Raw genomic sequence first — 144179 nt, forward strand, 5'->3', positions numbered from 1 at the left:
TGGCGGGGGATTTAGCTGTCTTTCAGACTGCCTTGTCTTTTGATGATTTAGTTTTCAGCATTTTTCTTTAAGAAAATGTAAAAATGTAAGCTACCTACATTTAAAATGAGTCCTGCCCTGTGCTGAAGCTATTTGAAATTGTCAATTTTATCTAGAATAAAGAAGGTCAGCTATTAATATGTTTATACCTTAATGTCTCTACCTAAACAGGGCTTCATATATAGATATTAGAAATGTGAACATCAGGTAATTTACATTTTTTTCATGCAGTCTATTTCGTTAAGGAACCAGAATTTTATCTGGCACCATTTACTGTCTGACTACTTGATACCTTTATTTATGACCATTTATTGTTCCAAAAGTTTGAAGTCACAACATGTGGAGCACTAACTGGTATGCGACATGGTACACATTTGTTTGCAGCAGATGCATAAAAACAAAACCACAAAGGGATAATGTTACGAGCAGCCAAAACTGATACAAACTGTTATTTCCTATCGTAAAACAGTTTGCTAGTTGTTAGCTGTAGCTTCATTTGGCCATTCCAAACAGTTCTGGTACATGCTGACTAATTCCGTAGTAAGTCTTTTTGCATAAAAACAAGGACAAATGTCTAATAGGAAAAGACACATCAAAGAACGTAGACGTGAAGCTAACATTCTTTATAATGCATAACCCTATGATACTGTCTCAATACGTTTGCAAGGCAAAGGATATCTTTACTTATGGTTTGGCTGACCGTGTTAAAAGATTCAAGAAGCGCACATGGCAACTGGAAGGATAGGTTGTTCTACCATGCAAAGAAATACAAAAATGATGCCAGAGAATATATTTTCTTAAGCAATTAGACGTATTGAAAGCAACCCCCTGAGAGATGTTCATGTATGTAGCAAATAACATTGTATCAAGCCGGTTGTAGACAGGAATTTAGCGCATACATTGACATTGCTAATCCTGTCAACTGGAAATGGTCAAGAAAACTGGTACTTGGCTTTAATTATGTAATACATTTCATAATTAGCTGCTATAACTACAAGAACTACATACAAAGGCAGATAAAAAATGTATCAAGCCAACCCTGTGTACTCAGAAATTTTGAAGACATGTGTGCTAGAGAGTGAAATACTGGAAAAATCTATTCCCAGTTTTAGTTAGATATCGAAAGGATTGTTAGGCCTAAAAATTAAAGATGTTTGTTTAGGGTATCTTGATTGTTACTTTTCTTTCAACTTTTGTAAGTTCACGAAAAAATGCTTGGGACATTACCCTAAACAAGTAGTTATGCTAGGACTTATTATTGCGCAACTGAGGTTTTCCTATCACCAGTATTGGACAAAGAGCACATATCGCTATGGTTATAACTAGGACGGGCCTGAAACTGTCAATTTACTCGTGCTAAATTGAGCTCCATCGGCTTTTACCGAGGCGGGAGTATACTCAACTTGACCCACAAGTACAATGTTCTGAATGATCATTTCTTTACCAGATACATGATATCATTATATAGGCCGTTTTGGAACCTAAGACAGAAAATACACTATTCCGTTATTTGTCAAAGGCTTAATTAATATGCAGGGATAACTGTGCTCAGTATATTTTAAGGAGACAAGTTGTTTATAAACTAATCGATTAATCTTTACCTTAACAATTTGCATTCTAACTCTATTTGGTATGACTTTCTTTATTTCTGTATCATATTTACACTTTTTTTTATGTAACTATTTGCGTTCTTGGGGTGTCTGCAGTAAATCACAGCACTGTAGAAATGTTTATAGTTACAAGCTCTATGGAGGGTTCAGTGAGAGTGGCTGTCTAGTGGCACAGATGTTGTCAGATCAATAGGAAGGTCGTTGGTTCAAACCGTACGAAGGTTAATCTATCATAAAATACCAGTGCTATTTTCAAAAAAAGCAGAATTTAGATGATTCTAAAACTTGAAATCTTAATCTAATTCAAAATAAATAAGTATCATTGAATATAGTATAAATTAGCAATAATAAATACAACAATACATTTAATTCACATTCCATTTTCTTTTCTTGTAAAGAAAGCATTAGGATGACCGTATGCTTTAGCTTGAAGTCATTAATTGTCTTGAAAACATATATACTAAATTATGTTTCGTATATTAATACGTTTTACATGAATTTCAATTAGATATTGAATTAAAAGAAAAACACAAATAACCCCTTCTTATGCTGCTCTTTTGACTGCTACTAAGGAAATCGAACTAACGGTACCCCATATACAGTATAAGTACTGAAAATTCGATTATATGAGTTACAGTATGTACATATATGTGAAGTTGTTTTATAAGATCCCCTTTAATAAACTCAGAATGTAAAGAAGTTTTAAATAATATTTAAATTAATTTAATACTAAATTAGTTTTGTTTCCCTGGTTATATAATATTCACACTTAAAAATAAAGTCATCCTGAAAATGAATTTTTTAAACAATTTTCCCCCTTTAAGGGCCTCATCTATGTCATTTGTCAGTGTATATATATAAATATGTATAATATGTAACTAAATAAAATTATGTCAATAGTAAGTTACTTATTTATGTTATAAATTAACCTTTTGACATTGCTTTCAAATATATGTTTAAAATGAATAAAATCTAGGTCCTTTTTGGGTCTCATTTAAGCTTATTGAGGTTAGCGAACGGTGTCTCCTCCTTTTTTTAGATTCAGCATACTTCAAAATAGTTACATATAAAGTTTGGTGCTTTCTTCACAAAAGGAAACATCTTTTTCCTATAACCTACTCATATATAGTTCCATCTATAAATGCTAAATGTTATGTAATGTAATTTATTGAAAAACTGCTGTTTAACAATGACTACGAAACATTTTCAGGTTAAAATATTTTACCTTCGTTTGATTTGAAAGATTGGATATCTAGTAAAGTAACTCCCAAGAGAGATAAGGGTGGAAAGGTAGGGGATTCTGTAAACATTTACATATTTGACATAATGGTTTTTTCATGTCTGCTACTCAATTCTTAAATGTAAAATCGTACAGTTTTTGTATTATGACTCTGCGAATGTGGCGTTTTGGGCGGGCACCGGACAATGGAGCAGTAGATACAAGTGCAGGCACCGTTGCTGGTAATGTTGCAACATTCAGTTGTGTCAGTATGTACAAGCTTTCTGGGTCAGCCACTTCAACATGTGTAGATAGCACTGGCTGGGATAATACAGCAACAACATGTGTTCCAGGTTGGTGTCAGAATAATTTGTACATTTAAGATATTACTAAATAAACAAAAAAGCAGATAGAGGTTGACTGGGTTTTTTTATTCATCATAACTAAAATTATAATGAATTGCTGTTAATAAAGTAAATAATAGGTTTTTGGGTTATTTATGGACGATTTGTGTTAATTACGTGATGGTGGACCCCAGCATTACACATTATGTTATATACAATAGTAAAAGGGAACCAGCTGTTTTTTTAGAGCAAGTACTCATTGTAAAATGCTATGTACATATTTGGCCCAAATCAGAAACCAAGTTCTATCAATAGCACCAAACCCAAAGCTCATTCTGCTAAGGTAAAAAATAGATGGATGACAGATAATTCATTCGTGGGGCTACGTAGCCGAGTGGTTAAGGTCGCTGACTTCAAATCACTTGCCTCTCATCGATGTGGGTTCGAGCCTCACTCGGGGCGTAGAATTCTTCATGTGGGAAGCCATCCAGCCGCTTACGGAAGGTGGGGGTTCTACCAGGTGCCCGCTCGTGATGAAATAATGCACGGGGGAGCACCTGGGGTCTTCCTCCCCCATCAAAGCTGGAAAGTCGCCATATGACCTATAATTGAGTCCGGTGCGACGTTAAACCCAACAAAAAAGTATAATTCATTCTCTATCCAGTAGTTGATGAAGACACATCGGGGATTCAGCTAATAACTTATCCCAGTACTTTGATGAGAAAGTTATTGCAACTACGCTGTCAGGGCGGATAAATTATTAAACAGAAAATATTTCACCTTCATAAACTAAAGAAGAGATGCAGAATTTTAACTAAGTTTTGAGCTATTGAACCAGCGCATATGAGTTTACCTTAACGGTAGTTGAATGCTTTAGTTGATATCAAATATAGGCTGAGAATCGGGAAGCTGAGGCAGAGACACGGGGTTTTTAAAATTTAAAAATTTTTGCGAAAGTAGGAGAGTTCCAGCGTATAGACGAGGTTCATTGCTTTTGGCGAAGTACAGCCAAAGGGCATCGGGGTTATACCTATACGGTAGTTGAATGCTACTTGTGATAGAAATAAAAACGCTGAGTATCCCGGATTTTGGGCAGTCTTATTGAGTTGCGCTTCAGTTAAGAGGACTTAGGTGAATATCTATGCAATAGGACTCGTATGTTTTTTGATTCAAAGACATTGTTTGACGGGAAAACTTCAACAAAAGACCAGTCAAGTATAGTATCTCCAGCCTATGAGTTTGAGTGATTTAAAGAAGTTGAATTTTGTTAGGTTAAAATATTAATTGATTTGCTAATACCGGGAAATTATTTAGCTCTAACTGAAATCATTTACACGAATCATTTAGGCAAGGTAGCCAGAAAAAAAAAATATATTTTGAGATATTTTGTCTCACTAGCTAACGTTTTAACAAAGGACATTCTACATCGTTTATCAGCTAGTCTTCACATAGTCACCCTTAGCGATTGGACATCTTCATATATCTTTACATGAAGGCCCTTCATCTGTGAAACTTTCAACATTGTCCTTTCAGTAGTGTTCGAGATTTTGGTCACACAAGATTTTTCTCTATATTCTGTTAGCAAAATATCCATTGGTCATAGCTGCAGTAAAAATAATCACAGAAATAACATTTCTTCTGGTTATTTGCACAACAAGCTTGTTCATCTGTGAAGTTTAAAGAAAAATCAGGCTAATTGTGTAGGAGGACTTGGACACGAGATTTGGGGACATAAAAATCACGGAAAATCTTTTTTCAGAAAGGTTGGAACTATTTTGGTTGTACAACCATACAAGCATAATCTTCGAGAATCAACTATTACCGCTGGAATTTTGGTTATCTGATGGCTGTAAAAAAAATTAGAACATATTTTTCTTAGTATATATGAAAATTTACAGAAATAACATTAGGCAGTCCTGTAACAAAAGAGCAAGGCCCCAACTAATTATTCAAACAACGATGAAAACAGCCAAAGCTTATTTATCCGACAATAAAGTATCAACTTTATATTATTAATGTTTTATGAAATCTTTAACTTCAATTTTTTCGTACTTGTCCTTCGTACTTCACTCTTCTTTGTTTAAGGATCCCGCTTAATTGCACTTATTTGTTCACCGCAGAAGTTTCTTAATGTTATTCAATGTGTCTGCTTGACTGACACGGATTTTGCCAGGGCTTAAACAGACGGCACTTTTAACCGAGCCTCTAGAGGGAATCCCAGAAATGATATTATGTTTGTAAGTTTGTGACTAGAGCGTGGTCCCTTTTCTATGTTAATGTCTGAACTGATAATGTTGTTAAAAACATTTCTGAAAACAATTCAGAATGAGGTAAGATTTAATAAGAACAGTGAAAACCAGTCCCTTTTTGTTTAAAAAGGGCTGTTTACCCTCTTCTTATTAAATTACCATTACCTCCTCTGATTTCCGTTATATCAAACTGAGATAAAGGAATGTGAGGGTTATGTTACTAGGTGGATAGCGTTAAGATTCTTCTTAATATAGGTTTAATTACTGTAATTATTTGGGGGTCTCTTTGGTCGTGAAGCTAAGGTAACTTTGCATGATCCAAACAAATTCCTTATCTGTTTTAAAACCCATTATTGGTTGTTTGTGAATTTAGAGCAGTTTTTCCAAAGCTCACAGATCAGCTGTCAAATTGTGGACAATTATTTTTCGAGAGTTAAATGATGATGACTGCACTGGCGATGGTTCAAATAGTCTGCTATAAGATAACGCATTAACTGAAGTCAGCTGAAAAAATGATTGTAAATCGACAACCTTTGCAGGAGTCCCTGAATGAGCTGAAATAAAACTTTTCAAACCTATTTCTTACGGGCTGAATTAGGCGACCCTGTGCAACAAACAATTTCAGTGTAATAACATAGTTAATGGGCAATGTTGGCATTCTCACTTTGTGAATGTAAACGGGGTACGAAGATGATGGTACCGGATACGAAATGTACAGGTGATTATTTTAATTCCTTCTCTTTTTTGGATGCACGTTTTTGTCAGTTGTCAATTCATTTATAGTTAGGTCAGTGCTACCGACATATTTATAGGTTAACCTGAAACTGAAAAGCAAAGAACTGCGGAACCCTTCAGTGTCAAAATTAAACATGTTCATCTTAAAAGCGTCAACTAGTCATAAGGTGTTTTTTTAAATTTTCAGTAAGTTAACAATAGTGTTCCGTTTAATCATATAGTAGTCATCTAGGAACACATAGCAGTTCAGCAGTTTTATATCAACGCGTTTATTATTTATAATGATGACAATGAACATACCGTTCTATTATGATCTTGATAGCTAATACTTTCTGAATTAATTATTGTATCACTTATATTAAATAATCAACCCGTTTATATTTATGTGCTCATCTTTCAAATTTTCTTAAATGACTAGTATTTACAGAGGTAGAAGACAGTGCAATACAAATGAACAACATTACAATATTCATAATAAAATTGATATTGTTTTACAGAGATAGATGAATGCGCATCCAATCCGTGTCAAAACGGAGGTACATGTGTGGATGCATTAAACTCCTACTTTGTAAATGTGTTGCTGGTTTATGGACACAAATTGTGAGACGGTAAGAAATTTCACTTAAGTAATTAATCTTACACTGAAACACCAAGGTATCTAATTCATTTCATGAAAACAAATCTCCAACCGAAGATAGACATGGTTTGTTTTAGTTTAAGTCACACCCACTTCATATCCTTGAAGTATTACAGAATTTGATGGTGGATGATGACCCTAGATACCCTTCTGGGACTTATTCAGACACGGTATAGGAGCAAAGACCTTGTATAATAAAGCTTTATGTCTTCTTTACAAGAAAGCGGGTCATGTGATAACGTAAAAATGAAAGCACTTTATAGATGAACATATTGTCTCGTTTTAAATACATGTATTTAATTACGTAAGTAATTTACGATGTTTCATGTTTTGTTTCAGTATTAACGAGTGTGCTGGGAACCGTGCCCGAATGGAGGGACCTGTACAGATGGGATCAACAGTTCACCTGGCATGTGTGGCTGGTTTGATGGAAATGACTGTGAAACAGTAAGTGCTTTTCTTGGCACTTGATTGTCATTATTTTATTATTATCATACCAGATTTTATATAGCGCGCTTTACATATAGCAAACGCAGCCACACAGGGCGCAAATTCATCCTCTACTAGTACAAAAACAGAGCGATTGACCATGGGGCAAAGTGTGTAAAACCCCCAGAACAGACAGAGAGAACAGAGAGAGATACAGACCTGCCGGCTAACTTAGCATAGCCCTTTGCGATAGACAGTTGGTCTTTTCGTGTTGGTGTTTAGCACCGATACCCCGCGAAGCCGTCTTTCCCGGGAAGTACCCGTACAGGCCTCTTAGTCAGGTGGGAGACACTCAAGGGCATCTCAGAAATTTCCCGTTCCTGGACCGGGATTCGAACCCCGGACCTCGGATTGGCAGTCAAGCGTTTTTGGATTGGCAGTCAAGCGTTTTACCACTAGACCCCCGGCCCACCAAATTGTGATTGAAATTTATATTACAATAGACTATGAATTCAACCCACTAAACATATGACGTTTTTTTTTTCTGCAATAGACCGTCAATTTAAATGCCACAAAAAATTCTATACTAAAGTTTCTAATCTATCAAGCTGAAAGCTGTAAATGTTTACTGAAAAATCGTATATCACTTCCAATGAAATTTAAAAGGATTTGTAAGTTTAACCCTTTTGCCTGCTGGGAGCAAGTGATTCTGCCCCTAGATCCGTGTTAGAATGGAACTGTCTGCATGATGCTGTCAGTATATACATCCGCTGGCTGTGAAATTAGATGTACGGTGGAACTTAAATGTTGACAGATAGTCCAAGATCCTTGTCAGACTGAAGCTGACCGGACTGCATTGATGGTTTCAGTACTTTTATTTTTAAACTTTACTCTTTATCACTGGGTGTATTGCGGAATTTAGAAACTGTTTTAAGATTATCTAAGACATAAATGAGTATTTTAAACTCCCCTTGAGACTAGGTCCCCCCGAATGGTGTCTATATATTCTTGTATCACTGGATACTAAGTTTACTGATGGAACATAATTGCTGTTTTCGTGGTTATTTCAGATATAAACGAATGTAGCTCGAATCCATGCCAGATGGGGGTACTTGTCTCGATGGTACAAATGCATATATTTGCTCTTGCGTAGCTGGATTTATGGGCACCAACTTGTGAAACAAGTAAGTGTTTAATATTATTCTGTTTGTTCTGCTTGTGCTGTGGGCCATTTCAATGTTACTTTCCCTTTCACTTAATGGTATGTCAAGTGTATAATTTCAAACTGGAAGTCTCAAATGTTGTGTAAATCAAACTTTGATAGTTGAATATCAATTTGTCATATTTTAGTATACTATTTAATGAATAGGTGTGGGCATCAGATAACGCGATTTTGGGTCAAGGATGGTAAATTATTGGTTAAGTCACAACTACAATGTAAGGGAATTTTGTTGTTATTTGCGCACTAACAAATATTTCCTGAGACCTGTTGGTCTTATGTCATAAGCGAAAGTTACAATATCAGCTGAAAAGACCCTCTGATCAAAAGTAAGGGTGGCTTTTGTACATGTGCACTTTTCCTTACGATACATTCTTTTGGTTGTTTACGTTAGAACTTTTAAAAAAAGATAGTACTGTAAGCAGATGACCTTTTAAGATTTTTTGCAGATGGTAGTTATATTTAGCTAGATTTGGGAAATTGTTACGCCCATAACTAGAGAACTTACTTGTGCACTTTTTATTCCTCCATTTTTTGGTGTCACTATGTCAAACACCCAAGGTTACGGAAAGGGCTTAAAAGTCAAAAGTAAGATGTTTACAGACAAAAAAACAGTTAAGACAGCAAATGCAACAAGTGTGTGAATCAATAGATTAAAATCATGTTTTCAATGACACTGATTCTGAACACTATTTTAATTGACGATTATAGATTTTATAACGTTATTTAAATTGACATATGTCATTTCAGACATAAATGAATGTGACCCAAATCTTTGCCAGAATGGAGCAAATTGTGTAGACGGTATCAGTCAATACACGTGTACCTGCGTAGCCGGATATGATGGCAACACTGTGAAAACAGTAACTGTTATTCAGCAGTTAGTAAAACCCTACTTACAAAAATCATAAAAAAAAAAAATAAAGAAACATATATCAAATTTCTAAGAAGATTGTTTCAAGCAAGATTGTAGCTAAGCAAAATAAAAAGCATACGTAATTTAATATTAGATTCACATTTTCTGTGGTAATGTTCTCTTAAAGTATGTGTAGATGATTTATGTACCATACTTTTTTCTACAGGACCCGAGGGTGAAATTTATATTTCTATTGTAAAACATTTATTTTATCGTAAAACGTTTGAAAGTTTTCTTCATTTTGAAATTTACATCCCTTGTGGTCATTTAATATGTTACAAAATGCAAAATTTTTCTTTATTCTATTGCTAAATCCTTTTGAAACTTTCAAAATATCTTAAATAGCATAAAGGGAACATAGGTTGTATAAATTTATGAAAATATATGTTACTATTTTGCAAACTGATATGAATAAGACATCTTCAACATGTTTAAAGTTCTTTCTAACATGTTCAATAAATTTAAAGTCGTAAATAAATATCGCTGAATAAAGGCAGAATTAAAACGATCTGATTTATTGCGTCTGACATTAAGCTTATGTTACCCGAACCAATTACATTTTTGTAAAATAACCCGAATATGAGTAGAGTTTTTCTTTATGCTACGCTGGGAATGTTGAATACAATAATAAAATACAAGGCTATTCCGAGATCGTATCATTTTTATTTAATGGTTATATATATTGAATGCAATGTGTTATTAAGAACTTGTTGGCTTTTCGACTCTGAAACGTCTATTGTTTGTCTTTCTCCTACACTGTAGCGACGTCAACTCCAAAGCGTTATTATTCCACTATTGTTATACCAAATTAGTAATGGTTTTATTTCACTTCCACGATATCAAACATATGATAGATGTAATTGATATTTTAACATGACATTCTAAGTTGTTTATGACGAACAACTTTTTCTTATAAAGCTATAATGATTTTCGTTCGGAGTGAACAGATTCATATACCCAGTGTTTGATATTTAATGTAACTTAATAAACAAAAAAAATGAAAAACCCGGTATAAGTTATTGTAAAACATTTAATGCTGATTTTGTTCTCGTTCAGCATCGTTTCTTCTTTTAATATAAGGCATTTCCTTTGGTGTTTACTAGGACTTTTGCGATTTCAATATTTTAGTCTTTTCTAACCAAAGGACAGTTTAGTCTTTTTCTAACCAAAAAACAGTTGTAAAATACGATTATAACAGAGTTCAAGACTTTCTTTACACGAAATATTATAAAAGAACACTGAACACGTCCCCAAGTTTGTTTTCTTATTTGTTAGCATGCTGTAATCTTTTGTTTTCTAGACATCGGGCGAATGTGTTGGAAATGCATGTACCAATGGTGCAATTGTGTTGATGGTATAAATCAGTACACATGTAACTGTGTCGCTGGTTATGATGGGGGAATCTGCGGGGGAAAAGTAAGTGAACTGAAAATCTAGGAACATTTTGTAGATAGCATTAATGTGTTCCTCATTCATTTTCAGTCAACCCTTTGTTGAAGACCCCCTCTAAACAGAGACCCCTGGCTCTAAAGACCACATGTTTTGTTTCCCTTTTCAGTTGGAATTTAGCCTTGCAGTTTTGGTAAAATTGAATTTCAATCTCAAACTCGCTGAGACCGAAAAATATTTTGTGAAGACGGGTCTGTATTATGCTTCACTATACATTGTCCATTTCGTTTAGATAAAAAGCAGTATGTGTTTTTCACAGATTTTATTATGTTTATAATAACTATAGCATTTTCTCTGAAAATTTTTTTGGTTTGCCTCTCGAACTTGAGCATTGACAAAAATATAATTCATGAAAGCCAAATGTATTTATTCCCTTGCAGCGCTCTAGGAAGCATGTCTATTTGTCACTAACAATTGGGTATATGTATTAAAAAACAAAGGCGGTTATAGTGTCAAATTCCAAAATGAAAATCCTTTTAAGGTATTAGATCACTAAAAGAGAACCTCTTTTTGAAGAGTATTTTTAAATTTCCAAACCCTAAACCTACTTTTACTGCAATTCTTAGGGGGGCGTAGGTTCAAGCCCTACTGGGACCAAATATTTTTTCTTTATTTTCCTTTTTTACTAGTAAGTTTTTACTTCTTTCAAGACTTATTATTGATGTTTTGTACAAAAATGGAAAAAGTAGTGGCTATCACTTTGAAATTTGTCTCTACATGAGCTTGAGGAGATACCATAAGTTATTCAAAATTTATAAAAAAACGGCACGGTAAAAGTTGTTTAAAATTTGCAAAATAGTGCAGAACATGGTTACCTTTCAGAATATACCAAGCAAAGGCCATTTTGTAAACATTACTATTAGTGACCTAATACCTTAAACAGAAGTTACTTAACACACTACCCGAACCTCAGTTAAACAAATATTAAACATATAAGTAGCTAAATAGGTGCTGGGGAAATTTAAATATGGGTGCTACAGTTTTCTTGAAGGGATGGAAATAAAAATATGGGTTTCTGTTTCGCTGACTTTAGCTAGGCAAGAGATATCGATTTGTCCTACGGTTTCTATGATTAAAATGTTGACAAGAGATGAAAACAGGTGAAAGGGTTTTTATGATATGAATTTAGACAAGAGATAAAACAGATGCTTAGAGGAAAAATCGGTGACAGACTTTCACTGTTTTAAACTAGACAAAATATGATAAAAATGGAATTAGGGTTTCAATTATGCGAATTTAGCCAAAACATAAAATGGGTGCTAGGGTTCCATTGATTTGAATTTAGACATGAGATAAAATATAAAATTGAAAGCTAGGATTTTAATGATAACAATGGATGAAAGTGTTTCTCAAATTTGAATTTTTCGTTCATTTTATTTAGTCTTCCATACTAATTTCAGACATTGATGAGTGTGCATCACATGCTTGCCAGAATAGTGCTACGTGTGTAGATGGTATCAATACATACACATGTGTTTGTCCATCGGGGTACGACGGAGAATTCTGTAACAACAGTAAGACTTATTGCTTTGACTTGGTAACGTTGCATCTGACTTACTAGTATGCCAATAGATACCTGTAACTGTTGCCATAAAGGACGTTTTGGATATTATGTTTAAATATGAGAAACATGTGATTTATACACCAAAATTTGTGCGATGTTAGATGACCATTAAACAGTAATATCCTTTTCGCGCATTTTCTGGTTTTAAATAATTTTTCTACCGGAAGTCCTGCTATAGGAAGACAATTATTCTTTATTACTTACCTATTAGTTTTGTTTCTGACTCCTCGGTAACATTTTATTGACCATGAGATATTATGTATTGCTCTTCAATTTAGCGTAACATCTTTTTGACGTTACATAACACGTGTTTACTTGCGTATTTTAAAACAAGCATAACACCGAAACGTTGGTATAAAACTGTAAAAGTATTGTTAGACTCGTGTTGATACTGTAGAAGCCAAATACTTTCAGAAAAAGATGATAACTTAACAATTGACCGCCGATTTTCAATCATTAAAACAGTTGAAAACTATTAACAAATCGAACTTGTCATTCTAGAGATAATTGCTTTCATCAAGCATCTTTCTTACAAAAAAAAAAAATTCTTGTTTCCGGTATCCCGACCAACCCTAAATTTTTGGTCCGACCCTAAATGTTTTTATGGCATTGGAGAATTTTTGTTCAACTTTTTAACAGAAAGTTGCAAAATTGCACTTTTTATGCTTTAAACCCCCAACTGCCATATAAAAGCCAGAAAATGGCGCTGGGGCAGGTTTTTATATAAATTATGCATGTTTCACATCAGAGAGCCCTTTTTCAAAATTTTAAATAAACTACTGAATAAAAAGTTATGAAAAATTGCATAAATACACATTGAAACATTCTTTATCAATTGGTGTTTTTATTTTTTAAAACAAAAAATTGTGAAGTATAGTTTCAAAAAATTATTTAAACCTAACTGCCAAAAATTTGAATTTGCCGGGAGGAGCTAATGAGGTCATGAACCCTAGAGAATCAAGGAATGTAAACAATTACCACATGGTTAATCAAACATAACATGGTTTATCAACAAACTTGATCAGCAGAAGGCTTGATGTATCAATAGAGTTAACACCTAGAGTGCATTGTAAAACTTTTCCAGAAAAGTAATTTTGAATTTTTAAACTGAATAGAGTATCATAATCATTTTGCAGTTTATTTTATGTGTTATTCAAAAATGTTTTAAAGATATAGTGGAACTTACTAAATAACAGACATACAGTGATAAATTATTTCAAATAGCTTATCATTTTTAATAGACCTTATCACAGCAACACTTGCTAATTTGTGTGCGTTGTGCTATATCTCAGACTTAAATAGTTTATTATTTCTGCATTTATTGCTACATTATCTCAACTAATGGACCTGCCAGTAATGACAGAAAAGTTAAGAATGTTTGATTTCGAGTTTCACTGTTCAATTTACATTAATAAGATGTTTAAAAATCAGGAATTCTAGTCTAGCTCAACTCAATTTTTCATAACAATGATATTGATATGGATGCACAAAATATGTATAATATTAATTTGTAATCATCAAAACATGTAAGTTCATATTTCTTCTTCAACTGACCATTGTTTACATTTGCTTGTGAATCATTGAAAGTGAGCTATTTTTAGCTGACAGACAGCCTGGAGTAGCCTTGTTATTTGATAGGCTCCTCCTACAAAACTTACTGCCAGGGTAGTAAAAGTTGGGGCTTTAAAACAGTGCAATGAGGTAATTTCCAAAAAATCCCACTTAATAACGCACCCCCACCCATCCAAAACAAAGACCTACATACACTATTATTTTAGCACATTAATGGAAACAAACACTTTTTACGCCTAACAGAGAAATGTTACTTATCATGTATTTGATAAATTAAAAATTGTTTTTAAGATGAATCTTCAATTGCATCAGGTATTATTGAGCTCACAATTTGCACAGATTTAGTTGCATGTTTTGCATTTTTGTATCCATGCATGTTGATCAAGGACATTAACTTTGAATAAATAATCATTTCTTAATTCAATAATGTGTTTAATGTTTATGCATGTGTTTTGCACAATGGTGTTTTTACATTATTTACATTATATGATGTTTCTTCTTACTTTGTTGTCTGCATTTTAATTGTTACTTACTTCACGTTTTTTAGTTCAGACGATGGTTTTCATTATGTCATACTGTAGTCATAGTCTCTACTCCATCTAAACAGCTGGTCGCATGACATGCTGCCGTTTGGCGGCTCTGGCTGAGGCCTGAGAGGTGTAGCCGAATTCGGAGCTCTATGTATAGATCTACTCATACAGATGTTATATATACTAGTGTCTTGTTGAAAAGGGACATTAAATTTAAACAGTACTTTCACTATTTTTAAGATATTGTCAAAAAACAAGTATTGATTAGAAGATTGGTTAAGTGTATTTAGTAGCTACATGTCAAATAATGAAGTAAGGGAATATATATTGCGTCCTGCACTGTGACTGATTACTAAGAATGTTGCGGAAATTAATGTACGAAGATTGATTCTTTAGATATTGACGAATGTGCCCAAGATCCCTGTATTAATGGGGGAACATGTATTGATGAAGTCAATGATTACACGTGTAACTGCGTCACGGGATATACCGGCAAAACATGTGCAACAAGTAAGTCTTTATCTTGAACAAAAATATCATTTGAAAATCGCAGCAAAATGTTATCTGATAAATAGGATATTATATTAGCAGTTTTGACCTTTAATGGACTACCGAGAAAATTTGAAATTTGTGTAAATTCTAATTGTATTTTGTAAATCCTTATCTTTACTGTCATCTTGCATACTTCCGACAAGACCATGTATGTAATATCTTAAACAAATAAACTTTAAATATTCTAGTCAGTGATGTAATCGATTATAAAAAATCATAACATGTTTTTTTTCTTTCAATGTATTGAATTTGACGCCATATGCCGTTTGACGTCACTACCATCTGACGTTCTACTGTTGTTACGAGACGTGGACGTGCTATTTCGTTGAAGTTGACTGAGGTCAGAAACGACAACTCTGTGAAAGAGATTTTTCATTCATTTCAGATATTGATGACTGTGCAGCCAATCCTTGCCAGAATGGTGCCACGTGTTTAGATGATGTCAATGACTACTCTTGCGTATGTGTAGCTGGATATACTGATAAAAATTGCGACACTGGTGAGCCTAGCCATGAACAATTTTGCAAAATTGAGATTTTACCCAATCTATGCATGTGTTACAGTTTTATCATTCATTTTCTTACAACAGAAATCAATAAATGTGTAAACAATGCCAGTTATAACAGCTATCCATACCCAAATAATGTGAAAATATTAGATATAATGTTTTAAATATTAGAGTTTTACTCTTTGAATGTGGCTTTTTCTGTTGGACTTTTGCCTTGTTTAATGCATACTAGTAGGCATTTTTTTCATAGTTTAAATGTATTGTTTTCAGACATTGATGAGTGTGCCAATCATATATGCCAGAATGGAGCTACATGTGTAGACAACATTGACGGATATACATGTTTATGTGCCCCCGGATATGATGGAACTTACTGTGTTGATGGTAACGTAAATTGCTTTACTTCGTTTGAAGCGTTTTGTCTGTTACAAACACTTTAGAGAAACGCTTTGTCTATGACACACTTTTCGCTGAACAGGCTCGTTTTCACTGTGACACAATTGTTATTGAGATATGACTTAGATGACAGTGATGAGAAAAAATGTAGTTAGAACTGTCAAATTTTGTTTGTTGAGAAACATTTTTGTTTTGACACAGAAATAACTAATGGTAAACCTTTCGAGTATGACACTGTCGTAAGGGCATAACAACTTTAGCTCAACTATTCGAAGAAAAAGTAGAGCTATTGGACGCTACCTGATTTGATTGACACTTCACACACTTGTTCACTGTATTGATCTAATCTACAGTGCATAGGTTCCATAATTCATTCAGTTGACAAGGCTTTGAATGGTCGATTGTTGCTGTCCTCCGACAACTCTTGTTGTGTATGACAGTCGTGCATGAGGAGCATGACTCAATTACAGTCAATAAGAAACTTTTTTTCTGTGACAAAGTTGTTACTTAAGTATGGCAAAGTTCAGAAATGATCTTTGTATAACGTTCCTTACTATCAAACAATTTCGTCAGTGACACATTCTAAACTGAGAAGACAAATTTTGTCTATATTTGAGAACCATTTAGTGTATACCACAAGCGTAGAGAAACATTTTGTCTATTAGTGATTAGATTTTTATTATGTCAGTGACACACTGATAATTGATGTGCAACTATATTTCTATTACGCAGTTCTAACTGAAGAGAAACTATCTATAGCAAATACTTACTGATGTTTTCTGAATAAAAATGTATGTCCTAACATGTTGTATCAATGACACTTTAACTTGTATTTTAAGCAAGTGTTTGTTCAGCCCGTGTTTGAGCTGTCAAGGTTTTTGCTGTAATTTTACGTGACGATACTTTTCAAGTATGTTCAACTTTTTTCATCGGTGAAAATGTAATAAACTAATTTTACTCGCAAAAGCTTATATTAACTAAGGCAAGCTTACATAAACTAAGGCATACGCATGGAAATGATATATTTCTTATCAAACAGATATTGATGAATGTGAAAATCACAATTGTCAAAATGGCGCAATATGTATAGATGGGATCGACGGATACACGTGTGATTGTGTAAATGGTTATGACGGAACATTTTGTCAGAACAGTAAGTACAATATAGTTCTGATTATTTTGTAAAAAGTATTGTGGAATACGCTCATGCACATTTTAATACGTTCCTAACTCTTCAATGTTACAGATAAACAAACACTTTGTCAGGTAAGTTACTAATTGTAGTGATATGTGAAGGTGTTATTGCTTGATGAAAAAAGAAGTATCATGCATTATTTAAACGTTGGTGTCATGTGTACACGTTTTCTTTAACCGCCTGATTCTCACATTTTCGCAGATATAAATGAATGTGCTAGCCATAGTTGTTTGAATGGTGCCACATGTGTAGACGGTATCGATGTGTATACATGCAATTGTGTAGACGGCTATACAGGGGAATTCTGTGCTACAGGTGAGTAGAACTTATTTCTTTGACGCTTCCTTGTGTAATAGAGGCTTCTGTCTAAAACAGCAAACTTCTTTATTATACAGTTTTTATGTGTTGTACACAGGTATTTCAAATAAAATTGTTTTGCCTGTATCATACATTGTTTCAAAGACTTTTTTAAATATGTTTTTCAGACATTGATGAATGTAGTTCACATGCCTGTGTAAATGGAGCAACATGTGTAGACGCTGTCAATCTGTACACATGTGACTGTGTAACTGGCTATACTGGGACATTCTGTGAAACAAGTAAGTCAAATTATGATGAAAAGACGGTGGTCACATATATATAAAACTAGTTCATATGTTGCCCCATGTGGTTCTGGGAAGATCTATGTATGAAAAGAATTGGAACCACTGCCTTACCCTTGCATGATCTTAAGAGGCGACTAAAAGGGTTAACACTTTGTTTTGCTGTAACTCTAGTTCCAGCAGGTATGCAAATTTTGATTACATACCTCGTGTTTTTATTTCGATGTAAATGAGATTTGAAACCAAAATGTGTAGTCCTATTTGGCGCCATATAAACTATACTGTGTTGGTGCGCCGTAAAACCCAAATAAATAAATAAATAAATAAGTTCATATGCTACTTGTGAAACTGGTATCAATAAATACAACCTCTTTGATCATACGGGTTAAAGTGAAATTTACATCAAAACAAGACGGTAAAAAATCTTATGTCTGATTAATATCATTTGATATGAAACCACCGATGTAATTTGTTTCCGTAGATGTGTATGTAAAGTCGGTGTAGATGAACATACAGTGCCACAAGTAAGTGTCTGGCTCAAAATGAGATATGCAGATTGTATAGATGGTATCAGATTGTACATAATATTTACATGTATACACTGTAATAGAAACCTCTAAATTCATGATTTATACTGGCAAGTACATCACTTTAAAAGTCTAGGAAACTCAGCCTTTACAAAAATTTCACTAGAAGTACAATGTTTTCAAACCTGAATGTAAATGCATCCGCCAATGGTTATAAACATATGTCCTTTGATATCTAATTTCCCCTGACGAAATAGTGACAAATAAGATTTTTTATATAATGTTTTGAGCATAAAAAAGTGAATCAATTTTTTTAAATTTGTCATTGTTTGGAGATTTTATCTAAAATTTATACCAGTTTCAAGCCCTACAAAATGAAACCACGATGTTTAAGTAAGGGACAGTTTTAGTGAAAAATATAAGTATCACTTGAATTTCGGCAAGCATGAACAACCTTTTTTATTTTCAGATATTGACGAGTGTGACCCAGATCCGTGCCAAAATGGAGCTACCTGCGTGGATAATGTAAATGATTACACATGTAACTGTGTGGATGGTTACACCGACAAAAATTGCCAGACTAGTAAGTAACACAGAGAACAACACAATAAAATTCAAGCATCAAAGTCAATGTCATATTTACATTTTCAATACTTAAGTTCATCAGATCAGTTTGAATCGTCGAACGCAACGAAGAAGAATAATAGCAGACTCGGTTTGAATTAGTCTCTTCGTGAGAGGTATTTTCGTGCGACACTTCTCTCTCTGCATACATCCCTAGGGCGAACGTAAAGCGGAAGTTTGTTATACAAAAGCATTGGATTGACTTCAAGATTTCAAAGTGTCGCAGAAAATAACAAAACTTATAATAAAATCTAGAAGAAAATCCCTTGGAAGCATAGAAGCATCGAGCAAAATAATAGTTGACTGGGTGTGATTGAGTCTGTTCGTGCAAAATAATGAAATGTGCATCTCTTTGCGCCCACAAGCACCGGTAGGTCAAATTTTGCCCTTGCATGTCAGACATACGCAAGGCATATAAACATACTACAGAGCAAAATCTAATAGATTATCGTATCATGAAGCCCCAGTCTTACAGGAACAATTATGATTTGCCACTTTTTGTGTAGTTTCAATCAAGCTGTTAAAAAGAAGAACAACGAAATATTACTTTTACTTTAAATCAGGAAAATAATGTGGTTTTTTTTGCGTCTTGCTAAATGTCCTTTCAGTTTTGTTGTTTGGCACGTCTTGATACTTATTCTTGTTTTTGTAGTCTGTATGTGTATTTCTGTTATTTTCGTGTTGTTTGGACAAGAATGTAAAATATTTTTTAATTATGTGTCATAGTTATATAACGTTAGTAAATGTTAAACACGCTACAAAGTGATCATTACAACATAATCGTGGTCAGGTAGATAATGAAAATCTGTTTTTATAGCCTCTTCAATGACGAGACATTTATTGTTTTCTAGTATCACATACCTGTCTGTCAGTAGACTAATAGTTACCGATCAATAATTGGTGACCGCTTTTAACTTGCTTATTGTCAGTTGATAACAGGTTAACCAGTCAATATTTCGAGGTCATTCATCGTAAATAATATTTCCGTTCAGAAATATGTGAACGTTTTGACCACTCACTATCAAATTTCCCAGAATAATAGTATGTGGTCAGCAAACGATCCAACTCATAATGACCTTGCTCGTTGTTTATGATCAGCTACCAAAAAATAAAAAAAAACAATTTGGTTCTTGCTGTGAAACCGGATACATACAAATTAATTCACAATGGTTAGTAGGTGATACTTTTTATTGTAGGATCAGTGGGTCAGATAATAAGGTTTTATTGACATTAATTCTCACGACGGCTCCTGAGCAATAACTAGAGATCGCTTAAGCTTGCTACAGTAGAAATTCACATTGACAGCGAACCCTATTGTTACTCGGGTTTAACGTAATAGGATATAACATACCCAGTTACCTCTGACATGATATCAAGGTGGTCATTTGTGTTTTCAGATTTGACACTATTTCATAGGAATGTTGGAATTTTTTGCTTTTCCAGGACAGTTTACATTTTTCATTTATTTTCACTGGTCAAATTTTGTTTAACAAAGTAATGGAATTGAAAGTATGTTAAAGCATAATGTTTTCTCCCTTTTGTTCTTAATGAAACAAAAAGCAAAGTGGGCATTTTAAATGCATTAAGTTTTGATTGTATTCAGCATCAGAAGAAGTTGCCTTTACACAATGAGATACACATTTCTGAACAATCAAGTTTGTCCTTCAACAAGTTTGAGAAGAATGGGAAACAATTTATTTATAAAGTAACCTGTATTTTAGATGCCTAAAACAATGGGATAGTCTTTTTACAATTTCACTTACATTTATATATCTTTATCAAAATCATTGATGTATACTACACTTTTTCTTGATGGAACTTATCAATTATATTTCATCCAAACTCTTAAAAGTAATTGAGACGTATTTTTTACGATATATTTCTGATATGTCAACAGTGCATGTATTCCTTTAACTTCGGTATTGATGCCCATGAGTTATGCTTAGCTGCCGACGAGTAATTAGCACGAGTAGGAGACCGCACACATATAAGAAATACTACATGTGTATCATGGTGAACAATTTCTGAGTGTGTTCTTTTGACGTGATGTTTGCCTGCATGTTTTCGAATATGATACATTTTTTGCATGTATTATATTTTTAAGGTGTCATTTATTTCATTTGGAGACTTACTTCATGAGTTTGACCTATCTTGAGTTTTAAGTAACTATGCCTTTGACTGAGTATTTTGACTTTGCTTTTTATTACAGCACATTTTTGAGTGTAAAATACCAAGCGAAATGAAATGCAGCCTACTCTTGGTGCAATATATAACGGATATAACGGTGCAGCGGCAGCCGTTGAGGGGGTGTGGCTCTCATATATAAGTCTGCATTTACTGTTCGTGTTGTTGCATCTAGTCGTGCCAAAGAGTTTAAACAATTTGAATACATGGATTGTAATTTGAGCATCAATGGATTTTCTGCACGAGTGGCAGTGATACAAACATATAGACCACCACCAACAAAACAAAACGGTTTAAAGACTAGTGTGTTTCTAGAGGAAGAATGGCCTACTTTCCTGGGCAGATATGCTACAGTTGATAAAGACATCATCATTGTGGGAGACATGAATTTCCATCTCGATATTCCATCAGACCGAGAAGTTGTCAGATTTAAAAGTGTACTTCAGTCATGTGGTATGCATCAACATGTGAACGGACCAACCCATGCCCGCGGTCATACATTAGATGTTGTAATAACCAGGAACGACAGCAAAATAATATCATGTGTCGAGGTCATCCATCCAGGTCTTTGTGACAATGCTGGTAATATGTCACGGGATCACCATACAATTTACTTCAACGCCTGTGCCGCAAAACCAGCTCCTATATGGAAGCAAGTTTCTTTTCGGAAATTACGCTCTATTGACGTAAGTTCTTTCAAACAAGACATCTCAGCGTCCCTTGCACTAAATACGCATCCAGAAGGCGCAGACGTGGATCAGCTAGTAAATGCGTATTCAAAAGCATTATCCTTACTGGTAGATAAACACGCTCCTTTACGCACAAAAATCGTTCTTCGACCTAGCTCTCCGTGGTTTAGAGACGAACTTCATGAGGCTAAACACTTAAAACGCAAGCTTGAGCGGAAATGGCGTAAATCCAAACTAACAATCGACCATCAGCTTTATAGGGACCAATGTGATACCATGAATAAACTCCTAATTCTGGCCCGCACCGACTACTTTTCTCAGAAGGTGAAGTCGTGTGGCACTGATCACAAAAGTTTGGCCAAGATAATCAAAAATCTACTAGGAGACAGCCAAGATGCTTCCCGTCCCTCTAACACATCATCAAAGGAACTTGCGCAGAAGTTTAGTGACTTTTTCATCGAGAAAATTGAAAATATTAGGAATGATCTTATTTCGCATAGCCAAACTGATCGTGATTCAGTAGACTTGCATTGTTCAGAACACCAAGAAGTAGCAAACTGTCTTATTGATTTTGCTCCTACAACGATAGAAGAGGTAGAACAGATCATACAAAAATCTGCAAACAAATCCTGCGAACTTGACCCTTTACCAACATGGCTTCCGAAGAAATGTCTCGATGAGCTATTGCCGCTGATAACAAACATCATAAATACATCAATGGAATAAGGTTATGTACCAAAAGAGTTTAAAAGTGCTAGGATAAGACCCCTGCTTAAAAAACCAGGTCTTGACCCAAACATTTTCAAAAACTACAGGCCTGTATCTAACCTCCCTTTCATTTCAAACATCTTAGAAAGGGTAGTAGATGCGCGTCTTGAGCGGCACCTGAGTTAAAATAAGCTACATGAGGAACTGCAGTCTGCTTACAGAAAGTTTCATTTAACTGAGTCGGCTTTGATAAATGTACAGAATGACATCCTCACATCTCTCGATCAAAATTCTGTAACAGTCCTCGTGCTACTCGATCTTTCTGCGGCTTTCGACACGATTGACCACCAAATACTGTTACACCGGCCCGAACATCATTTTGGAGTCACAGACAAAGCACTTGCATGGATGTCATCATATCTTAGTGACCGCTATCAAACTGTATGCGTTGATGGTGAGTTGTCGACGCTTATGTTGATGAAATACAGTGTGCCCCAGGGATCAGTGCTTGGTCCAAAGAACTATATCATGTACACTAAACCCGTGGGTGCCATATGCAGACGTCATGGACTTCTTCATCATTTCTACGCCGATGACTCTCAATGATACCTATCTTTTAAAGCCGATAGAGGCTGTGGCCAGAAGTGAAGCGCCGCATTGAGAGCTGTCTGGCTGAAATTGTCTCGTGGATGAATTCCAACATGCTGAAGCTCAGTGCTGATAAAACAGAGGTAATGCTATTCACATCAAAGCGTAACTCCAAGTACATTGATGACGTCTCTGTGAAGGTCGGGGATTCTGTGATAAAATCCACGAAATGTGTTAGGAATCTTGGAGCAGTATTTGACAACGGTATGAATATGGTACAACAAGTCAACTCTGTGCCGGGCTGGATATGCACACTTAACGAGTTGCAACATGTCCAGAACACTGCAGCTCGCGTAATCACTAAGACGCCCCATCGCGATCATATAACACCGGTTCTAAAGGCGCTTCACTGGTTGCCTGTGAAATACAGGTTGCAGTACAAGGTTCTGACCCACACTTTTAAGGCTTTACACAATCAGTCCCCTGCCTATATTAGGGATATGATAAATGTGTATAAACCGGTCAGAAACCTAAGATCACAAGACACGCTGTCACTGGTTATGCCAAAATCTAAAACCATGATGAATGGCAATCGCAGCTTTTCGTGCACTGCTCCAAAGCTTTGGAACTCCCTTCCTGTCAAGATCATGAGAGCTGACACGCTAGCTGCTTTCAAAAGCTTGCTAGATACCCACTTCTTTGTACAATATTTTGTTAACTGACCGATACATTGATGTTTTTATCTTGTTTTATCTATACTTGTTTTCATTCATGATTTTTGTTAATGTGGAATGCATTATCTTTGTATACGTATTTGTTTGTATTTTTGCAATTTATTCTGTAAAGCACTTTGAAACTGAAACTGAAAAAACTGAAACTGGTTTATTTGCTTAAACGCCTATTTCTACATTTAAAACATATTCAATGGCGTTTTACAATACAAGTTGAAATAAAATATTAAACATAAAATATTTTAAATAAGATTAATTAAAACGAATCAAAATAGCAATTATTTATTTAAAGTCAATGATAATACTATATTTTAAAATATTACTAACATACAATTATCACAGACAAACATTAAATTTCTATCACTGTCGCCAGCATCACTGTTTAAAACTCAGTCAAAACTTAGAATAATGCAAAGTAGTCTCTGAAGAAATGCGTTTTCAACTTTTTCCTAAAGCAGTCAATTGAAGAACTTTGTCTGATGTTCAACGGCAAATTGTTCCACAACTTTGGCCCTATAGTACTAAAGCTTCTATCACTAAAAGTTTTTCGCTTGTTGAAAGGGACGATGTAACAGTCAACTGATGACTCCGAGGATCTGAGGGAGCGCTGGGGGATTTTCGTGTTAAGAGTTCAATCAAATATGCAGGCGCATTTCCAACATGGCAATTGAACATGTACGTCAAGATCTTAAAGTTTATTCTGGCTTTGATCGGCAGCCAGTGCAAATCGTAGAGTGCCTGCTTAGAACTGTCTCTTCTTCTACGATTCAGAACTAACTTCGCACACATATTTTGAATGCGTTGCAGTTTTGCGATGTCACAATCAGAAATACCGTATAAAATAACATTACAGTAGTCTAAATGCGAAATAACCAGCGATAGCACTAAGGTTTCAGTTGCATCCTGAGTCAAATATTTGCGAACGTTTTTGATTCGGAAAAAATTCAACATTGCCGTTCTACACTTTATTTTTATATGCTCTTTGAAAGTTAAAGTTTCGTCCAAATAGGCCCCCAAATATCTGATGTTACTCTGTCTCTTGATTTTATCACCACAAATATCTATCTCGTGAATGTTTAACTTATTCAACTGAGGGGCACTTCCAAAGGCAATATGTTCAGTTTTTGAGGAATTCATTTTTAGTTTGTTACTGTTCATCCACTCATTTGAATCTGTAGCAAACTCTTCTAGTTCACCAATGGATTTAGCCTCGATTGATGGTTCGGGCTTAAAACGTGTGCTTGCGGTGTGGTCGTCGGCAAAGCCAAAGACGGAAATGGACGGGGGAACAATGTCAAAAATCGTTCCTGCGTACGTGAGATAGAGCCACGGCCCTAAACAGCTTCCCTGGGGGACACTACCCGTAAGCTCACGTGCTGATGACACTGTTTGATTCACACTCACGCGGCAGCTCCGTGGCCTCAGATATGAGTTCAACCAGTCCAATGCAACACCAGAGACACCATACTGACATTTCAAAACGTCCAAAAGAATATCGTGATCTACCGTTTCAAAAGCTGCACTAAGGTCTAATGCTATCAATGCAGTCACTTCTTGATGTTCCATAGCGTCCAAGATGTCATTGATAAGTCTCAATAAAGCCGATTCGCACGAATGATGTTGCCTGTATGCGGACTGATTTTTCGGAAGGAGATTATGTTCATTTACATGTTTATTAAGTAAATACAGTGCTGCTTTCTCTATTAATTTGGACAAGAATGATAAGTTGCTCACTGGCCTATAGTTTGAGAATATAAGTTCGAGACCAGCTTTCTTTAACAGAGGTCTAACTATTGCCTGTTTCCACTGCACTGGGAAGACTCCTTGAGTCAATGAAAGATTCACTAGTCTAGTTATAATTGGGAGGAGCTCGTTTAAATATGACTTCAACACTTTTGTTGGAATAACATCAATTTCACACGACTTAATATAATATACTTTTGAACGTGTACAAGTGCATGAAAAGAGTGCTATATAAATGTGGTGTAATACAATAATAAATTATGACGTTATATTAAGTCGTGTTAATTGTTAATTTATGATAATATTACATGTACATACGCTTTGAAAATTAATCATCGTAAAATTTTGCATATTTCAGACATAGATGAGTGTAATCCAGATCCTTGCCAGAATGGAGCTACTTGTGTGGATATGATCAATGATTACACGTGTAATTGTGTAGCCGGATATGAAGGAAAGAATTGCGGCACGAGTAAGTATAATGTCCTTATGATTTGGCTACTTGTGTTGATAATGTAAATGTTGTGTTTTGAATTACTTATTAATTAGGTGTGCCACACTAGAGTTAATGTATCGTAAATACATCAACTACCAATCTTTCTATCAGATACAAGACACTTCCATTATGAAAACAGTTGGTTTCTGCATTTGGTTAATTTTTGTTATATCCAGTTATCATTTTAGGTCAATAGCTGGATAATTTATGCGGCATATGTTAATCTTAAACTTTATCCTTACATAGTACAATTGTTACGAAAACTAAACTTGTTTAGTATATGTGTAAGTGTTATCTCCTTAAACAACTGATAAATATGCTTTTGACCAGTCAGTATTGTTGCACATTTGTAAGCTGTATCAATATGTATTCATGTAACTCCTAATATATCCTTTTCCGCTGATTTACTTAAAACATTAATTATGTAAATAATAATAACTTCGTATCTTATGAAAGAGAGGCTAATAATTGCCTTAAATTGACACATATGAAGAAACAATCAATACTTATGTAGGGAAATGTTTGTCTAGAAACAGCTGTGGTCCATTTACTCCTGATTGGTGTATGTTGTGTAGAGTGTTTGAATTTTATTTTGATACTTCTTTATATATGTATAGATGGGATCAAATTGTTCAATTACTACTGACTTTGGTATGCTATATTTCTGTATAATGTGTATAAATGGTATCATTTTCAGACATTGATGAGTGTGATTCTGATCCATGCCAAAATGGCGGCACATGTACTGATGAAGTCAATCAGTATACCTGTATCTGTGTACCTGGGTACAATGGGGATGAATGCGAGAATAGTAAGTTAAATGAAGACCACCTTTGTTTAGTTTTATCTCGTAATGTCTCTTTTCATTTTGAAACATGAATGATGTTCTTTCTTGATTTTTGACTTATCATTAAAATTTTGTTTGATTTTACATTCCATAATGTCTCTTTTTGCCTTTTTGTTTCCTTTATTTTGTATTTGTTTTGCGGTATTTGTTTTATTTTAAAACTTTGCGATGCGATCATGATAGTTCTATATTTAAAATTACAAGCATGTACAAAATGCATAAGCTTGTCTAAATTAGCAAATCTGTGCAACCCTATATATTACGTGCTTATGCAAATGTTTTTTTTTCCATTTCGCTTAGATATTGACGAGTGTAACGGTAACCTTTGTGAAAACGGAGCCACCTGTGTAGACGGTATTAATTTATACACCTGTGACTGTGTACCAGGATATGATGGGGTTTACTGCGGAAATGGTTTGTTGCACAACGTTGTAGTTCAATGTTTTGATTGTAAAGAACCAAAGTACTGTATTCGGATATTTTATGTTAAAAGTTGTTTTAAACATAATTTAGTTTATATTAGCTTTGTTAATTTCGTGTTTTTAAAAGTTATGTGTACAATTTTTCAGTCTGATGTTTTTTTCTGAATTGCATTTTTGAGAGTCGTGTTTTGTAAATAACATATCTTTCTCCTTAAATACATGTTGTGCTTTATTTGTTTTTATCGTTTGCTCTTCACAACACTTGCATCTTCGACAAACAATTTGTTCACGAAAAATGAATATTCTATGTAGGAAATATGCAAAGTTTGTACTGTGAGCTGAAATGTCTAAGAAAATGTGTTTTCCTCTTACATTTAGACATAGATGAGTGTGCATCACACAACTGTTTGAACGGCGCAACGTGTATTGATGAGATCAACACGTACAACTGTCTTTGTGTAACTGGTTACACAGATCAGTACTGTCAGACAGGTGAGGCAAAGTCAGCTGTTGTATTGACAAATAGTTATTATGATCAGGAAATCTTTCTTATACGAAATATAGTACAAATGTAAATGAATGAGTTTGCAGCGAGTTTTGGCTTTGACACTTGATATCTATAAATAGATAAGCAAAATAGTATGGAGAGTGGGTATCTGGCTTCGTCAACACTAAAAAAGCGACAATATTGTGATATTTGTTTCAAAATGCAATTATCGTGGGTGTGGAAAATTATTTATTGTTCCTTGCATTGATCTCAAAAAGCACGTTATTACATATAGCAAGATTTGCACATTTTTCGTTTGAACAATTGAGTACATTGAAATATAAACGTCCGGCTGTTTAAGACCTGACAAACTGTAAAAATCTTGAAATGCAAGAAGTCCATATTGAACGGAATTTCAAGAAAGAATCATCAAAATATGCTCGCAATATGAAATATAAACAATTTTGAGGAGACCCCTAGGATTAATTTAGTTCACATTCATTGTTCGATATTCACATACACTTAGACCGACAATGTCTAGTGGGACATCCGTGATCTATGTACACATTTGTTACCTTTTAAGATTATGATATTCCACAGACCTGTGTTGTTAATGTAATTCCTACTAAATATTTGCAATACCTTTTTGTCCTGTATATATGCTTCTACTATATATTGTCCGTTTTGTTGAGAATAGAAATCAGTTTTGTTACAGATGTTTTATCATGTTTATAATATTTACAGCATTTTCCTCTGAAAAATCAATTTCTTTTCCTCTACGAACTTAAGCATTGACAGTCAAAGTATAAGCATATATCATGAAAGCCAAAATTTATATTCCTGAACGGAGGTAACTTAACACAATACCCGATCCTCAGTCAAACAAATATTGCACATACAAGTATCTAAACAGGGCTGTGGAATTTAAAGATAGGTGCTATGGTTCCCTAGAAGGGGTAGAAATATAAATAGGGGTTTCGGTTTCACTGAATTTAACGTAGACAAGAGATAACGATTTGTCCTTCGGTTTCTAGAATTGAAATTTTGACAAGAGATGAAAACAGACGAAAGGGTTTTCATGATATGAATGATAATTTAGACAAGAGATACAATGGATGCTTAGAGAAAAAATCGGTGCCATGCTTTCACTGTTTTGAATTTAGACAAAAGATTATGAATTCAATGATAGCCAAAAGATAAAATGGATACTAGGGTGTCATTTATTTGAATTTAGACATGAGATGAAAATATAAAAATGAAAGCTAGGGTTTTAACGATTGATTTTAATGGGTGTCAAGCTTACAATGATTTTCGCTAAGATTAGAGACGATAATGAGCACTGGGGTGAAGGTGAATGATGTTGTGTTATCTGTGTCAATTTAGACGAGGGGTATGGGTTTCCTTTATTTAAGTTAGATGAGGCATAACAATGGATGAAAATGTTTCTCAAATTAGAATTTTACGTTCATCGTACCCATCGAACAACGAAGTTGTAAGGGGACGGGGTATACTGGTTTCAGGTTGTCTGTCTGTCTGTCTGTCCGTCTGTCCGTCCGTCTGTCTGTAGACACAATCTTGTGCGCTTCATCTCTTCTCATCCCTTTGACACAATTTAATGAAACTTCATATAGGTGATCAGTAACAACAGTAGTTGTGCATGGTGCATGTTAGGTTCTTTCAGAAATTGTTTTTGCAGAGTTGCGAGATTTTGTTTTTGGTTACTTTACTATATACATACAGTCTGCACATGTAAATTTTGTGAGCGCTAAATCTCCTGAACCCATGCACACAGTTTAATGAAACTTCACACAAGTGATCAGTAGTAACCCTAGTTGTTCATGGTGCATGTTAGGTTCTTTCAGAAAACATATCTGCACAGTTATGGGGTTGTTTTTTTTGTTAATATACTGTATACATACGGTCTGCATATGCAATCTTGTGCGCGCCTAATCTCCTGAACCCTTGCACACAATTTAATGAAACTTCACACAAGTGATCAGTACCAACTCTAGTTGTGCATGGTGCATGTTACTTCCTTTTAGATACATATTCTGCAGAGTTATGGGTCTTTGTTTTTTGTTACTATACTATATACATAGAGTCTGCATATGTAACCTTGTACGCGCCTAATCTCTCAAACCATTGCACACAATTTATTGAAACTTCACACAAATGATCAGTACCACCCTTACTTGTGCATAGTGCATGTAAGGTTCTTTCAGAAAAATATTCTGCAGAGTTATGGGACTTTGATTTTTGTTACTATACTATACATAGAGTCTGTATACAGACAGTCCACATAATAATGCAATCTTGTGTGCGTCAAATTGCAATGTAGTGTCAGTGCATGCGGGGGGTACGTTCATTACCTTCCCTTCAGTGATAGCTCTAGTTTTATTTAGTCTTCCATATTACTTTCAGACATTGATGAGTGTGCATCACATGCTTGTCAGAATGGTGCTACGTGTGTAGATGGTATCAAAACATACATATGTGTGTGTCCATCGGGGTACGACGGAGACTTCTGTAACAGTAGTAAGACTTACTGCTTTGATTTGGTTAAATCACATCTGACTTACAAGTATGCTAATAGATACCTGTAATTGTTGACATAATGGACGTTTTGGATATTATGTTAAACTATGAGAAACATGTCATTTATACACCAAAATTTGTGCGATGTTAGTTGACCATTTAACAGTAATGTCCTTTTCGCACATTTCCTGTTATTGAATATTTTCTATCGGAAGTGCTATTATAGGAAGACGATTATTCTTTCACCTGTTAGTTTTTTTCTGTACACATCGGAAATATTTTATTGACTATGAAATACTATGTATTGCTCTTCAATTTAACGTGACATCTTTTTGACGTTACATAACACGTGTTTACTTGTGTATTTTTATTTTAAAAATGCATAGCACCGAAACGTTGGTAAAAACTGTAAAAGTATATATTGTTAGACTCATGTTGATATTGTAGTTCTCTAAACCAAATACTCTCAGAAAAAAGCTGGTAACTTAGCAACTGACCGCCGATTTTCAATCATTAAAACAGTTGAATACTATTATCAAATCGAATTTGTCATGTCATTCTAGAGAAAATTACTTTTGTCAAATGTAGTAGCTTTCTTAAAAAAATAAGATGGCGTAAAAAATTTGTTTGTTTCCGGTATCCCGACCTACCCTAAATTTTATAGTTCACAGTTTTCACAGATTTAGTTGCACGGTTTGCTTTTTGTATCCATACATGGTGATCAAGGACATTATCTTTGAATAAATAGACATTTCATAATTTAATTATGTGTTTAATGTTTTTACATGTGATTTGCACATTGGTGTTTTTACATTATATGATGTCTCTTCTTACTTTTTTTGTCTGCATTTTAATTGTTACTTACTAAACGTTTTTTTAGTTCAGACGATGGTTTTCATTAAATCGTACTGTAGTCATAGCCTCTTCTACGTCTAAACAGCTGATCGCATGACATGCTGCCGTTTGACAGCTCTGACTGAGGCCCGATAAGGGTAGCCAAATTCGGAGCCCTATGTATAGATCTAGTCATACTGATGTTAATATTACTACTGTCCTGTTGAAAAGGGACACTTAATTTAAAAAGTACTTTCACTGTTTTTTATGATGTTGTCAAAGTAACAAGTGTTGATTTAGAATAAAATCTGAAAAGTAGATCCCTCGGAAGCACCGAGAACAAAGCAAACAGTGAAAATTGCAGACTCGGTTTGATTGAGTCTGTTGATGAGCAGTAATGGAAAATGCAACACTGCCCATGCCCCTAGCACCGGCTTAAGCAGTATTCAATCTTCAAATCTAAATGAGTTGAAATCAATGATCCCGAAGGACCAGAAAATATAACAACACTGAGATGAAATCGGGGCTGGTTAAGTGTTTTAGTTGCTACATGCCAAATAATGAAGTAAGGGAATATATATTGCGTCCTGCACCTTGACTGATTGATAATTCAGTTTACTGAGAATGTTGCGGAAATGAATATATGAAGATTGATACTTTAGATATTGACGAATGTACCCAAGATCCCTGTATTAATGGTGGAACATGTATTGATGAAGTCAATGATTACACGTGTAACTGTGTCACGGGATATGCAGATAAAACATGTGCAACAAGTAAGTCTTTATATGGAACAAAACATATCATCTGAAAATCGCAGCAAAATGAGATGCTTACCAGACAAATAAGACAATATATTAGCAATTTTGACCTTTAATGGACCATCAAGAAAATAAAAACAATGTGTATATTCCAAATACTCTTGTAAATACTGTTATCGGGCATGTAATATTTTAAACAAATAGACCTGAAATATTTTCCAGTCAGTCATCTATGGATTATAAATATCACAAAATGTCTTTTTTACCCTTTCAATATATTGAACTTAAAAACCATCTGTCGTTTGACGTCACTACCGTCTGACATGCTACTGTTGTCACGAGACGTGGACGCGCTATTTCGCTGAAGTTGACTGAGATTAGGATGACAACGCTATGAAAGAGATTTTTCATTCATTTCAGATATTGATGACTGTGCAGCCAATCCTTGCCAGAATGGTGCCACGTGTTTAGATGCTGTCGATGACTACTCTTGCGTATGTGTAGCTGGATATACTGATAAAAATTGCGACACTGGTGAGCTTAGTCAGGATCAATTTTGCAAACTTGAGATATTAACACTCTATGCATTTGTTACAGTTTTATCATTAATTTTCTTCCAACAGATATCAATAAATGTGTAAACAATGTCAGTAATAACAGCTTTCCATACCCATATAAAGTGAAAATTACCTTTTTTTTAAATATTAGAGTTTTACTCTTTGAATGTGGCTTTTTCTGTTGGACTTTTGTCTTGTTAAATGCATACTAGTAGGCATTCTTTTCATAGTATAAAGGTATTGTTTTCAGACATTGACGAGTGTGCCAATCATATATGCCAGAATGGAGCTACATGTGCAGACATCATTGACGGATATACATGTTTATGTGCCCCCGGATTTGAAGGAACTTACTGTGTTGATGGTAACGTAAATTGCTTTACTTCGTTTAAAGCGTTTTGTCTGTTGCATACACTTTAGAGAAACGTTTTTTCTATGGCACAATTTTCACTGGAGGTTCGTTTTCACTGTGGCACAGTTGTTACTGAGATATGACTTAGATGACAGTGATGAGAAAAAATATAATCATAACTATCGAATTTTGTTTGTTGAGAAACATTTTGGTTTTGACATATGGTAAACCTTTCGAGTATGACAACGTCGTAAGGGCATAATAACTTTAGCTTTGCAATTTGAAGAAAAAGTAGAGCTATTGGAGTCAGCCCGCCCGCTTAGCTCAGTAGGTAAGAGCGTTGGTCTACGGATCGCGGGGTCGCGAGTTCGATCCTCGGGCGGGGCGTATGTTCTCCGCGACTATTTGATAAACGACATTGTGTCTGAAATCATTAGTCTCCCACCTCTGATTCATGTGGGGAAGTTGGCAGTTACTTGCGGAGAACAGGTTTGTACTGGTACAGAATCCAGGAACATCGGTTAGGTTAACTGCCCGCCGTTATATAACTGAAATACTGTTTAGAAACGGCGTTAAACTCAAAACAAACAAACAAATAAGAGCTATTGGACGCTTTGGTTGACACTTCGCACACATGTTCACTGTATTGATGTGATCTACAATGTATAGGTTCCATAATTCATTCAGTTGACAAGGCTTTGAATGGTCGATTGTTACTGTCCTCCGAAAACTCTTGTTGTGTATGACAGTCGTACATGAGGAGCATGACTCAATTACAGTAACATCAAACAAATTTGTCAGTGACACATTCTGATCTGAGGAGACAAAATTTGCCTATATTAGAGAAACATTTATTGTATATCACAAGCGTAGCTGCGGAGTAACATTTTGTTTGTAAGTGATGAGATTTTGTTTATGCCAGTGACACACTTAAAGTTGATGTACAACTATATTTTTTATCACGCAGTCCCAACTGAAGAGAAACTGTTTTCTTTTTCATTTGATCAAAAACTATCTATATATAGGTAGCAAATACTTGGTGATGTTTTCTGAATAAAACTGTATGTCGTAACATGCTGTATCGATGACACTATAACTTTGTTTTTAAGCAAGAGTTTGTTCAACCAGCTGTTTCAGTTATCAAGGGGTTTGCTGTAATTTTATGTGACGATACTTTTCAAGTAAGTTCAACTTATTTTCATCGGTGAAAATGTAATAAAACAATTTTACAGGCAAAAGCTTACATAAACTAAGGCATGCACATGTAAATGTTTTTTTTTTCAAATAGATATTGATGAATGTGAAAATCACAATTGTCAAAATGACGCAATATGTATAGATGGGATTGACGGATACACGTGTGATTGTGTAAATGGTTATGACGGAACATTTTGTCAGAACAGTAAGTACAATATAGTTCTTATTAAGTTTGCGAAAAGTAAAACGTATTGTAGAATACGCTCATGCACGTATTAATAAGTTCCTAACTCTTCAATGTTACGGATAAACAAACACTTTGTTAGGTAAGTTACTAATTATAGTGATATGTAAAGGTGTTATTGCCTGATGAAAACTAGTCTCATGCATTATTTAAACGTTGGTGTCATGTGTAAACATTTTCTTTAACCGACTGATTCTCACATTTTCGCAGACATAAATGAATGTGCTGGCCATAGTTGTTTGAATGGTGCCACATGTGTAGACGGTATCGATGCGTATACATGCACTTGTGTAGACGGCTATACAGGGGAATTCTGTGCTACAGGTGAGTAGATATTATTTCTTTGACGCTTCCTTGTGTAATAGAGGCTTCTGTCTAAAACAGCAAACTTCTTTGTTATACAGTTTTTAAGTGTTGTACACAGGTGTTTCAAATAAAGTTGTTTTGCCTGTATCATACATTGTTTCAAAGACTTTTTTAAATATGTTTTTCAGACATTGATGAATGTAGTTCACACGCCTGTGTAAATGGGGCAACATGTGTAGACGCTATCAATCTATACACATGTGACTGTGTAACTGGCTATACTGGAACATTCTGTGAAACAAGTAAGTCAAATCATGATGAAAAGTCGGTGGTCACATATAATGAATATGAAACTTAATAATTTCATATGTTACTTGTGAAGCTGGTATCAATAAATACAACCTCTTTGATCATACGGGTTAAAGTGGAATTTACACCAAAACAAGAAGGTAAAATATCGTATGTCTGATTAATATCATTTGATATGAAACCACCGATGTAATTTGTTTCCGTAGATGTGTATGTAAAGTCGGTGTGGATGAACATGCAGTGACACAAGTAAGTGTCTGGCTCAAAATGAGATATGCAGATTTTATAGATGGTATCAGATTGTACATAATATTTACATGTGTAACCGCGTATACACGGTAATAGAAACCTCTAAATTCATGATTTATACTGGCAAGTACATCACTTTAAAAGTCTACGAAACTCGGCCTTTACAAAAATTTCAATAGAAGTAAAATGTTTTCAGAGCTGAATGTTAATGCATCCGCCAATAGTTATAAACATATGTCCTTTGATATCTAATTTCCCCTGACGAAATAGTGACAAATAAGACTTTTTATATAATGTTTTGAGCATAAAAAAGTGAATCAGTTTTTTTAAAATTTGCCATTGTTGGGAGATTTTATCTAAAATTTATACCAGTTTCAAGCCCTACAAAATGAAACCACGATGTTTGAGGTAAGGGACAGTTTTAGTGAAAAATATAAGTATCATTTCATCTAGTATACTTGAATTTCGGCAAGCATGAACAACCTTTTTTATTTTCAGACATTGACGAGTGTGACCCAGATCCGTGCCAAAATGGAGCTACCTGCGTGGATAATGTAAATGATTACACATGTAACTGTGTGGATGGTTACACCGACAAAAATTGCCAGACTAGTAAGTAACACAGAGAACAACACAATGAAATTCAAGCATCAAAGTCAATGTTATATTTACATTTCAAATACTTAAGTTCATCAGATCAGTTTGAAACCTCGAACGCAACGAAGAAGCATAATAGCAAACTCGGTTTGAATTAGTCTCTTCGTGAGAGGTATTTAAATGTGCGACACCACTTTCTCTGCACACATCCCTAGGGCGAACTTAAAACGGAACGTTGTTATACAAAAACATTGGGTTGACTTCAAGATTTCAAAATTTCGCAGAAAATAACAAACTTATAATAAAATCTAGAAGAAAATCCCTTGGAAGTATAGAAGCATCGAGCAAAATAATAGTAGACTGGGTGTGATTGAGTCTGTTCGTGCAAAATAATGAAATGTGCATCCCCTTACGCCTACAAGCACCGGCCGGTAGGTCAAATTTCACCCTTGCATGTCAGACATAAGCAAGGAATATAAACATACTACAGAGCAAAATCTAAAAGATTTTCGTATCATGAAGCCCCAGTCTTACAGGAACAATTATGATTTGCCACTTTTTGTGTAGTTTCAGTCAAGCTGTTAAAAGGAAGAACAACGAAATATTACTTTTGCTTTAAATGAGGAAAATAATGCGTTTTGCGTCTTGCTAAATGTCCTTTTAGTTTTGATGTTTGGCACGTCTTGAAACATATTCTTGTTTTTGTAGTCTGTATGTGTATTTCTGTTATTTTCGTGTTGTTTGGACTAGAATGTAAAATATCTTTTAATTATGTGTCATAGTTATATAAGGTAAGTAAATGTTAAACACGCTACAAAGTGATCATTACAACATAATCGTGGTCAGGTAGAGAATGAAAATCTGTTTTATAGCCTCATCAGTGACGAGACATTTATTGTTTTCTAGAATCACATAACGTGTCTGTCAGTAGACTAATCGTTACCGATCAATAACTGGTGATCGCTTGTTAACTTGCTCATGGTCAGTTGATAACAGGTTAGCCGGTCAATATTTCGAGGTCATTCATCGTAAATAATATTTCCGATCAGAAATATGTAAACGTTTTGACATATGACCATCCACTATCAAATTTCCCTGAATAATAGTATGTGGTCAGCAAACGATCCAAAGGTCAAAGGGCAAGGTCACACTGACCTTGCACGTTGTTTATGATCAGCTACTAAAAATAATTTGGTTCTTGCTGTCAAACCGGATACATACAAATTAATTCATAATGGTTAGTAGGTGATCCTTTTTATTTTAGGATCAGTGGGTCAGATATTAAGGTCTTATTGACATCAATTCTCACGACGATTCCTGTGCAAGAATTAGAGATTGCTTAAGCCTGCTACGGTAAAAAATTCACATTGACAATTCACAATGTCAGTGAACCCTTTTGTTAATCGGATTTTAACGTAACATCGAACTTTAGACAGAATATAACGTACCCAGTTACCTCTCACAGGATACCAAGGCGGTCATTTGAGTTTTCAGATTTGATACTATTTAATCTAAAAAACGTTAGGAATGTTTGGATTTTAACAATAAGGCTGGAACAGTTTACTGAGTTATAATTTTTTCAATTATTTTCACTGGTCAAATTTTGTTTGAAAAAGTAATAAAATTCGAAGTATTTTAAAGCATAATGTTTTTTTTTCCTTTTGTTCTTTAATGAAATAAAAGGTTATGTGGACCTTTTGAATGCATAAAGTTTTAATTGTATAAAACATCAGATGAAGTTGCCCTTACACAATAGGATAGACATTTCTGAATTATCAAGTTTGTCCTTAAACAAGTTTGAGAAGAATGGGAAACAGTTAATTTATAAAAAATGACCTTTATTATAGATGCATAAAAAGCACTGGGATAGTTTTTTTTTACAATTTCACTTAAAATGTATAGATTCTATGTCTTTATCAAAATCATTGATGTGTACTACATTATTTCTTGATGGACTTTATCAGTTTTTCATCCCAAAAAATTATTTGAGATGTATTTTTACGATATTTTTCTGATATGTCAACATTGCATGCATCCCTTTAACTTCGGTATTGATGTCCATCTGAGTTATCATGCATAGCTGCCGACGAGTTACTAGCACGGGTAGAACGAGACCGCGCACATATAAGAAATACTGCACGTGTATTACGGTGAACAATGACTGTGTGTTGCTCTTTTGACGTGATGTGTGTTTTTGTCTGTGCATGTTTTAGAATGAACCTTTTTTTTGTGTGTATTATATTTTGCGGTGTCATTTATATGCATGTTCAGTTGGAGACTTACTTCAAGAGTTTGACCTATCTTGAATTTTAGGTACCTGACTTTGCTTTTTATTACATTTGTTTAGCATATTTTTGAGTGTAAAACACCAAGTAAGTAATTTTACCATGAAAAAATATATTTCATTGAAAAATATCAAATATATTGTTTATTGGTTCGAAACAACAAATTGCGTATGTTTGATTTAGAACATTGGAAAAAAATGAAATGGCAAGAAAAAAAGTTTGCCTGACATGTAAGATCGCAATAATTTTCACTCGTGAAAACAAGAATTTACATCTTCAGAAATAGTTCAGAGAAAGGTACAGGTACATGTAACACATTGCAGTTAAATATATAGCAAGAATCAGATATGTCAATTTTAAGGTCAAAGTGAAATTTCCCTATGTAACATACTTATCCAACTTAATGAAAACATTTTTTAAAACTTTTAAAACTATAGACATGAAAATATAGCTTTAATTCTTTTTTAGATAACTCAAAAGTTTTTTTTTTATCTCTCTTTAAACTAAATTCAAAAACTTTTAAACGTCCAAAATAGCAGAGATTTACAGTTAAAAATACTCTATCGGAATCGTTTTTACGATAAATTCAGAATTAACAACCGTAATCCGAAAAAAAAGAAGACGTTTCTTTTCACAACTTTTGAGTTCTTTAGAAAGAATTATATTGTCTTATATATGATAATAAATCAAATCAAAGACAAACCTTGTAACAGAAAAGATGGATCAAACATTAGTTTGCAGGATAAATTTGGAATTATTTTCTTCATGTTTACGAGCATATGTACTCTTATGACGTCGTATTTAGTCGTGTTAATTTATGATATTATTACATGTACATACGCTTTGAAAATTAATCATCGTAAATTTGCATATTTCAGACATAGATGAGTGTGATCCAGATCCTTGCCAGAATGGCGCTACTTGTGTGGATAATGTCAATGATTACACGTGTAATTGTGTTGCCGGATATGAAGGAAAGAACTGCGGCACAAGTACGTATACTGTCCATATGATGACTTTATCAGCTTTTTATCCTAACAAATTATTTGAGATGTAAATGTTGTGTTTTGCATAGGGATGGGAACGAATACTGAAATCAATATTCGAATATTCGGTTTGCCATATTCGAATATATTCGAATATTCGGTTTGTTTTAATGAAAGCTTTAAATTTTTATTACGTGATTGGCATACCCAACATATTCATTTGTTTAAAGCGTGGATCATCGTACGTGATAAAGCCAAAAAATGTTTGTTTCCATTAACCCGATCCTACCTAGCAAAACCCGCCGATCCTAGCGTTTTCTATCACGATTCTGTCAGTATATTCATGAACATATTCAACTAACTTTTAGCTTCAAAATGATACAAAAAATCCAAACGATTATAATTTAGACCGTCACATTTTTATCTAAAAATAGCAGGTCGTCCCATTTAAACACGTGACGCGCTGTTGTATTACCGCCGCCATTTTGAAAATTTTCAAACGGCGTGTAAAAATCGTCCTGTAAAAAGCAAGTAAGGCAGACTTAAACTTCCTTCAACATGAATTTATGCATCAATCATATGCTATTTCTTGATTTTATTATAAAGTACTACAAAATTTAATTCGAATACGGCCGATTGCGGATGAAAACCGATTCAGCGGATGGTCTGAAACGTCGTCAAAATATTGTCAAAAGATCGACAATATCTACAAGTTTGGTATTGTTTTCGAAAAAAAAAATTCTACAACTTTTTACATAAAACAGGCGCCAATAAAAATGAACAAAAGATAAAAAGATATCACATTTACGCCTAAAAAACAAAGACAAATATCAAACAGGGAATGCCACGTACCAAAACCGCAGCCTCCCCAAAACGAAACCCACAGCACGCAGACGCGCACACCACAAACACACACACACATACACATGCACGCGCACACACACAAAGCCAACACATTAGGACAAAACGAACAAACAAAAGAACACAGTGGGGCACCGCCTTGGAACGGTCAGTGACAAAAACACCACTGGGGAGCTTAAACCGGTTTATGGTGTGCACCCAACCTCACTCTTACCCCCACCATGTTCAAAAGACACGGGACAGTGTAAATAAAAGTAATCACCTCCAGGTGAATCTCTAACAAACGTAATGGAAACAAAAAGGCATGGCATGTAAAACACAAAAATGCTCGTGCATAAATATATAAAAAGCAAACCTTTAGAACCAAAAACGTATATACTCAATGCCTTTTCAGAAGACAGAGCAACAAGAGAAACACCCTTAAGGGCCCGACGAAACAGGTCAGAAGAAGATATCAAAACAGTTCAATCCTGGTAGGATTTAAAAACTGCTTATCATAGAGTCTCCCCCCTCTTCCGTCAGACACAATCAAAGAGGGAAGCGTAGTGTCCAACTGTAAACGGGTTGATCACTAAACATGCGGTATGTCTCAAAACAGTTGGGTCGTAACCTCTTTTAAGAAAACGTTTTATAATTTTACCAAATATATTTGGAAAATTATCATGACTTAAGATCTTACGAAGTTTGTAAACCACATCCCCATAAAAACGGGTTTAGAAGTACCTTCTCGCAGAAGTGTCTTTAAATTACTATTGAATTTTAAAACTAAATCAGAATTACGATAGTAAGATTTAGCAAAATATTTACGCAGTTTGTAATAACGGTAGCCTTGTTGAAGAAGTTTACTTGTAATACAAACTGTTAATCCGTAGCGATGACCTATGCATTGCAATTTTCTTGTTAATTGGACATCTTGTGACATGCATCTGACACATTGACGCCTCTTGCAAACTGTTAATCCGTAAGGATGGCCCCTGCCAATTATGCATTGCTATTTTCTTGTTAATTGGACATCTTTTGATGCGCGATAAACAAACATGACATGGTTTTATTCTGTAGGATTAGCATGATTAGCATGCTCATATTGCCCAAAATCACTGATACTTATTTTGAAAAAAAAATATACAATAATTACGAATATTCGAATTTGATTTTCATATTCGAATATTCGACCGATTTTCGAATATTTTCATATTCGAATATTCGTTCCCATCCCTAGTTTTGAATTACCGTACTTATTAGTTATAGTTGTGCCACACTTGAGTTAATGTATCGTAAATACATTAAATTCCAATCTTTCAGTCAGATGCAAGACACTTCCATTATGAAAACATATATCCAGAACACAGTGAGCATTCTGTTGTTGGTTTCTGCTTTTGGTTTAATTTTGTTATATCCATTTAACATTTTAGGTTAATAACCATATAATTCATGCGACATATGTTAATCTTAAACTGTATCTGTACATATAAATGAATGTAAATTGCAATTGTTACGAAAACTTGTATAGTATATGTGTAAACTGTGTGTCTTTAAAGAACTGATAAATATGCTTTTGACCAGTCAGTACGGTCGGTATCAATGTGTATTCGTGTAACTCCTAATATATCCTTTACTGCTGATTTCTTAAAAACATTTATGTAAATAATATTTACTTCCTATCTTATGAAAGGGAGGCTAATAATTGCCTTAATATGACATATATGAAGAAACTACCAATTCTTATGGTGGGAAGTGTTTGTCTGGAAACAGCTTAGGTCCATTTGTTGTGCAGCTGAAAATCAGTATAATTCTTTTGAAAAAAAAAATCATAATCTGAATAAAAATGTATACAATGAAGATTCAATACAGAAATTTAATAAATTTTATTAGTCTAAAAAGACCAAATCTACAATAAATGTAAAATATCTTATTAGGCCTATGTGAAAGTTGCAATTTTTTCAATTCTTTATGCTTAGATGGCAGATGTCAAAACTTTATTGTTGTCTCAATTTTGACACATTTATGCACTTTAATACTTTGTTAGTCCAGAATGTGCTAAAGGCTTCTAAATGTATTTATGATAAGATATTTGTGATCGTACGGATAATTAAAATGAGACTGATAAGGCGTTGATTGCTGTCAAAACTTGTTAATACTTTAAATATTTGTAATTTTATTTCCATATAGCTTTCGTGAATTTTGATTGGTTTATACTGTTGATTACAGTCACAATAAGGGTCATTTTAATTGGTCAGTTATTATATGTTGAGAGCAAATATATTTTCAAGACAGCAGGTTTCAAAAAAGAATAGATTTGGATTTCCAAGTTGAAACATTGTGGTTATTCACTAGAACATTAGAATTGTTAATACTTATTATTTTTCTAATTGTTATATTCTACGGATAACCGTGTGAAAATTGTTGACTGTTAACTATAACTGTGTGGTTTTCCACTGAAGAATAATAAAGACGAAAATCTGGAACTGTGTTTTATTATTATTTGGACATAATAAGTAAATAGAGAAAAGTGGAAACTTCACAGGTCGCTCAACACGACAAAAACGAAAATGTTGCAGGCTCGGTCTGATTGAGCCTGTTCATGGACGGTAGTGTAAATGTATGTCACCTTACACGCCCTCTAGCCCCGGGTTGAGCAGAACTCAACATTTACACATGCTAAAAGTACAAAAAAGCAATTTAGAGACATCTACAGATGTATTCAAACGGCGGTGAACATGGAACCTTCAGTGATACACGTGTTGAGGCGTGTAATTCTATGAAGAGCGGCGTTTGGTCCCCAGATAAAGTAAAAGGTTTGCCCCAAACGAGAAAACAATGGGCAGAACTAAACAAACTGGAATTTAGGAAGGGGATCTGAGGTTATGGAGCCTAAAGCCATAGTGCTGTAGTGCCATAGTATCCATAAAATTCATCATAATTTACAGAATAATACGTGGCGGTGAACAGTGGTCTTTCCCAACCTTTCAATTTAGGAAGCAAGATATTAAAACTCCCCACGGCAAACAAGAATGATTAGAAGTGGATTACCATTCAGAATTTCTGTGTCATGTGGAAAATGTGGACTTTGTCATGGTAAGAAAAAGGAGAAGTGCTGTGCACAAAAAGCGAGATGTTACAAATGTAATATAATTGGACATTTTGCTCGAGTTTGTCTTCTTCCAGCAGCCAGGCAAAAGTCGGAAATATCCAAACACCGTGATAAAGAACGCATGACAGCATTCATTTATCGCAAGACAGCAGAATGTATCTTACCATTCTACAATGAAGAAGATGCCTTCTTTCAGCACAACATAACGAACAACGCTGTAAGTCGAGTTTCTTTTGCAGATTTTAAGAAGTTAAAATCATCAGCTGATTCTTTGACTAAAACCATTAATGGTATGAAATCAGAGAATGTGTCTCTCATTTTGAAAAATCAAAGACTGAAAGGCTTTAATGAACAATTGCAATATGAACTTTCCATTAATAAATCAAAATTAAAGAATCTGCAAGAAACATCTGCATGCGAGATCAATTCACTAAAAGAAAAGTTAACAGTCGCAACTCCAAAACTTGAGAAAATGGACAGAATTATTGCTGAATTTAAGAAACTGAATAATGATTATGAAAAACTGAGATTTATGCGCAACGAGAAAGCTTATGAAATAATGATTATGTAGTCAACCAAGAACGATCAAATAGATGACCTTAAATCAGAAAATAACACTTTGAAAAATGAACTTGCGCAGCTTCAAAAACAAACCAAAGATCAGCCTAACAAAAGAGGAAATCAACGTTTTCAGCATGTACATAATGGAAACCACATCCCTCATATGATCAGTGCAGAGTGCGGTTCCCCAAAGCACAGAGAGGAGGCCAATTCTATCGTGGACGAGGTCAAGGACACAGAAGACAGTGCGGCATAATGAACGCTACTGAAATCTAATAAGTTGTTTACAAAAAAATAAACAGTAACATAAATGTATTATTAAGTGGATGGTACTTATGCTTTTCAGCCATTTCGGTGCTTTATATTCACAATACATTTCTGTAAAGCTGGAATTAAGTAAACAATATTTAATTTGGTTAACTGGTAGTTATAAGTTTATGCATGGTGCATTACCACCTTTCACAGGAGTGAAATAATCTTAAAGGAGGGAGAAGTGTTGTGCAGCAAAAAATCAGTATAATTCTTTTGAAAAAAAATTATAAGCTAAATAAAAATGTATACGATGAAGATTCAATACAGAAATTTAACTTTTGTTAGTCTAAAAAGACCAAATCTACAAAAAATGTAAAATATCTAATTAGGCCTATGTGAAAGTTGCAATTTTTTCAATTCTTTATGCTTTGATGGCAGATGTCAAAACTTTATTGTTGTCTCAACTTTGACACATTTATGCACTTTAATATTTTGCTAGTCCAGAATATGCTAAAGGCTTCTAAATGTAAAGATCTTTGTGATCATTTGGATAATTTAAATGTAAAGACTTCCAGACTGATAAGGCGTTGATTGCTATCAAAACTTGTTAATACTTTAAATATTTGTAATTTTATTTCCATATAGCTTTCTTGAATTTTGATTGGTTTATACTCTTGATTACAGTCACAATACGGGTCATTTTAATTGGTCAGTTATTATATGTTGCGAGCAAATATATTTTCAAGACAGCGGGTTTTAAAAAAAGAATAAATTTGGATTTCCAAGTAGAAACATTGTGGTTATCCACTAGAACATTAGAATTGTTAATACTTAATTTTTTTTTCTAATTGTTATATTCTACGGATAACCGTGTGAAAATTGTTGACTATTAACTATAAACTGTGTGGTTTTCCACTGAAGAATAATAAAGAAGAAAATCTGGAACTGTGTTTTATTATTATTTGGACATAATAAGTAAAGCCATAGTGCTGTAGTGCCATAGTATCCATAAAATTCATCATAATTTACGGCATTACACATTTACTCCTAAATGGTGTACAGTTATTGTGTAGCTGAAATAAATTTAGACATTGTTTGAATTTTATTGTAATACTTCCTTTGTATATGTATAGATGGGATCAAATGGTTTAATTACTGCTGACTTTGGTTGGATGCTATATATTTGTTCCATGGATAAATGTTTTGCGTATACTTCGATGAATTAGTAATAAATTCTGATATTTCTGTATAATGTGTGTAAACGGTATCATTTTCAGACATTGATGAGTGTGATTCTGATCCATGCCAAAACGGCGGCACATGTACTGATGAAGTCAATCAGTATACTTGTACCTGTGTACCTGGGTACAATGGGGATGAATGCGAGAATAGTAAGTTAAATAAAGACCAACTTTTGTATAGCTTTATCTCGTAATGTCTCCATTCATTTTGAAAACATAAATGATGTTCTTCTTTGATTTTTGACTTATTACTCGTTTGATTTTATATTTAATAATGTCTGTTTTTGCCTATTTCTTTTCTTTATTTTATATTTGTTTTGCGGTATTTGTTTTATTTTAAACTTTGCGATGCGAGCATGATAGGTCTATGTTTAAAATTAAAAGCATGTATAAAATGCATAAGCTTGTCTAAATTAGCAAATCTGTACAACCCTATATATCACGTGCAAATGACTTTTTTCCATTTCGCTTAGATATTGATGAATGTAATGGTAACCTTTGTGAAAACGGAGCCACCTGTGTAGACGGTATCAATTTATACACCTGTGACTGTGTACCAGGATATGATGGGACTTACTGCGGAAATGGTTTGTTGCACACTGTTGTAGTTCAATTTTTGGTTATAAAGAACCAAAGTACTATATTCGGTTAATTTATGTTAAAAGTTGTTTTGTACATGTTTCAGTTTATATAAGTTTTGTTGATTTTGAGTTTTTTTGTTTCATTGTGTATGTTTTCTGCTATAGAGTATTTTGCTTTGTTAATTTCGAGTTTTTACAAGTTATCTGCAAATTGTTTTGTGTAATCCATTTTGATTAAAAAATTTTACCTTATGAACGATTTGTTAGTTTGACAGTTTCAAGTATGATTTTATTCATTGTTTCAGTCAGTTTTTCAGTTTGATTATTTTTTTCTCAATTGCTTTTTTGAGAGTCGTGTTTTGTATATAACATATCTTTCTCCATTAAATACATGATATGCTTTATTTCTGTTTCTCGTTTGCTCTTCACAACACTTACATCTTCGACAACCAATTTGTTCAGGAAAAATGAATATTCTGTGTAGAAAATACGCAAAGTTTGTACTGTGAGCTAAAATGTCTAAGAAAATGTGTTTTTCCTCTTACATTTAGACAAAGATGAATGTGCATCTCACAACTGTTTGAACGGCGCGACGTGTAATGATGAGATCAACACGTACAGCTGTATTTGTGTAACTGGTTACACAGACCAGTATTGCCAGACAGGTGAGGCAAATGCCAGCTATTTCATTGACAAATAGTTATTATGACTAGGGAAACTTTCTTATACGAAATATAGTACAAATATAAATGAATGAGGTTGCAGCAAGTTTTGGCTGTAACACTTAATATCTATATATAGATAAGCAAAATAGTATGGAGAGTGGGTATCTTGCTTCGTCAACACTTAATATGTGCGCCATTACTTGTTTCGCAAAATAGTATGTAAAACGACTTAATTGATCATATATCTTTCCGCTGCACAATGTTTTGTACAGATTTCATTAGTGAAAATGCAAAATAGTACGTAAATAGAGGATATTACATGACTGTCTTTTCGTATTGAATTTATTAAATAAATTGAATAAAATAATAAAATGCGAGGCTCTGTCGAACATTTTATCAATTCTATTCAACTCTGTTAATAAATTCAATCAGAAAGTCACAAATGTAATATTCTTTTCATCACATGTTAGCTTTTCCTGCCGAAGCTTCAAAAATTCTTATTTCTTTAACTTGTAAACAATAGATTGTATTAGTAAAAGTTAAACGTTAAACAGCAGATAGTCTTCGTTTACTCCATGCTATTCAGATATAAATGAGTGTGCATCTACTCCCTGTGATAATGGAGGATCATGTACAGATCTAGTGAACGGATTTGAATGCTCATGTGCCAATGGATTTACTGGTTTAATTTGCAGAGCAGGTAAGTTAGCTTTTATCAGCGCGAAATGAAACATTCCGTTTTCTTGCTATTGCCTTTCCGTTCTATCGTTAGAATTTTAGAATTTTGCAAGAAGGCAAATGATTTATAGAAGCGATCCGCCAATAGATATGATTTTCAGTTTCCGTGAAAAATAATATTGAAAGAAATGCAGTATTTCAGTGTACATAAATGTAAAGAATAAGGATATAACGTGTACCACTAATGCAAAAGAGATTTATATACAATTCAACAGCAATATATGTAAAGGAAAATTACATTGTTTTAACACAGCACTAAAAGTACGACTAAAGTACTAGAAGAATTGCCTGGCTGGTTTTTAACGGATAAAACATGTTGCACTATAATTGAGATACAAACATTGTGTCTGAAATCATCAGTCCTCGACCTCTGACGTAGAGATGTTGGCATTTAATTATAGCGAAAGTTACAGAATCCAAAAACAATAGTTAGTCTAACTGTCCGTCTTTACATATGTTGATAAACGGCGCCAATCCAAAACAAACAGAATTACTCATGTATGATATGTATATTTACAGGTGAGCTAGGTGATGACTGCTCTACACGAGCTGAGGTATGTGCTGACCTTGCCAATGCTGAATGTGATGGTAGTACATGTGTATGTATAACTGGGTACGAAGATCCCACTGGTGCCACAGGAACTTGCAGTCGTGTTGGTAAGTTATTAAGTGTTTTAGTAAAGATAGCTTTAGTAAAGATAACTTTACCTTAATATGGCAGACATAATTTAACGAATTTACAAACAAACTATTGCAGACTAATATTTATTCACAACAATCATTCAACATCAACGTCATTGAACCAGATGTAAAAATAACCACAAAGTTACACATTTATTGTAGTCGGTTTTGCACATGGAACTGTAGAATTGGAAATCAGAATGTTACATATGACACGCCCTTACTAAATCGTTTTCAGATTTTAAATTATATAACGTCGATGTCTTAGCATTCACATGTGTAAATTTTCACTTGACATATTACATTTCTTTGCAGACTGTGGAACAGTAACTCCACCTGTTGATGGAACTGTGGACCATGGTGAAGGAACATTATACGAGAGTAAGGCATATTTCTCCTGTAATGCCGGCTACACACTGACTGGAGTGTCCTCAGTCACCTGTCAGGCAGATGCGACATGGGACGGAACCGCGCCGACATGTGTCATCAAAGGTATGAGATAAGAAAGACGGGGAAATAAGTTAATGAAGAAATAAAACAGAACGGGAATTATTTTGGTTTTAGAAGTGAAAGTAATTGGCATTAACAATTTTATTCTGTATTACTTAAGGAATTATATTAAGAGAAAAAATTTGTGATCATTGAACAAGTTAACTATGCATGACTTTTTAAAGTTGTAAAAACTTTTAAAGATGTATTTTGTTCTTTACATAGAAAAGTGTAATGAAAATCGCATAACATTACGCCCTGTGCCATTTTAGGAGCAAAACCTCTAACGTGCAAACCCAAGTATCAAAATATTAACGCCCTTGCATGTTCTTGTTTACAGACTGCGGTACATTAGCCACTCCGTTGAACGGTAATCTGCAGTACACACCCAACACAGAGTACCTAGGTTTGGCCGAGTTCAGCTGTATTACAGGTTACACTCTTATGGGAGATGCGACCAGAACTTGTCAGGATACTGGAGTATGGGGAGGAACTAACCCTATCTGTCAAATAAACGGTATGCATCTTTCTATGTATCTACCCTCGTTGTTTCGTATACGACATTGCACATTCATCAATGTATTCTAAATGTGCACGTGCTTTTGTCATATGACTTTTTCAGTTTAAATTCAAAAATGGGATTATTCAGAAGTTCATATTTAGTTTTCGGCGTATACAGTAGGAATGGTACAGGTGCAGGCATTTTGCTTATACATTTAGCTTAATGTTGTGCCGTTTCATTATTATTAAAATGCATAGTTATTACATCAAGACAAGTAACTGGTATATACTTATTAAAGGTGTCCCTTTTGAAAGCTTGATTGGTCTGCACGTGATTCTGTGTTATGCTACTTGTATACAATATCCAGGTTTGAGTCAAATATACCTTTATTGTTTCACTATGATAGGTACATAGTGGCTGACATATACACCAATTATCTTAGCTTGTAAGACAGAGGGAGAGAGATATTCTATAGATACGTTTATGTCAGGGGTAAAATCATCGTACTTTGAAATTGTAATAAAATTATGATGTTTTTTTCTTGTAAAGTCTTATTACTGGTCTCCTTTTTAATTGATGTATACCACAAGTTAATATATGAGAAAATGTAAAGACAATAATCATAATTGCTTTTTAGGGGATTTTTTTTGTGAAAGGTTTATTTCACTAAAATGAATCGTATGTATAAATGTTTTGTTCGCCTCAAAAAATGATTACATATTACACAATATTCCTGTTGATTTCTAGCTCATATGATCAAAAGTTATCCTCGTTGCGAAGAGGAGACTGTTAGGTCCATCATATTATTCTAGCAGGTCTGTGTATCACTTCATGCAATATTCAGTGTATGTTTTGTTTGACATGTGTTAATGTACATTCTACTTAAATGCAAATTAACTACAATGCATAATGGTCATCAAAGCTTATATGTCACGGTGACTAAAACTGTTGCTTTTCGCATATTATCTATCATTCTAATAATCACAGGCTGTTTAGCTGTTTGTTTTAAAGCTTTTCGGGTACTTGAAGACAAAACCACGTATAATGTGTCAGCGAATAGGTACGTACGTATATTTTCCTTTCCTTATATGTGAAATTCTTCTGTCCTTTAGCCTTTATCTACGTAGGAAAGATGTTTTTCTTCTAGAATAAAGTTTAGTGTTTAAATGATTAAAAAAGCACAATAACAAGATATTATGTTATTTTTCCTAGTCAGTTAAATGTTTCTCGTTTGAATCCGTGAGATGTTTTCTTGCCAAGACATTTCTCTCAAAATATGTTTAATTGCAATTTACCTACTGTATCTGTTTTAATATGGACCGATGACCTTTTTATACCGACTAATTGCAATGTAACCTGTCCTTATGTATGCCATATTATAGACTGTGGTACGACTGTTGCACCAGCGAACGGTGGCGTGGACCTCACAGACGGAACGACGTATGAAAGCGTTATTGTATTCCAGTGCGACAATGGTTACGATCTTGTCGGACAGTCTAGTCTGGAATGTCAGGCTGACTCTAATTGGGATGCTTCAAAACCAACTTGCAATATAAAAGGTATATAACATGTCTGATGTAACTATCTGCATTATCAAATGGCCTTTTCGACCAAACATTTCACATCCAGGGTAAATAAAAGTATCTAACATTTTAAAGGAGGAGCCATTGGATCGAGTGGTTAAGGTCGTTGACTTCAAATTACTTTCATCTCGCCGCTGTATGTTCGAAACCTCGCTTGAGGCGTACATTTCTTTAATGCGAGGAAGCCGTCCAGCTGAATCTACCCAGGTGCCCGTTCGCGCCTGAAATATTGCATGGAGGGGCACCTGTGATCTTCTTATAAAGGTTGCCATATTCCTATAAATGTGTGGACCTGACGATTAATCCACCAAAGAAGTATTCCAAAGGTAGTCGGGTGGCCTCTAACCTCAAATCACTTGCTCATGTATGTTCGAAACTTTGCTTTGAATCCAGAAGTATTCAAATGAGAAAACCATTCAGCTGATGTACGGAAGGTCGGTGGTTCTACCCAGGTACCAGCCGATGCCTAAATAATGAGCACTTGGGCTTTGTCTCCGTCATCAAAGCCTGGATACCTTTGCCTGTGCCTGTCCCGTCATGTCATGTCCTGTCCCGTCTGTGAAACCGATTCATATTTTTCATTTTGAATCAGGATATCATAAGAGAAGTAAACATGCAAGGTCCCATAACTCTAGCTTTTGTTTTGACAAAATTATCTCCTCTTTTCACTTGGAATATTTCCCAAAATTGACATTATTTTCTGAAATCTATTCAAGCATTTATTAAATTTCAAATAAGCATTTGAGATCAGAATGTCAGTTGAAGTTTCTTTGAACATATCTGAAAGAAATGAAGATACTGCATTTGAACTGCACAACAGGTTGAAAGAATCATATGACAAAATTATCGCCTCTTTTCGCTTTGAATATGTCCAAATTTCGTTACATATTTCTGAAACCTATTTATGCGTTTGATTGAAATTTCACACAAATCTATACCATCAGCATGTTAATTGATATATCAGGTTCCATAACACTCCCTTTCATTTTGACAAATCGCTTTTGTGCACAGGTGTAGCAAAATTGCTGATTTCTTTAAAAATACTCTTAAACCAATGAAGATATTCATTGAACTTCAAAATAGAGTGTTTTTATACACTCCCTATTTGATTGTATTTAATTTTTCACAATTTTCATACTTAAAAGAATACTATTAAATTTGTCGAAAGGAATTTAATGTAACATGTCTTTAAGAGAAATAGAAGTAACTATAGCCATACCTCTGTCCTGAATAATGATAAAGTTGTCTTTCTTGTACCATTTCCCATGTTTTTGATCACAAAACCTCGAATAAATTCGATTATGGGCTACATCGGATCAGTATGTCCAGATTTATGTGCCCTTGATTAACAAAAGTTCCTATATATCACTTTGTTTACACTCTAGCATTTTCATTTCTTCACCAATCCTAATCATATTTGTATAGAATGTGTATGACTTCAAGATCTTGGATTAGTTAGATATTAGGGAAATCGGGCAGTGTAGGACAAGAGTTATGTGCCCTTGATTGACAAAATTTGATATATTTTACGTTGTTTATACTATAGCATCTTCATTCCTTCCACGGTCTGAAACAGATTTACGTAGTATATGTATTGCTATAAGATCTTTGATGAGTTCAGTTTTGAACAAAATCAGACAAGTAGGACAGAGTTATAAGCCATTGATTTTGCAAAAATTCCTATATTTTACCTTTTTACACTATAACACCTTCAATCCTTCAGCAATCCAAATCATATTTATACAGAATGTGTATGAGCCTAAGATCGCAGATGAGTTTGATTATGAGTGAAATATGACAACTAGGACTAGAGTTACTAGCCCTTGATTTTACAGAAATTGTTATATTTTTCCCTTGCTTACACTCGAGCAACTTCATTTCTTCATCAATCAAAATAATATTTACACAGAATGAGTATGATTAAAACATCTTGAATGAGTTCCAAGAGCTAAATCAGTTTAATAGGACCAGATTTATGTGCCCTTGATTTACCAAAATTGCTATATTTCACATTGTTTTGCATTTTTCTTTCTTCACCAGTCCTAATCATGTGTATGTGATTGATTTCAAAGTCTTTTCACCTATGCATTTTTGCCAATTTAAAATGCCCCATGGTACACACTTCTACAGCTACATACGCCAAATCTGTAACACTTATTTTTAGCTTGACTATTCGACCAAGGTTTTTTTTTATAAAGTCCAATATTTTGAATACTAACAACAATATAGACTTGCAACTGAAAAATATTTCTTCACTATCACCATCTACACCAGGGGAAACAATCCTCATATCTCTATTTTCTCTATTTTGATTTTTGACAGATTTATCTCCCTTTTTAACTAAGAAAATTTGAATAAAGTTATTTTTATAACGCATAATATCTTGAATACTATCGAAGATATTAAGTTGAAACTTAAAATATATTTTACTATCAACAGCTACACCAGGGAAAACAATCCCCATAACTCTGTTTCGATATTTGACTGTTTAATGCCCCTTTTTAACTTAACATTTTTGAAGGGGCCTCCGTTGCCGAGTGGTTAAGGTCGCTGACTTCGCTGACGTCGCTGAACTGGGTTCGAGCCTCACTCTGGGCGTTGAAGTCTTCATGTGAGGAAGCCATCCAGCTGGCTTACGGAAGGTCGGTGGTTCTACCCAGGTGCCCGCTCGTGATGAAATAGTGCACGGAGGGGCACCAGGGGTCTTCCTCCACCATCAAAGCTGGAAAGTCGCCATATGACCTATAATTGTGTCGGTGCGACGTTAAACCAAACAAAATAAATAAATTAAACATTTTGGTTTAATTGTATTTAAAGTCCAATATTTTGGATACTATCAAAGGTATTTACTTGAAACTTGGAATACTTCATTACTATCAACACCTACAACAAGGACGTCAATCCTCATAAATATTTTTTTCATTTTTGACAGATTGATACCCCTTTTTTAACTTAAGAAATTTTTGGTTGCAAGTTTATATCTCCAATAGTATAGCAGGTATGGGGTTGAAACTTCACACATGGTCTTCGGCGTAAATAGACAGTGTCATTACAAGACCAATAACTCTGTCAAGCATTTTTCCCAAATTATCCCCAGTTTATGTTTTGACAGCAGCTATTGGAGCTATTTGAAATATCTCTTGTGTTGTACACATTTTATATAAAATTACAAATGGCATTCATTTGTTTCAGTTCTTTGTTTCCCTAATTGAAAAATGCATGTGCACGTCTATACTCCAACAAGTGTAATTCTTAACAAATATTATAGACTTGGAAACCAGTATGCTATATTAAAACTAGCTAATACACATGCATTTTCAAATATTCCTGAAATTTACTGTATTTAACCATAATATGGTAAATTAAAAGAACCTTTGACAATTCAAATAGGTCTTTGACATTAGCAATGACCGCAATACATAAGAAGATCTTTGAAATTGGCACTGAAAGCTTTAATTCTTATTATGACTGTGCTATACAGCCCACAAAAAGACTTAAAATTCAAACTGCGACATCTTTTCATCTTGCCAAAATTTATCACACAGTTCTAATGAACAACATAAACACCAAATGTGGAAAGTAGAAGATAATTTTAACTCGACACCACTGCCTTCATATTTAATCTCTCCCCCCCCCCCCACCCCTCACACACACACATATATACACTCTGCAAATAGTAAACATTGCAGTACAAAGGCACTTCCCAGTCGGTTTATTTATATGTATGTCATATGATATACTTCCACTGTTACAAATATCCCTCAGGTGAACGATAAAGGACCATCTTGGCCCTTTTGTATTTCTTGTCAATAATTTCAAGGTAATAACTTCCACTAAAGGGACTTTAATTTGACTTTACACAATGAAAGATCATAATGAACTGAAACAAAGAGCAGAAGAACCATATCACTGTCATGAATATTTATTACATTTGTTTTGTTGTTGTTATAAAAAGAACTTTCTGCGATAACTTATACATAGTGTGTGATTTAAGACAATGATTTAAAGCCAATGAAAGGAATTCCAAAATGATAAATACTTTTTTATATATTTATTAAAGATGCAATAAATCAAAAAGCACATGAACCATAACTCTTCCTTGAATAAAGGTATAATGGGTAGTATTCAAAAAGATACAGTGAGCAGTATTTACTAACATCATAAATTTTTCAAACAATGCTTTTGGTAGAGTTTGAACCACATTTAGTGGTAGCTGTAGTTAGTATATTCCTTATAAAAGATGCAAAAAGTCTAAACAATCATGTTATACAGATGATGAATGTATGTTTTAGACTGTGGTTTTCTCTCCGATCCTACCAATGGTGCAGTTGATCACGCGGACGGCACAACATATCTAGCAGAAGCCGTCTTCTCATGTGATACTGGTTACACATTGATTGGAACCTCGTCAAGGATCTGTCAAGCATCAGGTTCTTGGAGCGGCAGCAGCGATCCATATTGTCAGATCAATGGTAAATGTCTTGGGGTTTTGTAAATACAATTGCAGTTGCTAGTTCAAAGCAATACTGCAGAACTGCTTGTGTTTTAAGACAAAAATAGATATACGAAGTGTTTGACCTAGAGTCATAAAACATCAGAGCATTGTTATATAGTATGTAAAATTATGCATCCGCTGCTCTAGTTGGAATTTCACTCAGTCAGACCTGAGTTATGGTCCTTCGTATGGTGAAAAATACGTATACATTGCTTAGATTTTGTGTTACATATATCTTATCAAACTCCAAATAACACCATCTATACCATTAGTGTTGCCGGGATATGACTGTTATCTGTAATCAAGTGCTTTTCCTTCAGATTTACGGTGATATATAACCTTTTAATGTCGAATCATCGTGAAATCCATCTTAATAATTCTTTCAGATTGTGAGCCTCTAACAGCCATATTAAATGGAGAAAGTGTTCTTTATGACACTACAAACTCAACATTTGGGGCAACAGCGACAGTCACATGTGATACAGGCTACATTGCGAATACAACAAACATAACGTGTTTAGCTTCAGGGAAATGGGAAGTAGCAAAATGCTCTGTCGTCGGTATGTTTTATCTATGTGTTGTATTATTTAGCATAACCATATTGCAACTTTCTATGTATCTTAAAGTCATGAAGAATAAAAGAGCTGTTTTAAATATTACATTTTGTTTTATCTTATGTTTGACGTCATTTTTGATAGAATACTAGTGAATTTGCATTTTGGTATTGAAGATTGAATTGGCCTTTAATGTGTTAAGCGAGAAGTAAGTTCTATGCTTTAGCAGATAAAACTAATATTATGCAGATAAGAAATTGAAAAAAATGTGTTTTATTAGATAATATCAGTGAAAATATCTTTTCGAAGAAAGGAAAGCAACCAAACAACATAATAGCAGTGCCGGTTAGACTGCGTCTCTTCACGAGAGGTCATGTTAATGAAATGTGCAATATACCTCACGCCCCCTAGCACGGGCTATTCTTTTTTGACATCCGGTTTTACGAAACATCGTGTGCTCCTACCGCTACATTAACGTCCGAAAATGCTGAACTGCTTAACGTCAGTTATTGCCGAGTGTCATTACGGGTCAAGTACCGACATTTAACACAACTGGTCTGGTATTATAGTTCTGTATAGTCACAACTTTGTAGAACACTTATTCGGTCTTTCAATACAGTACAATAGTGGAATTTATTTTTGTAAGTAATACTGTTATTGTATAAATATATTGCTCATACCTGAGTCACATAAAATAGTAACTCATTAAAGGTATTTGCTTCCCCAATAAGATAAAACAAATAAATAAAGTAAAGAAATTTGATCTTTTCCTATGCAGCTCCACATTTTGTAAGGGAATTGTTACCTATATGTGGGCTTAATACAAAAACAATTACAAACTAATAATGGATCTTTTTTATACGCCCGAAGGGACGTATTATGTTATGACGCCGGTGTCCGTCCGTCCGTCCGTCTGGCTGTCCGTCTGTTAGCAATATTTTTGTGCGCTCTGTAACTCTTGAACCTCTTAAATGATTTCAAAGAAAATTGACCAAAATGTTCGCCACATCAAGACAACGTGCAGAGCGCATTTGGATGGCTCGCTTCAAGGTCAAGGTCACACTTGGGGGTCATAGGTCATATGAGTTTGTTTCGTGTCCGCTCTGTAGCTCTTGAACTGCTTGAAAGATTTTAAAGAAACTTGGCACAAATGTTCGCCACATCGAGACGACGTGCAGAGCGCATTCGAATGACTAGCTTCAAGGTCAAGGTCAAACTTAGGAGTCAAATGTCATACCTTTGGACGTATATTGCTCCACATTGCGGTGCTCTTGTTATTTCATGAAGGAGCTGACCTTAGTCGGTTCCTTTTGCAGCTTATTAAAGTTTGCATTACTCACTGTGATCACTTACAATGTAAATTGGACTTGCGCTCCAGACTATTATAAACTACTTTTATTGCAGACTGTAAAAATGTACCTGATGTCCCACAAGGAACTGCAGTACTGTTTGAGGAGGGAAATACAACTTATGGAGCCTACGCAGCTGTTATTTGTGAAACTGGTTATAATGCGTCTATGGGTACAATACAGTGTTTGGAAGCAGGAAGGTGGGAAAATTCAACTTGTGACTTGATAGGTGATACTTTTAAAATATTAAGCATGTCAGATATTTGCATCATTATATCTGCTTTATTGTAATATTATAAATTTCTAAATAGTGCCTGTATACTTCTTCAAACAAAGCCGTTACCTTAAACTTCAAATCAGATGTCGATTTAATTCCGACTAACGACCTGGAAAAGGCACTTTCACCTCTATCCGAAAGAAAAGCAACTAAAACATCGCCGAATTTTTTTTCGGTCCACAGTATTTTTCTTTCGTGGTTTTGAAAGGACAAACAAATGTCTTACAAATCAACATAATTACATGATACCTTACATGAATTACCTTTCCATAGTTTGTGCTATTGAACTATATGTCATTCAACATGAAACTACTTTATCTTCCTACCTATTCATACTCAAAATAGAGGTTCTTCAGTAGCAGTTAAAAAGCTTTATGATACATCAGGCGTAGTAATTAATGGAACTGAATTTAAAGTATCACTTTCCGCAAATGAGTCATTAGGGTATACTAACGGAACCAAGAAAATAGGAAAAAAACCTTTCAGCTATCTTATACTATTTTAGAAAAGCTTCAGGCCTTAAGCCAAATGCTAGGAAATATAAATCTGCACGACTCTAGGTTGGATCACTACGAAATGAGGAGAAGATATCTTGTAAAATGAACAAACTGTAGTGGACATTTGATCAGGTATGCACATTAGGTTCACTATTTTCTAATGGTTTGCTAATAGGAATCGAACTGTATCATTATACGAACAGTAATGAAATGATCATGACATTAAACAAATCTGACATTAAATGCCAAACTAAATAATCAAAACATTTGTAATTTCAAAAATAATGTTTCCACATGCTGTCCTTGATAATCAACCGGATAATTTAATTAGTTTGATAACAGAACCACTGACTAAATTTCTATGGGATGGCAAACTTAAACAAATTGCACGAAACATTATTAAACTAATAATAAAACATAGGCTTTAAGCAGTTTCAGTCATACATGGCATCAATTAAATGCAGCTGGTTTAAGCACTTTTTGTTGGGTTTAACGTCGCACAGACACAATTATAGGTAATATGGCGACGTTCCAGCTTTGATGGTGGAGGAATACTCCAGGTCCCTCTTCGTGCATTATTTCATCACGAGCGGGCACCTGGGTCGAACCACCGACCTTCCGCAGGCCAGCTGGATGGCTTCCTCATATGAAGAATTAAACGCCCCGAGTAAGGCTCCAACCCACATCAGTGAGGAGCGAGTGATTAGAAGTCAGCGACGTAAACTTTTCGGCCACGGAGGCCCCTAAAGGAAATATATAAAGGTTAAACTGGAATATGAAAACAAATGTATCTTCAAAAAATTAAGGTAACCGAACAAATTTTGTATTTGATGCATTTATGATGACCAAAAGAAACCCCAAACAAATCTAAAAATTAATTTGCATGAAATCTTAGATAGGTCTCCTATTTATAAGAACCCGCTTTGATGCTTCATCAACACCAAATTAAAAGCGTTCCAGTATATGTACATGTATCACATCCTCACTACAGACATGTAAAATTGTAAATTGGGTCTCTGTGACCTGTGTTATAAAAACAATGAACTTGTCATTTACTGGTTTTTGGGAATGTTGATATTAGACATTTCTTACATGACAACAATAATTTCTAAACATATAATTTGACTACAAAATAATAGCTTTTTTGTCTAGTATGCAATATAAAAGCAGCTATTATTAAAATTGAATATTAGTGCTGGTCAAATACTTCCTATATGCATACCAACTAAATTAAATCAAATCAACCTGAAAAAGCACAAGGAAGATAAACTGAAACACACCAGGGATGGCTTTTGTCGGTCCACGGTTCGGGTCCATTTCATTCAAAACTTTTTTAATTTACCTATATGAATGCATGTAGATAGAATTCCTCGTAAATTTAAACATGTTTGAAAACAGTTCTAAACGAATGCTAGTCAAATAAAAAAATGTTAGAGAAGAAAATGTCCGGTGACAAACTTCAGAGCATCCAAAAAAAAAAACCATTGAACCATGCATCGCAAACAATGGGTCAACGGCTGAAATAAGCTGTAACGGAAATATAACAAAAATATATTGTAGACTGGTTGCTTCAAAAATCCAACAACAAGACTTAGTGCATTTGAATTATATGTAAAATACAGAAAATAGGAGGGGGTTTCGTGTTACAAATACCCTCTGCTAATTCATACGATATCTACCACGGAGGCTTTTAAATTAATAAAATATACAATGTTAAAAAGTAAGCAGATAAATTGAGTGAAACATACACGGTTATGAACAATTGATTGGGTGCTAGCATTGTGAACAAACCAAATTACATATCAAAATGCAGATTCAATATGACGAAGTGAAAAAAAACTTAAGTAGTGCTTACTTTACTGACTTGCATGCAAGTGAAGGAAATGCCATCAAATTATATATTTTCCTTTCTTATAAAACTTCTATATTCTATCATAATAAGAACGGAACTTAGAGACAACCTTTGTAGTAAGGTCCGTTGTCATTTTATACTATTTACTTTTTATATGTTCTTTTAGACTGTAAAGCAATCCCTGAAGTTGCTGCTGGGAGCATTACACTCTTTAAAGAAGGAAATATCACGTATGGTGCATTAGCCGAGGTGACATGTGCAAAAGGTTACAACACAACATTACATATTATTCAGTGTCTTGAAACGGGAGACTGGGAGATACCCTCATGTGATGTTATAGGTAAAATTTTAATTCGTGAAATGAAACCCTCTTACTTTAGCATTATCGGAAGTTGATACAAGATGACGCAGTTGGGTTGGGTCCTTTTAATTTGGCTTTTACTGTTGTTTTTTACCTTTTTTATTATCTAATAACATTTGGGCAGTGGTGGAAAATTTGAACTCAGCCGTTTGTTAGCACAAAAATCAGCTTGTGTAAACACATATGCATTTTTATCAAATATGCTAATTTTTACATATTCTGTTCTGAGCATAGCAGGCATTCACAAATAGCACATACCGTCGGTCCGTCGTCCATCACAAGTCAGTTAAGACAGAGTCTGTTTTCAGACTGTAGAAGTTGATGTAACTTGGTTTCATTTTCCACAGATGGCCCCATCAAAGTTTTTTTAACTGTTATACTTAGTTGTACGTATGGACGATTAATCTTAAATAGAACAATCTTCAAACAGTATCTTCTCTTGAACCGCTAGTATTAACAAGAATTTTTTCAGACAAATTTTCCTAGGGAGACACCCTACCAAGATTTTTCAAATTATACCAATTTTTTCAAAAATTATGGACACTTAAAAATATTCTTTTTCAGAATCTGCCTTCCGAACTGGCCAATTTTGATGAGACTTCACAGGGATGTTTCTTAGATGGTCTTCTTTAAAATTTGTTAAAACAATTGTATTCCATACAGAACTATAGTTGCCGTGGCAACCGAAAGGAAAAACTTTGAAAATCTCCTTGTCCAAAACCACAGGGTCTAGGGCTTTGATATGTGGTATGTAGCATCATCTAGTGGTCCTCTACCAAGATTGTTCAAATTATCCCCCTAGGGTCAAATATGGGCCCGCCCCAGGGGTCACATGGTTTATATAGACTTATATAGGGAAAATCTTTAAAAATATTCTTGTCCAAAACCACAGGGCCTAGGGCTTTGATATTTGGTATGTAGCAGCATATAGTGGGCCTCTATGAAGACTGTTCAAATGATCCCCCTAGGGTGAAATATGGCCCCGCCCAGGAGGGTCACGCGGTTTATATAGACTTGTATTGGAAAAAACTTTAGAAATCTTCTTGTCTGAAACCACATTTAAATTTAAAAAAATTAGAGAAGAAAATGTCCGGTGATAAACTTCAGAGCAGGGGAAAGTAATACTCGGTTCGTAATTCTAATGAGTTTGTGTTTGACATTTCTATATATCACATAAGATAAAATGCGACCTTGGAAGTAACGGAACCATGTTATTAGAAATGTTATCAAAATGTATGGATATTTACTCAAAGGTTTTGATATTTTGATATTTTAATATTTTGAAACCTTGATTATTTGTGACTTAAACTTACCATGCCTGCAAAAAAATCAAGCTTTGAAACCTTTGGCACAGAAAGCAGGATCTAAATTTAGTGCAAAATGTTTTCTAGACAGGGGCATTAACACTATGTTTTACCTTTAGATTGCAATGATGTTCCAGACATTACTAAAGGAACAGTCACACCAGTTGAAGACAGTAATACAACTTATGGCGCCCTTGCTAACGTAATCTGTGACAATGGTTATAATGCTAGTTCTACAACAATACAGTGTCTTGATACAGGAAAGTGGGAAGTAACGACTTGTGAAATAGTTGGTAAGAATAAGTTTTGACTTTTCAAAGGGTTTTATTTGATTCTGTTCGTTATACAATGCTAAGATGTTATTCATTCTAGCATAAATTGCTGTAATAATAGTTTTCCACGTGTTTGAAGAAAGATGTCACGTTCTGTTAACATAACGTTAATAATCATATGTGCATCATAGGGTAACATTTAACATATTACGCCAATTTCATGCAACAACATCAGGTTGAGTGGAAAGGAACGCTTATCAATATCATTACTTTTAGCATTTTTACGGTTGATGCTAGAATAGCTCTTATGTATGTTTGTGTCTTGCATGATTAGAAATTCTGCTGTTATAAACGAAAACTATGCGCTATTCGTACATCAAAGACGAGTAAAATGAGATGTATTTCCAATACAGTTATTTTGTCTTTTAATTATGAGTATTTTTTTTTCATATTGTTGTAACATTTTACTTTACTATAATAGACTGTATGTACCAAATGGAATTATAACACTGCTCGAGTTAATTGCGACATTTCTTGATGTAATACAATGCACTAAAGCAGGGGTGTGGGAAAACTCATCATGTGAAATACTAGGTGTTAACATTTAATTGATTAACAAAGAAAGTGGAAAATGTTCTAACCAAACCCTTAAAGTTTTCATGACTTTTTGTAGCAGAAATGCATCAAATAGTTTAAAAATCACCCTGTTTAATTTATTTTCATTCATACGGGACTATTTAAGAAAGGTATAAATTCAATCAAATGATTTTATGTGTTGATATTATCAGCTTTGACACATTTAAAATTCGCAAAAATATAATATCAACTTATCGGCTTTTTATTGGAACAAAGTGCCTAATCATTATTTCAGTTATTAAAGGTGCAATATAATTAATTAATTTATATACGTTATAAACTCTTGTCTCAAATTGCACTCACATAGCGAAGCTCGGAAATATTGACATACACTCTTGTACAAACGTCTCCTACTTCTTGTAATCTATTTCTTTTTCTACTGTGTAAGCTACACATAATTTAATAATATAATTTTCCCCTATCATAAATGATATATCAGATACCGTTTGCTCCTTTTTCAACATTGTTGAAATGTGGGTAAAATATTGTAAACTGTGTAATAGTTTGAATGTGTAGAAAAAGCAATAAAGGGGCAAATAAAAGCCCTTGAAAAAATAGAATATTTCTTTACGATAAAACACTTGTTGAAGAGCTTACCGGTTGATTTCAGAATTTTTCCCCGAGATCGAGATGCAAACCGAAATTTGCTGTCCCAGAATGTTCGTTCTTTTTTTATTAGATTTTAAACCCTTTTAGGTAGTATGGTTGGTTGCACATCATGGCGGTCGTGTTTTTATCGAGCTCTATAGTAAATGGATTTATTTAAGGGGAAATGTCACAGTTGTGCCCTTGAAAATGACCTAAAAGAGCAAATAAACTCTTATTCAGGGGCAGATAACTCAAAAAGTAGCACCGGGACCCCCATTATTTTGTGCATAAATTTGTTTCTAATATGATGCTCTATGTTGATGCAAAGTTTAAAGTTTAAGAAAATACTCTCCGCTAGTTAAAATTTTCCCTTCTTTGCCTATATAAAAAACCCACACAACTGTCCCATTTCCCCTTAAATACTAAAGGAATCTTACGTGATATATTTTGATACAAAGTGCAAATTTTGTGAGTAATGGATTAATAATGTATAAGTGAGAGTTATGCAATGACAAAAAGGAAGCATAATAAAAGGAAAAAGGGTAGCAGCAGTCGCGAAGAGCAGAGCGCCAGTAAGTCATCGCGAGTGAGAGGCCTGGCTAGGGACCGAGCGGACACTATCAACACCGTTACTCCAACACGAACAGTGGTACTACAATGGAGTACCATTGGATGTAGTCGATGATTTTAACTACCTTGTGTTTAACTACACAGGCTCATTTGTACTTAATAATATATACTACAATATCGTTGGTAAGGCTCTTCGCGCAATGAACCTGTTACTTATAAATGTTAAAAAATACGAAGTAAACACGCGTATCGCACTACAACTATTTGATACTTTTGTTGGATCAATAATGAATTATGCCTGTATGATTTGGGGCTTCTCAAAATCAAAAGAACTAGAAAGAATTCACTTGAAGTACTGCAAAGCTATATTAGGTGTAAAAGTCAGTGCATGTAAAGCTGCCGTCTATGGTGAATTAGGCCGCTATCCTTTATACGTAAACCGATACACACAGATTATCAAATACTGGTTAAAACTAATACATACCAGAAACATAATTCTAGATACGGTCTACAAAAATGCCGTCGAACAGTATTATAAACATAAAACAAAAAATTGGGTGTGCAATGCAAAGGCATTGCTAGATGAATATGGGTTCTCAGAAGTATGGCTGTACCCCGATAACGTTGACCCCAAGATTTTTCTCCCAGTTTTTAAAAATAGAGTAATTGACTTTTAAGCAACAATGGATTGCAGACCTAAACAGAAATAGTACATTTAATACCCTATACGTACATATTAAAAGTGACTTAAAAAGTGGACCATATTTGGAAATTATCTGTCAAAACAGTTTAAAATCATTACTTAAAAAATCAAGAATTTAAGCGCATAATTTGCGAATCGAAGATAAATACGGTCGAAACAGAATCCCAAGAAATGAACGTATATGTGTTTCATGCAGTACTAACGATAGAGAAGACGAATTTCATTTTGTGCTCAAATGTGAAATCTTCTCAGATATACGCCGAGACCATATAGAAAAATATAATCGAGTACGTCCGAGCATGTTCAAATTTAATTCCCTAATTATATTGTATATTGATGCTGCTAACATAATATGTCTTTATTTTCCTGTATTTTTCAGTAAAATGCATAACATGTACAATGCTCACTTTTTGATTGTTTAATTTGTGTAAGACATATTTTGATAACTTAAGATATATTCATGTTGCTAACAATTAAGCCTTTATTTTTCCCGTATGTTTTCCCTTTATGTACATGTATAACATGTACAATGTACACTTACTGATTCTTAATTTTGTGTAAGGCTTATTTTGAAAGCTTATTTGAATTATACATGTTTCAATGTATATCTATGTTGCTAACAGTAATATCATTATTTTCCTTTATTTTCATCTTCATGTACATGTATAATCTCATTCTCCTGTTAACAGTACCTTATCTACCTGTATTTATTTTCTTCTTTTTCCACTTTTTCCAGTAGAATGAATAATAACAATCATTATGTAACCAACCATGTAAGCTGTAAAATTGTTTACCAATAATTATGTACACAATGTTGTATACGTTATTTAATAAACATTCTGTTCTGTTCTTTAACCGATCCCCACTTTCCGGAAAGCCCCTCATCTCTTTGGGTTCGTAACCTTAATTGGGTGTAGATTTCATTCATGTGAGGAAGTCACCAAGCTGGCCTAAAGAAGCAGGTATCAACATAATATTTAATTGCGTTTAGCTGTTTTCATGGTTTTTGACAGAAGAGCGTTAATGCATGTTTTTTTCCTGCAGAATTCGGAAACCTCGTTATCGCTACATCATAAAAGACAAATTTAAGTGTTTATTGGATGATAAATAAGATGAAATATTTTACAATAGTTGTAAAATTGTATGTTAGATTGTTTGTAGTATTGTATCCGATATCCCAAATGGTTATAACATTGTTCGAGATCTGAAATACAAATTGCGTTGCCTTTGCGATTGTCATTTACAATATTGGTTATAATGTGGATACAATACCCTGAATAGGAAGCAGGCATCATGTGAAATAATAAGTGATTTCGTATAAATGATTGATAGTTTAACGTGTTCTGTAAAAATATAAATATGATGCAACCCGTAATGACCAACGGCTTGAGGATAGAAACACCAAGTGATGTGTCGCTGTTTATGTTGCCTGCAAAAATGGTTAAAATAATAGCTTAGAAATATTACATTGCCTTGTGAAAAATGGATAAATGTTTCCTTGCCTGATCGTATGAAATTTGATTCCATTTCGAAATTCATTACAATATCAGAACGCTCCTCAGAAGGTAAGTTGGCAATGGCCTACAGGCTTTTCATAAGCCAGCAGGATGACTATCTCACATAAAAAATGTCAAACCCAAGGCATGGTTTCGAACCCAAAAATCTTGTTAGACTGCGATAACAGGTCGTGTTCTTGAATGTAATTAAACTGGGCGCGAAACATCTGCTAAAAAGCTTTTTTGGTATGTTTAGAATTTTTATGTGTTCCTTAAAGTTCCCTAAAGACGCACCACCGAAATAACGACATTCTTTTGCATTTCCATGGTGGTAATTACACAAGATTTGCCTGAGAAAAGAGAAAAGACATGGATCTAGTTACAAATTGACGGTAACATATATCAAGCCAAGACATTGTGTTCAATGTCTTGATATCTTATTGAATGAATGTAGCATTTTGTACAGTATTCGATGTATAAAGTTGAGTTTAGAACATACTTTGTGTCCAAGTGCATTACTATCTATTCTATATATGTGTTTCAAATTCTGCTGAAGGGAGGTTGACTGAATAAGTTTGCAGACACATCAATTTAGGAAGGGCCTAAATTGTCCACCTGTCCCGTAATATATCAGTACTACCGGAATGACTTTAACGAAATTCATGTAGAAAAAAATGTAGATCATTAGGTCGTGGTAGGTCTTTAGCTATCTACACTGGCTACATTTAAGGTTTATAATATTTACACTTACGACTTGTCGTTTCTGTATATCCGTTTACCAAATAACCTTTTAAAACAAAACACTTTGCTCTGATTTCTGAAATGCTGGATTACCAACTGATTGCTCAGCGTACATGTTCAGCGTATCCAGTATTTTCTAATTTTTAGACTGTGGTAGTTTGACTGTTCCTACAAATGGCAAATTAGACAGTTCTACTGGAACAACTTACAACTCAATAGTCAAGTTCAGGTGTGATGATGGATACACTATAGAAGGCAGCGCCACAAATGTTTGTGTATTCAATGGCTCATGGAGTGCACAAAGCCCTACTTGTCTTATTAAAGGTAATTATTGCAATATTTGCGGGGCTTTTCTGTCCGCCTGTCATGCTTTGCTTTTTAGTTCTGTTTGATTCGGCTGAATGTTTCCGTTTTGTGCCCCCCTCCGCCCCATGAGTGGTGGGGGCATATAGATTTGGTCTTTTCCGTGCATCCGTCCGTCCGTCCGAAGTTCGTGACGCGCCTAGCTCGAAAAGTATTTGATTCAATTTGATGAAACCTTGCATGAGTATTTATCATGATATGAACTTGCGCACCTCCTATTTTTCGTCTGGCGCCGCCCCCTATTTTCAGAGTTATGGCCCCTGAAATAGTCAAAAATGCACATTTTCACCTTGTGACACGCCTAGCTCAAACAGTATTCGATATAAATTGATGAAACCTTGCATGAGTCTTAATCATGATGTGAACTTGCGCACCTCCTATTTTTCATCTGGCTCCGCCCCCTATTGTTAGAGTTATGGTCCCTGAAATAGTCAGAAATGCACATTTTCACCTTGTGACATGCCTAGCTCAAAAAGTGTTTGATATAGATAAATGAAACCTTGCACGAGTCTTGATTATGATATGAACTTGTGCAACTTCTATTTTTCATCTGGCTTTGCCCCTATTTTCAGAGTTATGGCCCCTGAAATAGTAAAAAATGCGCATTTTCACCTTGTGACACGCCTAGCTCAAAAAGTGTTTGATATAGATTCATGAAACCTTGCATGAGTCTTAATCATGATATGAACCTGCGCACCTCCTATTTTTCATTTGGGTCGGCCCCCTATTTTCAGAGTTAAGGCCCCTGAAATAGTCAAAAAATGCACATTTTCACCTTGTGACATGCCTAGCTCAAAAAGTATTTGATATAGATTCATGAAAAACTTGCATGAGTCTTAATTATGATATGAACTTGCGCACCTCCTATTTTTCATTTGGATCCGCCCCCTATTTTTAGAGTTATGGCCCCTGAAATAGTCAAAAATACACATTTTCACCTTGTGATGCACCTAGCTCAAAAATTATTTAATACAAATGATTGAAAACTTACATAAGTCTTTATCATGATATAAACTTGCACACCTCTAATTTTTTGGCTGGCTTCACCCCCTATTTTTAAAGTTATGGCCCCTGAAATAGTAAAAAAATGCACATTTTCACTTAATTATGTGCCTAGCTCAAAAAGTATCGGATGTAAATTCAGGAAAACTTGCTGGAGTCTTTATCGTGATGTGAACGTGCACACTTGGCATTTCTCTTGAGAATCTTATCCCTTATTACAGAGTTATGGCCCGTGAAATAACCAAAATAGTGGATTTTTGTTTGTGATGCTCATAGCTCAAAAAGTAAAGGGCCTAGAATAATGAATCCTTTTCATAAAATGATTGTTGAGGCTATACCCCATTAAGACTGCAAACATTTGAATTATTGGCCCTCATTTATGACAAATGTACCAGTGGGGGGGGGGCACACCCTGTGTCCTACAGACACATTCTAGTTTTCTTAAAATTTGCTAAATTTTGTTTTGTCAGATTATTATTTTGGTGACCAACGAGTTGTTCGTGGTTATTCATTTAATACTAAATAGCTAGTTTATCAGTAGTAATATGCGGTTAATTAATTTTTTTAAGACAAAATGTGACGGTTGGAAAAACAGATTTCAGACGTCATAATCCAGGATTTCGGCGCAGAGGGGTCTTAGAATTTCAAGCCGGAAACGATATCATTTTTTGCGATCGAAGCAAGCCGAAAATATCATCTGTTGAATGATGTATTCCAATCAGAGTATTGAGTAGGCGTGGGCTGGGTGCGCCCCGCTGAATCTAGTGGAGTTACGACATTACATGGCTAGCATCGCTAGGTTATAAATAGACTATTCCGAATAACCGCTATTGTGTACAAACAATAATATTGTGTGTTGATGAGAATACATTATTGAATGTTCTGTATTGCTGGAGTAATTTGTGTACAGTTACATTTAACATTTCAGACTGTGGAGGGCTCCAAGATCCAGTAAATGGCTGGGTTCAGACTTCCGGTGGAACAACATATAAAGCAGAAGCAGTATACAGCTGTAATGAAGGATACACTCTGAATGGTCGGGAATCACGCGTTTGTTTAGCTAACGGATCGTGGAGTTTCTCAGCCCCTAAGTGTACACAAACAGGTAATAATTTCTTTGCAAAATTTTGCAGATAAGAATTTATGATACGCGGACAACGATAACTATACTTGCAGCTCTGCTGTATGTATGTATGTGCACACCTAACACCGTACTAGAACATATTTCCAATAACTAAAACAATGCTATTTATATGAGAACATTTATGAATCATCAAATATAACACCTGAACATGTAATAGCATTGTGACTAAGAATCCCACAGAAAATGTGTATTGTACGAGTATTCTGCAAGGTCAATATACACGGATTTAATAATTTAAATATTTAAATCTGTACTGTTTAAACTTCGAGTTTATTGTTGTTGAAACTGTCATTTTAATCAAGAATTATTGGAATAATTAAAACACATTTTCCTCTAGTGTCGGAAATAAATACGTGTGCTGCAAATGAAGACAGCCGAGGAATAACGTGGCCAGAAACGAATTCAGGGAACACAATAGATAAAAGCTGCAACTCGGGGTTCACAGGTATCTATAATATCATTGTAAATTGTTTGTAGAACCAGCTCGAGGAATTCATAGGGTCGATTCCGACCGTTTTATTTATATTTTTCTGTTTCCATCGCTCGAAATCCTGGATAACTCGAACATTATGCTCATTATCCTGCAATCTTACTGTAAGCATTCTAGCTGCGTATATTCAAATGCCTGCCTGTGTAAGGAAGGGTTTTTCCTGTCCTCGGGACAGTGTGGAATGAAAAGAAAACGAGCGATAGCAAGGTTTTCTATCCATTCTGTCACGAGGATTTGGAAAATAGCTGCCATTCACAGGCAAACATGTAAAATTATTTTATAGATATGGGTATATCTTGGCAGAATGTATATAGATTATGACGTCATAATAACGCTTGTACTAGTGACATTTGCAAGGTTGTTCTGTAGGTTGTATCCTTTACACGTTATCAAACTTTTTCCTCTAGGTATGCTAGAATATTATCTGTATTGGTTGCATTTGCTTTGCTCCCAGGGGCGGTGTACATTATTCAATAAAATCTTAATACAGTTCCTGTTCGAAACGTTTTATCTTTCTTGAAAAATGACAAAAGTTTATATCAAAGGTCAATTTGAAAGATAAAAAATGTTTCATAAACGTTATAAAGAATAATAGAATAAATGACAGTGTCCAGCTATAATTGTAGTTCATGTCGAATATTTTCTGCAGCTTTATTTTAGATGTTATATTAAGCAAACACAATAATATTAAATTACTGTTTTGTTCGACACATCCGTACAAAAGTAAACATTGTATAAGTCAAAACAAATTCACCGTTATTAAACAATTTAAATGCGAAATATGCGAACCAACAACATTATATATACCTGTATGTATCTCACAGTTTCGACAGTCAAACCAACATGACTTTTACATCACTATGAGTATATCCCAGTTTAGCATAAGATACATATATTTTCACTGATTAAAAGATGTAAATATTATCAGTTAAGTGTAGTGAGTAGATAAATAGAAATGTTTTGTCGCGGAAAAAGTGAATAACAAGACTGTAATAACAAGATTGTTGGTCGAAGCTTGACAAAGTAATTCTGAAACTGCAGGTTTGATAACAAGGCATTGCCGATCTGATGGTTCCTGGCAGTTGCCACAGTACAATTGTGTTCGTGAAAGTGTGAAGGAGGTCGAAGAAAAGGTATGTTTTTAAAAGATTTAAAGCCCTGCTCCGCAGCTATTCAAATTCTATTGTGTGTATGCAAAACGAAATCATTTCGTTTAAACGAAATAAAAAAAAGTCTCACATTACCTAATGGAAAAAATGTGTGTAACATGTCACTTTAGGGGCACCGTACACATCCAATTTTGAAGTGTATATTGACCTATCTCTACTGGTAAGGATTTTTACGGTGCCCCTAAAGTGACAGAAATATATATTCATGATTTCGTTTAAACGAAAAAAAAAAGTCTTACATTACCTAATTGGAAAAAATGTGTGTAACATGTCACTTTAGGGGTACCGTAGATGTGACATGCATGTTGTACTACAGAAAAGTGGTCTTGATTTTTCCCTACGACCAGTAATAAAAAAGTTACAATATAAGCTATTTATAGTAATAACAAAGGGAAGTTATTCTAGGTTCTTGTGCATGACACTCCGCCTCATGATTGTGAACAATAGTGCCAAGTTACATCATCCCACTATGAATGAAAAAGAAATGCTCTGGACAGTCATTCTTGTATCTGACCTTTGACCTCTAAGTGTGACCTTGACCTTAGACTTAGGGACCTGGTTCTTGCGCCTGACACTCCGTCTCATAATGGTGAACATACATGCCAAGTTACATCAAAATCCCAAAACGCATTAAGAAGAAATGCTCCGGACAAACTTTGACCTCCAACTTGACCTTGACCTTTGAGATAGGAACATGGGGTTGGTGCATGACACTCCTTCACATTGAGGCTGACATTCGTGCCAAATGTAAACAAGATTGGTCCATGCATGTCGAAGTTGTGGTCCGGACAAAATCGGACGGACGCAGGCAAGGACATACACCGAACTGCCAAAAGTGACGAGTAAGTCAAGCTCACCGCAAGCAGGCCCGACAAAGGGGGCATGATTCATGAAATATTGGTGCAAGAGTGATGGCCCTTGTATCATATGATGTGGGTGAAGATGTAAATCAACTACTTGAAGTCTTCATCAAATCTATTTAGTAATAACAGCAATAGGATGAAAGTGTGTCAAAATTTTAACCTGAAATTTTAAATAGGGGAGATAATTCATAAAATATTGGTGTGAAAGTTGTGGCCCTTGTGTCATATGATGTGGTACAATTATTTTAAATTGTAATCTAATCCCTTCTGTTATTATAACAGAAATATAGCAAAGCATCAAGTTAAAGGGACATTATTCATGAAAAACTAATGCAATAGTCCTGGGGCCACTATCTCGAAAACATATTCGTATCGTAAGTTAAGGTATGGTTTACGATAAACCTAATGCAAGACTAAGGTAACGTTATTCGGCTATCTCCAAACACCTCTTAACGCCCTCGTTAAGCGCTCGTAACTTAATATAAGGTATTGTTAGTATGTTACGATATCGTAAGTCATGGATAATCCATTTAATGACGTCATTTTCGAACAACTGCGCGTATACCTAATAGCCCACTAGCTGTTTATTGCTTAACAACGTGGAAAAATATATCCACATTAAGTGAATGTTTACGGTAGTATGTTTAGGACATGTATTTCTTTCTTTTAAAGATTAAATTATCTCGAGCGCATGACATATTATCTCGTGCGCACGGCATCTTATCTCGTGCGCACGACATCTTATCTCAAGCACTCGATATTTTATCTCGTGAACAGGACATCTTATCTCGTGTGAACAACATACCGTGGGCTGAGCGCGAAACTATTGTAACTGTATATAAATAAAGAACAAGATACAATAGTTTCGCGCTCAGCCCTCGATATTGTCTCGTGCGAAAGACATCTTATTTCGTACGCACGACATCTTATCTTGAGCGCACGACATCTGATTTCGTGCGCTTGAGAAGTTATCTCGTGCGATCGACATCTTATCTCAAGCGTACGACATCTTTTTTTTTTTAATTGATCTTTTTTCTATAATATACACAATATAAATTTACATACCTCGTGAATATAAAACATGAATTATAATACATGTATATATAGTCAGCAACTACAATATGACATTTATCTGCATGAAATAATACATGTTATACCAAGTTATGAACAAAAACAGGAAAACAAGTGCAATTAATATGTGTTATTTATTTGTTGTCGTTGTGCGTGCGTGCATGCGTTCACGTGTATGTGGATTTATTGGTCGTCGTTGTGTGTGCTTTGAGTTTGTGTGTGCGCACGTGGGTGCGTGCTTGTACATGCGTGCTTGCGTATGTGCGCGTGCATATGCGTGTTGTTTGTGTGTATACAATTACTGTTAATGACTGTGGTGCTGAGGTCGAAGTGAGACTACCGGTTATAGAATGTAGATGTTTTGAAAAAAATGTCTTCAAACTAGGAACTGACCACATTTTCCGCTGTGAACATTTACTTTATTTTTCGTTATAGTTATAAATATTAAACTGATAAAAAATGCAGCGAAAATTCAGCGATGACACAAAGGAATAGATATAAGCCCCTGATAAAATAAAGATTAAGTATGTAGGTTTCGCCCATATATCAAGAATTTCTCAAATTTTGTAACTTTTCTGACAATATGCGAATCAGTCAAACTGCATTTTGTTGCTATTCTAACATGCAGTAAGCATGATTATGTTTTAATTTTGACGATAGGACGACCAATTATGTGCACTGCTCCCCCAAATGACGTGATAAACTTGTACTTAAGTTTAAGTTTATACTAATTTGTTTTAGCTCGATTGTAATGAAAGCTTCAAGCTTATTGGAACCACGCTCGAGTCCGCGTCCTGGAAAACCCAGTACTGGTGTCATATAAGAAGACTTGGTCGTGACCCAAGTGGGGCTCGAACCCACGATCCCTGGATTAAGCGGCCGACACCTTATCCACTAGGCCACCGCTCCCCTTCTACTTGAGGAAAGTTTAAATAAAATCTGAATAGGCGGGACACTAATTATCTACTCGTCCATATATTTTCACTGATGACCTGAATGCTTAAAAAGGCCCTAAAAATATAGATAAGATGTTGTGCGAACGAGATAAGTTGTCGTGTGAACGAGATAAGATGTCAAACGCAGGAGATAAGATGTCGTGTGCACGAAATAAGATGTCGTTCTCACGAGAAAATATGTCGTTTGCACGAGATAAGATGTTCAGTTCATGAGATGAGATAAAATAATCGAATGCTCGAGATAAGATGTCGTGCGCTGAGATAAGACGTCTTGCTCTCCAGACAAAGATGTCGTGCGTTCGAAATAATATGTCGTGCGCTCAAGATAATATGCATTAGTATTCTTAGATTCCTTGGTTTAAACAATATTTATTAATCAAATAGCATATAATTACAATACATATTTACAAAAACTAGGGATCGAGTAGAAAGCTAATAAGCTTTTTTAGAAACTCTTTCCCGAAAAATCCTAGATTCCTTACAGATACTCCCCTACATAATGCAGAGGCGGAAAATGAATGAACTTAGATGTATTGTCTTTAGCAAATCATCACGGAAACCATAAACGCCTCACTCGGTATTCGAACCTACTTTGAGATCTTGTGTATTCAACCTATTTAGCAAGTATAGCCCGGGATGCGCGTGTAGCGTTCAGTATGAAAATCATTATATAGTCTTGTACAATGCAATTCCTTTCGTTGTTAGGAATTCTACTGCTGGCAGTCCGAAACATAAGTAGTCTCACCAGTTATTACAGTCCACGGTCTATGATACAATAATTCCGTCATAGGATATTTCAAACATATTTGTGATATACGTACCTCAAAGGGTGACAAGATATGTAGGCAACGTGTATCGTACCGTGCTAAAGTGTTTTCAATGTGATTATAAGAAAATTGACTGTAACGTTTGCGTTATTTCCAACACCATTTGACGAATGACATCCGCCAGTAAATATATACCGGAGTACAGTGTCACAGTGGTAAAAGTCAACATTTAATTGTACATTTTAAATTCTTATCATATCAAAATACCGCCGGTGCCAATTACCAAATTCCAACGGGGCCGTTTGAGCAAAAGCACAGTCCTAACAATTCAAATGCCATGCAAGTCTGACAAATCGTTAAAACGATAGCCCGGATGAACAAACGGACAAACGTTAATGTATTTCCTTCTCTGTGAAATAAAAAAAACACTGTGCGTTCTATCTATAAAAAACGGGCAAAAGCACTAAATTTATTCATCTTTATGAAATATGTTCATGTTCGTTGACACAAACGAACGGAATGACAACTTAAATAAATACTTTCACGACAGTTTCAGCGTGGTACAATAAGAAAGAAACATAGTCACCTTCAGACAGGCAGAAATACAAAGTTTTTATACACTACGAGAACGCTAAGGGGTGGATCTTTTAGCCTTAACTAGGACATTTACGAAGGTTCGTAAATTACGAGGCTTTCGAGATAGAGGAAAAATCCGCTACGAATACCTTACGTACCCTTTACGAACATCTTAGGGCTTAAGGTGCGTTCGAGATAGTGGCCCCTGGCCCTTAAGTCATATGATATGGGTTTATATGATGTGGAACAATTGTTTTAAGTTTTAATCAAATCCACTTAGTAATAACAGAGTAAAGTGAAAATGCACCAAAACTTCAGAAAAAGGGGGATAATGCATGCAATATTGGTACAAGAATTCTTGCCCTTGTGTCAAATAATGTGGGTGTTGATCAGGAATAGCAATTTTAAGTTTGAAGCAAACCCATCAAGTAATAACAGAGATAAAGTGAAAGTGCATCAGAATTTTAGAAAGGTGCGGACGCGTAACGGACCCCGACAGTAAGGATGTAACGATATATAGCGAAATTCACTGTATCACGACACATTAGTCTAGCGATATGCGTATCGTATCATAATACAGTACAGTGAAAGTAGATATATAGAATGAAAACTTTCAATCAGTGTTAAAGATAGTAACTAACTGTATCATTTATAACAGTTTCTTTAACTTTAAAGAATTTCAAATACTTTCTATGTGTAGGAACATTGATTTTTTTTTCATTTTGTCAGATGAATGTTTACTTATGGTACTCAATTTGTATGGCGATATGTACGGCATCGTGAGACTAGCATATCGTTACACTCCTACGCGACAGGGACATCAAAGCCGTGTCTAGTAGGACAGCTCTCCATATACTTAATATAGACGAGATAAAAGTTCCTCCTTTTCAACTGGTAGTTTGCAATTCATACATCTAAAATTTATGAATGCGATACCTAAATCATATGGCAAAATATTAAGATATTGTTCAGACACAAAGTCAGTCTTAAAAATACAGTAATTCAAGCATTTAAGCTCAACGTCTGAACATCAATTTTCCAGTTCTGAACAAACTCATCATGTATTCTAGTAGTAATAAGTTTCGCAAAGCCAACAGAACAACCAATCAGCTGATACTTAGAACACTAAGACTGTCTACAGGGTTGCCACTCAGTTGAGAAAATGAAATTCCCTGACATTTCCCTGACTAAACCATACTTTTCACTGGCCACTACCACCATATTTTTTCGGCCTCCCCCTCCCCTACAGCCGTTCAATCCACCCTTTTATATTCATGGTTCGGAAGCAAGGGTTGCAAAGCCTTTCAGTCTTCAAAATTCCAAAGTTAAAATAAGAACAAAATCGATTCAAACTCAGTTAAATTATGTTTATACACAATATTACCAAAATGTGTTTGGAAATACTTAAAAACACTGCTTGAAGACTACCATAGCCAATGAACATTTTAATCATCGACCCAGAATTTCATTTTTCCCTGTCTTTTCTAAAATTTCATTTTTCACTGACCATTATCAAGATTTCCCTGACAATTCACTGACCTTGAAAAAAAATCATTTTCCTTTGACTTTTCAAGGTAAGTGGCAACCCTGTGTCTAAGACATATGTAAGGGTACTTAACATTATTTCTATCAAACAGTGAATACATAGTCTTATAAAAAAGCTATTTTTTTTTTCATTTTTACTATTTAGTAATTTACACTAGAAGTTAAAAAGTCTGCTTTTAATCTACACACTCATCTAAAAACGTTCTGTCAGTTTCATGTATGCCGTCGCATTTAACAGTTCGGTTACGACAATGTTTTCAATAACAAACTTGAATAATTTATATAGTAATTTTATGTGTAGATGCGTATGTAATAAAAAAATTATTAGATTTGCATCAAGAAATATGCAACCGTTCTTTCGCAGAATAATATTGCGCTCCTAAAGTTACGCAATATTTCCGCTGCAGAACTCATGCATATTTCTTGATACAAGACTAATAACATATAATTACACCAAGCTCACCACAGGTTAAACAATTTGAAGTGTAAAATTTTAACTGAAACTGATCAATAATGTTAAGACTCTTCACACCCAATGTTTCAGGTCAGTAACAAAGTACATGTACAATCTTATAATTAAACAGAATTTAATTTGTTTACCTCACCATGAAACAGCCTGAACTTGCGATGAAACTCTTTCTTATAATTTCTACTACATAAAATTGAAATATCATGTGTTTCAACAAGTATTCAGATTTATGGTAGTGGGGCAGGCATAAACAAGTTGGTCATAGCAAATATAAATTTGAGAAGAGATACAAATATGATACTTGCATCATTAAAACTGACATGGTTTTTTTTCAGACTTTTCTAGGCAGTTTGATATGCTATAGCAGTAAAACATTTATTATTTTTCTAAACTCTTTTTAAGTATATCATTTTTTTTAGTGAGTTATATCTGTATAACTTTTGTTCATGCCATTAATTTAGAAAATAGAATTTTAAAATATATAATGTTAATTCAGGGTTGGCAAAAAACCGGGTTTTAAGCATATTATCCAGCCCAGTGGGTAATACTGGGAAAACCCGGGTTTTACTGGGTAATAGTGGGCAATATAATATTTCAGTTCATACTTCTATACATATTTCAACACTTTAGTTGACTTACAACCCATATAGTGATAGCAGTCTGTGACACCTGCATGCCTAATGCTATAATATCTATAACAATCTATTGAATAGACATTACTATGATGATGAATGAGCAATTATTGAGCAAGATTAGGAGTTTAAAGTTAGAAGCGTTAACAACTTAAATCTGGTCATTAAAATTATTCGTGAAAATCAGTTTCCAATTTAGGTCACATTGTCATTTCTATCATATAACCATGGAACCTAAGGACCCTGTGTGGAATTGTTTTAATGTTACTGAGGATGATTCAAAAAAGATTGCTAAATGTAAAGACTGTGGCACTGTGGCTAGAGCAAAAATTGAGACTAAAAGCTCATAGACTGAAATGTTGCAGTGTGTTAGTTTTAGATCAACCTTTGGATATCAATTCTCCAAGAGGATAAGGCATTTTGTGAACCACTCTGTAGGGTAGCCAAAAACTACTAGATATGCCGGCATCTTCTGCATCAATTGAAAGGGTGTTTTCAAATTTTGGTATTATTCAGACAAAACTCAGAAACAGACTTGGGATCGAAAAAACTGCAAACTTTTGTTCTGTTACAGAATGCTTCGTGATAAAGACTGGTAGACTATCATATGTTAAGCAAAATCTGCTTGTGACCTAGAGAGATCATTGAATAGGACAAGTATTTGCACGATGGGGAAAATATTTCATGATGGACCTGTCAATTCTTTACTTATGGGTGAAACAGGTCTCATAAGCGTAAATACGACTAGCTTCTACTGATCATAAAACATACCGTACGATTTGTTGTGAATCAACTGTTGTTGTACTTTTAGTAGTTCAACCGCCACCCTTGTTTAAGAGCAACATTTAAAAAACACGTTTTTTTTTCATCCTCAAGTAATAAGTAAGTAGACTCGCCCAGTTTAATCAATCTAGACGCACAATATACATAGAGCGCTTACTTCACCCGATTTACATTCGGAACATTTTCACGCGTTTCGGGCTTTATCGTATGTTTAACATGGGATTTTTGAACCGTGCAAAGATGTTGGAAATGTTTGTCTCATTGTTTTGTTTTTTTTAATAAAAATGTTACTGCTTTCATTGTCTACCACTTTTTTTCCACCCTTGCCTGAAAAAACAGTAATGAGTTTGTACACTGTTCAGACAATTGTGCTCTGTTGAAATTTTACCTGCATAAACAGAAAGCATGATATGTCACCTTGCGCGGATCCAGATGGGGGGTGGGGACCGGGGGTCCGGACCCCCTCTGGAAAATCTTTAGAAAAGGAAAGAAGACAAGAAGGAAAGAAAATGTTTTTCGAAAAAGGCAACATTAGGACTGCATGTAAAGTATATGCGGCTGCTGCTACATACGACCCCGGCATAATTCATATTATTTATCTAAAAGAAACTAAGAATTTTACCTTCAAGAAAGCTTGATTTTATCATTTTCGCAAATTTAACAGGTTAGTCCATAAAACTGTCCCAGAATGCAAAAAATGAAGTGCCAAATTGCAGAATTTCCAGGGCGGGTGGGGGGTGGGGGCAGGGGATCGGACCCCCTCTGAGAAAATTGGCTGTGTCCGTGCATGGTCACTATACCTGTCCAGTACTGGACATTATGGTAAACGCTTCATTCCTGCACAAATGACAATTTCGCAACTTCTGTCCGGTTTGTACAAATTTCTGGCCGCGATAAACCATTTGACTTGTTCAATATGTGATCACCGACAGTATGTAGGATATACAAAGAAATACTGTGTCATTTATAAATTCATGTATTTGAATGTAACTATAAATTAATGTTGAAGGGTGTAAAACTTGCTTTCACATAAAAAAATATTTCGTTGTGTAAATAAACCATAATTTTGTTAATAAAACTGTTCTGTCAGCTACCTATCACTTCACCAATAGTTTCAAAGTAAGTAAAACTTAATGTAAGAATAAGCTCACATTTTATAACATAGAAACTCAATTGTTTCGGTAAACAAAGATAGAAAAACTTCTTATTGCCCAGAATTGCGCACTTCATTCATTTATAGGAGTATTGCCCAACCCGGGTTTTCCCGGGCGGGTTTACCCACCCTGGGCGGGCAGTTGCCAACCATGAATGTTATATATCAAATGAAAGCTTCTAAAGTTTTTTTTATTTTACAACATTCAATAAAGGAAGGTATGCCATTCAAAAGTATATTAGTGACACAGTTCACAAAGGTGGTAAATTTTGATAACCTGTTACATGTATGCAAAATTGCCAGATTTTTGACTAATTATGCTTGTTGTTCCAAATGAAATGGATTTTGAAAATTGATCTTACAAATTTAACCCTGACATTTTGTCACAAACTGACATATGGGCCTCAATGTATCTGTAGTGTAAATGCAGGTATTGCATCATCTTTTTGTAAATTTTTGAGTTATTGAGGTAAATGTCAGATTTTATGCATAAAATACCTCTCATGTTTTTCCGTATTTCATAACTTAAATTTCCATGAAAATTTTATTTAATTCGGTTCGGTAATAAGAAAGTTGGTATTTTATAAACTTCAGTAATTTATGTTTTTATCCCCAAAACCACTATAACGGGCCTTAAATTGTCCTATTTATATCCGCGCCAGAGTAGTCAGATTTCCCGGCTATATCGTGATTCCCGTGGAAATGCAAATAGTCAGAGTACACGCATATGTCGCGAGTCCCATGAAATTTAGTATTTGGCGGGAACCCTACAAATAGACTGGACTAGATATGCCTAGTGCACACCATTTTCGACATTAGACGAATTTACGTCAAATTGATTTTTTTGGTAGAAATTTTGCTCGATCGAGGTAAGAAATTTATTTGTTAGATTTTTGTATAATTTTTGAATTACGATTTTTATTTAGTAAATTTTTGTTCATTCTACAGAATTTTGTAACGTTTACTTTTCGGCAAGATTTTAGCTAGTTTCGGTATGACAGGCTAACTCAGTAAATTTTTCAGACTTTCGTAAATTATTTCGAAAGAGGACTCTAAAATATTTCGTTTGTATAAGTTGTAAGATTTGTACTGAAATTTGTGTAAAGTACTCTTTGGCAAAAACATATGTCAAACATTTCGTTGTTAATTATGGAACGCCGATACTGCATTGCATTGTAATGTATAAATCTATGTGGCAAGTCTAGTACCGTGTATGTAATATTTTTGTAATTTGTAATTATTGCCAGTCTATAGCATATCTAAACAATGTCCGTTTTGTTGAATGGAAATTGATATTATATTGAGACCAGCTATTGTATAACGTTTAATTTGCATTGAATTTTGTTAATGTTTTGTTGTAAATAATAGCTGCAGTTTATCATTTCCTTATCTATAATTTTTCATCATAATCTTTTTCATATCTTTTCCATACTTTAACTTTTGGCCTGTAAGTAATTAATTTTAGAAGTAATAAGTGACGTATTTTAATCACGTGACGTATGAACATAGTAGCACTCATATTTTGTATAAGTAGCACGTATTATTTATGGGAGCCTACGGAGGTATGCTGTATCCAAAGGAGCAGTTTTATGCCCTGACCTGTTTTTTTGCTATGGTGCTTACCATATGTGATATATTTTAGCTTCTTCCACCAGACGACTTTTACCTGGTGATGGTGTCATTACCCGGAAGTACAATACCCACGGTTAACTTGCCAGGGTGTGATTTTTCCAGCGCAGAGCTTTCGTTCCATGGTTGTGCCGTAACCGCAAAGACGATGACTTTTGCAATTACTGAATCAGCTCAAGGATGCAAACACCTACCATCATAGGAAGCCAAAACGGAGTCAATGTTTTCACGGTTTAGAGAGACTTTACTTGAAGATGTGTTTTTTATTTTTGTGCTACTTAAAGTTCGAAGTTAACGGAAACACCTGTGTCACGGAACTGTTAGTGATAGGACTTTATACCTGTTAAAAAGAGATACTGAGCTCAGATTTTTTTTTCGGTTCACTCTTTCTTACAATAAGATTTTTTTCATTTATTCATTGTACATAATCATTTTCTGTAAATAAATTTGTAAATATTGAAATGGGTGTTGATTTGTTATGGTAGTTATTGTCCCCGGTACGTCCATCCTGTCACACATTTACACAAGTAACATGACTTACTTATAACTTCTATCATGTAAAAATTAAAAGATGTAGCTTTGTAGTAAATTGTACATGTTTTAAGTAGAACTGGACACAAGGTCATCCTAATTTTTTAGCAAAATCGTGATTATGTAGTTGTGTCATTATCCCACAATCATTAAAGATATCCAATGGCTATCTTTCACTTTAGATATTAAGCTCAGATGTAGAAAATTCCCATCAAGTATATATTTAACTTTACTGAATATATAAATTAATTGTATATGTACATGTTGAACTACATTCGTAACTGAATACCAAGCGGTAACAGTCATTTCTTAAAAAAAACTACCTCCAGTTTTTAGTGGTAGTACACATTTATAGTATACTTTCTTTAGCTATACACGTTTGCAAGGAGTTTTAATTCTAACTTAATGTTTAGTCTTCAAATATAAAATTTAGATTATTTACATTTGTACAAGTCACTTGTAAAATGTTACAAGCTCCTGTGGGTTATCAAAAAGTAAACCGCATCCTGCACAGACACAAACTATGACTGTTTTGAACAGAATGAGTATAATAAGTGTTCTTAATACAACCAGTCTTGCTTAGACTAGATCTATACAAATTAATATTACTTTTTCCAGAAATGACCTTATCTTACAAAGAAACATTTTCAAGAAATACATGTATATATTACTGATTTGAATGGTTTTTACTATAGAATGAGTATAACAAGAGTTCTTTAGACAATCAGTCTTATTTTGACTAGCTTTGTACAAATTAATCAAGACTGCATTTTTCACAGTCAACTTCAACATTTAAATCAAAACTGATCTTCAAGAGAAGACACTTCTTCATCGTACATGTGCCATGAATGTTACCATCCCTGGTGTACAACTTTGTACACATCTCCTTGTTATGCTTGTAACACATTGAGAGCTTTAACAATGTTTCTAAGCTTCATTTTAAATGGAGTTAGATCATCAGATATGAACACATCTTTATACACTTCTGAGTTTTTTCAAGTTAAAAAACTTGAGAACTGTTGACCTGTTCAGATAATAAATGCGCAATAACTTGTGTCTGACCATTCTTGGTAGGTTTCAATTCATGACATGTACTGATATCACCAATACTGAAGACACTAGCAACGACGCCCTTATCCACAGAACCACTGCTATCCTTCTGTGAACCAAAAAAGTACTGCTCCTCATCCACTTCTATATCCGCTACTCGTGGAGGTGTATTTACTGATATTGATAACGCTGCTTTCTGAAGATCAGTCATATGGTTGAACGAGTGGCTGAACAACCAGTCTGTGAATCCTCATATTTACTCTTTTACTCTTTGTGTGTATCGCTTTAATTTATCATTACGGTAAAAGTTCATGTGACCATAACTTTTAAACTTTACCAATTCTGTTATTAGTTTGTTGGTTTTTTTTTTTTTTTTTTTTTTTGAGAACACAGTTCTTTAAAGCTGCCTCCAAAATATTAAAATCAGGTTTCAAATAGCACACACAGACTTTGCAATATGAGAAATGTCCTCATGAGCAAGCACTAGTGTTGTTTTCTTTCCACCGTAGCCATAGCCGACCTTCCAACATGGTTACGAATATATTTGGAACGAACAAGAGTCCACATTTACCGACATTACTCATTCAAATACTGCATTGTTCGATGTAAATATTGAACGCAACTGCTTTAGACCATAAAAATCAAGACAGATGCGCTAATATATGTGTCTTTAAAATAGTTTCTTCTATTTTTACATACAATTTTCAATTTATTTTCAAAGTAGAATCCGCGCTTTCGCAGAATGCACGCCGTTTCAACGGTCTTATACAGTAACATACTACAGACCGGTACCCGTTACTGTATAACCGTAAAACCCATTAAATTTTACGGTATTTTTTTACAGTGTAATATAATATATGCATGTAATATTTAACACTGGTAAAGAACACCTTAAAGACGCACCGCAAAATAACTGTATTCTTTTGTATTTCCATGATGGTAATTATACATGCTTTGCATGAAGAAAATGAGAAATAGCAAGTACCTAGTTACAAACTGACGGCCAAGACAATTTGTATAATGTGTATATATATTATTAAATTAATGTAGTAGTACGCACAGTACTTGATGTATTAAGGTGACTTTAGACCACACTTTGTTTCTACAGTGTAAGATAGTTATTATTCTATGTTTATAAAACTATACTGAGAAGAGAATGACTGAATAAGTTTGCAGATGAAGTTGCGAACACATTAATTCTAGGAAGGCCTAAATTGTCCACCTGTCATTTTGTAGAATAGCTGTATTATCAGAATGATTTGCACGAAGTTCATGCGGGGGGAAAAGTAGATCACTAAGTCGTGGTGGGTCTTTAAGTTGTATGGACAAAAAGAGTGGGGCTATTTTGCCTTATATCATTTTGATAGGGTTTTTTAAATGTACAAATATTGTCTTTTTTGTCACAATTTGTTTAATTAAAAATGATACTGTTTTATTTCATGGTAAGAAATGATTTGTTTTGGTTTATGCTTGATACAGACTAGTTCTACGCATTTTAGTTCTTATTGGCCCCATGGTAAAATGATATTTTTTTTAAACACATGCCAGTAGCGTTTATTCTATTTAAATTCAGTTATTTGCTTTGAACGTCAATGCTTCAGAGAATGACGTTAGTGATGTACTATTGGAAATAAATAAAGTTACTGTTAAGAATGAAAGTACGCGAGCAGAAGACCGTTTAACTGATGGAGAACTCAACGTCTTGTCTTCGTCTTTAGAAACGGTTGCAGAATTATTGGTAGCTTTAGCAGGAATAATAAATGATGATATTACTGAGGTAAGTCATAGCATTGTAAATGTCTTCCTATTTAGGAGCTAAAAAGTTCATGTTATTAAGACGTCAGCATTTCCCAGGAAAGAAAACTATGAGTGCATCAGTGCACAACACTGGGCACGTTAAAGAACCAGACTATCTAATCCCAAAATTCTGGGATAAGCTAGACGGATATGCTTATATTTAAATTTTCTGGTGGCTTTTATCTCGCTCTTTTCCTTTATTACATTGCTTTGTATCTGCATCGGTAGTACATGAATTGGAGCCTTTGAGTGGCTGCCGGCGTATTTGTATATGTTTTATCTAACAATAATATTATGTACATTGCGGGATTTTTTTTCACAGGATTTCCTCGAATCAGCCAGCAACCTTATAGATGATTCAAATCAGGAAAGTTGGCAGTCATTATCAGAATCAGTACGTGACGTTTTATATCTACACCTTCAGGCTGACCCCATCATTGTATTGTCAAGTGTTAAAATATAAGCGTAGTATATTTCTATGTTCAATTCATTGTGTGAGAGAGCCTGCCTGCTTAGCCCAGATCTTAGGATCACGGGGACGTGAGTTCGATTCTTGGGCGAGTTGCATGTTCTCCGTGACAATTTGATAAAAGACAGTGTTTCTGATATCATTCGTCATCTACCTCTTCTTCATGCGGGGAAGTTGGCAGTTACTTGCGGAGAACAAGTAAGTACTGGTACAGGATCCAGGAACACTGCTTAGGTTAACGGAAAGTCATAACATAACTGGAATACTGTTGACAAACGGTGCTAAACCCAAGACAAACAACATTTTATAAGGATTAAATTGCTCGTTTAAAATACTATTTAGCAGAAATATTACCAGGAGAAAAACAAAATAAGATAAAGAAGACGTCAAAATGATATATTCACATTATAACTACCTAGTTATTGTATTTAAAGGGAAGCAGTGGAGCTGAAAAGGTATTAATAGCAGTTGATACTATGGCCAAAGCATTAAGTCAATCTATTGGGTCGTCAGAGAAAAATAAAACAATAATCGTCAAGAAAAACATTGGTAAGTTTACCTGTTTTATATTATTTTCTACTAGTTTATATATAATTTTAAATTTTGCTTACACTGCAATACTATTTATACAGTTGCGTGCAACACTTGCATTGTAATTCCAAATGGAACGTAAAATATATATTATTTTCATTTTAATCGTTTATTTTTCTGAAGAAATAATAGTGAGAAACCATAAGTCAGGTTATATTTACTTTCTAAATGCATCAAATAATTTAGATAAAAGTATTCATTTAGCAGCATGGTATCTCAGGAACTGTTTGTAACAAACTACCCTTTTATATTCACAGCAATTGAAGTAAAGACGTTTTCAAATGAAGGTTTCATATTTCCGAATCCTGCAGAAAGTGAACCCGGTGAAGATGACGATGACAAAAAATGGCTGACGGAGTCACAAAGTAGATTGCAGTTGGATGCTAAGTCACTGAAAAGTAAGTGCCGACAAAAACCTTGTCATGAGAAATAGAAATTATACTTATCAGATTGCTAACTCCACAGATGTATTTTTGCTGTTATCTCTGTCAAATACTGCCATATGTCTATACAATTAAGTTAACTTAAAATGAAAACAACAATGCAACTGGGCGTTGGTCCTAGGTGGAACAATTAGTCAGTCAATTAATTATAGAAATAAGAGCACAGTTCCAGATTAAAACACCACAACATTCCCGCCCCCTACATCAGAAATTAAATAAAGAAGGAAAGGATCAAAAGAAAAAATCTCTAACTGGATGTTTGGATGCGTAGACGATATGCATGTACATGTACACAACATTACAAAGACGAAGTAAGCAAAATAGACATTAAGAGCAAAACAAACAAAGGAACACAATTGAACCTTTGAAAGACCGGTAGGCTTAAAAGGCACTTAGGAGCTCAAGCCAGTGAATACTAAAAATGTTTACGCGTAAACTCCCACAATTAACCCCAATATGTTGCAAAAGCACTGGGCAGTTGCAATCCAGTCTTCCAGTATACTGCAGGCTATATCTAAAACTGAATTAATAGGTACAGGTTACAGTTATAATAATTAATATTATATTGTACAAGTTATAATTTATATTACTTTCGACGTTCTCTTAAATAAACCAATCTGGGTTGGAATCTAAGTGTAAACAATACCATATATTTACTGTATGATCCTGGCTTCGGGTTTTCACTATATAATATAGTAACAATAATTATACATGTCATCATTCTACAAATAATGAAATATAAAACAGTTCCGTACTTGTGGTTCGTTCCTTTCTATAAAACAATACAATATTAAGTTAGAATATTAAGCCCTAACTTTTACACATCTGATAGTTCAATCAAAACAAAATGTAAATACAAAAATTACACATGTACACAATACAAATACTTCCTGGATCTATGTGATCCTCAACAACCAAATAAATCAACTGGCCCTGGACTGGTTCTCATGTGTTGTGCTGGTGCTATTTACTGCCTTGACATCTCTGTGCAACAACATTTTAATTACTACAATTTAAACTTTCATTTAATATGTCAAAGTTCAGATACAACGCTCTTCTTGCACCTGACCAAACTTTCCGAGGAACTCCCGAAATAGAATGAAACAAACCATTACAATACTATTTAGGCTACAGATAACTAATACCAAACCATTACCATACTGAATTGATTTAGGTATAAAATCAGCACCTGTGCTTTTGAAAGTTTCAACTTCATATCTTTTTTACTGCCAACTTCATGTCTTCTTACTTTCGACTTCATTACTTATAATTTCCTTAATTGTAACACCCACCTTCACTAGTTTTACTTTCCAACTTAATTAGTTCTACTTTCTAACTTCACTAGTTCTACTTTCAAACTTCACTAGTTCTACTTTCCAACTTCATTAGTTCTACTTTCCAACTTCACTAGTTCTACTTTCCAACTTCACCAGTTCTACTTTCCAACTTCAACTTCACCAGTTCTACTTTCCAACTTAACCAGTTCTACTTTCCAACTTCACCAGTTCTACTTTCCAACTTCACTAGTTATACTTTCCAACTCCATAAGTTCTTCTTACCAACTTCACTAGTTCTACTTTCCAACTTCACTAGTTCTACCTTCTACCTGTCAAAGTCATTATTTTTAACTGCTAAGTTCTAACTTCGTTACATATAAAATATAATGCCATACGTTACACTATCTAGACTGAACTCTTTGCTTCGATCACTATTTATATCTAAGTAACTATTTTTGTAGACGATACAGTGAAGTACGTAACCACTGCAGTTATATACAGAGATATGTCAGAAATTCTACCGACAAAACAAACAAACTTCACAAGTGAAAAGTAAGTAAGATTTCTACAGGGAAAATATGTACATTTTCCTCCTCGAATTTATATATCAATATAGGGTCAGAAACATATTTAGTTTCAGTAAAAAGTGTTGCGATTACATTAATACATTTATTCATGGGTGTTGAATATTTCATTACCTCTCATGAACAGACTGGGTCAAACCGAGTCTGCTATTTTCTTGCTTGTTTGCATTCTTCGCTTCCAAAGGATCTTCTTATAGAATGTATTAACTATCACAACAACAGTCTTGAAGTGCCGTGTGGCGGCCGTAAAAAGTCTCCCCGTACTTTGATTCATTTTTGTTATATTTTCTGGTCTTTTGGGATCAAGGAGTTCATTCAATATCTATATAATAGAGTTCCGCTTAAGCCGGTGCTATTGGGCGTGATGGGTGTTGCACATTTCATTACCTCTATATATTTCGCTGTTGTAATGATGACAAGGTGTTTGAATTATTATTATAATTATGACCGAACTGGTTATCATACTTCAGTCGTTAGTATTTTGTTAATTATTTGTGTTTTTAATCTAATACTTAACTATTTACAATCAAAAGACTTTTAAAGATAAACCTGATGTATAGACTGCACTTCACTTCTTTCGTGCATTGTACTGTCTTGAATTCAGCGTTACTGGTATATCTATTTCTGAAACGACAAGAACAAAATAATGCTTTATAACTGAAAATTCATTCATTACTTCAATAAATCTACAGACAGAAGCTAAACAATTGCAGATCTGGTTTAACTACAGTTAAAACTCGATATCTTGAATTCCCGGAAGACAATTTAAAGCCTGCCCCGAAAACACATACACAAAACATCATTTTAAGTCAAATTTTGGCTGTCTTGGCTGTCTTGAAGTAAAACGCTTGATCTCATGGAATTCGAGATCTGTAATTAGTTTCATGTGACGTCATGAACCTGTTTGGTTAAATATAACAGCTTAAGATATATTAGACCCACATTTATTAAAAAATCGAACAGTTACTTCATGTTATCAATGTTAAGATAAATTAAAATGTACAAACAGTACTAGGTCTAAAATAGAACACACCTAATACATGCACAGTTAAGCACAATATAAATATGCAACCGCTTAAAAAAGAACTACTAGTAGAACGTTTTTTTACTAATAAATATTATACATGACATTTAATTGTGAATGTAGCTCTTCAAATACAATAAGTTTACACAATTAAAGTTGAATTCATACTATAGAAGGCTGGTTTGCCTTGTTTATTGCCGAATAGTTAATGCAAAAATGCTTACATCGGCATTCCATAGAATTCATTTGATGTGGATTTTTTATATTTCAGGTAAGTATCTGTAAATAAACTATTTTTAAAGATGTACATTGGATACCTTTAACAGAAATTGCTTTTCGTTCATACAATGGATGTTTTTTATAATACATGGTTAAAATATATATCATTATAGTGTTATACTGTACAATATTTCAGTTCAGACCATGCGGAATCAGACGAAGAGGAAGTGGTCATAAATTCACCTATTCTTTCCTTGACAATTTATCCACCGGTGTCTGAGAAACTGAACCCCCCAATTACGTTTACTTTTGAACATGACTCAGTAAGATCCTTTGATAGTTTGCCTATTTTATCAAAAAATCATAACTTTTGAATTTTTATTTAAAGCTAATGTTGAGGTAAAGCCAATGTTAAACAAACGTTATGTGTAATTTAGGTAGTGCATAACTACTTCTGCTGTCTAATTACACAAACTGTATTTTCCCGCCAGCCTATCTCAATAGGGCCAGCATATTTCTCTAGAACGTTGGGTTGTTATTTCGATCCTTGTGAGAGACATAATGTTCTTTCCGACAATTTCATAGATGATAACTTGTCTGAAATCTCCGTCCTTCACATAAAAATTCATATGGAGAAATTGGCAATTTCTTGCGGAGAACTGGTTAGTACTGAGATATAAATTACACTGGCTTGGTTAACTGCCAGACATTAGATAATACTGAAATACTGTTCAAAAGCGGTGTAAAACCCTAAATTAGATGTAAATGGTATTTCGTTTGCTGGAAAAAATGCATAGTTATTGCTTGAAATTTATGGATTTGCAATTATAAGTAATTTTCAATATTTATGTATTCTTTTGCAGACAAATTTCACTGGTCCTTCGTGCGTATTTTGGTCATTTCAAAGGTAAGTTGGTAAAACATAAAAATTGAAAGTGTTAGACGTGTTATAAAATAGTATACTTATCATGATTGAACGATCAAAGTACCTTAGTAAATAATACAGGTTTTCATAGGTTTTAAATCACACTAATACAAGTTACGTTATATTGTGACTGTTAAGGACACGTGTATAAGTCGCTTTATCGAATGCTATAATCATCACTTTATGAAGAAGTCGCAAAATTCAGTGGAAAATCGTCCAAGTAAGAGCCTACCATCAGACTCTTTGGTTCTTACTTTTACTATGAAATTGAAAATTTCATCTTCGAGAAAGGGGACATGTTTATGTGTCTAACCAATTTGTACTTCCGTATATTTATATTTATGCTCAGTAGTGGTTCAGGACCTGGATTCTGGTCTACGGATGGCTGTGCAGTCAACACTACAAATGAGAACTTTACCGTTTGCCAGTGTGAGCATCTCACTAACTTTGCTGTTTTAATGAGTCCCTTTAAGGAGGTATGTTCTGTTTTATTGTTTAGGTATCTTTCTACATGGCAAGTTTTTTTACCGAAGTGTTTGATTCATCCTAAATGAGTTTTTCGTTAATTATTTTTCAATACATGACCAACGGGTGGTGAAAAAGCTTTTGAAAGGTTTGGGAAATCAGTTTGTGTATTTCAAAAAGAATATGTTGAGGTACGTTTAACTTTGAGTCACAAAATGTCGACATCCTATGCTTTCTGATCCTAATGAAACTCTCAAATTATCTTCATCAACGGAATTTGTACTGTAACAGAAGAATTCAAAAGATACATGTTTTGTCTAACGTTTATGTGAGATTGTCTAGCTAAAAACTGATTTGACGACTGAAAGTAATTCTACAGAAATGTTTAAAAATATGTATACCATTAACGTTACATAAGTTTTACCGTAATGATGGAATAACTCAATTATATATTTTACCTGCTTCTTCTACAGGCTGATGCCACATCAGATGCACTCCGAATTATTTCTATGGTTGGTATAGGAATTTCTATTGCATGTTTAATTGTCACGCTGGTTCTTCACTTCTGTCTGTGGAAGTAAGTATACTATCCTCTAGATTGATTATTTTTAATCCTTATCCTACTGGCGGCACATGATTCTGCCTTTTCAACCAGTGCAGACCAAGATCAGGTTACACATCCATGCAGGCTGATCTTGGTCTGCACTATCCGCTAAATATTCAGTCAATAAACTTTCAGTAAACACCACTTTGGTTAATAAATTGTACTGCCCAAATTGAGTGATGGACCAGTACGTTTTAGAAATACAGCAGAGAAAAGATTAAAAACTAGATTTTGCATGTGTTCAAAGGCTGGTTATGACACAGTCTTGTACAGACTTTTATGTGCTATGCAAATATAATTATAATGCTTTATTTGTAAACCTGAATATGCGTCATTTGAAAATGCCTAACATGTTAACATATTTTACGTTAGTTAGAAAGTGCTCAAACATACTTCGAATTTGCCCATTATAAAGCATTTCTAAACATAGGTATTTACGAAATGATCGCACCACAGCTTTGATGAATTTGTGTGTTGCTCTTTTGATCTCCTACATTATATTCCTAGCTGGGGTTGACAGAACAGAAAGTACTGTAAGTTATTTCATACTAGTTTAGTTTCTTGCATTTTAAACCATTGCATTTGATGTTGTATTTGTGTATTTTCTATTTCTTAGAATATATCATTATTGTTGTACCAAGACGGCTCTGTAGGCAGTGAGCATGCATGTTTTTATCAGCATTTACTTTTAGTTTCGTTGGTTTTGTCTGTTTTACTGTTCAATCAGTAGTGTTGTTGATTTGTTACATAATGCTTGAGCGCTCATTATCCATGCATGTAAACACTCTACATATAAATAAAGTAGTACCATTTTCTTCATAAATTGCATGTGTGAGTTTTTAATTACAAAATATCGTTTCCGTGTAGTATTGTTTTCCGCTATTTAAGTCTGCATCACAGAAAGTGGTTAAATACGAGTTTTGGTAAATAATTACGTGTTTACTTTCAGATTGCATGTATTTGTGTATTTTACTCTATTGATGTATTTGATGCATGTAATACATTTTACTACACATCAATATACTATTCATATTTGTTACAGGCTGCATGTGCTGCAATAGCTGCTGTTATACAGTATATCTATTTGGTTGTGTTTTGTATCATGTTGGTTGAAGGCATTGAACTGGCTGTGACAGTTCTCTATGTGTTTAAAACGAAGTCAAGAATTAAAATCATGCTTGTCCTCGCTTGGGGTAAATGTTCATTTATATCGCTAATCTACATTTGATTATACCCCCACCATAAATTGGGGTGTGGGGGATGGGGTGGGGGCTATATAGGAGTCAGTTTTGTCGTGTCGCGTACCGTCGCGTTTCACTATATCTCAGTTATTACTAAATGGATTTGATTCAAACTTAAAATAGATATTCCACCTTATCACCCACATCATGTGACACAAGGTGCATAACTCTGACTCCAATTTTTCATGAATTATGCCCCTTTTACTTAGAATTTAAGGTTAATTTTGATGCATTTTCACTATATCTCAGTTATTACTTAATGGATTTTATTCAAACTTTAAATAGATGTTCCACCTTATCAACCACATCATGTGACACAAGGTGCAAAACTCTGACACCAATTTTTCATGAATTATGCCCCCTTTTACTTAGAATTTAAGGTTAATTTTGATGCATTTTCACTATATCTTTCTGATTGGCTTAGAGTCAAAGTGAAGTAACCTTTTTTTAACTTGTGTACGGAGTTACTTCCCCTAGTCTATTTTTTGAAATTCTATTTTTAGATTTTGGGTACTTTTGTTGGCAGCGAAGCGTGACCACAGATTTACCATACCAAAAATTTACAGTCAAAATGCTTATCCGAAACCGAAGAACAAGTAGTTCCATGTCCTCCATAATTTTTACGCAATTCAAGTCTGTTTAACTTTCAGAAATTTAAGCTTTTGAGATTCAACTTTATCAAAAAATGCACATGCACTGCTTAAAGGTGTAAAATAAAGACAAATGAATGGACATAAATCTTAAAAAAAGACTACACATTTTGAAATATAGTACTAAACATTACGATAACCGTGCAATATTCCCTTGAAATCAACACATGTACAAAGAAACAAATGATTGTTTCTGTATTTTCTTAGACTGACATGGGGGGGGGGTGTCATTTTGTCCTACTTTCGTGTTTATCGCTCTTCCGTAATCGGTCGGAAATTCTTCGGGATCACGTGATTTTAAAATTGTTTCAAACGAATATCCATTTAAGACGCGCAACAAAATAACTGTATTTCCATGATGGTAATTATGCACGACTTGCACGAAAAATATGAGATGTACAAAATTTAAATTTAAAATTGACAGTGACATATATTAGGCCAAGACAATGTGTTTAATGTCTAAAATCATTAAATTAATGTAGCCATGTGTACATAAATAAGTGTATTTAAGTAAATTTCAATCATACTTTGTTTCTGCAGTGTAAGACAGTTACTCATTTATATTCTTAAAATTATACTGAAAAGACATTATTTGAAAAAGTTTACAGACGAAGTTGTAAAAACACTTTTATTCGGGAAGGGCCTGAATTGTCCTTATGAAAACTTGTAGTATAGGGGAGACCGGGGCTAGTGCGGCCCCATTTTAGAAAAAGCACTATCTATAAATGGTTTATATAGCCAGATCTCTGAAAATGTATATTTAAGTAAAATATGACGGAACTGTACTACTCCCCCTATTCCTTATAGTGTTTCTTTATCTCCATAAGGGTAATTTCTGTTCAAAGTGATCAGGTCAAGGTGACCGAACTTGCCCCGTGAAGGGGCAAGTTTGGCCACCCCACGGGGCAAGTTCGGCTTGTCGAGACTTTATTATGCAATGTTAGTATATCACGGAACCATTCTGTAGATTGACAAATTAAAACATATTTATAACTCTAACACCATATAGTTTTATTACTTTGAACAACAGCATGTGTGTTTATATTCACGTTTAACATGAACTTGAACATTGAACTTGAACAGTTAACTTTTCCTGAATCCACAAGTCTAGAAACCCTGAACGTAAAAAAACTCTCTCAGTATATCTTTTTTTTCATTTTGCTCTTATCTGTATCAGAATCACAGTTATGCATGTTGTGTCTGCATATTCTACATGTGCCCATATTTTAAACAAGAAGCTGCGTTCAATAAACGCTTGATGCCCCTGGCATCTTGTCGATACAAATCAACCTAAGTCCACAACGAGGTCAAGTTCAAGGTCAAACTGAGGTCAGGTGATGTCTGAAGACGAGGAATAGTTACAGGGTACATCTGCATTAGTATCAAGTCATTGTAGTAAGGGGTATTGATGCTAGACGAAACGGTCCCACTTGGTTAACCAAGAGGTGGCCCATATAAAGCAACCTAAGTCCAAAATGAGGTCAAGATCAAGGTCAAATTGAGGTCAGGTGATGTCTGAAGATGAGAAATGGTCACTTGTTACATCTGCATTCGTATCAAGTTATTCTAGTAAGGGATGTTGATGCTAGACGAAACGGTCCCATTTGGTTAGCCTCGTACGGACGGACGGACGGGCGGACAGGACAATCACTATATGCCTTCTGCATCAGTAGATGCCGGGGGCATAAAAACAGTGCACTCGATCCATTATTCGCTAGGTCTACTGCTAGCCCAACTCTCACGACATACTAAGCAAAAAATATCCGTCACAACTCTCTGAGTTTCCTTTTTGTTTTCTGTTCGATTTACTCCTTGAATTGATTTTGGTTTTTCTTGATTTCTATTGGTTTATTAGATTTCGGTAGCCCTTTGTCTGTTTCGTTGTTTTGTGTGACTTGCTTTGTGTAGTCTTCCACTTGTCTGGGTCTTTGATACCCGAATTTCATATTTGATGTAGCTTTATCCGGCTCGGGTGACTTGTCGATTTTTTTTCACATAATCTTGTTGAGTTGAGCGTGGTACACAAAACAGTTGACTTGTTTTCTTGTATCCAGCAGAAGTACTGTTGTAGTGATCTAACGCTTATCTCAAAACGTCTTCTGATGTGGTGTCGCTACTTTTCTTCTTGTACGTACGCACCATGGTTAATTCTGAAATAAATAAGTAAAAAAAAGCTGTATTATCAATTTAATTATAATTGCATGTAGATCTATAGTTGCAACTGTTTCAAGACTAAAACTAAACAGCATTTCTCAAATGAAAATCTAACCCATGCACGACTATAATTCTACTAGACGTTAAAACTTGATAATGAAAATCTTAATATAAATGCCAGACATTACTTCAACTTGCTAGATCTGCATGTGAACAAATGCTTTATTGTAATAAATATATGAGGAATAAAACAATAACCATTAGTAAAATAGGCCGGCCAATAGATTGTTAGTGCGAGGCAAGTCCGGCTATAGGCCGAACTAGCCCCAGACAGCATTTACGAAATGTTCACGTGGCACCTCCTTGCATGGTGCAGAAAAATGAAATGTGGATGGTTTTATATTAAAGCCCAGTAACCTATGATAAAACATATATAAAAGTTAAATCTGGATCTTAGCAGTTCTCAAGAAAAGTAAAAACTAAAACAGATGTGTAAATTTTATTCACCAATTGAAAAAATGAAGTTTCGGTTCCAAAACGACATAAACCGTCACACGGCGGCCATTTTTGTAATTACGTTGATAAAAGCTTCACAAGTGACGTCACAATATTGATGACAGCTTTTTATCTTGGTTCACGCGCTATATATAATTATATGCCGAACATGCCCCGGGGCCGAACTAACCCCGGCCTCCCCTAGCTGTATTTTACCTGTATTATAAGAATGAATTTCATGAAGTTTTTGTGAGTTACAAAATTATTGAATTCCATGTGCTAAGTTTGTAAAAATCACGTTATCGTTTGGGCGTATGATATAATTTGCATCTATTTATAAATTATAGCCTCGTTTCGGAGGATTCTTCCGAAAAAGTCCGAAGATGCTCGACGGGTTCGTAAGCAGTCGGAAAGCATACTTTCGGTTTGACATAGGCAACAGTTTTGTTTATTTGTTAGTTATTCTTGAACATATTCATGACTATTTGATCAGAACCGATGCAGTGGGCCATATTTTCAGTAAATAGGAAGTCTCAGCTACAAACTCTAGTTTTCATATAATACTCGTTCGAGTTTTTGTAACGGACCTTTAAGTACAAATTTGCCGTAATCTATATTTTATAACAAAAACAACGCGTATGAAAATGAGCATGCTTGCTTTGATTACATGACCAAAACAATTCTTCATCACGTGACCAAAATAAACTATAAATAACCTACGAAAATATAGTATAGTAGGCTACTTCAGCACCATCCGCGTACATCTATAATCGGTATTAAAACCAAGTTGCGTCTTTTGTGAACGTTTTAAATTAAAACTTAGTTCCTGCTAGAAAAGTTAATCGAAATTTTATTATCATAACAACACCAAAGAGCTTGTTTTGGTCGCATGATCAGAAAACATCTAACTAACACGACGTGCGTTCTAATGTCGGATAAAATTGCACCCAAGCATCCGTTGAAATTTGTAGCATAGAAATTGGTTTATGGAAAGATATATAGCATGAAATCAACAGAAGAGGTGTTAGCCTATTTATTTTTCATAGAGAAAGATACGATCATTTCATAATATTTACGTAGATAATTTTTGTTTGCACGACTTAGGAAAATAATTGCAGCCGTAACGGAGGGGGCGGAAAATTCATACCTGTTTCTCGAAAATACGATCGTATGCACTTCAATTTGATTTAATATTACATTCCAGCTGGTGTTTGTGATTGACATATCATTAAAGAGTATAATTAATTCGAAAGAAACATTATTTTTAACAAATTCGTCTTTTTAATCGCCGGTAGATTCGTCCCCAAATATTCACGTTCTGGCGTACGATTTCTTCTCTTTGAGATCATTCAAACAAAGTTGGAAAAATTCCAGTTTTTGATATTTGAATTTGAACAATAAAATTCGTGAAAAGATCCTCTGGATGCATAGAATGCAGCCAAGAAGAATAATAGCAGCTAGACTCGGTTTGATTGAGTCTGTTCATGAGAGGTAATGAAATGTGCCCCTAGCACCAGCTTAAGCAGAACTTTATTACACATATGTTGAATGGAATCCATGATCCCAAAGGACCAGAAAATATAACAACACTAAAACATGCATATTGGCATGATTATGAGGCATATTATATTAATCTACAGCTGAAAATTGACTAAATGCAACCCGAAGATCATGATGTGTGCTGATATTTGAGATAGTAGTAGTTGTTTTGGTTGTTTTAAAATTGAATGAAACATTTAATTTCATTGTAAATATCCTTTTATGGTTGTTTTTAGTTTAAGAACTATTCTGAAGTGTATTTTATCTATGTAATTTATGTATAATATATTCATAGCCTGCTTTTACCAAGATGAGATCTCATTTGGAAAAAAAATCACCTGTCAATGTCACAGGGGCCTGAACATGGAAAACCCGTTTCTGATCAATAACCTGAGGACCACTTGACCCAGAATGTTGAAACTTCATAGGATGATTGGACATGTAGAGTAGATGACCTCTATTGATTTTTGAATCACTTGATCAAAAGTTAAGGTCATATGAAAACAGTTTCCAACCAATAACTTTAGAATCATTTAAGACAGAACATTCAATCACGATGATAGGAATTATAAAATATATATATAGAAAAAGTCTTCTTTTGACATCTAATACTACAAATGTTTGTTTATTTAGATGACCATAAAATACATGTTTTGTATCTATTGTTAAAAACATTTGTCCAAGTCATCATATTTTGTAAATGTATGAAGATTGAAAAATAAATTATAAAAAAAAGGAATTACAAAGCCGATGACCATTAATGTTCTGGGGTCACTTGACTTAAGGGAAAGGTCACAGATGCCTGAAGATGGAAAAACTCTTTCTGGATCACTAACTTGAGAATCACTTGACCCAGAATATTGAAACTTATAGGATGATTGGACATGCAGAGTAGGTGACCCCTGTAGATTTTGGACTCAACCGATCATAGATCAAGGTCACAGGGGCCTGAACATGGAACACGGTTTACTTGAGAACCATTTGACCCAGAATTTTGTAACTTCATAGGGTGATTGGACATGCCAAGTAGTTGATCTCTATTGCAGCCAAACATTAGTGTCTCTTTGTCTTTCGCTCCTATCCTCTATTGATTTCTTGCCTAGTACGACAATGCATTGGGGTACTAGGGAGACATGGGCATATTCTAATTTGAAATTCAATTGTCCTCATTCGAAGGAGGAGGGGTATATTGTAAATATTAATGTTTGATGATGGATGTTGGTCGGTCTGTAGACAAATCAGTTTCCGGATGATAACTGGAGAACGCTTGGGTGTAGGATCATGAGATCGGGAGATTTGTCATGACCAGCAAATGACCCCTATTGGTTTTGAGTTCAGTAGGCCAAAGGTCAATATCACATTGACAGTAGAACTTTTTTGCCAGAAAACTAGATTATGCTTTGGTCTAAGATAACATTTGATACGGAGGTCATTTAAGACTGGTAAATGACCCATGATTATTGATTTAAGATGAATACATTTATTGTCCAGTTCGCAGTGACCAAATAATTTCTATTCCTTGTCAGTTAAGTCATGCAAGTGTTCTACAAGCTCTTATTATAACTAGAATCTCCAAATAACACATAATTATCAATTAGTCGATGACCTTTACTCACATTTACTGTTATTCCCCTTATTCCGGTAAAAGCAGGGTGTTTCCCATTGATTCGTTTAAAAAACGCTTATAATTCAAAAAAGGTTTTGAGCAAAATTAACCAAACCTCACAAAATTTTTAATAAGCACACGAGCTTTGCTCATATATTATTTTATCCCCTTTGACACAGTAAAAGCAAAGTTTTACCCCTTGATTTTGGTAAAAGAAAGGTTGAAAATGCTTATTAATCAAAAGCAGTTTAACTAGAATCACCAAACTTAAGCTAACTGTTCATGCCCATTACCAAAAGCTGTCAACCGCTGCCCACATCAGTCATCTCGGTGCTTTGATTTATTATAATCCTATGTAACATGTGTCGGTAAGACACTTTTTTGTATTCATTTTAGTGTATCTCTAATATTAGAGATTTTTATATTTACCTCATCCCTCATACTAGTATTACTTATATGTGCCGCGGAAGCCCAGGATGATAGTTTGGTTTTACGTTTTAGATTATTCTAAGTATTTTTTAAATGGTTGCCATTCTTCTGTGACAAGACCGTATTGTGGGGGTATAAGTCACTCCTGTGACAGTTATAGTTTCAGTTTGTCATGATGGCTTTTCAGAAATTCATTTCAGTCAAGCTCATTGTTTAGGCAAAACATCTGCATATAATAGCATTGCAATGTTTACATTGTTTTTAATGAGGTCGTATCATTTATTCAACATTATGGCTTTAAAATCTTTCGTAAACCGTTGTTGTATACACATTGATCTGCTTTATGTTTAATAGACAAAGTATCATATTTGAAAATACTCCAATGCTCACGGCTATAATTTCGACAAGATTTCTTTCTTTATTTAATTCGCTAGGTTGTGTCTCAGTAGCTAGTTGTATCAGGCCCCTGACTTTGAATTACCTGCCTCTGGGTCCGAACATTGCTTAGGTCACCATGTAACAAAGACATCCAAAAGGATAATAGAAGGTCGGTGTCGAAAGAGTATATTATGATATTTCGCAACCAATAAAGCTGAAGCAAGCAATTGAAACAAAGTATTTGAGTAAGCTTGACTTGAAACCCAACAAGAACAAATAAGACACTATCATAACAAATTTGAAGAAGTAGAAGGGTAGAAGTAGGTTGGTGTTAGGTTCATTTTATTATCGTTTTCAGTGATTCCAGCTGTAATTGTTGGAATATCTCTCGGTGTTTCCAAACTAGAAGGCTACGGAAACGAAAATTTGTAAGTAGATATTCTTTTTATGACAAAATAATTGTACACATATATTTCCTTCCTGAACGACAGATTCTAGCTAGAACGACTGATAGATTTACTACTTTGGTTCTTCAATGAGTCTTACAGTATTCCAAGTTAATTAATTCAGCATGTTTGATTTAGAACGAAAACTGTTGTAGTCACACGAAATTAAAAAAGATGAGACGAAGAAATCACGGTAAGTAGTACATTAAAGGTGTAACTAAACAAATGCAACATGAAAAAAAATCCAAATAGTGTTTTAATATTGGCTAAATATATGTGCGAATCCTCATCATAAAAACTGAGTATTTTTACGGTCCATATTGTCATTAACCATACAGTCTTTGTACTTTGCTCGCAACTCAAGTACTGCACAAACATGCAAATTGATTGTTTCGTTCCTTTTGAATATGATAATAATTGATATATTTGTTTTTTAACAGTTGCTGGCTGTCTGTTGATAATGGTCTAATCTGGGCTTTCGTTGGACCAGCATTGTTGATTATCACTGTGAGTATGGATAAAAGACTAAATATTTTCTAATTATATATGGTTTACCAAAAACGCTAGTTTCATTTGACATTGTGGCTATGGGTCATTTTTCATATATTAAACTTAATATTTGAATATCGCGTGGTACATAAGGGACAAAGGCACGTCAGAGAAAACTGGTAAGCAAGTAGTTAGTAAGGGACATACCAGAATGCCGTAATTACACTTGCAAGACCGGAACGTACTAGCAATTCAGAATCCTCCTGGCAATTCAGCATTATACAGGCTATTTTGGAACATACTGGCAATTCAGGATCACACTTGCAATTCAGGAACATACTAGCATTTCAGAGAACTACTGCCAAGTCGGGAACATTCGGATAAGTCAGGACCATACTAGCAATTCAGGTATATTTGACAATTCAGGATCATACTGGCAGTTCAGGATCATACTGGCAATTTAGCATCATACTGGTAGTTCAAGATCGTACTGGGAATAGCAGCATCATACTGGCAGTTCATGACCATACTGTCAATTCAGAACCATACTGGCAATTCAGGATCATACTGGCAGTTCAGCGTCATACTGGCAGTTCAGGATCATACTGACAATGCAGCGTCATACTGGCAATTCAGGATCATACTGGTAATTCAGCATCATAATGGCCATTCAGGATTATATTGGAAAATCAGCGCAATACTGGCAATTCAGTACTATACTAGCAATTCTGCATCATACTGGCAGTTCAGGATCATACCAGGAATTCAGGATCATACTGTCATACTGGCAGTTCAGGATCATACTGGGAATAGCAGCATCATACAAGCAGTTCAGGATCATTCTGGCAAGTCAGGAACATACTGACAAGCCAGGAACATTCTGGCAAGTCAGAAACATACTAGTAGTTCAGGATCATAATGTTTATTCAGAAATTTACTGGCAATGCAGGAATAAACTGGCAAGTCAGAAACAAACTGGCAAGCCAGGTTCATACTGGCAGGTCAGTAATATACTAGATAGTGAAGAAATTACTTGTAAGTCAGGGACATACTTTAATGTAAGAGACATACTGGGTAGCAAGAAACTTACTACCAAGTCGGGATCATACCTGCCATTTACAGACATATTTGCCATCAAGGAATTACTAGCACGTCAGAATACTTACGGTACGTCAGGGACATACTAGCAACTCGGGCCCATACTGGTAAGTCAGGGGCATACTTGCTTATATTCTTGCATAAAACTACTTTTTTCACTGGACCCGCCCATGTATTAACGGGAGAAAAATCGTGTGCAAACAAGGCAATTCACGTGCTGTTAATACATGATTTTTATTTTTGAAATGCTTTGCCAGGGACGTATATATATATATATATTTCTGCGCAGACTGATATTTAACATCTGCGTCTTGTTTCTTCCATAATAACCTCTTCTTGTAGCATTAAAGAAACAATGTAATCCGTAGTATGTTTTGCTGTATCAGTTTCCAACCCCAAACGTACTGCCCCCAATTTAACAATGTACGCACTCTCTTCTCTTAGAGTTTACTCCCTTTACAAAGCATCGGTTCAGTTGTTGTAAATTACCATGAATGAATAAGTATCGCGTGTAACTTGCGCGATTGGTCGTTTTAAGGAATCATATTAATGATTTTGGTAAGAATCAGTCGGTATGTTTTTTACCTGATTTTTCGCAGAATTCATATAATAAACCTTGAAAGCTCGTCACTACCTTCGTACTCATCCGTAATCTAAATGCGTTCGTATTCAAAATAATTCGAATGTAAAGTTATTATTCTTAAAAATTGTGTTCCTGTTTATCAAATTTTTAAATATGGAAAATTATGGGTAATGTTGTGTTTGTAATAACGAGAAATAAAAAAAATGCTCAAAAACCGTCAAATCATGCTTTTAGTAGTGTTGTTGATATGTGGGCCCCGGTTATGGATATTTAAAACACGTTTACCGTTTCCAAGAACAACAGAATGGTAAATAAAAAATGTACCGGAATCGTTAAGTCGTCACATATGAAAACAATAAATTTAGTCGTCGTGTCATATTTTTTAGCCAAGAATAGCGACAATACACGTTTGTTTTGTGTATTAACGTCAGCAGAAGCCCTTGAGATATGTCTCGGTCACACACAATCCCGCGGGCTTCTGCAGACGTTAATACACAAAAAAATATGTATTATCCCTATAATGGTCACACTAGCAAGTCATGATCATACTGGTTAGGAAGGGAAATACTAGCTCGTTAGGAACATTCTGGTAAAAAGTGTGACATACTGGCAAATCGGGACATCTGATAAATAAGGGACACACAGGTAGCTTATGGACAAATTGAATATTATGGAATATATTTTGAAGAAAGTTACATTCTGGAAAAATAAGTTTATATATGCGAATTTCACAATTTCTATTTCATTGCCAGTGTTGATATTATAAGTAGAATAACAATTAAAAGTTTGTCCTTATTTTCTGTCTTGGCATGTTGCTGAGTGTTGGTGATGTTTTATTTCTATTTTGCTTAATTAGTTTCTCTGAATGAATTGTGTCCCCTTTAAGCGACGTAGGTTTATCACAACAATGTATGAATTTGCTGAGTTACGACTTGTTTGCTTCTTGCTAGTGAAATAATGGTCTAAATGGGTCTATCTTAACTTTTAATCGAAACTTGTCCATGCTTTTTTTTTGTGTTTTCATTTGTAACATATATTTTTTATTTCAGTTCAATGGTATTTGTCTGATCATTGTCATGCGTGTAATGTTCCAAACAAAATCTATGGAGACAAAAACAGTTTTGGAAAAAATAAAGTAAATAATCTGAGTTATTATCCTTGTCCATTATTAAAGCATTGTACAAAATAAAACCAACATTTTATGCAACTCAATCGCAGAAGAGGCTCATTGTCTGTCAGTCGGCCGGTTGGTAAGCCATTTGATTTCCGATCAATAATTAAAGAACTCTTTAGTCTACACTTCATAGGATGATTGCCCGTGGTCTGAAAGGCAAACGTAAATGTCAAACTGCCCTCAGATTTGAAAGTTTTCTAATCAATTATTAAAGAAAGCCCTGGCCTACAGTCGTTAAAATTCATAGAATAATTGCCTCTGGGCAGAATCGACCTCTGTTGTTTTGAGGGTTAATAAGTCAAAGGTCATGGTCAAATTATACTGAAAACGTTTTCTGCTAAGTAGCTAAAATGTTTTGGCAGACATTCACCAAGTTTTATAGGATGATTTCGTGTGTTTGAAACAAGTATTTACATTGTTGCGGGGGTCAGTAAGCCAAAAGTCCTAGGCCTGAAAACCTTTTCTGCTCAATAACTGAAGAACGCTTCAGTATTCCATTCTCATCCATCAGATGTTCGTCAAAATCCCGGGGAACCACGGTAGACGTCTGGTATGCGAGAATGCAGTATTCTGACATCAGAAAACAATTGTATGAGGTCATTATATGAGCCCTATTAATTTATTGCTCAGCTGATCAAAGGTTAAGGTCAAAATGATTGTGAAACTTTTTTTTTCAGTAAATATTTGGAACACGTCTGGGCTTATGACCGTCAAATATCTCGTTGTTTAAAGTTGACCCTTATTATTTTTAGTCGTTACATCAAGTCACCTGGAGATTGGCAACGATTTCTTGTCAATTACTAGAGAACATTTTTGCCTATAGCATTCAAACTGATTGCTTGATGATTGCTTGAAGTCAGTTGACGACCTCTACAGATCATCTGCAATCATTAATGTTAAGGTTAAGGTCACAGTATACAAAATTACCCAGCTTCCTCTGACAGGCCACCATGGGGTGCATATACATTTTACAAATAGCTCTTGTCGTTAATAATTTATTCTTGTTTAGCGTGACCAATATTTCGTCCATCTGACGTAAAAGACTGGCTTGAAAGAGTTGTTTTAGTCTGCACACAGTCACATAGAATATCCATATCCGCATAAGAGACCAGTTCATAAACAACACTTTGAAGTAATGGCAGCTTTAAATCCTAAATGTGCTACTTGTTATTTGTGTTTACTTTTCTCTTGCCTCATGACTAACAAGACAAGTTTTCCATTCTTTTTATTTTATAATATAAGATAACATTCAAATCCAAACGATATGCTTATTATATTTCTGAAATGCTTGTTTTTTTTTCACATTAAATACAGTTGAAACAAAATCTTACCTTTTCCGACTAAAACATTTTCGTTAAAACTTAGCAAAGATATGAAAATTCGACAAGCGTTGTGCGAATAAGAATTTACTTCAGCTGTGGCAAACATAAATTTTATAATTATTTGTTTTGCAGAACAAGTTTTAGGTCACTGTGCGTGCTGGTTCCAGTGCTGGGTTTGTCATGGATTCTTGGAATATTCTATATGAGCGACAGTTTCTATTTCGTTCAGTACATATTCGCCATATTAAATGGACTGCAGGTAACTACATTGAAAGTCTTAATTTAGGCATAGGGTTTTATTAAAATGTTTCAATAACTTCGATAGAATTGCTACTAATATGTTACAAAATGTTAACTACGGGGACGTCTTTTTATATAACTGTAACACAAGGACAAAAACTACAAAAATAAAAGTCACACAATGACGCAACATTAATTTAGAAAAAAATGATCACCTATCATTTTTGATCAGATTAGCAAACATGTACCCCCACGTAAGTTTTAGTGCATACTAATATGCCTACTTGACGTTTTTTTTAAAGATCAAAACTGCCTATATGAACGCGTAATAATATCGATCTTCATACATAAACCTAGAAGCTCCCATTAAGGCTTACGCGTTGTCATTCTTTGGAATTGACACTTAGTTGCGGAGAACAGGTTTGTACTGGTACAGAATCCAGGAACACTGGTTTGGTTAACTGCCCGCCGTTACATAACTGAGCTACTGTTGAAAAACGGCATTACACCCAAAACAAAGAAACACATTCAAAAATATGTGACCTAAACTTCTGACATACTACATGATTCTTATTCAGTATGTAAAGTTAAGCACCCTGGTATTTAGTTTCGGATTTCGCTCAGCCAGACCAGAGTTATAACCCTTGGTTTAGTCAACATATGCATATGGCCTAAAAGTGTCACATGTTTCTAAAAATGAATTTGACTATGAGCTATGAATCATTACAGGAGTATTACTCAGCACGGAAAATTGTGCCCTTGAGGTTTTCTTGGGATTTCACGCAGTCAAACCAAGGTTATAGCCCTTAATTAAAGAATATGCATAAAGAGCTTACAAGTTTGTGTGGCACATACCTGTAAAAGCCTCTGAACTAGAATAATGAAACTGTTCAAGAATATTATTTAGCATGTGACGCTGTGCACCTATGGTTTAATTTAGAATTTTACTCCTCATCCCCAGAGTTATGACCCTTGTGTTAGTTAAAGTATGCGTTAAGGGCCTAAACGTTTGTGTCACACGTATCTGAAAACGAATTTGACATGGAGCCATGACACTTTTAAGGAATTTGTTCAGCGTGTTAAGTTGTGCATGTAGTGTTTTATTTCGGCTTTAACCCCAAACCTTTTTACAATCCAACCTCCACCTTCTGACATTTCTATTCCAACCTAATCACGCAAAAACACGTAAAGTAAAAGATATATATTTTTACTCTTTCAGATTCTTGTGTCTTGTTTAACTTGATGGCGTTATATAGTATCTAAACCCCGCCCACCGATGACTCACACCCATAATCAAAGCTAATATGAGAGTTTACTTAGTCTTGCAATTGTCAACAAATAACATTTACTGAACAGCAAAATAAACTATCCAGATGAATAACTGGGGTATTTTTAATAAAACACTTAAATTTATAAATTTGACTTGTTTTTTTTCATACCACTTTACACTTGAAGAACGTAACGTGTTAGATTTAAAAAAATCAGTCAACCGTGAAGTCAGTAGTCCCACAATAGCCGTTTTGCAAGAAATTCTGGCTATATCTTCTGCACGTCTGTTGCATTGTAACATCCCAATTGCGCGCTCGCGCTGAATTTAATTCAGTAGTGCCATGCAACCAACAATATTTTTCAACTTTATCCTGTTTTTCGAGTGTTTCAATCAATGTTTCAAATAACAATAAAATTACACAAAGAAAATCGTTAATTACACGCGCACATGAAGTTAGTGCAAAACGGCTATTGTGGGACTACCGACTTCGCGGTTGATCGATTTTTCTTTTTAAATTTAACACGTGAAGTTCTTCAAGTGTAATGTTGTATGAAGGAAACAATTTAATTGATTTCATAAAAAAATACCCCAGTTATACATCTGGATAGTTTCTTTTGCTGTTCAGTATATAACTATACAATGACAGTAAATGGGGTGCTTCCATGTCCATGTCCTGTGGATAAACTTCTAGTAATATTAATAGCCAATTCTAAACATGCAAGTTTAGCTCAAAGTCCCGAAAACGGTACCCTGGATACGTTTTTTGTGTGTGTCCAAATTAAGTACAACCTTTGCCGCCTTAGTATGATGAGGATTATATGTCTAAGAAAATAAATTGTTCATCACATTATCAGAAATGAAGTCAGCTTTGGTGTTCATAGCTTTTCTTATTTATCATATACAGATTGTATTTGGCCTACTGTCAGTATACTCTGAGAGGAAACACCACCGTATGACTGAGAGACAATGTTTTAATTTCGCTACTAATATTTTCAAAAGATTTCCCTTTGATCTTGAAACGATATCCTGACCTCATTAGTTATCTCAGCAAACTCACAGATAAACGCATGTAACTCCTAATTCAAGTTAAAAGTGCAGTTGTTTTCGATTTTAAACGGGATATCGTAACATATTATTGATTTAGTGTATGTTTGCTAATTTTCTGTTACTTTCTGTAAATTTAAAATAGTTAAGATAAAAAGTGGTAAAAATACGCCATTGAATACACAAAGTGATCGCAATTAAAAATAAATTGTCTTAATTAAGCAGGTATAATCTACCTACATGTAATAAACTTCGTTACGCTAAATGAAAATGTTTAACAAATTATATTTATATTTTCAGGGATTTTTTATCTTTTTATTTCACTGCCTCCTCGATCGTCAGGTATGTGTCATGAATCTTTCAGTTAACATTTAAATTGATATTTTAGAAAAATAATAAAAGTTAGGTTATGTGCGTGTTCGAGATGTTTCGATATTGGATAACTACAAAGAAAACAATTAGTCATATCATTATTAACGAAAAAAATATTTGAAAATAAAACGCATGATTTAAACATTTGTTCAGATATTTATTTATGAACTTTGAATAAAAGTTTTATTCCATATTCCATCACAGCTTACTGCTTTGTTCATCTGAAAATTACAGGTCAAGAAAGCTTTGATGCTTCGGGAAAGAAGAAGATTGTCCGCAAAAGAAACATTAAAATCCACAGTTGTAAGTAACACAGATTTTTTTGATAATGCTTTCAACCCCCCGCAGTCTAAATACCAAACAAAAGTTTTAAATCTGGTCATTTTTACAGCACTGAGACCATTAACTTTTACTGGTATTGCGAGAAAATTACTATTCCAGTATTTGGACTTGGAATTGAGGTAAATGACAGTTGTGGAGAGAAGTTTTTAGATTAATGTTTTGTGGATTAATTTTGCCTTTCATTCTAATACGATCCGATTTATCTTCTTGTTAAAGTTTGCTAAAAATTTCAATGTTTACACGTTATAATAATAACGTCATAGCGTCCAATTGCATAGCGACGCTTGAAGACCACATATAAACAAGTAAATATTTGGTGGATGTAGTCGAGGCTGTAGATAATTTTCCTTGGTAGAAATGATTTTCTTATTCCAGACTGTGATTTTCTTTTGAATAAAATTATTGTTAGGTCAACTTTTGATCTCACTCATTTGTCGCCATCGGCGTCCGCGTCCCGATTTGGTTAAGTTCTGAATGTATGTTGGTATCTCAGTATCCACCAGTTTGAATGAATTTGGATGGATTGAAATTTCACACACTTAGTCATTGTGATAATCTGATATGCAATGCATAGGTTCTTTTACTGTATTTTGCGTTTTTGCGAAGTTACGCTCTTTTTTTTTTTAATAAGAAATGTTTTTTTTTTGTTTATGGTTAAGTTTTGTTTGTTAACTGGTGTCTCTATGCATTGATAATAATGATGTGAAATTATGCCTTTTTTATTTTGACAAAGCAGTTTTTATTTAAGTTTTGTTTGTAAGCTGGTATCTTATCTTCCATTACAATAGGAATGAACTGATGATATGACATATAAAGCACATTTCCCATAACACTGTTTTCCTTTTTATAAAAATATGACTCTTTTCAACTTAGCATTTCTGTAATCTGTTATCTCATTAAGATCATAAGAGCGGAAAGATCTATGACGCAAAACTGTTGTCGTCTAACTCTTGTTTGTGTCTATGCTTAATATATTTTAACTTTTTAGTGACAATACTTTTGAATAGTCGAGTGTTGCTGTCCTCCGACATCTCTAGATTGCCTTCAGACGCGTACTGTTTTATAATTCCTTCGCATGTGAACACCAAACAATGATTGTATTCAACAACAAATCACTGTTTTGGATATTTTACTTCCTAATTTATTTAACCAAGTCATCTGCTAAATGTAAAAACGACTTCCATTCATTTTACAGAGAAGTACATCTAGAGAAGAGAGAAAGTCAAAGGACCTTAGAGGTAAACTCTTTCATAATTATGCTGCATAGTGCCCTGCTTATATCTAGTATTATAATATTTATTATTATTTAGTAAATGTAATGACAAGTGTAAGGTATGGTACCTAAAAGATAATACATTTTATACCGTAAATTTTACTTACTATCTGAAAGACAAACATATGGAATAGGTATAGTGTTAAGACTGCATTAAATAATAAATGACCTGTCCTTTGATGACAGTTGTAACAATATACAAATGAACAGTTTAAAAACTGTGTAGAAGGTAAGCTTTATTTCTAATATATAATTAATGTATCGATAGCGAATAAAACGTACTGAAATATTAATGTTATATCATATATGGTTTTAGATACTAATAAAACGTTAGTTGATAGTGGAGAGTTTGCACAAGAGACGAGCAATGACTGGAAAGATAAGGTAAAATTCCTGATGTTACATACGTTCACTTGTGTTAGCTATATGCTGTCTGAATAGATATGTTTAAGATAATCTGACACTTTTAGATGTTTTTGATCAACTGCATTTAGATTTGCCCGACGGAAGCATTTTATGAAAAGTAACGATTCCGTTTCATTGTTAAGGCATTTATACAAATTTACTTTTGATTCAAGTAATTTTCTACGTGTAATAACATAACTATATCTCAGTGGATGCATTAAATTTTTTCAGATTTTACAACCATATTTCTCTCAACAAGAGGTGAAGTTTTCCACACCGCTAGGTTTCTATGGAAACGGGAGACGTGCAGCTACATTTAATGCCGAATCACATAACAAACTTACGAGTTCAAGGTCCTATTCATTATGTTCACAAAATGTATCTGATCAGTTACAAACAAATATATTATCTGCAAGACTCTAATAAAGTATATTTGAGTGCAAAGTAAATGTATCTTTCAATAGTGAGAAAAAGATTTACTTAAATTTATATTACTTAGCTTGACAATTTCGTTTTCATGTTGCATTTTTAATATGACATTATCTTTCTGCTTGAAATTATTGGATGTTTGAAACACGAATACATGACAAAAACACTTATGCTGGTCATTATTGCCAATCCATGTTTTCATTGTGCCATGGGGCAAGACGAGCCCAAATACGGTTTTACATCGATTGTGCAATGTATGAAATCTTTATTTTGTGTTTTTGATGATGCTGTATTATTTTGATATGCTGACGTGCCAATATTTTTCACGTATGCATTTTATGACTTTCACATACTCCTTTGTTACCATATTAAATTATTAAAACCTAACCTTTTGAATGTGCTTTATCGTTACAGGAACACAAGTCTTAATGATCAATAATTAATTAAATACATAGATGTCTATCGCTTTTACAAATTCAACAAGTACAACAATCTTTCTAGGATGTAGAATACATTCAAAGAATGGTCCCCCGCCCCCTATGATAATATTAAGGTAGCTCTCTAATAAAAAAAAAACAACATTGATAAAACATGTGTTTGTTTCTCTACACATGTAGCCAGTTGCAAGCTTGCAAGACAAATTAATGCGTATTTTGCATTATCGTGCATACACCAGGAGGATGTTAACATCATAGCACGAACAAGCATCGCAATTACTTGATTAAAAGGACATAAACTGTGTTGCATGAACGCAAGCACTCAAATGAAAATTCTTCGTTAGTGTTTGTATAGATCTTCTTGCATACCAGAATGGGATTTCAGGTGTAAGATGACTCTCATGCTGTAAATGACATGTAGTAATTGTTTTTTACGTAAAACCGGTTATAAAGTAAATACCTTGTTCCTTATGATATATTTCCCGATGCAAGTAACGTTATTTTACGATAAAAACACAATGGTTTACTACAGACAAAACCGGAACTATGACGTTGCTTTTATCTTTCGATGTGGCTCACTACAGACCTGAATGTTTTGATGTCGCTCACTACAGACGTGGATCGGTCGTGCTGCAATAGTCACAAAAGCATTTTCATTGGAGCGCAGGCAAAAATACGCAAAATTATTGCATGTCTGCACGCATTTAGTGTAAAAATGTGAATTATACTGACTTAGTATTAAAAATTAGGGTTATCATTACCATGGTTACAAAATATATACATTAAAAATAATAGTCATTCCACTCTTTTCAATCCGGTATATACCGGAGTCTGTAATATATCACAGGCGCTCCACTCATTTTTTAGTTACAGTCTTTATCTTTTTACCGTCATGACGTACTTCCTGTTTACGGATGTTAAGTTCCAACGCTTTGCTATTTATTTAATTGTTTGGGTTAAACGTCGCACCAGCACAATTATAGGTCATGTGGCGACTTTGCAGCTTTTGTTGTGGAGGAAGAACCCAGGTGCCCTTCCGTGCATTATTTCACCACGAGCGGGCACCTGGGTAGAACCACCGACCTTCCGTTAGCTAGCTGGATGGCTTTCTCACATGAAGAATTCAACGTTCCGAGTGAGGCTCGAATCCACATCGATGAGGTGCAAGTGATTTGAAGTCAGCGACCTTAACCACTCGGCCACGGAGGCCCCACCAACGCTTTGTTAATATGCTACTGTAAGAAAACAGTGCTATAAGAAAGTAATTTGTTCGAATCTATTTTTACTATTATTTGTTGAATAAAGCACGCAAGAAAATAAAATAAATCACTGGTTGTAGGTACAGATGGAAATATCCGGCTCTCAGGTAACTGAGCCTTGTTACCGCCAAAACAGTTACTCTCGAGCCAGATATTCCCATCTGCAGCTACCACCAGTGAAAGAATCGTATGATGCATGATGGATATGAACACAAAATCACATATTTAGACAGCGTTCACAAAACAGACATATTCTTGCCTTGCACCTGACGGGAAAGTTCCATCTGCCAGGGTGTAAAATGACTCATGCTGAAAATGCCGTATAGCGATCTTTATACTTTTTAGTAGATTAGTGCAGTAATCGTTATTTTAACGGTATAAAAATCAAATATCGTGGCAGTTCCTCTTTCCTTACTTATGATATATTTTTAGCTTAAAAAAAGTTGTTTTACGAAGGATTGATAGAGATTCACTGCAGATGATCAAACAAAACCGGGCCTCGTGCGTTGTTCATAGCCTTTTTGTGCCCCCAATGAGTGGTGGGGGCATATAGATTTGGTCTTGCCCGTGCATCCGTCCGTCCGTCCGTCCGTCCGAAGTTCGTGACACGCCTAGCTCAAAAAGTATTTGATATAAATTCATGAAATCTTGCATGAGTCTTTATCATGATATGAACATGCGCACCTCCTATTTTTCGTCTGGCTCCGCCCCCTATTTTTAGAGTTATGGCCCCTGAAATAGTCAAAAATGCACATTATCACCTTGTGACGCGCCTAGCTCAAAAACTATTTGATATAGATTCATGAAACCTTGCATGTGTATTAATCATGATATGAACTTGCGCACCTCCTATTTTTCATTTTGGTCCGCCCCCTATTTTCAGAGTTATGGCCCCTGAAATAGTCAAAAATGCACATTTTCACCTTGTGACACGCCTAGCTCAAAAAGTATTTCATATAAATTGATGAAACTTTGCATGAGTCTTTATCATGATATGAACTTGCGCACCTCGTATTTTTCATCTGACTCCGCCCACTATTTTTAGAGTTATGGCCCCTGAAATAGTCAAAAATGCATATTTTCACCTTGTGACACGCATAGCTCAAAAAGTATCTGATATAGATTCATGAAACCTTGCATGTATATTAATCATGATATGAACTTGCGCACCTCTTATTTTTCATTTGGGTCCGCCCCCTATTTTCAGAGTTATGGTCCCTGAAATAGTCAAAAATGCACATTTTCACCTTGTGACACGCCTAGCTCAAAAAGTATTTCATATAAATTGATGAAATCGTGCATGATACTTTATCATGATATGAACTTGCGCACCTCCTATTTTTCGTTTGGCTCCGCCCCCTATTCTTGAGTTATGGCCCCTGAAATAGTCAAAAATGCACATTTTCACATTGTGACGCGCCTAGCTCAAAAAGTATTTGATATAGATTCATGAAACCTTGCATGTGTATTTATCATGATATGAACTTGCGCACCTCCTATTTTTCATTTGGCTCCGCCCCCTATTTTTGAGTTACGGCCCCTGAAACAGTCAAAAATGCACATTTTCACCTTGTGACACCCCTAGCTAAAAATGTATTTCATATAAATTAATGAAACCTTGCATGAGTCTATATCAAGATATGAACTTGCGTACCTCCTATTTTTCGTCTGGCTATGCACCCTATTTTTAGAGTTATGGCCCCTGAAATAGTCAAAAATGCACATTTTCACCTTGTGACGCGCCTAGCTCAAAAAGTAGTTAATATAAATGGTTGAAAACTTGCATAAGTCTTTATCATGGTATAAACTTGCACACCTCTAATTTTGTGGCTGGTTTCACCTCTATTTTTAAAGTTATGGCCCCTGAAATAGTAAAAAAATGCACTTTTTCACCTAATTTTGTGCCTAGCTCAAAAAGTATTAGATTTAAATTCAGGAAACCTTGCAGGAGTCTTTATCATGATGTGGCCTTGCACTCTTGGCATTCTTCTTGAGAATCTTACTCTTATTACAGAGTTATGGCCCTTGAAATAGCCAGAATAGTGGATTTTTTGTTTGTGATGCTCATAGCTCAAAAAGTATAGGGCCTAGAATAATGAACCCTTTTCATAAAATGTTTGTTGAGGCTATACCCCATTAAGACTGCAAACATTTGAATTATTGCCCCCTTATTTGTGACTAATGTACCAGTGGGGGGGGGGGGGGCACACCCTGTGTCCTACAGACACATTCTAGTTAAAGACGACATGGCGTGTTTCTTTTTTATGGACAGACCTGGATTCAAATGGGTGGGATGGAGGGGTTGGGAGGCCTATGCCGCTCCCCTGCCTCTAGTGACCCGAGAAGTTACCTTTATTTAACAAAGTTTTGACTAAAAATGCACCAGAACCCACCATTTTCTACTTGTAATTACAATTAAAAAATTCCTCTCGATCTTTTATGCTGAACTGTAATGTGGCTTTTATATGCATCCATCACTTCCTGTGTCCAAATTAATAATATCTGGGTACTCAGAATTAAGACAAAAGATGTCACAGTTGCCACCATTTCATTTCTATCATTAAAAAAAGATGTGTAACAGGCCACGCTTTCATTCATACCAGGGGAGGACAGCAAACATTTTTCCGTACCTACCTCTTTCCCCACCCCACTCCCACCACCACCACCAACAGGTTGAACAGCTTTGGAGGTCTGCAGTGAGGTCATTATAAACCTTCTGTCTCTTTCTGTTTCCAGATGAATGACATTTGAGTACTCAAAATTTAGACCAAAGATGTAACAGAGGCCACCCTTTCATTCCTGTCAAAAGATGTAACAGAGGCCACCCTTTCATTCCTGTCTAAAAATGTAACAGAGGCCGTCAAAAGATGTAACAGAGGCCACCCTTTCATTCCCGTCAAAAGATATAACAGAGACCAGCATTTCATTCCTGTCAAAAGATGTAACAGAGGCCACCATTTCATTCATATATTTCTAACATTTCCAGGGGGATGACAGCAAACATTCTTCCTTACCTACCTCTCCCCATCCTAACCTCACCACAAACAGGTTGAAAGCTTTGGAGGTCTGCAGTGAGGTCATTATAAATCTTCTGTCTCTTCCTGTGTCCAGATTAATGACATTTGAGTACTCAAAACTTAGACCAAAAATGCAACAGAGGCCATCATTTCATACAATAAGGGTCTGACAGCATCTGAAGTGAGAACAACTGTCCTGTAAAAGGTTTTAGGGAATGAGGGTTGGAAGTGTCCAAAAAAAATCCCTACCTAATTACCCACTCCTAAAATTCTGGGTCGGAGCACTGCAAACAAACGATTTTTTAATTATGGCTTTACTTACAAATTTTCTTATTTTTTTACTACTGCAAATATAGTACATGACTGATACAAATTAGTTTTTAAAATTCAAAATTTGCATGAAATACTTTTTTCATTTCTGAGAAAATTCCTCGTGTAATGTACTAAAAATGTACAAAAAATACACATTTTGATCTAACTTTTTTTTCCTACGCCGTAGTACGGACAACTTCTTTCTTTTTTATTGTATTCAGATCGTACAGCGCGACATTCATGTTGTGTTAGTGTACTGTTTAAATTTTCAGCTTGAGCATTTCGGTCTGGGTTGTTCCAATACTCCCGCTTTAAAAGCTTTGGGTTTTGTTTAATTACCCGTTGTTGCCTGCTTTTTATACGCCCGTTTGAAAAACGGGACGTATGATGAGAACGCCCCTGGCGGGCGGGCTTTTGGCCGGCGTCCACAGACTTTGTCCGGAGCATATCTTCTTCATGCATGGAGGGATTTTGATGTAACTTGGCACAATTGTTCAACATCATAAGACGGAGTGTCATGCACAAACTCAGGTCCCTATATCTAAGGTCAAGGTCATACTTAGAGGTCAAAGGTTAAATTCAAGAATGACTTTGTCCGGAGAATATCTTCTTCATGCATGGAGGGATTTTGATGTAACTTGGCGCAATTGTTCACCATCGTAAGTCGGAGTGTCGTGCGCAAGAACCGTGTCCCATGGTTAAAGGTCAAGGTCACACTTAGAGGTCAAAGGATACAAGAATGAAAACTTTGTCCAGAGCATTTCTTCTTCGTGCATGGAGGGATTTTGATTTAACTTGGCGCAAATGTTCACCACCATGTTTTGGAGTGTCATGCGCAGGAACCAGGTCCCTAGGTCTAAGGTCAAGGTCACACTTAGAGACCAAAGGTCACATACAAGAATGACTTTGTCCTGAGTATTTCTTTTTCATGCATGGAAGGATGTTGATATAACTTGGCTCAGTTGTACACCATCATGAGACAGAATGTCATGCCCAAGAATCAGGTCCCTAGTTTAGAATTACTTCCCTTTGTTGTTACTATAAATAGCTTATATTGTAACTTTTTAATTACTGGTCGAGGGGAAAAATCAAGACCATTTTTCTGTAGTACAACATGCATGTTACATGCAATGTTGAGATGTATTTTGACCTATCTCTACCTGGTAAGGATTTTTGTGTGGACTTAGACATTTTAAAAAAAAAAATTAAGATTAACTTCCCTTAGTTGTTACTATAAATAACGTATATTGTAACTTTTTTATAACTGACCGTAGGGAAAAACCAAGACCACTTTTCTGTGGTACAACATAGATATTACTTTCAAATTTTAGGTGTATTTTAAGGTATCTCTACCTGGTAAGGAGTTTTTTGTGGACTTAGAAAAACGAAAGAATTACAATAATTACTACACAAACCACATAATAAAAATTCCATTTGCAAATACAGGTGCTAGTGTATATTTGCTATGACGGGCGTATATTGTGAATTTCTGGCACTCTTGTTAATTTGTTTTTTGGCAGTTTTTCTGTGATATGCAGGCTCCATAATCACAGATCCCCTCTCTAAATTTCAGTTTGTTTAGTTCTGCCCATTGTTTTCTCGCCTAAGGCACAGCCCTTATTTTATATGGGGACAATACGCTGCTTTTCATGGAATTGCACTCTGTGCATCATTGAAAGTTCCATTTGAACCACCGTATGAATACATCTGCGGATGTCTTTAAATTACATTCTGGTACTTATAACCTATGTAAATGTTGAGTTCTGCTCAACCCGGGGCTATAGGGCATAGGCGGTAGCTTGCACTTCCACTACCGTCGAAAAGTAATTCCGGAAAACTGGAAACCATATCTAAGTTTAAATGCTTGAAAATCAGTAGGTTTTACTCTTCCTGTTTCCAGTAATTTAAAAGACATCTGACCTTCAAAGACATCTGACTACCGTTCTTGAAACATCGATAAATGATCGAAGAGCCCACTTTATTAACTGTCGAAAGCTTAACTTGCAGAAAAGTTTATTTAACTCAGCAAAATGCATGTTACTTTTGTTCCCCTTTTTTCTGTAAACCATTCCACCACATAACGTCTGAAGAAGGCAGAATTGCTGTATTGTCCAGAGGAAATTTCTAACTGTAAGAAATTCAAGATAACTCAATCTAAGTCATTTTCCTTCAACTAACAGGGAGTTGTTTTTTGTAATTTATTATAAATACTGTCGACCGTTTCATTTTTATAGCTTATATCAAGCGATATACGGAAGTCAATCATTAAAGCTGTTGTTTTCCTTCTAGGAAAGGAATGGACTAGAATGTGACATAATTCTTTTTCTTTGAGCAAATTCACATTGTGTCCAATTTACAAGACTAACAGACTGCGATTCGTGCTTTCTTTTGTTGAGTTTCGATACAATTTTGGGCACTTTTTAATGAGATCTGTCGTAAATTTGAAGAAAAATGTTCAAGTGCGACTGTTAAACTTTCTGTTACAAATGTTTTGGCGATATGTTCAAAAAGTTTAAAAATTTAAGTGGCAACAAATTTGGTCTATTAAGTTTTGAGTCATCTGTTGGCGGTGGCATAGGAATTAATAGTTTGATGACCTTAGCTCCACATCGTTAAATAAACAACAGACATAATACTTCTTATACTGTGTCAAGTCGCATGACCTTGAAAACTAATAATGACGTGTAGAAGGTAAAAGCTAGACGGATCTTCAAAGGAGAAATGTTGAAAAATTGCTCCGCACCAGAACATCTTCCAGAATTGCTCTGGGCCATAGCGCATTTGTTTTCAGCAAGTTATTGCGAGAAGCATTGATGTTATCTGGACAAAAATCACTCGTCAGTCTAAAATTGGAAATGACTGCTTAGAAAGTAGCTAATTGCAGCCTTGAGATAATTTGCAACTTATTTAGACCATTTGTAAGTGAAATGCTCCGTACCATAGCACAACATTTTGTAACCAGCGAAATACACCGTTGCACTTTTTAAATAAAAGTATCAAATTAATCTGTTTTCTTACCAGCATCGAGAATTTGTCTTTCGAAGAGGAAGGCGTTCGTCCTTATTTCATGAAATTTCATCGAGTATTAACAATGTTACAACCAAAAATGTTACCTGAAGCGAGTCGATTTGTTTACAAATCGGTCTCCGTAACTTACCTTCTGGTCACATGGGTTCCCCGCTGTGAGTTATATTGAAGCAGATAGAAGTAGAGCACTACGTAAAGGATGTATATTAGTGCATCCTGTAGGCAAAAGAAAGGATCAACATGAATTGTTAAAATGTGATGTAGTTAAATGATAATGATGTACTGTACAATCGGGCATCTTGACAAGGCTTAAAGCTATGTATATTTTTAAAGTTGGAATTGTTTTGAATGATACTGGTAGTGTAGTCGTGATACATTACTATCTCGTGAAACTGAACTGACAGCGCAATTTATATAAACCATAGCACTTAATTTTGCAAACATGGACAGTTAGGGAATATAATGAATATAAACCCATTGCAAAATGTTTTTGTTACATGAGATATTTGTAGAACTATATAATTAACTAATGGTTTGTATTCTTTCATGCTTGTATTTTACTCACAGCAGATATAAACACTCCACAATTATTTATTTTTTAATTGCAATATATATATAAAGTCTCAGAAATAAAAAGATCACGTTTATTGATGAAAGTTTTGGATAATTCTTAGAAAACCACTTAGTTAATTGTTTTATTTGAATAAGTGAGGTTTGCTGAAAGTCTAAAAGGGAGGAAAGGGAAAACTTAAATCTGCAGATGTTCTAGCAGATGTGATTTAAGTTAAGTGACCTGTCCCTATAAATTGATGTTTACTTCTACCATATGATAGGCTGATAAGTCATGCTATCAATCAGTTGTTTACTAGAAATGCGTGTGAAAAAGATAATTTGACATAACTGTGAATATAATATACCAGTGCTTGGTATTGTACTTAAAAATAGCGAAATACTTTAATTTCATTGCTGTTATAAAAAGGTTAACTTTTTCTGTGAGTTTAAAAATCAAAGGTCAGACAATTCAGGTCTTGATAAATCACCTGCTTCCAGAACTCGTCATTTCTTAAATAATCATAATTATATAATTGAAAATTCCTTTCTTAATCATCAACTTTTGTAAAAGTTCTTAGGAAAAGGATATCTGGTTATTTAGCTCCTTAGGGTGACCCTTGAATTACTAATTCTGATTATACCATTGCCCTCTCTTAAGCTAATGGATACATAATGACAACTTCCATTTGATTACATTTACTGGTATTAAGGACAGAGAAAAGATTGTCCTCCCAGTCTTATTCTGGATAAGCACATGTTGGTTACTTACAGAAAATAGTTTGTGATAGTGGAACACCATTACTTGAACTGCCATGTGGAAAGTTAATAAATTGTAAAAAAAATGATAAAACTAAAGAAAGAAATTTTAAGCAGGAAAGTATATAAAAACACTTAAATCCAGTTGTTTCGCATGTGTTTATTTATGAACCTGATGATAATTTGTGTAGTTTGCAATACAATTCATGTAAGTGCTTATTATTCAGGTTTATCAAATTAGCTGTCGAGCTTTGGAATCTGTAGACTTTAGCGTACACAAAGGAATGGTCTTATCAATACCCAGCCAGATCCTGCATGTAGCATCTGAGAAGTTGATTTAACTTGACAGAATCAGGTCAGGAAAATGCTATATGGTGAAGTACGCTTGTATATTAGAATGGAATCAAGTCACAGCTGTATGTACATATCACAGAATGGCTTTCAGAATTGCTTTGAAGGTAAGGTAATTCTAACAATCTGTAAGTAAGTAATAAACCTGCAAGTATGAAAAACCTGCAGACTTTACGAATTCCTGTTGATTAATCATTTATCATCTCCTCCCTTACAAATGTAATAATAATTATTTCAAATTTTATCTTTCTTTGACCAAATAACAACATACATACTTCAGAAACAAGAGAAAATTAAATTTTTAATATCTATTGCTGCAATAGATGTACTGTTTGAGGTCTTGGAAAAACACTGATGAAGACATTATGCATCTTTAAAAAAAGCAACATTAATCTTCTAAATTAATGTTACTCAAACCATTACCTTATGCACCACTTTAGCTATACTCTTTGTATCTCACCTTTCCTTTGCAAGAAGAAAAATGCATACAAAAATGTGTAAGGTCAAGTAAAAAAATGTTTTTTTTTTTTTTTCAGATAGCTGACTTAGACAGTGCTATCAACAGGCGAATGTGGTGGACAGATGATTGGGAAAGATTTCCTTAAACAGTGGAATATGGAGAAGAATTTTATCACTAAGCTAGCAGAAAATAACGCATATAAAATGCTGAATAACACGATAATACATAGCATGCTTAAAAGGTGAACTTTATATAAGTTGTTACTGTATATAGACAGGCAGGTTTATTTTTGTGCTCTCCAAATTTAGGAGAAGGGAGGGGGAACCTCACAGGGCTGTCATTCAGCATATGAAGTTGTGCTCCTGGTGATTTAATTGGGATTTCACACAAACACACCAGAGTTATGGCCCTTTACTTAGTCAAAATATGCATAAAAAGTATTTGAACTAAGATTATTAAACATTACAGGAATATTATACAGCGTGAGAAGTTTTGAGATTTCACTCAGTAAGACCAAAGATATGGCACTTGACTTAGTAAAAAATATGCATAAAATGGCATATAAGTTTGTGTCGCCTGCATCTCAAAATGTATTTGACTTAAAAGGTGTAAAACATTACATGATTGTTTAAAGCATGTGAAGTTGTGCACCTGGTGTTCTGGTTGGGGTTTCACTCAGCCAGGCCAGAGTCATGGTCCTTGACATAGTCAAAAATACACACCAAGTGCTTAAAAGTTTGTGTTGCACATATATTAAAATAATACTTAAGCTAGATTCATGAAACCATGGTGAAATACTACTCAGTATGTGAATTTGCGCACCTGAGTTTGGTTTTGGATTACACTTTGCAAGACCATAGTTATGGCCCTCAACTTAGCCAAAAAAATGCATTAAGGAATTAAAATTTTGTGTCACATGTATCTCAAAAAGTATTTGACCTAGATTGTTAAGTAACGTTTGAAGTTCTGTTTGGGATTTCTTTCAGCCACACAAGAGTTATGGTCCCTGACTTTGGAAAAATAACATTAAATACATAAACATTTATTTTGCAGTTGTCTTAAAAAATATTTCACCTGGAATCATGAAACCATGCGCAGTGACTTGAAGGTGGGCACCAGTGCCCTATGGACAAATCTAGTAACTGTTATGTTGAAATGTTCACAAAGGTAATTATATATAGGGGGTTCATGCCAAATGGAAATACCATAAGAAGATCCTATGGAAGCAAAGACTTAAACCAATCAAAATAATAAAATAAATTTTATCCAGTCTATTCATGATCAGTAAAGAAATGTGCAATACCCCTTGTGCTCTCTAGCACCAGCTTAAGCAGAAAGGTTAAACGGCAGTATTGAACAGCCTCTGTTAAGGCAGGAAATATTTGGGGGGTTGTTATAGCTCTTGTGAACAATTAAACTTCTTTTCATGGTCTTAATTGTGTTTTGTTTTATTGCCTAGAATTCAGGGAAGAAAAGATTTCAGAATGTGTTCATTGAGTGCCTGTAATGCAATATATAAACGTGATGTCTGATCCAGTTGGACACTAAGAGATGATAGTCAAACCTTCTGCCCATAACTAATTAAATGGAGCAGATACCATTGCATATGGGATGTGCTGTCTGCAGGTAACTAATTAAATCATGAATCTGGTAATCTTGACTACTGTTATTTTCTTGATTCTTTATTAATATGAAGGACCTTCATTTCAGAATGGTTGAGGTCATTGACTGTGAATCACTTGCCCCTCAGTGAGGTGTAGGATTCTTTCAAGTAAGAAAGCCATCCAGCTGGCTTAAAGGTAGACAGTGGTTCTACCCAGGTGATACAGAGGGGAATCTTGGGTCTTCCTCCATCGTCAAAAAGCTGGAAAGTCTCCATGTGGCCTATCATTGTGTTGGTGTGATGTTAAATCCAACCGAAACAAAATAATTTTATTAATGTATATAAAAGTATGTCATGTTAACATGCTTATGTATTGTTAGGTCTACTTTAACATAGACTTTGTTTCACAATACTTCTTGAACACAACCCTTTACATGTATATTATATGAAACCTCATATGTGCATGTTTAATTAAGACTTGAATTTACAACCTCGATTTATGAAACAAAATGATTGTAGTATGCTGTAAGATTTCATTTAAGCAATATTTGTTTACAGGTCTGAGTAAGTATGCTGGACTTGGGGACACACATTTTGCAGATATGAGAATAATAGAGAGGAGAGAAAGCTGTGCCTACACTTAAATTGTTACTGAGAAGGAAGATCATAACATTGTTTATGTAAATACCATGGTTGGAAGATCATAATATTGTTTATGTAAATACGATTATACCATGGTTGGAACATCATTATATTGTTTATGTAAATGACATGGTTGAAGGATCATAACATTGTTTATGTAGATTTCATGGTTGGAAGATCGTAATATTATTAATGTAGATTTAGATTTCATGGTTGGAAGATCATAGTATTATTAATGTAGATTTCGTGGTTGGAAGATCATATTATTTATGTAAATGTCATGGTTGGAAGATGATAACTTTTGTTTATATAGATGTCATTGTTGGAAGATCACATCAGGTTTTTAGCTCACCTAAGCACAAACTGCTCAGGGTGAGCTATTGTGATCTCTCACCGTCTGGCGTCCGTCTGTCCGTCCACTTATTACTTCAAACAACATCTCTTAAACCATTGGGTGGAAGTTGATGAAACTTGGCCTGAATGTTCAGTGTGTGGTCCTCCTTAAAAGTTGTTCAAACGGTTCTGCTTGGTGGCACATAGGGGCCGCCAAAGCCGAAACATTTTCTAACAACATCTCCTCTTAAACCGCTGATCAGGCTTAAAGGCTGATCACAACCAAAACAAATGTAAGCCTCCGCAGGTCTAGTCACAAGTCTTCCAAATATAAATAGTGCTAATCTTTTTTTCCTTTCCTAGTGCCTTTTCTCAATAACAACGTGTTTACTTTTACTCTAACGTGTTTCAGTATGTATCAGTTTGCATTCTATTGAAATCGGCATGTTCCTATCGCATGTTAGGTAAAAATGGCGGCGTAAGAATTTAATGTCTCGAAAAGAGAAATTAAAAGAAGCGAAAAGGAGTAAATTCAGCGGGTTGTATTTAACGAACTGTAGTTCACTTATATAAAAGTTAAAACCCACTTTTCTTTTCTTTGTTTTTCTAAAGTAGCGATATAGTTCTTTATGGGAATATAAGTCTCTGAAAATCTGATATGCTAGAAAATGTCGAAAAACCGTTATAAATTAAGTGCATTTTATATGAAATAAAGAATAGCCGGATTTAGTGGTGTTCAGCCTCAAATTATTAGTTCCTCAAAAAACATGGCCGCCAGGGGGCCTGGTCACTGTTCCCTATATGTATATAGTAGAAACTTAAGATATCTTCTTATATGAAACGTTTGGCCCCATTTTGAAATAAATGCACACAAATGGCCCTTGCGTGATCATCTACCAAGATTGTATAAATTATTTAGATTCCTCAAAAAACATGGCGGCCAGAGGGTGTGGTCTGTTTTCTCTATATGTATATAGTGAAAACTTTAAAAATCGTCTTGTATGAAACTGCTGGCCTGATTTTTAAATAATTTCACACAAATGGTCCATGTGTGATGCATTACCAAGATTGGTCAAATTATTCCAATTCCTCAAAAAACATGGCGGCCAGAGGGCATGGTCTATTTTCCCTGTATGAAAGAGCCATAACTCTAACCTGCATTTTGTCAGAATAATGGCCCATTTCATACTTCATGACCTCAACCATTCTGAAACTTTGAACTATAACACTTCTCTTACTTACTGACCAGCACTTGCAGAGGTGCTCTTGTCAATACGTGTGACCTTTGACTGTTTTAACTTTGAAAGAAATTATTGTGAATGGAGACTTAAATAAGGGTTTACATATAACAGATGAAGCAGGTTTAAGAAATTTAGCAAAAATATCATCTAGTCCCATTGATTTAGTTACAAGTGAATGTTGTTTTTATTTAATAAATGTTTCTTCAATAAGAGGAATTTTGAATTTTGTATGACTTCCAGATTATCTTTTAAAGTAGATTTTATTGTTTCAAATAAAGATGTTATAGATTCTGTGTTTTTTAAAAAGACATATGCAAAGGAAGTATTAAAAGTTAATGCTGTTAATATTTGGTTTAATACTGGGTTTACAGTGCCATCATTTATATAATTTGTTTTTCCCGGCCGGAAAGTTCTTTTAAATTTTTCCAATTCTTTTTTTTGATCTTTACTATTTGAATTTATTTCTTGGTTAAAGAATTCCTTTTTAGCATTGTGAGAAAGTTGTTTTACTTGAGATTCACAGTACTTAAATCTTCAGAATTATTTATTTGTTTAGCATAGTCTCTGTTATATATAGCTTTGTTATATCATCATTGAACCAGTCAGCTTCATTTCCTTACCCCACAATGCACGTCGCCCCCCCCCCCCCCCCCCCCCCCCACCTCCAAAACAAAAACAGCCAAAATCACACACATACACAATGTACCTGCCTGTATGTATTTAGTAGAAACTTTTAATAGTTCAACCAAGCAACTAATACCGTGGTTTGTAAATCACAATATAATTTTTAGTAATACCATAGTTGGAAGATCACAAATTGTTTATATCGTGGTTTTACAGAGATGTTTTCCAGACATGGACAAAGAATATGACCTACCGACTTGAAACTTCGCAAAATAATAATCTGCATGTGACATTGAGTTTTTTGGTTAATTTTTCATATGTCACAGCCACACTAAGTCCTTTCAGTAAGTCTAGGCTAGCAGATCTGTTTGTGATTTGTGTTGTTAATCAGCTTTAAAATTACTCAATGTTAATTTAATATGCACTAGAACTATAATTGGTAATAGCATTCTCTAGACATAACTTTTCTTTTGATGACAAATATGATAAAACATTGATGCATGTAGGCAATTTGCGCCTCTGATTTCCAAGGACAAATATAAAGCCTTTTTAAATTCATTTGTTTTCCCTTAAACAGTTACCTGGAAGAACCAGATAAACCTTATAAGTTTGAATCTTTTCACCTATATAAATACTACAAGGAACAGTCATTCAATACTGCTCTTAAAAGTTTCTCAGTAATCTCAGAGAAAATGTAATTGTATAATTCATGTAGGTTTAATTGGAATATGTAGTTGCTTAAGTTTGTATACAATCTTTCAAAATGTTAGTGAAATCAATTTATTCCAATTTTCCTGCGGTTTTTAATTTTTATATGAATTTTCATGCTTCTGTTTGTGTCTTGGCGATGTACAAGATAGATTAATTTGGACTTGATGTTATCATAATATTTGTCAAACAAAAGATGTTTATTTTCAATAAAAGCAATTGTGTTTACTTTGAATGTTGGTGTTATATTATTTTCCTACTTGTTTGGTAGTGTGAAACAGGAGGAAATATTTTGAAAATTCATTGAGAACTCACTTTGTGTCTTGATGATTTTATATGGTAATGTGAAGAAAAATACACCTATATGGTACTGGTTCAAGGCAACATTAAAGTGGATTACATTGTAAGGCAATGAATAATCATTTCAAATTCTTGTGGTAAGTGTTTTTAAAAGACATTCATATATTTCTTATTGTGCCATGTGCACTAAGAGTTTCCCTTGCCCAGAGTCATCAAACCGCACAGGATTATTATTCAGCATGTGAAATTGTGCATCTGGACCCAGTTGCAAACAGGACATTAAGTTAAGAGTTGACTAACTTTTATAAAGTCATATTTCGACATTGTAGAAAAAAACAAATTCTATGAGTTGAGTATTATGGACACTATAACATCTTTACAGTAATACTAAAACATCATGCTTGGTTTTCTGACAATGACTTAATATTTTGAATCAAAATTAACAAGTGGTTAGTTTAGAAGCACGTTAATGTTTTGAATGACTGGGCCCTGGTGTTTATATTAGGATCTCACACGGGCAGACAGAGTAATGGCCCTTTACCTATGCATAAAAATGGCCTAATATTTGACCCAAGATTATGAAACATTATAGGAATATTATTTAGCATGTCAAGTTGTGCACCAGGGTGGAAATTTCTTTCAGACAGACCAGAGTTATGGCCCTTGACAGTCAAAATGTACATAAAAAGGGTATAAAAATTTGTGTCGCATGTGTCTTGAAATGTATTTACCTAGGGTCATGAAGCATTATAGAGTTATTATTCAGAATGTGAAGTTGCGCACCTGTTTTTAGCTCATCTGATTTTTTGAAAAAAAATGATGAGTTATTGTCATCACTTGAGTGGTTGTCGGCGTCGGCGTCGGCGTCGGTGTCGGCGTCGGCGTCGGCGTCTGCGTCGGCGTTGCCTGGTTAAGTTTTATGTTTAGGTCAACTTTTCTCCTAAACTATCAAAGCTATTGCTTTGAAACTTGGAATACTTGTTCACCATCATAAGCTGACCCTGTACATCAAGAAACATAACTCCATCTTGCTTTTTGCAAGAATTATTGCCCCTTTTGGACTTAGAAAATCAGTTTTCTTGGTTAAGTTTTATGTTTAGGTCAGCTTTTATCCTAAACTATCAAAGCTATTGCTTTAAAACTTGCAACACTTGTTCACCATCATAAGCTAACCCTGTACAGCAAGAAACATAACTCCATCCTTATTTTGCAAGATTTATGGCCCCTTTTGGACATAGAAAATATCAGATTTCTTGGTTAAGTTTTATGTTTAGGTCAACTTTTTCTCTTAAACTATCAAAGCTATTGCTTTGAAACTTGCAACACTTGTTCACCATCATAAGCTGACCCTGTACAGCAAGCAACATAACTCCATCCTGCTTTTTGCAATAATTATTGCCCCTTTTGGACTTAGAAAATCATTTTCTTGGTTGAGTATTATGTTTAAGGCAACTTTTCTCATAAACTATCAAAGCTTTTGCTTTAAAACTTGCAACAGTTTTTCACAATCATAAGTGGACACTGTACATCAAGAAACATAACTCTATCCTGCTTTTTGCAAGAATGATGGCCCTTTTTAGACTTAGAAAATCATGGGTAGGACAATATTTTCTATTATACAAAAAAAATCAGATGAGCGTCAGCACCCGCAAGGCGGTGCTCTTGTTTTTCTTTTGGATTTCACCCAGTCAGACCAGAGTTATTGCCCTCGACTTCGTAAAAAAAACACAAAAGGCTTAAAAGTTTGTGTTGCTTATATGTTATAAAACGTTTCACTTAGAGTCGTGAAACTATGTAGGAATATTACCATATCTTAATGAAACTTTGTCAGAATTTTAATCTTGATGACATTAAGGTCAAGTTCAAATCTTGGTCAGGTGGGGTCAAAAACTAGGTCACCAGGTCAAATCAAAGGAAAAGCTAGTTAACACTCTAGATACCACATTTATGACCGTACCGTAATGGCACTTGGTCAGAATGTTAATCTTGATGATCTTCCGGTCAAGTTTAAATCTGGGTCAGGTGGGTTCAAAAACTAGGCCACCAGGTCAAATCAAAGGAAAAGCTTGTTAAAACTCTCTAGAGGCCACATTTATGACTGCGGCTTCATGAAACTTGGTCAGAATGCTAACCTTGGTGATCTTTAGGTCAAGTTCGAATCTGGGTCATGTGGAATGTGATCTACTGACCTACTTGTTTTTAAGATACAGCCTTGAAATTTGGATGACCTGTACAGTTTTCACACCGATCTTAAAACTGACTTCAGTGGCCATGAATGTGACCTACTGACCTATTTTCTTGTTTTTAGCTCACCTGAGTGTTCAAGGTGAGCTTTTGTGATCGCCCTGTGTCCGTCGTCCTTCATCAGTCGTCCGTCGTCTGTCGTCCTTCGTCATCTTGGACGAGTTTGATATTTGGTCATCTGGGGTCAAAAACTAGGTCACCAGGTCAAATGAAAGAAAAAGCTTGTTAACACTCTAAGACTGTTTCTTCATGAAATTTGGTGAGAATGTTAATCTTGATGATCTTTAGGTCAAGTTCAAATCTGGGTCATGTGGGATCAAAAACTAGGTCACAAGGTCAAATCAAATGAAAAGCTTGTTAACACTCTAGAGGCCACATTTATGACCTTATCTTAATGAAGCTTTGTCAGAATGTTAATCTTGATGATCTTTAGGTCAAGTTCAAATCTGGGTCAGGTGGGGTCAAAAAACTAGGTCACCAGGTCAAATCAAAGGAAAAGCTAGTTGACACTCTAGAAGCCACATTCATGACCATATCTTCATGAATCTTGGTCAGAATGTTAATCTTGATGATCTTTAGAAAAAATTGAAATCTGGGTCAGATTTGGTCAAAAACTAGGCCACCAGGTCAAATCAAAGGAAAAGCTTGTTAACACCCTAGAGGCCAAATTTATGACTCTATCTTCATGAAACTTGGTCAGAATGCTACCCTTGATGATCTTTAGGGCAAGGTAGAATCTGGGTCATGTGGAGTCGAGACCTAGGTCACCAGGTCAAATCAAAGGAGAAGATTGTTAACACTCTAGAGGCCACATTTATGACCATATCTTAATGAAACTTAATCAGAATATTAAACTTGATGACTTTTAGGTCATGTTCAAATCTGGGTCAGATGGAGTCAAAAACCAGGTTACCAGGACAAATCAAAGGAAAAGCTAGTTAACACTATAGAGGCCACATTCATGACCATATCTTAATGAAGCTTGGTCAGAATGTTAAACTTGATGATTTTTAGGTAAAGTTTAAATCTGGGTCAGATGGTTTCAAAAACTAGGTCACATGGTCAAATCAAATGGAAAGCTTGTTAACACTCTAGAGGCCACATTTATGACGGAATCTCATGAAACTTGGTCAGAATGTTAACCTTGATGATATTTAGGTCATGTTCGAATCTGGGTCATGTGGAATGTGACCTACTGACCTACTTTTCTGTTTTTTAAGATACAGCCTTGAAATTTGGATGACATGTACAGTTTTGCACACCGATTTTAAAACTGACTTCAGTAATCATGAATGTGACCTACTGACCTACTTTCTTGTTTTTAGCTCACCTGAGCACGAAGTGCTCATGGTTAGCTTTTGTGATCGCCCTGTATCCGTCGTCCTTTGTCGTCAACAATTTGAATGTTAACACTCTAGAGGTCACAATTTTGGCCCAATCCTAATGAAACTTGGTCAGAATGTTACCCTCAATAAAATCTTTGAAGAGTTTGATACTGGGTCATCTGGAGTCAAAAACTAGGTCACCAGGTCAAATCAAAGGAAAAGATTTTTGGCACTCTAGAGGTCACAATTTTGGCCCAATTTTAATGAAACTTGGTCAGAATGTTACCTTTAATAAAATCTTGTAAGAATTCTATATTGGATCATCTAGGGTTAAAAACTAGGTCACCAGATCAAATCAAAGGAAAAGCTTGTTAACACTGCAGAGGCCAAATTGATGACTGTATCTTCATGAAACTTAGTCAGAATGTTAACCTTGATGATCTTTAGGAGAAATTTGAATCTGGGTCATATAGGGTCAAAACCTAGGTCACCAGGTCAAATCAATGGAAAAGCTAGTTAACACTCTAGAGGCCACATTTATGACCATATATAAATTAAACGTTTTCAGAATGTTAATCTTGATGATTTTTAGGCTGAGTTCAGGCCCCGCTTTCACTAACGTTCTCAAGTCAAAATCTCAGCTCAAGTCTGAGAAAAATCTCAGCTTGAGATTTTTCTCAGATTGGCTTGCACTAAAAATCTCTCAGTAAAATCTCAACTTCCGCACTGAGATTTTTCTCAGATTTCTTGAGTCAAGGGTTGGGCTGTCTCAGTGCTTTTCTCAAAGAAACAAAATGGCGACTTTCCAACGATACAATATACGCCGCCGCCGTAGTCGGTGCCAGTTTCACGTTGAGTTCACTAGCATGACATGGATGACAACAAACTTCGTCAGAGACGTTAATTTCTTAATTTCAAGGGAAGTAATCCAAGTAAAACTAAAATGGCCGATTGTTGCTAGGGACACTGTTTACGCTTTTAAAACACATGCAGCAATTAATTTACCACAAGAACAACATTTTCAAACCTTTTTACTGTTCTAAAATGTTTCTTTCTCGTCTTGAATGCTACACAGCTTTGAAGACAATATTTATTAAGTACGGTAGACGTTTTACTGTGCCTATGTTTCGTACCAAAAACACTCGTACCGAGATATATTGACTTGTGCAGTAACGTCCCTAGAAGTCCTTATTCTTGGCGCACAATAAAACTGTGAAATTTCGTTTCACAATTTGGAGGTTATTATAAAGGGGTGATAAAAATGAGCAGTTAGTGGTTGGCTCAAAACCGGGACCCTTGTTTACAGGGTGTGCGCACTATCAACTGAACTAACAAGCTGCTGAAACAGTTTCCCCTTTGTGGTAATCAAGTCCAATACCATAATAAACTCCCTTGCTATATAAAAGTCTCCTCTAATTTATAAAACAGTCACAGTCCAATGTTGTGAACCTAGTTAATTGAACAGATTGAGTAAAATGTGCAGTCAGTCTACTGCATGTAGGGCTCAATCTTGGGGACCCTCTCATACAGGACTAGTACTCTATCAATTAAGCTAACCTACTGCTGAAACAAAATCTCCACTTTGTAGTAAAACAAAATCTCCACTTGGTAGTAATCAAGTCTTGTTGCCTCATAGGCCTCAGTAGCCAAGTGGTAGATGGCCCACCACTTCAGTGGGAGATTGTAGGTTTAGTCTCTAACCATGTCAAGTGATAAAAGTTATTACATAATGGCATGGTGTTACATACGGCTCTATACACCAGCTTGTTTGTAAGTAATCACTCATTAATAAGCATTTGGAAATATTTTGTTCTGCATTTTGCAGTGCTGATAACTATTAGCATCTATACAACAGTTGACAACAGTTTTAATCATTTATAAATAAATATGGCATTTCATAATTTGAACTAAAATATTGGTTGAACATTTAAAGTACAATGTTTTTCAAATCTTTCCAAAAATATCAGAAAATCTTAACTCTATGCTATTGATAAAAATTATATTACTATTATGATCCTTCTTTTTCTTATGCATTTTTGCATAATATCATGTAATGTTATATAAGGATCATTAGTCTTAAAAATCTTCCTTTTTTATTTTTTTTCAATAACATACACATATTTGGTATCAAAATTCTTGTCTTAAAATGAAGATTTTGAATATAATGTTTTAAATGGACATCTTTAATTTATTTTCAATATTCAGGGATTCTGTAATAATTTTTCTATAGCAGGAATTTCTCAAAATTCTAAATCAACCCAAGCTGACTTAAGTAAATGCCTTATGGCTTGTTTTTAGCACTTATTGTTCAACATCCTTTGCCAGTCTTAAAATCTGTTTTAACATCAGCTTAAGTTGACAACTTATCATCTAAAAATGTATTTGTAAAAGGAAATCAATTTGACACCTTTAGTTAAGCTCTTCCAGCTTGTTTGGTAATAACTTATATAATGCAAAGGGTCCAGTGTCCAGACATCATTCATATTTTGGACACTGGAATTACAAGTAATAAATAATTGTTAAACCAACAAGCCTGCTTTTTTTACAGGTATGTGATTTTACTTATTTTCTTTATTAAGTTTTGGAAACTTAGCATAATGCCTTGATATCTTGTATGTGTAATATTTAAAGTTCTTAAATAATAAATAATTTTGACTCTTACTGTATTTGCTAAGTTGCATAAAATTAAAGTTAATTTTATTGTATGTAATTTTGAGAATTGCTTGTAAATATTAATTAAGAATTTGTTCAAATGAGATTGTCACAGCTCCTGCTCATTTCTAGTTATTTCTAAATTTGTGATTTATAAGATTTTAAGTGAGTACATATTTTAGCAATGCTTCATTGTTAGAAATTAAATATTGTCATTTTTAAATACTTAATAGCTCAGGTTCTTAATGCAGATTTTAGTTAGTTTTGTTTTGAATAAATACTGTTGTCCGGCTAATTCCAGTTAAATGTAACAACTGCTTAAAGGCCGGTCTGTTCGAAGGTGCGCGAAAATCGCTCTATAAAAGTCTGGTGGAGTGGAAGATCTCGAACCTACATGTCAACACCGCAGAACGCAGCTATCGGGACATTCCTGAGAGGCCAAGGTGGTAAATCTGGACGAAAAACCCCTCTCGCATCACTGAAGCGTCTGACTTCAAGGGGCCTGGGCCGTCCAAGAACAAGAGCAAGCGGCTTGATAACACAAATATCTACAACTCCTCTGCTTGAGTTAAACATCGAGGAACAGGAAGACAGCACTGCTCCAGCAGCATCATCTTCTGACTTAAACGAATCGGTCGAAGAATTTGTGCCTGTATCTCCTGTTACCATACCAGCTCCAGCACCCACAACCACTGAGGAGCATCCACCTGCGTCAGCCTCTGAAGATTCAGCTGTCAACCTTATCATGGCAACCTCTGGACCACAGGTCAAAATTCAATCATTTTCGGGGCAGCCTGGAGAAAAAGCTGATGCATGGTTTCAAAGGTATACAGACATTTGTACAAACTTGTATAATTACACAGAGGAAAAGGTGAAATCTACATTCACATTCTATTTAACTGGCCAGGCATTGGCTTGGTTGAACTCTTTGCCTAGAGATGTACGCAGTGATAAAGACACAGTGCTAACTCAATTCCTTGCAAGATTTGATGGAAGTGATGCCGGTTTTGGGTTAGGTTCGATAAGGCAGCGTGCCAATGAAAGTGTTAGTGACTATTACACAAGGTTTCTAGAAATAACAAATGACCGTGGCATGCCAGAGCAGTGGCTTGTCGCAACATTCATTGATGGACTAACCAGTGTGATTAGAAAAATCGTGAAACCGCAAGAACTTTCTTCACTTGACGCCTCAAGAAAAGCAGCTATTCGCGCTGAACAATCTGTCGATACGGTTGAGGTTGCAGCCATAACTGATTCTGTAGTGGACTCTAAACTTAATCAATTGTATGACATGATGGCTCATTTGCTACTAGATAAAAACACACAAAATTATCAGCAGCAACAGCAGCAGCAACACTACCAACCACTACCACAACAACCCGTCCAACAGCAACTACCACAGCAGCAACAGCAACAGTTCCAGCCTCGTCATCAGCAGCCGTGGCACAGGAGACAGAACAATCGCCGCAACAATTTCAATAGAGGACAAGGTAGGAATAATTTTCAATCTTCTAGTGGGGAACAAAATACTTATTGTAAACTTTGCAGAACAAGTGGCCATGAAACTAATTCTTGTAAGAAATGGGAAAATTTGTATCAGCTGTTTCCTTCTGGGGTTCCAAATTCTGAAAATAAATAGGAAATCGCGCCTATTCATAGGCAGCCGTCTGTGAATGGGCATAAAGGGAAGCATTCTAATCAAAATACTTCGCAAAACAATGAAAAATCATCTCCCAAAGGTTTTAAATCAAAAGCTGAACAAGCTTCAAATTTTCATAAGTGTAATAATGATGAAAATACCTCACTTAATGATGGAAAGACTGCAGATGTTCTTGTAATTGCCCCTTCTAACAAAAACACTGTGCAAGCCAAAATTTTAAATGAAAAAACAAATGCTTTGATTGATACTGGTGCTAAAATATCTTGCATTTCAAAAGATTTTCTTGAAAAATGTGGTTTAAATATTAGTGCTGTTGAGTCTTGTGTGTTGACAAATGTTGAAGGTATTAGTGGCAATAAGGTTTCTGTGCTAGGTCAAATTGAAATACCCTTAGTAGTAGGTGGTGCATGTTTTCCATACAAATTTCATGTATTAGATGGTTTCAAACATAAACTTATCATAGGTATTGATTTTCTCTTTGACAATAAGTGCTTTGTTGACTTAGGTCATGGAAGACTGTTCCTTCAAGAAGGTTTGACTTGTGCTAGAATGACAGTCCAGTCTGGTTGTGCTAAAACTACTCATCCTTTTTGCATCCCTGCACGGGGAGAAGCTCAACTCCCTGTGTCAATTTCAAGGACATTCAAAAATGAGATAGTTCTGTTAGAACCGGTTCCCACTGATAAAGGTATCAGAGTTGCGAGATGTTTAGTAAAAGCTAGGCGATCAAAATACTCTAAATCAAAGAACTTTAGTGCTGCTGTAAGAGTTATAAATCCAACTGATGATGATATATATCTGCCTATAAATTTCACGGTTGCTTCAGTTAGTAGAATTGAGAAGGACCAAGTGTTTACTTTTGATGAAAGTGGTGCTTAGCCAAATGATGCCAAAACAAACGTTAATACAGACAACTCTGAAAATGACAAAAGTGCTAATATAGAACTTATTTCTGAATCTGACAGTGCTAAAACTGAAGAAACAATATCTCCAACTCCAATTTGACATCTGAGCAGTGTTCAAAACTTGCGCAATTTTTGAAGCTAAATTCTGATGTTTTCTCAAATTCATTAAAAACTATTGGTAGGACAAATGTTTTTACTCATAGGATTGAGACTGAACCAGGTGCTAAACCAGTTCACATGAACTACTATAGACAAGGTCCGACTCAAAAGGCCGAAATTGAGAGACAGGTAAAGGATATGCCTGATCAGGGTATAATCAGTCCATCTGATTCTGTTTGGAACAGCCCGGTTGTGCTTGTCAAAAAGAAAAATAACACATACAGGTTCGCTATAGACTATAGAAATCTTAATAAAATTACTAAATCAATTTCACACCCTCTCCCTAGGTTAGAGGATGTTTTCGATTGTCTAGGAGAATCTTCAGCTACAATTTTCTCGACACTTGATCTATATTCTGCATACTTTCAGATGGAATTAGACCCTGAAACAAAGCATAAATCAGCCTTTATCACGCATGAGGGTGTGTACGTTTTTAATCGGATGCCTTTCGGATTAAAAAACGCGCCTATGTCGTTCCAAATGCTTATGTCTCAAGTTCTCAGGGGTCTGCACTGGAAATTTGTACTTTGTTACATTGATGACTTATTGATATTTAGCAAAAATTTTGATGAACATCTTAAACACTTAGAGCAAGTTTTTGCAAAACTAAGAGAAGCAAATTTGACACTGAAACCAGACAAATGTTGTTTTGGAGTTGATAAAGTGATGTTTTTGGGGCATATTTTGTCAAAAGATGGGATTTCTGTAGATCCTGCAAAAACTGATAAAGTAAGAAATTTCCCAGTCCCCAAATCACAAACTGATTTAAAAAGTTTTCTCGGTTTATGCAACTTCTATAGGCGCTTTGTTAATGGCTTTGCCAAAATTGCAGCTCCGCTAAATAATTTATTAAAAGGGAACAAAAAGGGGAAATTCAAAAGGGGTGATTGGACTGATGAATGCCAAACAGCTTTCCAAAAGCTGAAAGATGCGTTAACTTCAGCTCCAATTCTTTGCTTTCCGGACATGAACAAAGACTTCTTTCTGTCCACGGATGCATCTGGCACTGCCATTTCTTATATCTTAGGGCAAAAAGATGAACAGGGTAAAGAGCATGTTGTCGCATATGGTGGTAGGGCTTTATCGAAAGATGAAAGAAAATGGTCTGTCTTTGATTAGGAATGTTTAGGTGTAATTGAAGGCATTAAGGCTTACCGGCATTATTTGTCTCATAGGAAATTTACAGTGTTTAGTGACCATAAAGCATTGTCTTATTTACATGGCCTGAAAGATCCTAGGGGTAGACTTGGAAGATGGTGTATGTTTCTTGAAGGTTATAATTATGAAATTATACATAGGCCCGGTAAGCAAAATGCAAATGCAGATGCAATATCTAGGATTCCCTACTCCGATCAGTCTGATGACAATGTGACTAACCTTGCCAAACTCTCTCAATCAAGACAATCTGTAACTGATGTTGAGAACAATGACATAGATCATATTGTTACCGAAGGTAACTCACCTGATCAGAACAGCTCTTCTGACGAATCTGATAATGATCAAATTCAGATACTTAATATTGAACAAGAAAAGTCTGTTAAATGTGTTAATGCTACATCATCTTTTAAACATACATCCAGTGTTTCTTTCAAGCATTATTTTGACATTTCAAGATGGTACACCATGTTTCTGAAATTTGTTGTTTGGCTTAGTCCATTTCTTCAGTTGCTGTATCCATATGTACCTTGTCATAGTGATGAATTGATACACCCTGAGAATAATTCAAATGTTAATGATGTTTGCTATACTGAGACAGTCTTAGAATATGGAAATACTGTTGATATCAATGTCATTGATAAGGTTGATACAATTTGTGACTCAGAATGTCTGCTCTCCAAAGAAAATGCCCTGATTTGGACTTTTAATTGAATATTTGGAGACTAGAGTGATGCCAACTGATGAAAAGAAACAAAGAATGTGTCTTAGAGCAGAAGATCATTTGTAATGAAAGATGGGCTGCTTTATCACTTTTATCAGCCAAAATTCAAAGGCAAAGTTGACCTTGCTGAGCATTACATTTTCCAACTTGCTATTCCTCAGTGCAAAGGAAAGAATTGTTGTTTTACTATCATGATTGTTTGTCAGGGGTGGTCATTTTGGTATAACGCGAACTTACATGAAACTTAGGCAGAAGTACTGGTTCCCAAGCATGTACCAGGAAGTTAAAAATTACGTAAGTTCTTGTGACTCCTGCCAACGCTCAAAAACAGATAGGCGTCAAAAACCTCCACCGCTACACCCTTGCCAGTTGAAGACACTATGAGTAGGGTCCACATTGACATTCTAGGACCTTTGCCAAAAACAAAACAGGGTCACCAATACATACTTCTTATTATTGATAGTTTTTCAAAATGGCCCGAGGCTTTCCCATTGGTCACTCAAAATGCTAAAGAAATTGCCTCGGTTTTGTATAATGAATATATCTGTAGGTATGGAGCACCTCAATCTCTGGTCTCTGATCGTGGCAAAAACTTCATGTCTAAGCTGGTAAGTGCCTTGTGTGAGTTGTTTCAAATTAAACGGTATCACACTAGCTCCTACCATCCCCAGTCAAATTCCACAGTAGAGCGTGCTAATAGCACACTTGCTAAAGTACTCACGGCTTATGTAGATGAAAATCAAATGAATTGGTCAAATCTCCTCCCTAGCATTTTGATGGCATTCAGGTCAACCCCTGCCACTGAGTCATCAGGTTATTCTCCATATCATTTAGTTTTTGGAAAAGAAATGACCCTGCCAGTTGATGTTGGGTTACTTCCAAAACAAACAATGCCTACTCAAGCTAAACAGTATCTTGAGGACCTTTTGAGCCACCTCATGATAGCTAAAGATGTAGCTAAACAAAACATGGAGCTAGCAAAAGAAAAGGCTAAGGAAAGGTTTGACACAAAGGCAAAGGCCCCAGACTTCAAGGTTAATGACAAGGTTCTGTTAAGGTGCAATGCAACAAAACCAGGTCTTTCCTCAAAGCTTTCCCACAAATGGGATGGGCCTTACATTATTGTGTCTGTTGGTTCCAAATTCACTTACAAACTTAGGAACTGCCAAACAAACAAGATATTAAAAGGTCATGTAAATGCCCAGAGAATTAAGCATTACCAAGAACACTTGGATTCAGATATTGTTAACCAAGACGATACTGATGTAAATTTGTCCAGGAATGATCCTCAGTCAGGCAATAAGTCGGATACCAAAACAAGTTCAGTGGAACAATCTATTGGTAATCCGCATGCACAGTCTGATGCAAAATCCCAGCCTGTTGAGACAAATGGTCCTCAGACTGAATTGATGTCAAAATCTGTTGAGACCAAGGGTCCTCAAGCTGGAAATCAATCTGTTGTGAACCAAAGGGTGAACTCTGATTCTAACATAGGTCCTCAGATTGTTGAAAATTCAGGAAATGAATCTCCTCTTTTAAAGCCTGATAAAATAGTAGAAGTTTGTAGGTACAAGGGTGAAAGATGGTTAAGGTGTTTTGTAGCTGGTCGTAGGAAATCAGAATGGATTAGGGAATGTTTAATTGATCCAAGTTACCTGAAAGAGTATTTTGAGAAACACACATATTCTGGTCGCAAGCGAAAAAGGAAACACAAAATGACTTATTGGAGAAATAAGAAGCCAGAGGAGTAATAAGCATAGGTGTACATTTGGCACTAGCTCTCAAGTAACTTGTCAACAAAACTCCTAGCTTGGCCGGTTAGGTTTTTCGAACTGCGCATCAAAATTCAAAATTATTTTTCCTATTAGTGAGGCTAAGAAATTTTATTTCTTGTTTAATAGTGCTAGAGATTCCTCGTCTCACCCCATTCCTCACTATTAGTCTTTTTTTTATGTTTTCAGATGGGTCCTTGTTGAGTGCCACTTTCTATGCATTGTGCCTCATGGTTGTTTTACCTCAGTGTGTCTCCTCCAACTTCCTCCCACGGCTAAACTATGGTGTTGTTTCCCAATGTGAAGCAAAATTCTCACTTTCTAGAGAGTATTGGTTGCATATGTATGAGATCAGCTTACCTCAATACCTTAAATTCCCTGCAATAGGGACATGCCACAGAAACAAGGAAACTTGCCAGATTACAAACAATGTTCTTTCCCAACTGGACTCTATTTTTGCTAATTATACATTTTTGACTCCACTAAATGCTACTGTGCCAAATTGTAAAACTTGTAATCATGACATAGAAATTGCTAAAAATGCTGAAATTATTTTTCAAACTCTAATAGCTCTAGGATTCACTATAGTTACAACTGTGTTGTTAATTTGGATGTTCAGAAAGATAAGGACTTTTTCTGCAGCATTGATTCTACTACACAGAAGCCAGTCTGTTAAAGCTATTCCATCCACTCTACCTTCATTTATTTACACACGCAAGCCTGAGCCAGAGAGCCCTAGCTACTTTGATATCAATATAACTTTGTCTTGGGAGCATGCAAACTTTTTCTTCCTTCTACTGAATACTATATTGCTAATCATACTGATGTTTAAGCTTGTAAAATTTAGAAGGGCACCAGTGCTTCTGCTAGAAGTAACTAGTTTGGACCGTTGCATATTTATTCCTGTAATGAAGCTTCCTTTGTGTCCTTCACTTTCTACAATGAATATTCCTGAAACTGTTACTGACTTGAATATTACAGGATCTTGTTTGTTTCCTAAACTTAAACTGAATTGGGAAAACTTTACTGTTGACAATGATATTACTGAAAAGGTGTACAGTGTGCCAACTACAATTAATTTAAATCTTTGGCAGAAATACAAATTGGGAAAGATACTAAAGAAACCATTCTATATCAATCTTCATACTGAACATAATGGCTACTTGTCTGCAATTTCCTTGAATCAAGAATAGATCCCTACCAGAAGATTCAAATTGTTCCTCCAAACTCTACTCATTTTTGTGCACCCACTATCACAGTGATGCACCATGACCATACTAGGTCATAATTGTATTTTGATTGTACATGTACTTGTTTTTATTGCAAATTATTTTGCATTTTTAGCTTATGTGCACTTAATATTGTCATGACATGATTTTTTCTCTTTGAGCTCATGTACATATTGTATTGTATTTGTATATAGTATGTATGTCTGTCCAATTTTGTTGTATCTTTTCATGCAATATTTTTGATTTGTATATAAATATCTGTACAAATAGAAAACAAAAAATCAAAAAAAAAAATCACCATGATAAAATTCTGATGGAATTTGACCATCTGTCCTTTGACTGTCTGTCAAGGTGACTGCTGCCAAGGACAGGTGTAATAATTCTCTTAGAAAACTTATGACCCTTCTTTTTGTTTGCAACTTTGGGGTCCAAAGTTAAGAGACTTCAGGGGAACTATTATGATCCTTCTTTTTCTTATGCATTTTTGCATAATATCATGTAATGTTATATAAGGATCATTAGTCTTAAAAATCTTCCTTTTTTATTTTTTTTCAATAACATACACATATTTGGTATCAAAATTCTTGTCTTAAAATGAAGGTTTTGAATATAATGTTTTAAATGGACATCTTTAATTTATTTTCAATATTCAGGGATTCTGTAATAATTTTTCTAATATTTTTCTATAGCAGGAATTTCTCAAAATTCTAAATCAACCCAAGCTGACTTAAGTAAATGCCTTATGGCTTGTTTTTAGCACTTATTGTTCAACATCCTTTGCCAGTCTTAAAATCTGTTTTAACATCAGCTTAAGTTGACAACTTATCATCTAAAAATGTATTTGTAAAAGGAAATCAATTTGACACCTTTAGTTAAGCTCTTCCAGCTTGTTTGGTAATAACTTATATAATGCAAAGGGTCCAGTGTCCAGACATCATTCATATTTTGGACACTGGAATTACAAGTAATAAATAATTGTTAAACCAACAAGCCTGCTTTTTTTACAGGTATGGGACTTTACTTATTTTCTTTATTAAGTTTTGGAAACTTAGCATAATGCCTTGATATCTTGTATGTGTAATATTTAAAGTTCTTAAATAATAAATAATTTTGACTCTTACTGTATTTGCTAAGTTGCATAAAATTAAAGTTAATTTTATTGTATGTAATTTTGAGAATTGCTTGTAAATATTAATTAAGAATTTGTTCAAATGAGATTGTCACAGCTCCTGCTCATTTCTAGTTATTTCTAAATTTGTGATTTATAAGATTTTAAGTGAGTACATATTTTAGCAATGCTTCAGTGTTAGAAATTAAATATTTTCATTTTTAAATACTTAATAGCTCAGGTTCTTAATGCAGATTTTAGTTAGTTTTGTTTTGAATAAATACTGTTGTCCGGCTAATTCCAGTTAAATGTAACAACTGCTTAAAGGCAACTATTTTCTAGTAGAATAATTTTAAGGTTGTACTTTTAAATTTATGTACCTCTCATGCCAAGCAAATTCCCCAATTCATTCGATATGTACATCTATAATAATTGTTAAACAGAATCATTACTTAGTATATACTTGTTATAACATCATTCATATTTTGGACACTGGAATTACAAGTAATAAATAAGTGTTAAACCAACAAGCCTGCTTTTTTACAGATTTCTCAAATAATCAAAAACCCTCACTCGGTCTCGAGATATAGGAGACGCCCAGTTCCGAACGCCGGTCTGTTCGAAGGTGCGCGACAATCGCTCTATAAAATTACCAGTAAGTTTTAGATTTCAGTATGATTTACAACAATAATTTTAAGTAAAATTTTATATTCACTGTCACTGTCTCCTCAAATAAATTTGATTTTTTAAAAGAACTATGAAAGGCCAAAGTGTACAGGTTTTCATTTCTTTTATAATTTTCATTTACTGTTCCAGTTCACTATGTTCGTTTGAAAATGTTTATCATTAACTTCTGTTCACATGTTAAAAGTTATGTCGTTGACTCAAGTTGATGGTGTTTCTCTTACTGATGAGTCCTGGAAACACCGTATGGATCACAAAATTAAATTGGGACGAACACACCTGACAACATATGTTGATAAAAACAGTTGCATTTATAACCAACTGAAGATAAAAATAAGAAAATGTTATAACTTAAATCCAAACATTTTTTTAAAACTTTGCATGTATTTTCAAATTTATCTGATTTTCAGGTGTGTCTAAGGCTGTTTTCACTCAAATGACATAGTTTAATAATTAGTTTTAATAGTTAAATGTGCTATTGCCTTTCTAAATGTGCTATTGCCTTTCTATTCCCATAAAGGAGTGCATTGTGATGAAACAATGTTAAAATGCTCACTATTCCAATAATTAGTTAACCAATAATAGTAGATGGTTTTGTAGTTAACAAGAACTGCCACTTAGGGTCAATTGAAAGAGAAAACATTAGAAATTAATGACTTAATTACATAAGAAATTATCAAAAATACAAGGTGGTTTTTAAAGTAAACAGCTTAAAGGCCTACACCATGTAAATTTCATACAAAAAAACCTCCTATAACTTTATGCAACAAACTTTTCAAAAATAGAATGTTTATCAGTTGGTTAGAAAAGTACTACATATACTTTCAATGATGCACATGACTTTATACTGCACAAGCCAAAACGGGAGTTAATCAATAAAAACTGATTTAATATTTTCAGTAACATTTTCACCTATGCCAATCTTTGGCACATAAATGCAATGATTAAAATTCGAAAACAAGAAATTAATGTGTCATATTTCTAACAAACAACCTGACATCCACATTTAAATTTAATGTAAACAAAGATAATGCCTTTTTTAAAAAATTAATTAAGCTTTTTTTCTTCTCTCTCACCTTATTTTATTTCAGTTCAGTTTTATAAAGTGTTTTGGGGCAAATTACATATATCCAATCAATGTAGTCAACAAATATTTGCAATTTCAGTTGAATGGCTCAAGCAGTTTTAACCCTTATCATGCTGTTCATGGTTGGTCCTACCTTTGCGACAAGTGTAGATCATGATCAGCCTGCACATTAGTGCAGTCTGATCTTGATCTGCACTGTTCGCCATTCAGTCAGTATCTTTTGGTTAGCACCCCTTTTAACACTTAATAATAATGTTCAAATTGTAAAATGGACAAGTTCATTATAGAAATTTAGCAAGGGCCTAAGTGTTAAAGTTATATTAAATTATATAGCTAATTGTGTCCCCTGTGCACCCAAAAAAGTGTGACAATTACATGCTGGCTAGTTTTCAACAGTGTGTTTTTAAATTTAAATGTTGAACACTACAGTTTCATTACCCCATTACTTTTCTTGAGTCCTAATGTTTCCTAAGATCTTAATCTTTTCAGCTTTGAAGACACAATATGACTATTTTTGTTTAATAAATCAATTTTCTCAGAATCTTGATGAAAGTCTATGCACAAAAAAATGTACACTGCGCATCTTTTCAGTAGTTTAGTGTCAGATTTCTTATATTCTTTAAATAAAATGTTTTTACATAGGTCCCCACTTCCACAGTGTATCTTGCAGCTTGTTCCTTTCACACAGCAGATATATTTTATTCAAGGAGATACATCAGGAGGAGGTACATCAATCTGAAAAGGAATTGTTTTTTTCCGTATGATATACAGTACAAATTTTATTTTTGTTATGCATTTATGGAGCAAAATTTCCTTTTTTTTTGTTTTTTGTTTCAAATATGATTCAATTTTGCAACAGTATTTCAGTCATGTAATGGTGTTCAGTTAACCTTTTAAGTGTTCCTGCATTCTTTACTAGAAATGACTTATGCTCACAGACAACTTCCCATTGCAAATGAGTAAGAAATGGTGGACAAATGACTTAGACAAGTTCTTCTCTCAAACTGTTAAAGATATTGCATGCATAGCCAAAGGATCAAACTTACAAGCTTTCTTGATTCATAGTCTAGTGCTTTATATTCTGAGCTAGGCATGCAAATTATCATAAGTGAAAGTTTCAAACCGAACCAATACTTGGTCAAAATCAGACTGGTCAGTTTCAAATGGTTGTAAATGAAGTGCCTCCATTCAGGGTATCAATTTGGTTTCTGTATTATGTTGCAAGCATGATTTTATTTATTGTTCTCCTTTATTTCCTTTTGAAAAAAATCTTAGGCATGGTTTGAATTATAATAAACTTTGCAAATTTAGGAAACATTGAGACTAACTTAGTCAATACATACTATAGTCTATAGTTGAAATCACAGGCCAGACACCAGTACATGTACTGCCTTCAGTTCCATCAGTGTTTTGAAAGGCTGGTGAATGGTCATAGAACAACTCAGAATGGATTATCCACTGTCATTAGCATCTTTTGAATCAGCACATAGCTGAAGCCTGACCTCTGTATAATAAGCTGAGGATCTTCATCAGCAGGTTGTGACCTGATATAAATTATATAAAAATGTTTGTCTGAAAATTGATCTGTAACCAGGTTTAAATATATAGTTTATTCCATTTATAACAAGAGGCATGTTACACATAGCTAATCCACCCGCCTGGCATAATATAATTAAAGGCTAAAGTTCCTGACAAGTTAGTGTCTGAAAGTATTAATTTTAGGGAAAGCTTTGAAGAACCGTTTAGTTGTGGTCCGCATCAGGGGTTTTAAGATGTGGAAGAAAGAATAAGTCAGTAGTGAGGTAGTTTACTGCTACATTTTATTAATTTTCATGAACAGTATATAGCTATGATTTTTTTCTATATGGCTACTGTAAAAAGACGGAATGGAAAGCTAACAGGGAACAAGAGTGCCAGAATGTCACAATATATGCCTATCAAAGCAAATTTGTATACTCTAGCAGCTGTATTTGCAAATGGAATGTTAATTTTATGGTTGTTTAGTAATCATTGTAATAGATAAAAATTGTCCGTCGTGCGTCGTGCGTCGTGTGTCAACCATTTCTAAAAATCTTCTTCTTCACAACCACTGGGCAGATCTATACCAAACTTCACAGGAATGATTACTAGGTGGCCCCCTTTCAAAATTGCCCAAAGAATTGAAATCCATGCAGAACTCTGGTTACCATGGCAACCGAAAGAAAAAATTAAAAATCTTCTTGTCCAAAACCACAGGTCCTAGGGGCTTTGTATTTGGTATGTAGCATCATCTAGTAGTCCTTTACCAAGATTGTTCAAATTATCCCCCTAGGGTCAAATA

The 144179-nt window shown here is 34.7% G+C and overlaps 1 protein-coding gene across 1 annotated transcript; it reads left to right on the forward strand.

Moving 5' to 3' along the window:
• Window positions 1–12252: 12252 nt before the first annotated feature.
• LOC123552315 (neurogenic locus Notch protein-like) lies at window positions 12253–109920 on the forward strand. The gene is made up of 57 exons (XM_053542308.1): window positions 12253–12360; window positions 14909–15022; window positions 15450–15563; window positions 15843–15956; window positions 17008–17121; window positions 17365–17478; window positions 17649–17762; window positions 18762–18875; window positions 25918–26031; window positions 26753–26866; window positions 27203–27316; window positions 27703–27816; window positions 30233–30346; window positions 31843–31956; window positions 32362–32475; window positions 32749–32862; window positions 34139–34252; window positions 34502–34615; window positions 34786–34899; window positions 35654–35767; window positions 38916–39029; window positions 45066–45179; window positions 45503–45616; window positions 46162–46275; window positions 46862–46975; window positions 47533–47670; window positions 48010–48186; window positions 48524–48700; window positions 50068–50244; window positions 54561–54740; window positions 55150–55323; window positions 56722–56895; window positions 59459–59632; window positions 61095–61250; window positions 66111–66287; window positions 68257–68433; window positions 70004–70095; window positions 83730–83933; window positions 84276–84347; window positions 84857–84971; window positions 85271–85411; window positions 87195–87285; window positions 88757–88883; window positions 89424–89467; window positions 89835–89961; window positions 90424–90527; window positions 90985–91087; window positions 91597–91747; window positions 99405–99474; window positions 99933–99999; window positions 102712–102797; window positions 104291–104417; window positions 107013–107054; window positions 107319–107387; window positions 108622–108664; window positions 109016–109083; window positions 109336–109920. Exons 9-57 carry the CDS (start codon window positions 25971–25973, stop codon window positions 109525–109527), a joined length of 5901 nt encoding a protein of 1966 aa, XP_053398283.1. The 5' UTR covers window positions 12253–12360; window positions 14909–15022; window positions 15450–15563; window positions 15843–15956; window positions 17008–17121; window positions 17365–17478; window positions 17649–17762; window positions 18762–18875; window positions 25918–25970; the 3' UTR covers window positions 109528–109920.
• The last annotated feature ends 34259 nt before the right edge of the window (window positions 109921–144179 follow it).

The sequence above is a fragment of the Mercenaria mercenaria genome, chromosome 4, assembly GCF_021730395.1.
Source record: "Mercenaria mercenaria strain notata chromosome 4, MADL_Memer_1, whole genome shotgun sequence".
NCBI classification, from domain to species: Eukaryota; Metazoa; Mollusca; class Bivalvia; order Venerida; family Veneridae; genus Mercenaria; species Mercenaria mercenaria.

Excerpts from the sequence above, each read along its gene's own strand:
- LOC123552315 (XM_053542308.1), top strand. The coding sequence starts at position 25,971 with ATGATCAATGATTACACGTGTAATTGTGTAGCCGGATATGAAGGAAAG. Across the intron at positions 91,088-91,596 it reads TTGACAGAACAGAAAGTACT|GCTGCATGTGCTGCAATAGC; the intron begins GTAAGTTATTTC and ends TATTTGTTACAG. Across the intron at positions 107,388-108,621 it reads AAACATTAAAATCCACAGTT|AGAAGTACATCTAGAGAAGA; the intron begins GTAAGTAACACA and ends TTCATTTTACAG.